Source organism: Stenella coeruleoalba, assembly GCF_951394435.1.
Source record: "Stenella coeruleoalba genome assembly, chromosome: 16".
Taxonomy (NCBI): Eukaryota; Metazoa; Chordata; class Mammalia; order Artiodactyla; family Delphinidae; genus Stenella; species Stenella coeruleoalba.
In genome coordinates, this window is record NC_137162.1 from 27451794 (window position 1) to 27594689 (window position 142896).

Sequence of the window (142896 nt, forward strand, 5' to 3'; positions counted from 1 at the left end):
CTCATTTATTTTACATATTTCATTTCAACAATAACATTACCCAATTTATCATTTAACATTTTTGCAAGACAACTTAACGACTACTTATTAGCATTTCCATTTTTCACCCGCGCACCATAAAGCATGGGAGCTCCCCAAATGGCCTGACACAGGCCGAGCCAGGAGCTCTGAAGACCCCGGGGAGGGCTGTGAACCCCCTGGATCTCCCTCTCTCTTATACATGAGAACATACGCAGGACAAACATCCCATAACAAGTACTTGTAGTCACTTCCAAACATAGACACTCTCTTCTCACATAAACCCACTGAGCTGCGCCATCCGCACCCCACCCCTCAGAGTAGACACCCCCAGGAAAGACACACACACGCACACACACAAATTGATACCCTTGCTGATTCCAAATATTGGACCCAACATCCATGTACACCCATGTCCAAACAGACTCCTGTGGCCCAAGATGGCCCTTTGCACCCAGACACAGTCACTGGTTGTGCACTTATGCCGATCTCAGCTCTCACGTTCATGGGTAATGGAGAGGAATCACCACCTCTTCCCTCTTCCTCCATGAGGGGTGGGGCGGGGCATGGGACAGAAGCCCATGTGTGAGATCTGAGGCCCCTCTAGCCCCCCTCTTGGCTCTCTAGCTCCTTCTCTACTCCTCTTCTGTTCCTCCCTGCTCAGCAAGGGTTTCCTGAGATCAGGTGCCCATTTTCACTCCAGACTTCTGCCTTCAGGGGGATCATCCTGAAGGGCCTGGCCTGGGTCTCTCCATGCCCCAACCCCAAATATGTTCTCCGGGAAGGAAGTGTGGGAGGACCAGTCCTCAGCTGCTTGGGTTCTAGGCTGTGAGTTCAGGGCTGGGGCTCTGGGCAAGAAAGGAAGAGTCTGGATCTGGGTGAAGTGAGGTTAAACTCTGTGCTGATGTTCAGCGCCTTTGACAGTCTCCTCCCTATCTAGGGTCAATGCCCAGCCTACCTCTGTCTGCCCCCTTCCTTCCACTGGCAAACGCTCTCCCCTTTATAGAAGGAGAGAAGGGAGTGGGGAGCCAACACCCCAGGTGACAGTCTGGGCTGGGAGACACTTCCCCATCCTCTCAACCCTGAGTGTGACATGGTACCTGATGGGGGCAGTGGGTGTCCCTAACTGCTTATGAAATCAAACTGTAGCTCCCCCACCTCAATCCCTAGACAGTACACACTCCTAGAGTGTCTGTGTGTGTGTGTGTGTGTGTGTGTGTGTGTGCAGAGACAAGCTGAGGGAACAGATGGGTGCACACCCCTCCAGGACACACATGGGTACACATATATGTGCACACGTGTGTGCCACTCTGTGACTTCTGCCCAGGCTGACTCATGGCCCCACCCCCTGGCACCAGTCACAACATCTGGGAGATTAGGGTCTGTTTGGGTGCTGAGGGCCAAGGCCGAGACATTCCCCCTTGAATGCATAGCCTCTCTGCCCTCTCGCTGGGAGGTAGAGGTGAGAGGCTGGCGGCTGGGGGGCCTGGGGCCCAGGAGACGGGGCAAGGGGGCCCTTCAGAGTCAGCCTAGCCAGGGGCTGGGGGCAGGGCCCTGGGGGAGCATACACAATGGCTCGAGGTTGGAGGGTCTGAAACTGGAGACTTTAATAAAAGCCACTGACAGCAAATAAAGCTGCCAGGGGAGTCCCATTACCCACAACAAGGACCCTTTGTGAGCTAAGCAGGGCTGAACTGACCCTTCTCCACCAGCCTGGCCCCATACCCACCCACCCCAGTCCTGTCGCCCTGCTTGCAGGCTCCACAGCCCCCCTCCCCGGCCCAACAGGATCCAGCTCAGGGTCTCTCCAATGCTGAGGGAACCCAGCTTGATGTGCCCACACACTGAAAGTCCTTGTCTCTGTCTAACACTAATTTCTCTACTTTCTCATGATACTAGCCTTTGGTTGTTTTGTCTTCCTAACAAGCATCCAGTAAGTCCACTGCAGAAGCACCTCCTCTTAAATGAGTGGGGAAACTGAGCCGGGGCATGGGCTCCACCCATCCCGGTCCAGCGGTGGGGCAGGGGATGGAAATTCATGGCTGTCCTAATCCTGATACACACCCTGCTGTTGTCCTTAACCCCAAGACTGCCCTGACCCTCTCTGGACCCCGGTGTTGATCCCAGCACTGTGGTAGATCAGAAAGGCTGCTGCACTGGGGGTCAGGAAGACCTGTGTTGAGCCCTAGAGCTGATACCTACTAGCTGTGTGGCTTTGGGCAAGTCATTTCCCCTCCTGAGCCTCAGTTTCCTCATCTTAAAATTAGGATGATTTAAAAGGGTTCCTATGGACTTCCCTGGTGGCACGGTGGTTGGGAGTCCTCCTGTCAGGGCAGCAGACACGGGTTCAAGCCCTGGTCCAGGAGGATCCCACATGCCACAGAGCAACTGAGCCCCTGCACCACAACTGCTGAAGCCCGCGCGCCTAGAGCCCGTGCTCCGCAACAAGAGAAGCCACCGCGAAGAGAAGCCCACGCACTAGCAACGATGAGTAGCCCCCGCTCGCTGCAACTAGAGAAAGCCCGTGCGCAGCAACGAAGACCCAGTGCAGCCATAAATAAATAAATAAAGTTATTTTTAAAAAATTAAAGAAAATAAAAGGGTTCCTATGAGGTTTAATGACCTGACAGGTATAACACATAAAAACTTTAAAGCACCCCACGAATGAGGGTCATCATAACCACTTGTCCCACCCTCAGTGTGGAACCAAACTGTGACTTGAATATCAATCTTCACACAGATTCTGGGTCCTGCTCTGATTCCCATCCTGACAACAATATCGTTAAGGATACAGGAAGCTTGATGAATAGCTGTTATTGATACATGAAAACCTGAAGAAAAGGATGGAACATACTCTAATCCCTGATCTCAGCTAAGAAGCCGGACTGATTGGTCGAGGGTTTAGGGGAGCCATGTGGGGAATAGAGAAAGTTGGGGTCAGAGCACTGGCCTGGAGTCTGGGGAGACTTTGGAGGAATAGGAAAAGTGGGTTCAGGGCAGCTGGTGGGCTCTGAAGCAGAGTTGGGGGTGTGCAGAGGGAAAGTTTGAGGTTGGGTGCTGAGGCAAGACGTGGAGAAGGGGGCGAGCCTGGGATTTGGGGTTGCGGTTTTAAGGGTGAGGTGGGGCCTGAGCTGGGAGTTGGAAGATGGGGGTCCGGCTAACACAAGTCCCTCCCTGGCCGGCAGGAGGGAATTTTGATGCAGGGCGGGGAGGCAGATTAGGAGGCGCTCTCAATTGCCTTAATGGGCTCTAAGAGGCGGGATCCTATTACAGCTCGGGGTGCCCCGGGGTGCCTTGCTGGGAAGACAAGCTAATCTGCCATGCAAATTAAATCCTGCCTCAAGACGCAAGGCCTGCTTAATGTGATCCATTACACAGTTTACTTGTTTATATCTAATATTGGAACAGGCAGCCCGGGCGGGCGGCAGCGGCAGGCGGAGCAGCCCAAAAGCAGGAGAGTAAATTACCAGCAAAATGAGCTTTTCCATCCTCAGCCGCCGCCGCCGCCTGCGCCTTCGCGGCTTTCCGCGGCCCGGGCGCCCCCTCCCGCCCGCCTGCGGCGTCCCCTCGCTTTCCGGGCTGTCCCACTCTCTCCCGGTGGGTCTTCAAGGCTCTTTCTTCTCTTTGTCTTTCTCTTTCTGTTCTTTGACCGGAGTCTCTGACTCTCTCTGTCCTCTTCTTCTTCTCTCTCAGTCTCTGTCTCAGCCTCAGTCTTCTCTTCAATCTTTCTGGCTGTTTCTTTCTCTGGGGCTTGGGTTTCTGTTGCTCACCTCAACTCTTCTCTGTGGGGCTCCATCTCCTCTTGCAATAGGGTCAGGGACCTGGAGCGCAGCCAGGAGGCTGCAGGGATGCTGTGTGGAGCAGTAGATGGTGACCCCAGGCTGGGGGTACCCCTTGTACACACACCCCCTGGAAGAGGCGGGGCCTTGGAATGCCTGGCTTGGGGCTCAGTGGCTGCAGAATTACTGTTTTGCTAGCAACCCTGTCCCTGGTTGTGAGGGCCTGTGTGAGAGTGACCTTGAGATGTTTATACAGGAAGTGTCATCGTGACCCTGTTTGCATGTGTGTGGTCACATGTGTCTGTGAGCAGGTGTGGATGTGACCTGCCTCCGTGTGTAGGTGAGTGTGGGTTTAGGGTAGTGTTTCAATAATCCCTGGGAGAGGTTCCCCACCCTCTGTCCCATGAAGCCTTCAGTGGGGCCTCCTTTCACCCCTCCACGTCAACCTTATAGGGGACATGAGGCTGCCCTCGCCTTCCTCACACTTCATGACCCTCAGGCTACTCTCCTTCCAACTCCCTGAATTGCCACGAGGCTTTCAATGCCCCAGGATCACCCAGCTGTCCACCATGGGAGTTCCTGGGGTCTAATGTTTTGTCCTGCTCTCTGTCCAGCTCCTCACCCCTCTGGCCTGCACCCCTCTCTGGAGCCACAACCCCTCTGGCTGGACATCACTGAGGCTCAAACCTGCACCTCCAAGGGAGTCAGAGGCTAAAACAGAGCCAGAGGCAGACAGAAGAGACTAAGAGGGACAAAAACTAACACAGAAGTAAGAGAGACACACAGAGCACTGAGGCAGAGGTGAGCAGAGGTGGTGGATATGGGAGGGCCATAGACAGACCCAGGTTGGGGGCCAGGCAGCAGGGAGGCAGAAGGGGGTAGGAGGGCTGAGTGTTTGTGGCTGGGAGCTCATGCTTAAGCTCACAGAGGCCACAGGCCTGGTACTAAGGGGCCCTTCCAGACTCTGAAGCTGTTTGGGGCTGGAGGGGTATGAGGAGGGAGGGTCCCCAGCCTCTGGACTTGAGTGGGGCACCTGCCGGTAGCCTTATGCTGAGGAGGAGACATGACTAACTCCAGCCTAAGCCTCTGGACCCCTGGTCTGGGCCTCTGGTCCCAAGAAGAGCCAGCCCTCCCCGCAAGGCTCTGAGAGACTCAGGCCCCAGGGCAGACAGGAGGCAGAGGGAGAGGAAGCTCCCACAGCCACTGATGTGCACAGCTGCTGCTCTCGTGCCCGCCCCTGCACACACACTCACTCACACGTGCCACGTGCCAGGCTGGAGGCTTGCCAGTGAGGCTCCCCTGGCCCTGGTCCATGGCTCCTGTACTCGGGCCTCAGCCACACTCTTTATGCCCAGGACTCCTGACTCCCTCACCTCTTGCATCCCAAGGGCCTTGCCCCTTCCCAGGCCAGTGGGTGGTCCGAACCCTTCCTCTGCCATCCCCAAGAGCCCTGGAGTCCCTAGCTCTCCACTTCCGGGCACACGCCTTCTTGTCCCTGACCCTTGGCTCAGGTTGGTGCAGGGGGGAGTGGAATCCTGACGGGTGGGGGGGGGTAGGAGGGAAGGTGTGAGTCTGTATGTCTGTGTGGAACGGGGGCTGTTTAGATAAACAGATGGCAACAAATGGCATAAAATTATATACCCATAATGTCAGTTCATAACATTTTGTTCGACATACTTGATTTAATCGCTTAGCTGACGATTTGGCTTTTGGGCCCATATGGTGGGGAATGAAGCTGCGTGGCACCCGCTCCAATCTGGCTCTTTTATCACCGAGGCTGGGGGGGCGGGGATAGGGGGGTGAGAAGGGGGGAGGAGAAGGGATGCAGATGGAAGGAGAATGAGCTGACAGGAGGGGTGACTGTAGGGCTGGACCCTGGCCGGGTGGAGGAGTCTGTCTGGAGACAGTGTGGGCCGGCCCTTGAGTCAGCTGGGACGGAGGGGACTGGCCCGAAGTGACCTGGACCCCATGGCTGACCTCACTGGACTCCCTAAGGCTGTGGCCACACATCTGCCTCCGTGAGCCCAGGAGCCTGTGACTGTCTTTTCTTCTCTTCAAAACCAAGACCCAGAAACCCAGCTCCCAGTCTCGGGATATTCCCATCGCTTTTGCCAAACTGAGTCATGTGTGTGTGCATGTATGTGTGCCCACGTGTGCCTGCCTGCTTATGGTACGTGTGAGGGGTCTGGGAGACAGTGAGACACCTTGTGTGATGAATTATGTCTGTGCGGATTGCCTGACTTTCACTCTGAGCCACTGGGAGAGGTGTGAATGGGTGTTGGTGGCTGTCTGTGATAGGGTAAGAGTATGACAGTAAATGGGGTGTATTACATTTTCGGTGGGCCTGGGACTTGTGACTTGTGGACCTATGAGTGACTGAGGGTGCGTGGGAGGGATGGCGGGTGACTGTAGGGGGATAAGTGTGTGTGTGGGGGATTGCTCCATGAGGCTGTGGGGCTGAGAGTTGTGTGGGGTGTGCCTCAGTGTGTGAATGGTTCAGACAGGCTGTGGCACACACTAGGCGCTCAAACAGTGTTGTTGAGTTTGTCCATCCAGCCACCTCACAGTGGTTGGCTGTGAGTGTGAATGCTGTGCTGGGGAATGGTATGAGCGTGTGTGTGTGTGTGTGTGTGTGTGTGTGTGTGCATGCGCACACGCGTGCGCGTGTACACAGAGGGCTACCAACAGACACCTCTACTCCCCGCTCCATTGTGACCACCCCTTCAGGGACCCACCTTGTACTCTGCACGCAGAAGTTGGGCCTCTGCACAGAGGCTCCTCTGTGCAGGAGTCCTTGGTCATCTGGACTCCAGCTGGGGCTCACAGAAGAGAGCCAAGCACTTCTCCAGACTGATGGCCGGTCAGGCCCACGTTGGCCCAGTCCACCCCACTCCCAGTCTCGGAGCTGCGCCAGGCCCCCAAGCGCCACGAATCTGGGCCCAAATCAGCGCCCATCACTCACGACGTCTCAGCCTCATCTGCCTCCTGCTGGGTGCCGCCCGCCCGCTGGCTCAGGAATGGGGGCGGGGAGACGGCTTAAGATGGGGGCGGCACCTGCAGGGGGCATTGGGAGCCCGCTCTCTTCTCCCTCTTCCCTGGGAGCCTGTCCCCCAACTCCACCCTTGGCTTTGTGTGCCCAGGGCTCCTGGACTGTGCTTGGGGTCTGGCTGCCCATCTGCCCTTCCTGTGTCTCTGCTGCTGTCTGTCTTTGTTCCTTTCCTCCTGTGTCTTCATAAGGACCACCCTCCCTCTGCCACTTGGCCTGTCTCTGCCTTTCTTCCACATTCCTGCCCCCCTCTGCCTACCACCTTTCTCTCCTTGTGCCTCTGGCCACTGCCTCTGGGGGTCTCTGAATGTGGAGATCAGGCTGGGCTGGGGCTGGGGCCGAGGGCCCCAGGATGGTCCTCTCCATTTGGGAAGTTCTGTGACCACACGTCCCCTTCATGGCAAGGAGTCAGGGGTCCTGGCTGGTAGCAGTGTTTGGTGCTTAGGTCCTGACAGGTCCCTAAGGCCAGTGGGGGCAAGCTGGCTGCTCTTCATGTCTCTGAGATCAAGGGCCTCCAACACCCTTACTCCCCACAGAATGCTGTGGTTGGACCAAACCCTCAACTCCTTCTCAGGCCGTTCGGTCGTTCATTCATTCAACAATCACAGGGCACATTAGATCTGCCAAGCACTGTGCCAGCCAACATGAGCAAGGTGCTCGTAGACCCTTGAGGGAGGCAGGTGTGCAAACAGGTCAGGGTGCTGGTGTTCCAGCGGGTAGGAGAGAGGGCCCAGTGAGGCCCAAAGAAGGCTCAAAATTCTATGGGGTGGGTGTGGAAGCCTGCGGAGAACCATTACAGAGAAGGGGGCTCTTGGTTGCATTCAAAACGTTTTCTCCTTACAAAAATACCACTTGCTTAGTGCAGAATGCTGAGAAAGCACAGGAAAGCTCAAAGGGAAACAAAAACAAAATAGAGCCTCTAGAGAAAATTGTGGAGTGTCTTGAGCAATGAGTGGAGTTTTACCAAGTGAATGATGGGTGGTGATGGGGAAACTGGGGGTGGTATTGCAGAAGGGCATTCCAGGCGGGGGCGGGGGGGCGTGAGTCGCGGCACCCTGGCATAAATCCGTGAAGTTTGGTAGTTGTGAGAGGTAGGGTCCTGTAGGCTGGCTGGGGGGCTGGCCCTTGTTTGATACACAACGAGGAGCCGCCCTGGAGAGTAGAGAGCAGGTGACTGGTGTGATCCTATTTTCCACGTTAGGACAATTATTCTGGAGGATGGATTGAAGGTGGCTGAGGCTTGAAGCAGGGAGACCCGTTAGGAAATCACTGCAGTAGTCCAAGAGAGACAATGAGAAGTCATGACTGGGGTATTACAGTGGGGGAGGAAGGAGGGGAGACCATAGGGATGGCAGAATGAATAGGATTGGAGACTGGTTCAGTGAGGGTAGGCGTGGGAGACCAGGGAGGAGCCAAGAATGAAGCCCAGGCCTTTGGTGTGGTCACTAGTGTGGCTGCCGGTACCATTCATCAAGATGGGAAACTCAGAAGAAGAGCAGGATTGGGGTGGGGGAGGGGGAGGAGCTGAGTGCGTGGGATGGAAATATCCCCGTGGAAATGTTCAGTTGGCAGTGAAATACAAAGGCCTAGAGCCTGGGGGTGTAAATTTGGAAGTCACTGTTCATTTCTATGTATTAATCAACAAATATTTATTGAGTGTCTGTGATAGATTGGGCTGGGGATGTAGTGGTGAATGAGACAAGGTTGTGCCCTTCCCTTGTGGGGCCCTTAGCCATCAATGGAGAGGTGGTATCTGAAGCCATGAGAGTGGATGAACTTCCCAGAGGAAGAAGAGAGGAAGGTGCCAGCATTGCAGGGCTAGAAGTGTGGCAGCCATGGAACCGGGGTCTCTTGTCTCCCTCAAATCCTGGAAGGCCATCCAGTACACTTGCTCCATTTTCTTCTTAGATAAGCTTTGACTGGATGTCTCCTGTGGTCCCAGTTCTCCAGGCCTGCTCCCTGACAGTGTGCCCATGGACACATGTGTGTGTGAGGCAGCCAGGCTCGCTGCACCTGCCCTGCTTCCACATGTGGGGTAGTAGAAGACAAGTCCAACAGACTCCAGTTCTAGCTGGCATGTAAATCCTCCTTCAGCTCCTGACATTGAAAGACAATGAGACTCCAAAGCCCTTTGTGACCTGGCCTCTGCCCAGTTACCCAGCCTCATCTCCAGCCCAACCTCCCAGATGCCCCAGTGGCTATCTTCCCAAACTAACTCCCAACCCCTGGTCAGCCCATGCTGTCCCCCACCTACAAGCCTTGAACATGCTCTTTCTCCTGACACCACCTCCCTCTTTCATCCAGCCAGCCCCGCTAGCTCGGCGACCCAGCTCAACTGTCTCCCAACTGGGAGCTCTCTCTCTCTGCCAGAGCCCCCTTAGAGCCCCTGTCATGGGCTTCTATTTAGGAAGATCTCATTAGCTCATATGGTCACTGTCTATTTGCTTGTCTGTCTCTACCTCTAGATAAGGAGATACTTTAAGGTAGGGCTTGCTTTTTTTGTTCATCTTTATAGCGCCAGTGCCTAGTATAGGTGCTCAGAATTATAGGCTGTGCATGTTGGAAGTGGGCTGGTGTTAAGCTAGGGCTGGAGTTGGAGGTGGGGCTGGGTGTTGAGTAGGGCTGGTATTAGAGACAGGACTGCTGAAGGGAGGGCTGATGTGCAGATAGAGCTAGGTGTTGAGGTAGGGCTGGGTGTTGGAATAGGGCTGATGGGGAGGTGGGGCTGGGTGTAGGGGTCGGGCTGTTTTGGGGGTAGAACGGAGTATTGGAGGAGGGGCTGAGTGTTAGAGGTGGAATGGGTGGGTGCTAGAGATGGGGTGGTTGTTGATGTAGAGCTGGTGTTGAGATGGGGTGGGTGCTGGAGGGTGGGACGGTGTTGGTGTAGTGCTGACTGGGTTCCGGATGGATGATAGTAATGCAATGCTGAGAGGTGAGCAGGCAACTGGGTGTCAGAGAAAGGGGGCTGGGTGTTGAGGGAGATGGATTTGGGAACACAGGAAAGAGCCCCCTGAGACCTCTCCAGAGTTCTGACTTTTAATGCTGCTGATCCAGCTCTTCCTCAGTAACCAGCTTCTCCCCAGAAGGAGAGAAGAAGAGGAGAGGAGACCCGGGGAGAAGAGCCTAAAAGGGTGAAGAAGGATTTTCATTATGAAGTTAATTAGCTTCAGAGCCGCTGCACCTTTCAGGACGAGGAATTAGAGGGATTTAATTGCTTTATCAGCCTTCCCTTTGATTTTCAGCAATCAGGCCGATTCCATTTAATTTAACTGCCACAGACGAGGAGAAAATTGATGCGCTCACCTGCCTCCGAGCAGAAAGAGAGAGAGTGGGGAAGAGGGAGAGGGGGAGCCAGAGAGACTGGCAAATACAGAGTCTGCAGATTAATGAAAATCAACAGCATTTGCTCACAATTGGAGATGAAGTGTGCCCTCGAGGTGTTTGGAATTGTGTGTGTGGCTGTGTATGTGTGGTTCTCTGTGATTTTGTGTGTACGACCATGTGGGAGTGTTTGCGACTGTGAGTGACTTGGTCGACGTGGAGGTGGGAATGTGGGTGAATGTTGGTATTTGGCTGTAGGTAAGTGACAGCAGAGGTGGGTGACGGACTGTTGAAGACTCCTTGTACATGAAAACAACAGTGTGAACGGAGATGATTGCGTCTGCTGCGTAACAATGAATAGTGACTACATGTGTGTCACTCTGCAGGTAAGAATTGAGCTGTGTGTAAGCTGCACATCTATCAGTTCATTTCATCAGCAAGCACTGAATGAACTCCTACTTAGAGCCAGACGCAGTGCTGTGGGGCAAAGATAACTAAGGTAGGGTCCCTGCCTTCAAGGATTCATAGTCCAATAGAGGAGACAGACGCATAAATAAATGTCATAGGACACTGCTGCACGGATTGCTCTGGGAGCACTGTTCTGGAAGGCCTCCCAGAAGAGGTGGCTTAAAGATAAGAAAGTTTCCAAGTAGAGAAGGAATTGATGGGATTGTGATGTAGGAAGGGCATTCAACCAGAGGGAATAGTATGTGGTGTGTACGGGGAGGCGCGCCTCCCAGGAGGGCAGACCCCAGAGCAAGAAGGATTTTGGGCCCTGCTAAGAAATATGGACTTTCCCCATATGGTACTGAGTGGGAAGTAACCCTGCCAGGTTTGTGTGTTAGAAAGCCTTCTTTGACTGCTGTGTGGAGGATGGATTGGAGAAGACAAGGGCCAGAGGCAAGGAAACAAGTTACAACCATTGCAAAATCCAGGGGAGAGATTGTGAGGGTCTGAGGGAAGAGAGAAGAGAGAACAGATTAGGTGGAATGGGCCGAATCTTGGGAGGGGGGTAGGGCAGAAAGTACTGAAGGTTTATGAGCATCTTGGTAGTAGGTGATTCCATAAAGGGAGATATTGGAGGAAGAGCAAGTTGGGAGAAAGGGTCTTGAACTTGTAGAGTTTAAGATGAAATTGGTTATCCAGGTTGGGGTATCCAGCTGGCAGCTGGATATGAGTCTGAAAGCTCAGCAGAGAGGTCTGGCCTGGAGACAAAAAGAAAAGAACCATCAGCATGTGTGGGTAGCAAACAACGCCATAGGAATGCATGAGACTAGCCAGGGAAAGTGTGGAGATCAAGAAAAGCAGAGGGTCAAGGACAAAATCCTGGACATCACTCATGTATATGGGACTGGAGGAAGAAAAAGAATCAGGGAAACATGATGAAGAATCAGACAAAACAGAGGAAAACTGAGACAAAGTTAGGAAAGAGAGGAGAATGTTGATGAGAAGTCGAGTTCAGTTTTGGAAACGTTGAGTTTGAGCTTTGCTATGAGACATCCACGTGGAGGTGTCCGGGGGCAGGATTTAGCACTCAGAGCTCTCAGCATGAGTGAAACCTTGGGGATGTGAAAGGTTGTGATGGAATCTGGTATGGCAGGCATATAGGATGAGTGGATGGATATAGAAGACGATGAGACTGGAGAAGTGAGTGGGAGTATATAGAGTTTTGAATACCAATTTATGGGTTAGTAGTTTAATCTGAGGGCAGGAGTTTTTGCCTGTCTTTAATAAGGCAGATGACTTGATCAGATTTTAATTTTAGAGATATCACTCCATATCTAGAGATTCCCCCTAAGTCAGAGCTTGAGACAAAGACTTGGGTGAAGGTAGTTTACTTGGGAGAAGAAAGCTAGTGGCCACTGTGGGCAACTGGTGCTCAGTCCTGGACCCTCTCAGTAATCATGTAGAATGTACTTCAGAATTGTCCCTCTAAAGGATGGAAAGCTGGGCATTTATCTACTGACTGACTGGTTGGAGGTTGCCCCCGGGCCATTACACTCCCTGATTGTTTGACCCGTTGGTTGAAGGTTGCCCCCTGGGCCATTGCATTCCCTTTCTTAGGCAAGCTGCACTGAAATCAGAAGTGGGCTGAGGGGAGGAGATGCTCAGAGCAATAAAAGCATCTGCTTTATTCTGATAGTTACTTGGGAGATGGATTGAAGAGGGAGAGGTTAGAGGTAGATATACCAGTGAGATGATTGCAATGTCCAGACAATCAGAGATGAAGAATGTAGGTAGGAACTGATGGAAGGATCATCTTAGAGGCATCAAATTAATAGGATTTGAAGATAGGGCATTTGGGGTTTGTGGTAGGCAGAATAATGGCCCCTCGATATCCATATCCTAATCCCAGGAACCGGTGAATATGTTGTGTTACACGGCAAGGGGGAATTAAGATTGCAGATGGAATTAAGGTTGATAATCATGTCCAGGAGATTATCTGGGTGGCCCAGTGTACTCACAAGGGCCTTTATAAGTGAAAGGGGAGACAGGAAGGTCAGAGTCAGAGAGTAGCTATGCTACTGGTTTTGAAGATGGAGAAAGGGGCTATGAGCCAAGGAATGTAGGCAGCCTCCAGAAGACGGAAAAGGCAAGGACACAGGTTCTCCCCTACAGCCTCCAAGAAAGAATGTAGCTTTGCCAGCACCTTGGTTTGAATGCAGTGAGACTCCTTTTAGACTTCCGACCTCCATAACTGAAAGACAATAAATCTGTGTTGTTTTAAGGTGAGTTTGTGGTAATTTGTTACAGCAGCAATACAAAACTAATAAAGGGTCCAAGCAAGAGGACTCTCAAATGATTTCCAAGATTTCTAGCTTGGGCCGGATAGGGAGGAATTCATTGAGAAAGACAAGAAAGTAAATTTGGGAGAGAAGCTTCTGAGCTATTTTAACCATGATCTTTGTGTGGCTGGAGGGGCTTCCTTGTGGAGCAACCCATATGAAATATGAAGCCAGGGTAGGGAAGATTGGAGGTTGGGGGTCTTCATCAATGTAGTGATATTCGAAGCTGTGGAAGTGGATGAGGTTACCTAGCAGAGGATGAGGACAGAACATTGGGAACATGCCAATGAGTTGGAGTTGATGAAACTGCTGCTGGTGGTGGAGGTCTGTTGATCTGTTTCCTCTTAACGAGCTCTTTGAGTTCCAGTGTGTCTCTGTGACCTCTACTCTTCCTCCTCCACTCTCCCCCACCTTTCCTAGTCCCTTGGATTCTCAGGAGGTAGCCTGTAGGGCCACTCTGTACTGTTGTGCAGGTCGTACATTGTGCAACCCTAAGGGCATCATTTGCCTAGACTTCAACATGAATATGCTGCCCTCTTAGAGTTGTCAGTGTATAACCTTGCCAAAGGTCCATGAAAGCGTGATTGGCCTGTTTAAAGAGACAAGGAAAGAGACTCTTCTTAGCCTCTAATTATATACCCAGAGCCTCAGCCCTGGCTTGAATCCAGGATGGAAAAGAGGTCTCAGGAGCAAGGCCCAGACATAGGATGGGAGCAGCATCAGGAAGGGATGGGGCTCTCGAGGCAGGCTGTCAGGTGTCCAGGCCTGGGCCTCTTGTCAACCCCCATTCCTTGGGAGGACAGCTCTTCCCTCTTCCCCTGGCACCCCACCCCTGTTGACTGCCTTTTGATTAGAATGTGGGCTCTAACTTGGAATTAACCTGATTAATGTAATGAAGGCAGGGCCGGCTCAGCACCGCCTGGTGATGAGGGGAGATGGATTGGGAGCGAAGGCGCTCGGATGGAGGCGCGGCCGTAATTGCTGCGTTTACTGCTACCTGCCTCGCTGACCCTGCTGTTTAGCCCATTAATGATGATGCACAAGCCTCACTTTCCAGAGATAATGACAGAGGATCTCGGGGGAGGGGATAGGAGGAGGGAAAGGGAACTGGGGGTCTGGGGTCTGAGGGAGACATGGGTCTGAGAATGGGTCCCTGGTAAGGGTGAGACGATGAGGGGCCCGAGGCACAGAAGCGTACGGGGAGACAGAGGGTGCAAAGGTACAAGATGGGGGCTTCTCTAGGCTCCTGCCCCCTTAGGATAATTTAGGATAACTGCCTTGAACAGAGGCTGCTATAGCTGGCAGGGCTCTCTGACTGGGCGGGAGGCCGGCCCCACTACCTCCTCAATTCAGGAGGGCTTCCTGAAGGAGGGGCCTTCGGAAGAGGAAAGAAAACCCAGGGAGCTAGACAAGGGCAAGCAGTGCCTTTCCCCTTGCCTCTAGCACTGGCCTAGAGCAGGGAGGAAAGCATAGTGGGAGGTCACGCAGAGTCTTAGGGCGTGGTGTGGACATATACACGTGCATTCATGGATTCAGCACAAAGAAATCTGTGTATCAGTCAGTGGGAAGACTTATCACTTTGATTAACTCCTCTTTGATGCCTCAAAGAAGATGAAATGGATGTTCCTGATCTCATCTGCTGCCCCTCCATGTACTTTATCCTCATTCGTGTACGTCATTCATTCATTCATTCATTCTTTCAAGATAGTCAAGGGTTGTCCTGGTTCTGATGCAAACTTGCTGACCCCACTGAGCCCCTTCCCGCTCTGGTCCTCAGTTAGCTACTCTGTAAATGAGGGAATGGAGCAAGTGGTCAGCCCTGACATGTGATAATGCAGGGATGCAGCCTGTCTTTATTGACACCTGTAGTCTGTCCCAGAGTCCCGGTGGGTGGAGGGCCCTCTCAGAGCAGCCCTGAGGGCGGTGGGAGTGTCTTTCCTGCCTCTGCTGTACTCCGTCAGGGCTGCGCACACCTATGTCCTAGCTTTTTAGTAGTTGCTTTGAATTTAGTAGTGGCTTTGAGAACCCACATTAAACTCAGGGCAACAGCAACTCCCTGCTTTTTCTCACAGGAGCCGCTGACAAACCCTGACTGTCTCGATGCACTGGGGCAATCAATTTGTAACACAAATCCAGGACTTCACATTTATCCCTTAAATTACATTATGTTAATTTTGATTCATTATTCCAAGCTGTCTGTGAGGCCCTAAGTTTTTCCTCTACCATCTAACGAGCTTTATATCTTCTGATAATCTGATGAGCTTGGAGGTCATTAACAAAAACAGAGAGTAGGAGGGCCAACGGTGGAGTCATGGGAGCAAGCTCTAGAAATTTCTTTTCAACCTTACACCCATCTACTTTTTCCTTTCCTTTCTCCATTTTGACTACTGGTTCTCGGTGAGCCTACCCTGCTTATTACTGTGCACGAATGTTCTCTGTTTAGTACCCATGCACTGTCAGTAATGCATTTCCCAGCCAGAGTACAAACCCCATGAAGGCAAGGACCACATTTGCCCTGTTTATCACAGAGTCTCCAGTGTCTAGCTCTCTGAGACAGAGGGTGCTCAGTACAGAGTCACTGAGAGAATAAATGACTCTTCTGACAGAAATGAGGGTGATGCGACGGTGCGAAGTGTTAGGAACTTTAGTGTGTGTTACTGCCCCCAGGCACCCACCTTCTGGCCTCTGCCACCAGGCCTTTGATGTGAGGGGGTGGAGAGGAGAGGGAGATTTGGTGGAAAATTTTAACCAAGAACTCCGGGGTACTTCTATAGAGAGAGAATGTGTGTGTGGAGGTGGGGAAAGAGAGCAAGCAAGCAAGCACACTTCCGGCAGATTTGGCTTTGAAGTTTGCTTTAGTTATTTATTAGCTGCATAATTGAAGGCTATTGCTTATCATTTCAGAGCCTCCGTTTTTCATCTGTAAAATGGGCATAATAATATCTACCCCCCTCAGTTATTGTGAGGAGTAAACATGACAGAGACAAGCGCCCCCCACCCCCATCCTCTGCTGAGTCTCAGCCCTGTGCCTGTGAACAGGGGCCCCTCCCCTCCCCTCCCTCTTCCTTATAATGGAGACTGAAACTCTCAGGGAAAAAGAGAGAAGAAAGAGTGTGAGGAATGTTATTTGTGCTCCAAAATATCTCTGTACGATTACCAGAGTCTGGGAAGTCAACCTTGACTTGTTCTTTTTTTAAAGCTGTTTTCCCTCATTATATGGGTTATGGATGTTAACCGAAGGAAAACTGGAAAATTCAGATGCGCAAAATAAAACATCACATTTATCCTACCACCCACAAATATGTGTGTGTGTGTGTGTGTGTGTGTGTGTGTGTTTATGGGGGAACAGATTGCACTATTTAGTTTTAAACACATCGAGTTGGGGTTGCAGGGGAGGTGTCCAATAGGCAGATGGACATGTGGGCCTGAACTGGGGGACAGTGAGCCGAGCTGAAGATAACAGGTTAGGAGCTGTCAGTGTGTCTCTGTGACCTTTGCAGCTGTGGGAAGGGCCACGGTGCCTGAGGAGGGGTCTGGGCTGAGGGCTAAGGGTGGGACAGCGGAAAGCACCTTCATGTGAGGGTCAGGTGGAGTTAGAGGAGCCAGTGATTAAGGCTGAGAATCACCATCAGAAAGGCTGGAAGAAACCAGGAGAGTGTCGGAAGCCGAGGGAGAAGAGCAGTTCAAGCGGGTGGGGGTGGGCAGCAGTGTGACCTGCTGCAGGGATTTCAGGCAGGAAGGGGCCTCAAAGAGAGCCTCATGGTTTGCAATGGGAGGACATAAAGACCTTGGCTGGCAGCGAGCCACAACTACTGAAGCCTGCGCCCCTAGAGCCCATGCTCCGCAACAGGAGAAGCCACCGCAATGAGAAGCCCGCGCACCGCAATGAAGAGTAGCCCCCTCTCGCCTCAACTAGAGAAAGCCTGAACGCAGCAGTGAAGACCCAACACAGCCAAAAACAAAACTGGAAAAAATAAAAATCAATATGAGATTAAAAAAAAAAAGACTTGGCTGGAACATTTAGCCTGGGGTAGTGGGGACGGAGGCCAGGTGACAGGGTGGAGAGGGCTGGAGGTGGACGAGGAAAGTAGCAAGTGAGGGGACTCTTCCAGAATGAGTGGTGATGATGGGAAAGGAGACCGTGGGGTCCTGGCCTGGGGGGAGGCAGGGTCAAGAGAAGGTAAACTTATGTGGAGGCTTGGATGGGTGGAGTGAGGGTAGGAGATGGCAGAGAGAGAGAGAGAGAAGAGAATAGTTGATGCAAAGTCATTATAAAGCATGGCTTATGGTTTGTAAAACATCTCTGCATCTTCCACAAAGTCTGTCGAGGACATTGTCCATTCTGTAGTCCTGTGTCCCTTTCACAGGGAACCATGGGAGAGGCAGTATGGCGTAGAGGTTTGGAGCACAGTCTCTGGGGTTTGCAGACCTAGTTTTGAGCCAAGGTTCAGCCACTTACTGGTTATGGGCACTTGGGCAACCTCTCTGGTCCTCGATTTCTTCACATACAAATTGGGAAAATAATATCTAATTTGCATGATTGCTATGTAAATTAGATGAGGTACCAGATGGTTAGCCTTTTGCCTGGCATCAGGCCTATAGACCTAAGAAGGGGAAGTTATTACTATTACTTATGTATCATAAGGAGTTCAGTTGCAGGAAAGGGATTTAATACTGGGAATGTGGCACCTCTAGGCTGATTCTCAGGAATGACTGACTCCCAGGACCATGAAGCTGAAGTGGCCACCAGACCAGGGAAGTGGGAGAGGCAAGAGCTTGTGTTTCCCTGACTGAGGCTGTCATGAGCTCTGGGGGCTGGAAATGTAAACTGGTGTCTCTACTAAAGGAGAAGGCAAAAAGGTTAAAAGGTCATCTCGCTGCACTCCTTCCTAGGAACAAGGAAGGAAGGAAAAACTTGGTAATGAAAAGATTCTGAAAGGGAGGCAAAGCCAGGGTGAAATAGCCAACGAGGAGGAGACAGCCCGCACCACCATCACTGAACAGGTGCTAAGAGAGGAAGTGTGCCAGGTTGTCTCACGTAGGGAAGCTCAGAAACAAAGTGGTAAGAATCTTGGAAATTCCCCTCAGAGTAGGTGGTGAGTGACGTACTGAAAGTTCCCTGACAGCGATCCGGAGGACCTTCTGGGGTTTGCATCTGAGGTCTGGCAGAACCCTGCCCAGACACGCTCAGACTCTCAGATGGTTTCCGTAGAACTTAGTGGTCCTAGGTAAAGACCCTAGAGAAAGCTGGGTACCCTGGGCTGTGTGGGGAATGAGTTTTCATTTCTTCTGGCATTTGGAGCTCTGCTTCTGGAAGGAAGAATGAAGAAGAGATGTGAGCAGTGAGCTTACAGATGGTGTTAAAGAGTGGGATTTGCTCTGGGAGTGCTGTGCAGGGGTGTTTGGAAAGTTTGGGGAAGAGACCTGCTCCTTGATTAAAAGAGCCGTAAACCATAAGTTGATAATAAGCTGTCAGGAAAAGCAAGGTTGAGATAAATCTGTAGAAATGGATGCCACTGGAACTCATGAAAGGAGGAAGGCTCTGTGGTCAGGAAGGCCTGGCTTTGAATTTTGCCTTAGTCATTTATTAGCTGCATGGTGAAGGTGATTATCATTTCAGAGCCTCAGGTTCTCATCTGTAAAATGGGGTGAGTAATATCTACCCCCCTCAGCTGTTGTGAGGATTAAATACAATGACAGAGACAAAGCCCCCGGCTGAAGCTCAGCCCTGTGCCTGTGAGTGGGAGCCTCCAACCCTTTCCCCTCCCCACTTCTTTCCCCTCACCTTCCCCCCACCCCACCCCCAGCCCCTGTCTTCCTTAGACTGGAGACTGGGACTCTCAGGGAGAAAGAGAGGAAAGAGAGGAGAGTGTGAGGATTGTTATTTCTGCTCCAGGATAGCTCTGTACAGTTACCAGAGTCTGGGACGTCAATCCTGACTCTTTTTAAAAAAGCTTTTTCCCCTCATTACGTAAGTTATGAATGTTAATTGAAGAAAACCTAGACAATTCAGATATGCAAAATAAAACATCATCTGTCATCCTATCACGCAGATTACTACTGTTAACATTTTGGTGTATAGCCTTCCGGACTTTATTTTTACGCATATAATCAATTTTTTAAACAAAATGGTATTATATAACGTTGTTTTGGAAACTTTTTTTCACTTAACAATACATATTCAGGGACTTCCCTGGTGGCGCAGTGGTTAAGAATCCGCCTGCTAATGCAGAGCACATGGGTTCGATTCCTGGTCCGGGAAGATCCCACACGCCCCAGAGCAACTAAGCCCATGTGCCACAACTACTGAAGCCCATGCGCCACAACTACTGAAGTCCATGCGCCTAGAGCCCGTGCTCCACGACAAGAGAAGCCACCACAATGAGAAGCCTGCACACTGCAAGGAAGAGTAGCCCCCGCTCGCTGCAACTAGAGAAAAGCCCATGCACAGTGAAGAAAACCCAACACAACCAAAAACAAATAAATTAAATAAATAAACTTTAAAAAACCCCAAAACATATTAATGACAATAACTATAGTTCTATAATCTATACCAATGTCGTTAATGGTTGCATAGTAGTCTACTATAAAGGATAATAAAGGACAGCTTTATTGAATAATCTGTTATTGATGAACACTTGCATGCTTTCTGTTTTTATAAACAATAACGTAAGGAACATCCCTGAACATGTATCCAAGAGAAGTATGGGAGAATACAAATGTGACTGCCTGGGAAGGTATCTAATGAGGTCAGATTGATAAGGCCTTGCATACAGCCTGGAAGGAAGGAAGAGTGACCAGGGAGAGGGACACCAGATTGGCAACACACTGTGAGAAGCACCTGAAAGGTTAGAGCTTGAAAAGAGCGAAGGTTGATAATAACCCCTTTGTACATCTATCCTATAGACAACCACAGAGGGAGGCATTGCCAGGTACTGACACGGGGGCTCATCAGGTATATTTTTGAATGAGAATAGCAAGTTACAGAACAAAATATTTGTCATTTGTGTATATAAAGGCATCATACCTCTTTGTTTTTCAAGGAAAATAAAAAGTTTAAGAAGGTAAAAACAAGATTCTCCCTGAATTTCTCCATATGTCGCAGGACTCAATATAAATAAGAATCTTGGTGCTGAAAAGTTTTAAAAATATATACCTTTCCTTTTTTATTGTGGTAAAAATATGTATAATTCACTATTTAACCATTTTAAAGTGTACAATTCAGTGGCATTAATTATATTCACCATGTTATGCAGCCGTCACCACTAACTATTTTTAAGATTTTCTCATCATCCCAAACAGAAACTCTGTATCTGTTAAACAATAACTCCACATCCCCCTCTCTCGTAAGCTCCTGGTAACCTCTAGTCTACTTTATTCTGTCTCTATGAATTTGCCTATATTTCATATAAAAGAAATCACACAATATTTGTCTTTTTGTATTTGGCTTCTTTCACTGAGCATGATGTTTTCGAGATTCATCCACATTGTAGCGTATTATCAGAACTTCGTTCCTTTCTATGACCGAGTGATAGTCCATTGTATGGATATACCACATTTTGTTTATCCCTTTGCCTGTTGATGGACAGGCATTTTCCCTCTTAAATCAGAAATCCATTTATTCAAATCAAACATTCTTTGTGAAAATACTAACTAGGAGCCTGTTTTCCATTATTTAAAATGGGAAAAATTGTAACAGGTTATGGGTCAACTTGAATCTCTTAACAGATTTCCTAAAAGGTAACTAAGTCCCAGTAAATGCCTATATAGAATTAACATAGTATGACGTTAGGATGTAAAATGCTCAGAATATTGCTTCCTGGTTACCAAACAACAAACAAGGCTGTAATGCACGGTTGCTTTGTTAGCAATAATAAGGCCTCTCAGCGTCAGCCACACTCCAGACCCACATTCTCTTTGTTGACACTTTTCAAAATGTCATGTGATTCTGACACCTTACCAATTCTATCTGAAATGTAATTTGGGATTTTTCCCATCCATCATTATGTTTAGAATGCCATGCTGAGCTTTGGGGATGCAAATACTGTACATATTTTCCCTATATAAGCAACAACTGAGAAACATTGTGAGATACACGTGTTCTATAAAGTTTGGGTACTAAAAGCCTAGAGATGTTCTGCCAGGAAAATGTTAATGAGGAATATGTTCTACAGGATATGCCAACATAGTTAAACAAGAAAACCAAAGTATACGTTCTTTATGTACATATATGTGTGTAAATGCATAGAGGAATATACACCAAGCTAATAACAATAAAGAATGGGCAGAGACTTAAAGAGACGTTTCTCCAAAGAAGACATACAGATGGCCAAGAGGCACATGAAAAGATGTTTAACATTGCTAATTATTAGAGAAATGCAAATCAAAACTACAACGAGAGGGCTTCCCTGGTGGTGCAGTGGTTGAGAGTCCGCCTGCCATGCAGGGGGCATGGGTTCATGCCCCGGTCCAGGAAGATCCCACATGCTGCGGAGCGGCTGGGCCCTTGAGTCATGGCCGCTGGGCCTGCATACCCAGAGCCTGTGCTCTGCAACGGGAGAGGCCAGAACAGTGAGAGGCCCGCGTACGGCAAAAAAAAAAACAAAAAAAAAACAACTACAATGAGATACCACCTCACAGCAGGCAGAATGGCCATCATCAAAAAATCAGCAAACAGTAAATGCTAGAGAGGGTGTGGAGAAAAGGGAACTCTCCTACACTGTTGGTGGGAATGTAAACTGGTACAGCCACTATGGAGAACAGTATGGAGGTTCCTTAAAAAACTAAAACTAGGGGCTTCCCTGGTGGCGCAGTGGTTGACAGTCTGCCTGCTAATGCAGGGGACACGGGTTCGAGCCCTGGTCTGGGAGGATCCCACATGCCACGGAGCAGCTGGGCCCATGAGCCACAACTACTGAGCCTGCACGTCTGGAGCCTGTGCTCCGCAACAAGAGAGGCCGCGATTGTGAGAGGCCCGCGCACCGCGATGAAGAGTGGCCCCCGCTTGCCACAACTGGAGAAAGCCCTCGCACAGAAACGAAGACCCAACACAGCAAAAATAAATAAATTAATTAATAAACTCCTACCCCCAACATCTTCTTTAAAAAAAACCAAAAAAAACCCCTAAAACTAGAGCTACCATATGATCTGGTAATCCCGCTTTTGGGCATATATCTGCAGAAAAACATGGTTTGAAAGGATACATGCACCCCAATGTTCATTGCAGCAATGTTTACAATAGCCAAGACATAGAAGAAATCTAAATGTCCATCAACAGATGAATGGATAAAGAAGGTGTGGTACATATATACAATGGAATATTACTCAGCTGTTGAAAAGAATGAAAATAATGCCATTTGCAGGAGCATGGATGGACCTGGAGATTATCATACTAAGTAAGTCAGTCAGAGAAAGACAAATATCATACGATATTGCTTATATTCAGAATCTAAAAGGAAAGATAAAAATGAACTTATTTACAGAACAGAAACAGACTCACAGACTTAGAGAATGAACTTATGATTCCCAGGAGGGAAGGGTGGTGGGAGGGATAGATTGGGAGTTTGGGATTGACATGTACATACTGCTATATTTAAAATAAAATGTCTTTCCCAAAATAAAAATAAAAATAAAATAAAAATAAGAAATATACAAAATGATTATAAAAAACAGAATGGACTAGAATTAGAACTGATCAATGATAGCTTTATCTTTATCTGTAATATTTGCATTTTAATAAGTATGTATTACTTGTGTGATTAAAAATAAATGAATGAATGGATGGATGGATGAATTAATGAATGAATAAATAAGTAAATAAATTTTAAAAAATGTGTTTAATACCCAGAACAACCTTTGGGGTAGAAGATCATGTATGATGTTAACCAAATACAGAGAAAAGAGCTGCTACCTATCCTTTTTCCTTCTTTCTAGAGTGTTGAGAAGAATGACTTCAAGTCAGAAATAGTAGGAAAAATTTTTGATAAAAAGATCCAGGTCCAGAAAGGTGTCAAAATCACATGTGATCAGGAATCTGCTTTCAGTGATCTTTGGGGAATCATGGAGGATCAGAGAGGTGCTATGGGATGGAAATGGACAAGTACTACCAATATACCCAGCGAGAAGTACACAGTGGATTTGGAAATTAAAGATTGTCAAGATTGATACTGATTCTTGGCAAAATTCTAGAAATGATTATTATATACGGGGTGTGGCAATGCCTAACAAGGAAAACAGGTCTACCTTTTGGCAAGCCAGCATGAGCTCTTTAAGAACACATGCCAAAGAGCAGAATATCATGCTTCTTTTGTTGATAAGGACACTGAATGAGGAGTTTAGGGGAATGCTGAAGATACTGTTTTTTGCTTTCAACAGTTTGTCATATTATCCTTGTGGATTCAATGAAGAAATGTGAGCTGATGATGACCCTGCTTGGAGGATTCATAACTGGTGACTCACTGTACCCAAAGAGGTGTGATGAGGGTAGGGTTTATATCTTCCCAGTAGGAGGTCTTTGAATCTGTGACTCAGCCCTGGTCATGTGATGTTTCTATCAGTGGCTCAAATGAAGATGTAGGAGCCCAGCTCATCACACTTCCAGATCACACAAAGAGGAGCAGGATCGCTAATAGACTGGATGACAGAACTGTGATTAGAAATGATCTTGACAAGTTGGAACAAGGATCCTACATGAACAAATAATATTTGGAGGAGGGTGGATGTGGAGTCCTACAGGCAGATTAAAAAGATCAGAGGCACAAATATAGGGCTGGGAGCCCTGGTTTAGAAATGAATCACTTGAAAAAGACAGAGTTTATGTGACAGCTATGAGTAGACTGACCATAAAATATTACCTAAACTGGGATACATTTGAGAGTAAAAGAAATTGTCATTGGGGCTTCCCTGGTGGCGCAGTGGTTAAGACTTCACGTTCCCAATGCAGGGGGCCCGGGTTCGATCCCTGGTCAGGGAACTAGATCCCACATGCATGCCACAACTAAGAGTTCACATGCCACAACTGAGTTCACATGCCGCAACTAAGAGTTCACATGCCACAACTAAGGAGTCCGAGTGCCACAACTAAGACTGGGTGCAACCAAATAAATGAATATTTTTAAAAAAAGAAAGTGTTATTAACAACTGCAATGTATAATAATTTTACTTTTGAGGCATCATTGGAAGAACTGGGACTTTTTGTACTAGAAAAGAAAAAAAAAGAATACTAATAGCCAAATCGCTGTCGTATGAGAAGGGGACTAGATTTCTATGGCCTATTATTTTCTAAAATTATTATTTAAAAACTAATATCTTCTCATTGAAAAAAATTCAAATGATAGCCAACTCTTTTCTGTCAAATGGGGACAATACTAGTATCCACCTCAGACTATTATGAGGATTAAATGAACAGTGCATGGCGTAAGAATTTATAAGATAAAATTAAAAATATAACTGTTTAAAATAAAAAAAAGTTCTCCCTTTTCCCATTACCTTCCATCCCCTATGTCAGTCATGTGCTTCAGAGGTAGCCATATTATTAATTTGTTGTGTGTATTCTAAACATTTGTTAATTTAAAAAATTTAAACTAATATGCTTACATGAAGCAAATGTAGCAAAATCTTGGTATTGGCTAGCTCTGAATGATTAGAATATGGGAATTCATTGTACTCTTCTATTTTCATGTATCTTTGAAATTTCCATGAAAGATAGTTATTTATGTAACTCAGAAATTAAACTAATGCAAGGTTATAGCTTTCTCCTATTAGCTCCCCATAGGCTACCATTTTAAAATTGTTTAGCTACATCTTCTGATATTTGCTTCCCTATTTCTATTAAAATATCATGTTTATCTTGCTTTTTTGACTTTTCATTTTTTAGATACTTTTATTGACAGTCTATTATGGAAGATGAGAATTGGGCTCTCTTATACCACCATCTATATTCATTTTATCTTTGTTCATTCTCTCAATATACTTAATCACAATTTGGAGTAAAATCAATATTTTGTGTTTATGCATATAAATGTGTAAATATTTCTTTTCTTTCTTCTTTTTAAACAGCTGAGTCATGCTGTGACTTTCATTACATTTTATTTCTTGCATAACTTTTTGTTTTTTCTGGAGTTAATAATAGCTTCAGGGGCTTCCCTGGTGGCACAGTGGTTGAGAGTCTGCCTGCCAATGCAGGGGACACAGGTTCAAGCCCTGGTCTGGGAAGATCCCACGTGCCGCGGAGCAACTGGGCCCGTGAGCCACAACTACTGAGCCTGTGCGTCTGGAGCTTGTGCTCCGCAACAAGAGAGGCCGTGACAGTGAGAGGCCCGCGCACCGTGAGGAAGAGTGGCCCCCACTCGCTGCAACTAGAGAAAGCCCTCCCACAGAAACGAAGACCCAACACAGCCAAAAATAAATAAATAAATAAATAGATTTTAAAAAAATAGCTTCAGGTCCTCCCCCGCCCCGCCCCCACCAGTTGTTTGCTAAGTTTCCTAGTTACTTATTCCTAATTCATGTCCAAATTTCCAGCAGAAATATAAAACATTTTATTTTTGTCAAGCATATTTTGTAATCTATTGATACCATATTTTTATTGGTGGCATCCTTTTTGGACCTACAGTTTTTCCATTCAGAGCCATCACTAACACAAATGTCCCTTTCAAGTAAATTTTTTTAAAAGGCACCCCTTCTAGACAGATGGATTGTAAAAAGGAGCTTCCTGGGATGACAAATTACAGAATAGTGCTATCTTTGTGAAGATCAATTAGTAAGAGTGTGTTCTTCCTCTAGGTTTGATGCAGCCCTTCATCACGAATGTGGCTTGGCAAGCAAAGTGCAAGATGGACTTTGGTTCTCATTTATGGCCCCCAAATGAGACATCTTGTGTCAGTGAACAATTTACACAACTGTATGTAGTATACCTGTTCTAGTTCCTATCTGTACTGGTTACTCCATGGATATGTTGTATACCTATCATTACAGATTTTTTCCTTCTCCATCATTTTGGGAATTCCCCTCGCTCTTCTCCTGTGTTACAGCTTTTGCTTACTAAGTCCCGAGTATTCTTCTTTCTTGGTTTAGTCATTCATTTTTGACGAAGGACATTATCCAGTAATTTTTAAAGGAAGAATGCATGGGAAATTTTGGGATATTTGAAAGTTTGAAAAATACTTTATTTTAATCTCACAGTTGATTGATATTTTGGCTGAGTATAGAATTCTAAACTTGAAATCATTTTTTTCCTAAGAATTTTGAAGGTATTGCTCCTTTAATAGTTGCATTGTTGCTGTTGAGAAGTTTGCTGCCAATGTTATTTCCAAATTGTTGTATTTCCCCTCTTTCTCTCTTTCTGGAAGCTTCTCTTTATCCTTTGGTGTTCTAAAATTTTATGATTATGTGTTTTGATGTGGGAATTTGTAAATCCTTCGTGCTGGGTATTTGATAGTCCATTGCAATCTAGAAATTCATGCCCTTCAATTTGGGAAAATATATGGAATTATTTTTAAAATAATTTTCTCATCTTCCTTTTCTTTTTTTTCTGGTCACGTCACCTGGCTTGTGGAATCTTAGTTCCCTGACCAGGGATTGAACCTGAGCCCTTGGCAGCGGAAGTCCAGAGTCCTAACTGCTGGACCACCTTCATTTTCTTTGTCCTCTTTTTCGGAGACTTCCATTAGTCAGATGTTTATACTTTATACTGTATCTGTATACTGTATCTATCCTCTTATTTTTCTTATTTTTTCTTTTCTAATTTTATCTCTGAGGCTATTATTCATTCTACTTTGTGGATATTTTCTCAACTTTACCTTGAAAACCTTCTATTAAATATTTTTACTTTTGATATCATATTTATATCAATACATATACACATATTCATATATGCACATATACATATGTATTAGTTTCTAGGAGTTTAAAAATTCTTCTTCTTCTCTGAATGTACCTTAAAAATACACTATTTATGCTTCATAGATATGAGTTTCTTTTCCTATCTGAGGCTATTAATCGTAGGTTTTTTGGGGCGGGATTGTTTTTAGTTTTCTTCTCTTCCCTGAATTGGCTTTGGTTCTTTCAAGCGTTTTTTCTTGTGGTAGTTAATTCTGTCCTTTATTTTTCATGTTAGAAGCTTATTTTAAACCATTAGTATCCTTTCCAGTCCATCAACACACAAAAGTAAAGCAGTAAAAGACTGGAAACTCTGTGTGCACGTTTGGGATCTGTTGATTAGTAGATATCACTGAAAAGTGGTAAGGTGGGGACCCAGACTTTCGTGGAAGACCCAACTGCCAGAATCTGGAGGTATTTTCTTCTGGGCTGGTCACTGTCTCCATCCTGGACAGCTAAGCAATTGAATTTCTGAAAGTCAAGGTGGGGGTGATGGCAATCCCCAAATTTATTTAACTAGTTCATTTTAATATAACAATGGTTTAAAATTTTTATTGTTGAAAATTTCAAACATATATAAAAATATGCTACTATAAACCCAACTCTAACAATTATCAATTACTAGCCAGTGTTATTTTATATAGTTCCCAACCACTCCAACCCCCAGATTATTTTATAGCAAATCCCAGACATCATATCATATAATCTATAAATATTTGTTTACATTTCTAAAATAAAATCACTTTTAAAAATGATCATAATATCACTAGCACAGCTAAAAGATTTCATAATGTGCAATTAGTGTGGTATTTACATTTCCTTGGTTACCTCATAACTTCTCCTCTTCCTGCTCCTCCTCTTCTTTTTAACTACTTGCAGGATTCAATTATATTGCAGTTAGTTGATATGTTTCTTAAGTCTCTTTTCCCCTTTGCTATTTCTTCATTGAAGAAGCTGATTATTTGCACTAAAGTTTCTCACAATCTGTGGAAACTATACAAGCAAGAGCTTGGATCAGATTGCATCCTTGTGGTTTCTTTCTTTTTTGTGTTTTTTTTTTTTTGCCGTACGCGGGCCTCTCACTGTTGTGGCCTCTCCCGTTGCGGAGCACAGGCTCCGGACGCGCAGGCTCAGCGGCCATGGCTCACAGGCCCAGCCGCTCCGCGGCCTGTGGGATCTTCCCGGACCGGGGCACGAACCTGTGTCCCCTGCATCGGCAGGCGGACTCTCAACCACTGCGCCACCAGGGAAGCCCCGGTTTCTTTGTTTATAGTATTTTCTGTAAAATGGTAGTTACATCTAAAGGCTTGATCAAATTCAGGTTTGATTTTTTTTGGAAATACTACTTTTAAGGATTTTTCGTTTTGTTTTTTGTTTCTTTGTATTTTCATCAAGAGACACATAGTTGTCTGTCGTTACTCTTTTCGTGAAATTAACAGCCATTGATGATCATTGCCCAGATCTATTATTCCATTAGGTGTTGCAAAATGGTGATAGTTCTAATTCTATCCATTCCTTATTCATTTATTAGTTGGAAGACTTCTATAAAGAGAAATGTCCCTTCACCCACTATTTGATTTTCCTGAGGTACAGTTCTTATAAGAAAGGCAGTAGAAATGCTTGATTCTTTTATTTATCAGTTTTCCAAATAATGAGTTAGTTCCCTCCCTCCTCTAAAGAAGATCAAAAAGGTTTTTCTTTTAAGTATAATTATGTACTAATGATTTAGATATATTTGATGAGTTTCAATCAGTTGCAGCTATTATTCTCATTGATGCTCAATTATCTCATCATTGGTCAGTGGGAGCCTCTAATTGGCACCTAGGTCCTTTTGACATGACCCTTGTAGTCTTTAATAGATTCCTTGCTTTCTGTTATGACAAGATTTCCAGGATCATCTTGTACATTTCCTGTTTCAGATTTGACATCTTCCATTTCCCCAAAGAGTCCTGGTTCCTTTTAGTGCAAAGTGGTATTTAAAGACCACAATCTGGGAACTAGAGGTGCTTACTGCTACCGAGTTCGTCAGTTTCTTGTCCTTTTCAGTGCACAGAGCCAGGAAATGAATTTTTTAAAAGTTAGAATGCATCAAGAGCTACTAGTAATACATCCAATTAAATCCAGGACTATAGGGATTTTACTTCTCTTCCTTGATCTTCCATCTGGTTTTGTTTGTTTCTCCCACATCAAAAAAACTCCAAGAATATAAATATCATTACTTATTTGCTTTATCGGTGTATGCCCCACTAGGCAATGCATATATAGTCAACTACTAGGTTTTAAATTACTTGGAATAATTTCTCTCTATGTGGTTATGATACCAGCTCAATAGAGAGTTAGGTTCATTTGTTTTTATTTTGCTTTTGCTTCTTTGGGGATTGCTTATTTATTTACTTAATTTTGTTGTGACATTATGTAAAATATTTACATGGTTCTAAAGTCAAATCTGCAATATGAGCTATCAGTGATATCAACCTTCTACCCTGTCCTTTCCATTTTGTTTCCTCCCTTCTTCAATAGATGAACTTAAAAAAAAACTTTTTTGTTTATTTTTCCATTTTGTAAAATGTAAGTTAAAAAGTATATGCCTTCATATTCCTCCTTTCTTAGATAAATGTTCGCCTATTATACACATTTTTATCCACCTTAATATTAGTCTTTTAATAAAACTTATGTCCAGGAATATGTTCCATGTTTATGTTGTGACTCAGCCTGCTCCCTGTTTTGCTTCTTACCTAAGGGCATGCACTTCTTAAAGCAGATACCCAATGTCAAGGTATGGATGTACTTTAAAAGGGAAATGGACCTGGGTTTGAATTCCACCTCTACTTGTTACTTGCTGTGTGACTTTGGGCAAATATGTTAATATGTCTTGGTCTCATTATCTTTATCTGTAAAATAGAAATAATAAAACCTTCTTAATAGGGTTATTGTGGATAATGCAGGAAGAACACTGAGCTCAGTGCCTAGCCCATACTAAAGGTTGGATAAATGTGAGTTGTTTTCAATCATGCTATTATTAGCTCTGAGTTTTCTTTCCTATTTTTGTCAACTTGATGATTCCAAGAATCTTACAATTACTGAATGTGATTTACCATCCCTTTAGTTTCAGAAGAAGCAGATACCACTTGGGCCACGTGAGTACTCAGAGCACTGAATGCTGTCAGTTAGGGGCTGTGTCCTTCGGACCCCAGCCTGGGCCCCTGCATTCTGGCCAGCGTCAGAGAGCTGTGTCCTGGCCTGCAAAGCCCGACAGGGGCCACTATTTCTTGCTTCCCCAACTTCCCTTCTTGACTCAGCTCTTTCTTGTCCCAGGCTGCATCATCCCTGCAGAAGCTGCTTCCAGACCTCTGCTGTTTCCTGAGGAAGCTTCTTTTCAAACTTAGAAAGAGCTCTCTCCCTCCATTCTCAGGGCCTTGGGCTCAGGATAAGTGTTCCTCTTCCCTTCCACTGTCCTTGAGGCTTTATTATTGTGTGACATCATCACCATTCTGACGTCACTATATTAGTACAGTGTTACTGAGTTAACATGATTACACTGTAAGTTGGTCGTTTCATTGATTGGTTGCATGGTTTTTACAGTCATTTCAGCCCGAAGGTGTCCCTGATTACAGGGTTACCGCATTACCACAATATAGCCCCATTTGTTAACCAGTAAATCATTTCCTGGTTGATATTAGTAAATTATTGTATGGTTATCCTGTTTCTGGATTACACCATTACAGCCCTACCCTATCACTTATACCTGGTGACACATCTTTACTGCATTATATTATTGTAGAACCACTTTGTTTCAGTATTATACTACTACTTTGTCACAAAATTACATTGGCTCATCCAAACTAAAATACAAATTTGGAGGATAGGAGAGTGAGAGCAGGAAAGTATATCTCCCAATTCTACATCCCAAAGCCGATTTGCTCCCTATAATTCTGTCTATTGGACACCATGCCCATGTATGTTGCTCAGACGCGTACACTCAGCATACAAAGTCATGCTCATTGTTTCTAGTCCCAAGGAGGCCTCTCTTCTTACCTCTACTGATAGCCCAATCAGCCACCCAGCTTCTTGGAAGCAGTTATCTTTGCCCTATCTCTCTTCCTCACCTTCAGGTCCAATTGGCAGCCAGGTCCAGATATGCCATCCCAGTGAGGCTGTCACTAGACCTTCTTGGGCAGCTTGATGGAGTCCACTCGGTTCACCTCATCCCCCTCTGTCCCTCGTGGGAGACTTCTCCATCACAAACCTTCCTTCCACAAGTCAATCTCTCTTCCTCATTTCTCATAACTGCAGCAGCCTCCTAAAGTTCTCCTTGCCTTAACCTTTCCCTTCAACCACTCTGTCTGGCATCCAGAATTACCTTTGCAAACAAAACTTTGCATCTGGCCGTCTTAAGAAGCAACCAGTGACCCCCTTCCTCATCAAGGGCAGGAGAAAGGCCAAACTTAGCCTGGCACTCATTGCCCTTCACAAACTGGTCTCCCTTTCCTTCATCCTTTTCATCCAATCAGTATCCTCGTCGTGTCAGTTCAAACTTAGGTAAATATATCAAAATCAGTTTTGGAAAGTTCGCTCTCCAACTGTTTCTCCCTCTCCTCCACTGGTCAGCCCCATGTTTCGCATGCACCCAACTCGCTGCACAGAGCATGCTTCTTCCAGATCCTGGGCTTTGCTCTTCTAGCAAGTCCTTCCGGTCATTCTCTCTACCATTCTAACCTCCAACTGTCTGCAGCCTCATCTGAATCCACCCAGCACAGCTGGCTTAAGTCAGTCTGATGGGCTCACAGGTTGACTGAGTGTTCTCTGAGGGTTTCTTATCTTCCCAGCCACCCCAACATGTCTTGGGCTGCCAGGAGAGATCTGACTCTGGGGATCTTGACCCCAGAGTCAGGCCAGGGATAGAGCCAAGACAAGATTAGGCCTTTATTCATTCATTTATTTATTCACCAAGTATTTTCTGGTATCCACTAAGTTCCAGACACGAAGGATAAAGACACGGACTCCATTCCTGTGAAACTTAACATTTGGTGGACAGAGAGACAATGCACAAGTACGGTGACATGTTGATGAATGGGGAAGTTTGGGAGCTGTAAAAGCACCTCATGGGTTCAGGGAAGGCTTCCTGGAGGGAGTGACATTTAATCTGAAATCTCAAGGATGAATAGGAGTTAGTCAAGTGAGTAGTGGGTGTGGCAGGGTAGAATTTTTCAGGCTTCGAGAAGAACAGCGTGTGCAAAGGCAGGAGGGGAAGGTCAGTGGGGCTGGAGCAGAGAGAGCAGGGGAAGTGTGCTGGAGGCAAGGCTGGGCTAGTGGCAGAGGTCGGGGCTTTGTGGCTTGTGAGTCAGGAGTTTGGGCTTGACCCCCTGCAGGCCCATGGGGGTCCATCAAAGAGTGTTAAACCGGAAGTTAGTGTGTATGTGTATGAGTGTGGTGGGGTACATCAGGATATTATTTGCATTGTAAAAGATAACATTAGCTACAAGAAAGAGCCTAAATCAGGAAAGCAGGCAGAGTCGCTGATGGTGGTGAGGGGGAGCTAGAAGCAGGTGGCCCAGATTTGCTATGTTTCCGGGAGGTTGAACTGACAGGACTTGGATTCTGATTGGCTGAGTGGGATGAGGGAGAGGGAGGGGTCAAAGACGACTTGTGGGATTCTGACTTAAGTAGTTGAGTGGGAAATGGTGCCGTTCCCTCAGATTAGGATCAACGGTTGGGACAATCACGCCTTAGACTCTGCACAAAGAGTCACCCAAGATGGTTGAGGGTAATGATGGGGGGCACAGGAAGTTATGGGGCCTAACACAGTCAAGGGGCCAAAGAAGCCTTCCTGATTAAGATAGCTGATGGGAAGGCCTTGACTAAATGCGGCTGAGGGTCTAAGACATGAGGTTGGGCCTAGGGCTGGGATCTGGGGGCACCTGGAAGCTGAGGGAGCAGGACGCCTGGAGACTTGGAAGTGGACGTAGAGTGGCCAAGTCCTAGGTGACTCTAGCCTTGGTTGGTGACAGACGGCTGGGCTGGGCTGGGCTGCCCTCTCCTCCTCCGATAATTAATCCCGCACGGGGGCTGCGGGCGATGACAGGGCTGTCTAGCGTGCACTTAAGCATTAAATGACCAATTTCTGTCAGACTAACTTCCCCAGCCTCCCCGTCCCCTCCTCTGCCGCCCACCCCCCGCCTGCACCCCCTCCCTCTGCTCCCTGCACTGAGTTTTTCAGCAACTGATGGCTCCTGGTTCATTTCTGTGGAATTAATTGGTCCCTGAATGAATTCTGTTGACAGGGCAATTTATCATGTGTTTGGGCTGACAGTGCGGGTGTCGGGGGGCAGGGGGGTGGAGAGATGAATCGGGGGAGCTGAGATGAAGGGGAGGAGGGTGTCTGGGTTGGGGTGAGTATTGACCATAGATAGGGACCTGAGAATTGTCAGCCCAAGGGTTTGGGGTGCCCTAGAGCACCCCCAATCATGGCTGCATGCTTTGATACACATCCTTGATCCCACAAGTTTGAGAGAAAACACTAAATTGGAGAGGACCCTCCAAACTTTGTCTGACTCCTTCCCGATCCTTCAATCATCTCAGATAGGGTATCTTCATTGGGGGAATTCAGCACCACCCTACCTTAACCCTCTGAAGGCTGGAATGGGGCCTGGGGCTCTGGGAGAGAATAAGGGAGTGTGTGTCTGTATGTGTGTGTGTGTATGCATGCATGTGTGTGTGCATGTTCGTGCACTCAAGGAGCAAAGGGACTGATTAGTCTGGGGGGTAAGGGGGCTGGTCCCCAGGGAGTTGGGCGCTCAGCCGGCCTGGCTAACAGGGGCCTAAGGGACTGGCTAATTAGGGTACTGGAATGGTTTGGGCAGGCGGGGGTGTCGGGAGGAGGCAGGAAATGTAGTTGGCCCCAAATAGCTGCTTCCTTTGTCTCCCTCCCATAGTCCCCTGCCCTGCACCCTCAATGGTCCCCACCATCCTCCTAGAGATCCCTGGGCAGATTCTGGGAAGAGAGACAGCAAAAGGAAGTACTGACTCCCAGGTCGGAGAAATGGCAACAGATTAATAAATCCATGCCTCCTTTTCTAGCTTAAAAAGTTCCCCATCCCCTTCCCCATCTGAATGTATCCACCCCACTTCCACAGAGCTTTCTTGAACTTCTCTGGGCCACAGCGATTGCCAGGCCACCTACCATATACAACTGCAGAAGCTTAGAATGTCAAAGTGGGAAGGAGTCCTAGAGGCTGGTTTTACACACGAGGAAACTGAGGCATGGATAGAGGGAGGGGCTTGTTGAAGGTCACACAGTGATCTTGTGAGCCAACTTCTGGGTCCCTTCTGCTTTCGGCTTGGAGATGACTCCATACACACATGCCTTTTGCTCTGCTTCTAGGTTGCATCTGGGGGCTGAGAATTCCTTAGGGAGGGGGTGGCTCTTCTACCAGGAAATTGAGGCTGAGCCTGGGCACTTGGGGATGGACGGTCACAAAGGTCAGACCATGGGAATGGGCCCAAGGTGCTGCTGGGATTCAATCAGGTAGGGAGGCCAAATGGAGGAGTGGGATGGGAGAGGGGAGAGCAGTGTAATCTCGGGCCCTGAACCCTGAGTCCTGAGAGATGGAGCCAGCCAGGGTGAGGGGAGCCCTGGATCAAGGCAAGGGTCCACCACCCATGTGTGCTCTCCCTGCTGCAGCCTGGCAAAGTGCTCCTTCTGCCCTCACAGACTACCTTCTAAATCTCCCAGAAAGATTCTTCCAAAACTCTTTACCCTCCACAAGGCAGGGCCCAGCCCTTCTCCCCCCACTCTCAGCAGATAGCAACTCCTGCACTCTCTCTGAGCAGCGATAGGAGCTCCTAACCCCTCATGATCTGCCTCTCCCCGCAGAATTCTCGGCTTCTCCCCATCCCTCACCCCTATGCCTCCACCCCATTCTTTCAGGCTTCTTTCCATAAGCCCCTCAGTCCATCTCTGAACAACCCCTCTTCCCCCGCCCAGTCTCCATGCTCTGCGCAGCCACAGGCCCGCGCACGTAGCCTTAGCCTGAAAGGACCCTCCCTTGATCTCATTGACTGCAGCATCTCCCGACCCTTCTTGTGTTCCCTTCCCTTCCAAACTTTTCTAAAGAATTGTACACTCTGCCTCCATCTACTTCCCCAGTTCTCAGCCACCCCTCCCCCTGCAGCTCTCCCTCCACCTTCAGAAAGCACTAGCTTTCTGGTCGCCAGGTGGCCCCTATTCACCAAATCCAATGGTCTTTCCCTCAGTCATGCAATAAAAAAAGCAAAATCTAGCTTATTCATCAAACAAGTATGCTTATCTGTGTCAAGGAGCTGGTTGTCTCTTTACTTTTTTTTTAATTTAAAATTTTTAAGCTCAAAACTACATTAAGAAAGTGTACTCACAGAAATCTCACCCTTACCTAGTCCCCATCCACCTGTTCAGAGATAACCATTTTTTATTAGATTATTAATCTTTTCAATGTTTGTTATATATATATAAGCAAATGTGGTAAAATCCTTATTTTCCCTCTTTCTCACACAGTGTGTCCACTGTTCTGTACTTTTCTTCTTTTACTTAAAATTCTAACCTTGTTGTGTCTCCAAGTCAGTGTCCTCGCTGAGCTAACCCTTAGCATGGACCCCATCATCTCTTGCCTGGACCAGTGCAGTGGGCTCGTACAGGTCTCCCCATACCCACTGTCTCTCCTTGCATCCCACTCCTCACATTGAAGACAGAGAGCTCCTCGAGAAATGAGGGTCTATTACTCCGCTCTCTCTTGCTCAAAAACTTTCCATGACCCTCTTTGCCTATAGAAAAAAATTAAAATTCTTAAGAGGGCATCCATGCCCCCCAGAACTGTTTAAGTCAGAACTTTGGGGTTACAATTGGTAGACACTCAACACATTTGCTTAAGTGAAAAAAAAAAAGGAGAAGGTACTGGCTTACGACCCTGGAAGTCCCAAAGTGGCCTTGCTTTAGGCCGAGCTGGCTCCAGAGGCTTGAATGATATCGCCAGAGCTCTCCTTCTGTCTCCCTCTCAGCTCTGCGTGTCCCTGCTTGACTCTGAATGTGACTGCACTGAGCTCTCAGGCAGGGACTCTCCACATGGTGGGAAGCTGTCCCTAGGGGTCCAAAGCCCTATCGTTGCAGCTCACAGACCAAAGGAAGAAGAGGCCCTCTCTCTTCCAGTCCCCAGTAAAAAGCCTTCTAAGAGGACTCTTCATAACTTGAAATCTACGTGCTTTGAACCGGGATATGGGGTCCCCATTGGCCAGACATAGGTCTCAGGCCCACATCTATGGTCAGGAGCTGATGGGGCATTCTGATTGACAGTCCCATAAGAACTACACAGGATGGGGGAGGGACAGTTTCAAATGGAGGGGGGGTGCGGAGATCTTAAGGAAGTGGGGGAGCCAGTCATGGGGCTGCTAGGGGGAAAAGGCACATCAAGAGCAAATGTCTTGGGCATTCCTGGTGGTGTAGTTGTTAAGAATCCGCCTGCCAATGCAGGGGACACGTGTTCGAGCCCTGGTCCAGGAAGATCCCACATGCCGCAGAGCAACCAAGCCCGTGCACCACAGCTACTGAGCCCGCACACCACAGCTACTGAAGCCCATGCGCCTAGAGCCCATGCTGTGCAACAAGAGAAGCCACTGCAACGATAAGCCCGCGCACCATGATGAAGAGTAGCCCCTGCTCGCCACAAGTAGAGAAAGCCCGCGCACAGCAATGAAGACCCAATGCAGCCAAAAATAAATAAATAAAATAATTTATTAAATAAATAAAAATACTGGATGCTCTTTCTTAAAAAAAAAAAAGAGCAAATGTCTTGGGACTTCCCTGGTGGTGCAGTGGTTAAGACTCCACGCTCCCAATGCAGGGGGTCCGGGTTCAGTCCCTGGTCAGGGAACTAGATCCCGTATGCACGCTGCAACTAAGAGTTCGCATGCCACAACTAAGGAGCCGGAGCAACCAAATAAATTTAAAAAAACCAAAAACCTCAAAAAAAAAAAAAGAGCAAATGTCTTGAGAATTCCCTGGCGGTCCAGTGGTTGGAACTCCGCGCTTCCTCTGCAGGGGGCACGGGTTTGTTCCCTGGTCGGGGAACTAAGATCCCACATGCCACTTGGCGTGGCCAAAAAAAAAAAAAGCAAATGTCTTGAGAAGGTTCATGCTTGGTGTAGGTGAAGCGCGGCACAGAGGGCAACAGGCTCAGAGCACAGTGAGCTGGGGGGGGGTTGTAGGGGTGGAGGTGGGGCGACAGGGGACACTCAGAACACGCAGGACCTTATAGATCAGTTTTAGCATTCTGACTACGATGGAGAAAGGGAGCCTCTGGGGGGCTCTGAGCAGAGGAGGAGCATGCTCTACTTTACATTTTGGAGAATCACTCTGCTGATCGGAAGAGAGTCGACTGGGGTAGGCGGGGCAAAGATGGAAACAGGAAGGCCAATTAGAACTTTTTTGCAAATCGAGGTGAAGGATTTTGCTGGCTTGAACTGGGATGGTAGAGTGCAGATCACCAGAAGTGGTCAAATTCTGGACCTTTTAAAGGTAGTACTGTCTGGTTTTGCTGGTGGATCAGATATGTGATAGGAGAGACAGGAGGAGTCAGGGGAAGATTTGGGGTTTTGGCTTGAGTGACTGGTAGAATGGAGTTGTCCTTGACTGAGAAGAAGAAGACTGGGGAATCCCCTCAGGGCCTCCGTTGGGCTTTGACTTTCATGGTAAATGGCCTCTTTCTCTCTGTACTTCCTAGTTCTGTGTCCTGAGAGAGGGGGACTAATTGGCTTAGCTTGGATTTGTGCATGAGTCCAATTCTAGTAACAGAGTTATTGGTGGATACACGGGCAGGAAGGGATGTGAGTGGGGCAGCTTCCTTAAAGTAGCTGTCAAGTGATGGATACCATTTGGACATTTCTAGTGTCCTGGCTCTCAACTACCTTTAAGCTTCATCTCCTGTCACCTCTCCCAACCCCCTCTGTCTTTCACCAGGCAGCTTATACTTCAGCCACATTTTTTTTTTCTTTTGCGGTATACGGGCCTCTTACTGTTGTGGCCTCTCCCGTTGCGGAGCACAGGCTCCGGACGCACAGCCTCAGCGGCCATGGCTCACGGGCCCAGCCGCTCCGCGGAATGCGGGATCTTCCCGGACTGGGGCATGAACCCGTGTCCCCTGCATCGGCAGGCAGACTCTCAACCACTGCGCCACCAGGGAAGCCCTCCAGCCACATTTTGTCTGGTATATTTCCATGCCTCCATGTCTTTGCTCCTGCCATTCCCTCAACCCAGGACAGTTTCTGTCATACTTGGTGAACCTCAGCTGGGAACTCTGTGGGAGTAGGGTGGGGGGACAGGGCTAGCAGAGTCAGAATTAGGTGAGTTCTGAGGAACAACGAGGCTGGAGAATAGGCCCTGTTTGTGTTTGGGGTGGGTAAATGAGACTGCAGTTAGAACAGGCAACTGGTCAAAGATTGTAGAACATGTTTTGGGGGCCCTTAGGCTGATTCCAAGCAGAAATCAGCACCCCAGGAGCGACACAGCATGAAAGCTGGGCAGTGGTGGTTACTGTTGACAGCGGATCCTCGCTGTCCAATTTGGTATGAAGGAGACCAGAAATAGAATAGAAGGTAAGAAGTTCTGGTGGGACCCAGGTAAGAGGCCCTGGCTCCCAATCTGATGAATTGAGCAGGCCAGGGCTCCCATTCTGGGGGCACCTGGAGGCAAAGCCGGGCAGTTGGGGCCAGATAGCCTACTCTACGGGATGAACGCAGCATTGACTGGGCCAACCCAGTGCCCTGACGACCTCCAGGAATTCACTCACTGTGCACCAGGCAACAATCAGGAGTTCTGCCCTGCTGGATTTCCATGGGTTCTGAGCAGGCTCTCTGAAGTGGGGTGCATCTTCCAGGGGGAGCAATTTATGCGTGAGAAGAGAACACTGGAATTTCTATGTATTCCAATCTCATCCTTTTTCTATTTTATGTCTTGTAAGATTCATAATATGTTAGTCTAGTAGTACATTTATGGAATTTGTAAACAAGTAACTATACTTATATTGCAAGTACATATTTACTTCTTTTTACTGATAGGGTATATGATCAAAGAAGTTTGAAGACCACTCTTCTAAGAGACTGGTGATTAAAAGGAGCAGCACTGGGCAGGATGGAAGGTGGGACTGTCATTTGCTAAGATGGGAATAGGGAGGAGACACAAGTGGGGAGGGAGAAGGAAGGGGATGGACTTGATTAAGGGCTTGCTGATTTGTTGGGGGTCCCACAGTGTCATGATGTGAGTAGGCTGGGCAAATAGGCTTGGGGAAAGACAGGCCTGTTGGAATCATGATGGAAAGGAGGTGCCTGGGAGACACTGACTGCAGCCAATGGGAAAGGTCATTCCTAGGTCTGCATCTAGGCTCTGCTTGCAGCTGCCCAGCCACCCCTGGCAGCTCAGAGCTTCAAGAGGCTTTCAAGTGGGAGGAGACAGAGATGGAAGCTGAGCTGGGAAGGTTTCCCAGGGGCAGAGAAGGAAAGTATCCAAGGGCGGAGAACAGGTGGAGGCCGTGGTCTTTGTGGGAGGGCTGGAACTGGGAGGCTGCTGAAGGGATGGAGAGCAAACCCCTTCCAAGTATCGTAGAAGCAGCCTGGACAATCACTCCATTTCTCCCCCAAACAGGAACAGAGAGACCCAGGGACAGACACTCATCCTTCACTGGACACCGGGCACAAGAACAGTAAGGGTGTCTGAGAAAACCCAACAGTTCTCCCACTTCCCCACCCTCAGACTCACACAGGGACATGTAGACCCACGCAGACCAACAGAAATGGGAGCCAGCGACCAACCAACCGACCCACAATATAGGCGCCTGTATGCCCTCAAGATACACCCGGACTGCACCAATCCTAGCAGCTGCTCGCCCAGGCCGGGACTCCACCAGAATCAGGGGGTGCGCGAGGTCGCTTGAGCCCTCTGGTTCTTCCCCGGTCTCTGCAGGGCTGGATGCTGTCCCGGCCCGGAAATAAATGAGCAGCGAGGAAACTGGTGGCAAGCGTCTGTGGTATCTGTGCGGCCTGGGGGATAAAAATTGAGGCACGGAGGAGGGAGACAGGACAGCAGACAACCCCCCACCCATGTGGAGAGGACCTCCGACGTCGCATTCTGAGAGCCTGCACCCTAAGTTTGGGTGTGGTTGGAGAGGTAGGGAGACCAAATCACTCACTCGAAGGTAGTCCCAGGTTTTGCAAAGCGAAAACTCCTCGCCCCGAAGGGGGAGGTGGGGGGCAGGCAGACTCGTCTGGGCCATTGCCGGCTTTCGGCTGCCGATGAGAGGGTCCGAAAAGGGGTGGGAGGAGGGTCTCAGCAAAGGGGTGGCAGGGTGGTCGCAATGGAAGTGCCCTTGGGAGGATTATTGAGGGTTTATTTGAGATCGAACAGTGTGAGGGAAGGCCTGTCTCAGAGACAGGTAGAGACAAACCTGGAGCCATGGGGAGTGACATACAAAATTTTATTTTTATTATTATTTATTATTATTATTTATTTGTCATGTGCAAAAAAAAAAAAAAAAAAAAGGAAAAGAATCAAAACGAACCGACGCGCTGAAAGTGGCCAAGGAGACCAGAGCCATCGGGGGATCTTCCGAGGGTTCGGCTGGGTCCTGGGTCTGGGTCCCCTGTCGCGCCAGCCCCACAGGGACTGGAATGGGACGGGCCTCGGAGTTTGAACCTCGGCTCCCTCGCTGCCCGGCTCGGGCCACTGGAGCCTGGCTGGGCACCGGCAGTTCCCTTAACTATTCTCTTCTCTCTCGTTTTCCTTTTCAAAAAAAAAGGCTCCAAGGGAAGAGAGATCTGGGCGAGGACTCCAAGCCTTTTCGGATTTGTTCAAGGATTTTTATTTATTTATTTATTTTTTCACTTTTATTGACTTTGTTTCTGTTATTTCGAGTCGTCACGATCCACGGGTGAGGAGACATGCAGGGCGCATCGCCGCTACCGAGAGAGCAACTACGGGGCAGGGCGGCCTGGCCGCCGGCGCCCCAGGGCGCGCGGGGCACGGCCTCGAGGGGCGAGCCTGGGGGCTGGAGCTGCCACCTCTGATCTAGTCTCAGGGGGCAAGGCAGCCAGGGCAGGGCTGGGGAGAGAGGCCGAGGGAGGGAGAGAGACAAGAGAGACGAAGACTGAGAGAGACAGAGTCGGGGGAGAGAAGCAGAGAAGAGAGATGGAGAGGGGAGAGATGCAGAGGAGAGAGATGAGGAGAGAGCGAAAACAGGGAATTACATTGAAATAGCCAACAAAACAGAGGCGAGAGGAGTCCACAGGACCATGTTCGTCATTTTGCATAGAGATTTCTTTTCTTTCGTAATTTTTTGTAACAGAAAAAAAAAAGCCCCCCTCCCCCAAGACGTGCTGTGCTTTAGTGGGCGTGTAGCTGTGTCCCCCCCTCCCCCCCAGCGAGCGGCGACTCTCACAGCACAGACAGCAGGGCGTATCTACAGGCAGGACGGGCGGGCAACTGGGACTCTACCCGGCTGGGCGGGGCGGGGCGGGGTGGACGGGGTGGGGTTATATACACAGGGGTTCGCCTTCACACGACACACACCGTCTTTCTACGAAGCAGCAGCCTGTTGGGTTTTTGTTTTTGTTTTCCTCTTTTGCAAAGACCATCATATTAAATAAATGTAGACTTTTTGCGGCCCTGTTCATTTCCTGCCAGAGGAGGCGGCTGGAGGTGGGTGGGAGGGGGTGGAGTGGGCAGCCCCCCACCTCCCACCCCGCGCAGCTCATACGCCAGCTCAGACCCTGCTCCCACCACCTGCAGATTGAGAGTCTGTGTCGGGGGAGTGGGGGGGCATCAAGCAACCGCTCGGGGAAGACCAGTGCCGCGGCCTGCGGAAACTGGTCCTGAGGCAGGCACGGAAGAGCCTCCGGCGGGGCAGCGAGTTAGGGAGGAGAGATGCAGAGCGTCGTGGGCTGGGAAAAAGATGGGCAGGAGGGGGAAGTGTGAGGTCGGCAGATGGAAGAGACGCTGAGGTAGGGGCAAGGCGGGGCTGAGAGTCTGGTCACTAGTAGGAGATGCCTGGGCCCTGGGGAACTGGGCAATTCAGGTGGAGTAGGGAAGAGCCAAGAGTCGGGCTCCGTGGGTGCGGGCTGCTGAGGCCTGCGTGCCTTGGGTCACAACCTTGGAAACACCTGACAACCAAGCTCCCCCCCCCCCGCCCCCGTCCCCGTCCCTAGAGCCCGGCCCTCACGCCCCCATTCCATTCCACCTTCTGGGCAGGGCACAGGTGGGAGCAGTCCGGTTGGCGCCGGGGTGCGGACTTTTTCCCGGGGACTTGGCGGGAGGCTCTTCCCCCTTCTGCAGAACATCGTTTTGTTCTTAATTTCCTTTGCCCAGCGAAGCCCCCCGGCGCCGGAGCGTCCGAGGCGGGCTGCTCCGGGGCTGGGCCGCGCTGCAGTCCGCGCTGATTGTGTGTCACAGAAACGTGTCCCCCGCGCAGCGGCGGGCCCGGCCAGAGTCCGGCGGTGTGGCTGGTCGACTCCCGGGTCGGCTCGGGCGAGGCGGGGATGAGCTGTGTCGGACCCTCCTCGCGACGCCGCGCTGTCCAGGCAGGCGGGGAGGGGCGGCGGGCGGGATTGGGGGCGGCGGGCCCGGGCCTGAGGGTCCCGCCCGCGGCTCCACCCGTCCTGTCCGGCCTTCGACGGGGTGAAGTGAAGGGCTGTAGGGGTCCTGGGATGGGGTGGGTCTGGGGTGGTGGCCGGGAGGCTTCTTGTCGCGTCGATCCTCCCTCCCTCCGGGGTGGGCGGTCAGACAGGGACGATGTGGAGGCCAAAGCTGTCGGCCTGAAGCTTGATGTGGTCCCCGCGGTAACTAGTGGCGGTCATAGGCAGCGGCAGCAGCGGCAGGGGCGGAGCCCCGGGGGGCGGCACTATAATAATAAGGGGAACCTGGAAGTTAACACAGGAGAAGAATGGGCTGGGTGAGAGGACAAACAGGAGAACAAAAAAGGAAAGAAAAGCAAAGCAAAGACCTCCCCGGGCTGGGGTCTAGCAGGGTCCGGGCAGGGAGGCATTGGCTGGGCTGCGGGGCTGGTTGCCCCCAGGAGAGCTGCATTCACCGGGTGGGAGAGGGACCCGATCGGTGTCGGCCGCCGCCTGACTGCGGACCTTCAGGGGGCCCGAGGGTGGGGGCGGCGCAGAGCCTTCCAGCGACGGGGAAGGGAGCGGAGGGGAGAGTTAGGAGGAGCGGGAGGCGCGGGCGTCCTCTAGACATCCCGGGGCCTCAGTGCTGCACTAACAAGCCTGCCCGGCTGGGCACCCAAAGGGCGGGTCGCGGGGAGTCGGACCCGCGTCCGGAAGCACTGCCGAGCTGGCCGGGGGGCGGACGGAAGCGCTGAGCCGCCGGCCAGCCAGGTGGCGTACTCACTTAGTAAGGCGGGGTTGCTGAATCTCCAAGCCTCGTTGTAGGCCGTGTACTGGGGATGGCTGTACGGGTTGCCGGAGAACTCGCTCCCTGCGGGAGGGCGAGGGAGTGGGGATCAGACTCGGCGCAACGCCAGAGCGGACCCGACGTGCCCGGCCAGCGGCCTCCCCCGTCTCTCCGAGGTTCAGGTGCAGCGGGCAGGGTAATGCCCACTGCGGGCGGACGGCAGGGTGGAGGCGGAACAATCCACCTGGTCCAAATGGGGGGAGCCCATGGGGTGTGTGTATGCGTGTGCGCGCAAAAGCACCGACCCGCCTCGCACACCGGCGTGGAGGTAACTGCGGGGCGGTGCCCGCCTGGGGCTCCCCCCGCGGAGGCGCTCCGGGCCACCCAGGAAGGGTTTGTTCCGGGTCCAGGAGCGCCTACGCCGCTGCGTTGGGGGCCAGCGTCTCTTTAGTGGAAACTCTGGTTCTAGGAGCCACAGCCCCATAGGGTGGAAGCGGGGGAGGGTGGCGAAGACTGGCCCTCGGGACACTTTGTCCCAGAAAGTCCTGAGAATGGCATCTCAGCATGGTGCCAGTACAAGGGGTGGGGGCTCTGCTGGGAAACACCCCCTCCCTCCTTTCCCTCTAGAGATTTGATAGGTGGGCCACGCAGCAGGGGAAGGAGGCGGCGGGAGGCAGGTGGACTGCCCGCCGGTTCTCAAGCGGTGAGCGGAGGGCCCCGTGGGCTGGGAGCCGTCGGAAGCTGCTTCCCTCCCTTCGCGGGAGAAAGGCCAGGCCTCCGGGTTTCCCCCTCGCCCTTTCTCCTGTGTGATGACCCCAGACTGTTTACAGTGATCCCTAACCGCGGGTTAAGTAGAGGAGAAGGGGCCCCTCTCGGAGAGGGAGCTGGGGTGGGGGTGGGGGATGCAGCCACTGGAAAGCCTGTTTATTGACGAGGAGGGAAAGCATGCGTGCAGCAGGATAATGAGCTTCTGAGCTCAACTGTGACCAAGAGGAACTGAGCTATCTCCTTCCCCATCGCTAATGAAACAAGTGTAATTTCCTCATCAGCACTAGATTCTGTTTAACGACTCCCCCCTTGCCACCATGAGCTCTCTGAGGCTCCCCTCATCCCCATCCCCTTGCAGACTCCCCCCTCCCTCACCCCCGCCTCTCTAAGACCTCCTCCAGCCTCCACCTGCTCACTGCTGGAACCTTCCCTGAAGAATCTCCTGGCACCCAACACTTCCATTCGCCCTACCCCAAATCTGGGCAGGGATACCCTCACCCACACCAGCAGCTCTCCTTACCCAGTTCCTCCAACTCCCTTCAGCCCCTATTCTACAACACCCAGCAGCAGTCTCCCTCTTGGCCAGCCCCCTACATCCACCTCTGCTTACCCAGGGCTGTCCCTGAATGAACGGTCCAGGAACGGGGCCAGTCACCCTACTCTATCTTCCCCCGCATGAGAGCTGAGCTTCAGGGAAGGGGCACACAGAGGGCAGCCAGCAGGACAGGAAGCAGGCCCAGTGAGTCTCATCCTCTTTAAGACAAGAGTTTTTTGGTGCTTCTGTGAATAGGAACTTCAACTCTCTTTGGCTTCAAGCCCAGCTCCCAATCTGGGGTGAGGGGCTGGGGAGAGCACAACCTCCAGCTGCAGTCACCAGACCCCAAATATGGCCTCTGTCTCTCTGATCCACACAGCCCAAACCCAGCTCCTCTCAGATGGGGACGGGTCAGAGCCCCCAGGAGCAATGAGGGCCCAGGGCTCCTCTCAGGAGATGTGGAGGTGCTCCAGCTTGTCTCTCTCTGAAGCCAGTCTCTCTGGTTCCTGCCACAGTCTGTCTTCTGTTCCTCTTTCCTTAGGGAATAACTCCCTTCTCTCCCTGGGGTGGGGTCGGCTCTCCACACTGGTCTTCCCTGTGGGTTGGTGTGGACCAGGGTGGCTTTGTCTGAGTGACAGACATGCCCCTGGAAATGGTTCTTGGCTCCAAGTTTCCATGGAAACCAGGACAGACTCTTCCAAGCAGTGTCAGCTGGCTGGGGGTGGGCTGGGGCACTGAGTGTGGAGCTGAGGCTGCGTGCTCCTGGGCACAGACTGGGGTGGGTGGGCACTGAGGAGGGGCCAGGACGTACAGAAGGGTGCACACACTACTGCAAGCACTTCTGCAAGTTCCCTCACTGGATTACTCATGAAGGAGGATGAGGGACCCCGGCTGCAGCCTCTAGGGAGAGAGAGGGATAGAACAGCAGTGGTTTGCAGGGGAGGAGATGTTGGGTCTCCCCCAGCCCCAGCCTCAGACTACAGACCACTCAGCGGCTCACCCACAGTTTAGCTACTCCCACCTAAAATAGGCAGCTGCAGCATTGTCACCTACCAGGCACCATTCCTGCCAGGGTGGAGGTGGGGTAGCTTCCCTGGCCAGTGGGGGGCACGTGAGGGGGGTAACCAGGCAGAGTGGTGCTCGCCATGTCACGACCTGGAAAAACACAAAGGGGAAGGGGTGAGGCCTGGAAGAGAGGGGCCTGCCTCTGCTCACACAAGGGTACTCCATGGAAAAGAAAGCGCTGAGTGCAGACATGTAGGGGCACACCTGAATGAGAAGGTCCAGGTGTGCCCTTACATGTACCTAAGCTTACCTCAATGTCCTATGAGCAGCTGCGTGTGTGCACCTCTGCTCTGTGTAGCTCTCTGTGTGTCTCTCTGTGCATGTGTGTATGTGTGTTTGCCTTTGCTTGTGTCTCTTTGTAGCCCAAACCCAGATGGAGAAGGGAGGGAGATGACCTGGTTTTACTCCTCCTTCCCAGTGAGATATTCAGCTGTGGTCTATCCAGTAGCCAAATGGACCTCTATCATCTTGCTCACCTCTCCCCTCTTTAACACCCCATCTTTCCTTCAGGCTTGGAGGACACCCCACCAGCACTTGTACAGGAGCTGATGGGTATTCCTTGTCCTCTCCAAGTGAAGCTGCAGGTGCTGGGCCTGGCAGGTGTGAAGAGTGGGGGGCCAGCCAATGGGCTATTTTGCTGTCAGTGTTCATGGCATTTAAATGATAGAAAACCATCCCTGAAGCAAATCAGGAGCTTTGAGCTAACAGTGCAAATGGATCAGATCAAGTTCCAATGAGCAAAGCCTGCTCTCCCCACTAGCTGCTAGACTTCTGTCCCTGGAGGTGTCTATTAGCTAGAGTGTGGAGAGTGGGAGGAAGGGCTTTCCTAGTATCCTGGAGTGAAGGCAAAGTGAGCCAATCTTAGGGAGATACCCATGGTCCACAGATATCTCTGGAACACAGCTGTATCTGAACGGCCCCCCTTCCTTGCCTGCCCCCTCCGTCGCCATGAAGCGGTCACCGCCTTCTTTGCAATTTAGCATGCTCCAATCTCTAATGACAATAAATTTGTCCTCTCCCATACTTCCATGCCCTAGAGACTACTTCATCCTTTTCTGGGTCCTGGGTCCCCTTTCTCCTCTCCATATTTCCCTTACACTCCTCGTCAGCCAGTGCCACTCTCCCACTTCAGTGCCTCTGTCCAACCCTGGGAAGAGGTGTGGCTGGAGGAAGGCAAGAACTAGGCATCTCTGGCCCACTTTCTTTTCATCAGTTGCCCTAGACCTCATCCTCCCGATGGCTATTCCAAAGCATTTCTCTCTCTCCTTGCCACTCTCTCCTTAAAGTCGACCTCACCTCCAACTTTCCTGAAATGTGTGAGTTTCCTCACTGCTACCTTAACACATCTGAATGATTCATCCTTCCCTAAGTAGACAGGGATGCAGCTCAGGCTTTTGCATTCCCAGCTGCCTGTGAACCTTTTCATTAGCTGTCCCACTGTCACCTCAACCCTGACAGGAATAAAAGAGATCACCTTCCCCCCAGTCAGTTCTACTGACCTACTTGAAGACCATCAGACCAAAACCTCTGGAGTCGTTCTTGACATAGTACGCCCAGCTTTGAAGTCAGTCGCTGGGTGTTGTCAATTCTCCTTAGCAATATCTGTTACATCTGTCCCACCTTCATTTCCTCCACCACCTCCACAGCTCAGCGCCTAAGCACCTGCCCTGGGTCTGCCACAACAGTTTTTTTGCTTGTATTCCCTGCCTCCACATTCTTCTCCTTCAGTCTATGCCTCACGTGGCTGCTTGGCTAGCCCTTATGAAACGCTGCTTTCATCACATCACTTCCCTTGTAAGAGCCATCATGGATTCTCTGTAGTCTACAGTTTGGGTGTCTCTCAGGCAGTCTACACTCTGCCAGGCGTTCAAAGCCTCCCAGGTACTCTTCCCCACCCAGTTTTCTCAGCTCTGATTCTCACCCCTTCTGGTTTAGTGTGACTGTTTTCACTGGCTTGGATGCTGTGAAATCTCTGCTTTTGCTACCTCTTTTCTTCTTCTTGCTATAGTTTCCCTTTCCTTCCCTTATAAGCTCAAGGCTTAAAACCCCTACTATTCTACCCATCGGAGAAGTTTCTCTCTTCTAAACTTCTATAGTGTCTGTGCTCCATGGTTTACCACGTCACTACAGTTCATCAAACATCAGCCCTGTTGTTTTCCTCCTCAAACAGATCATAATCAAACGGAGGGCAGGCCCTGTCTTCTGCTCTGTAATACAGTTGAGAATACGGTAGATGCTCAATAAAAACTTATTGACTAATTCTCTATCACTCTATTGGACTTAATAGCCAATTCCTGGTGGATTATATTGTTTTCTGTTTCATATATGTTGGTGTCCTTTGAAGAGGTAAAAGCTGGGCAAAATGTAAATGTTTGAATCTGCTTTTTTCCTACAAATAATTTGAACAATGGATTGTGAATTTTTATAAGATGATGAAAGATTTATACAGGATGATGAAAGAGGGACTCATACGATGTGACTCAGCTTTATCATGCAACAGAATGATTTTCTCTCTACTTATTAATATAGCTAATATCTTACATTTTAAAACTCAAGGACAAACAACAGAGTAGAACTGTCAAACAAGAGATCATTTTGAACTCCCAGAGAGATAGCAGAGAGAATCTGTGTTTGCTCTGTGTGGGTTTTCTTTCATTGACTTCTACTGTCAACTAAATGTACAATCTTCCTGACCATCTCTCAGTGGAGAGGACTTCAAGTGGACAAGTAAGCAACATCTATCAATTCCTAGAGAGATTAATAATATGGCATTTCATTGTCAAAAAAGGCCTAAGAGAGGAGAGTTAGTGAGGATGTAGAGGTTTTGAATAGAAAAATACAGAAATCCTATTCTTGGTCTTGTGATCCTAATGTCCACAAAGCAGTCAGGAAGAGAAGGCTGCTTCTTTCTCAATAAACAGGAACTTAAATGCATCTGAATTCTGATTTGCAGCTGCATAGCTCCCTCAGCTTTTCACACACAAATTCCTTGTACTCTAAGGTTGTGTCACACACTCCCTTATTTAGCTTCAGGAGAGAAGAGGAAATGTGGGATGACTAGAAAGGTGTTTCCAGCTACCTGGAGGCACCCCTATTGCAGTGTTTACTTCCACTGGATCTTTCTCTTGCAAATGGTCCAACTGCCAGCATATAGAAACTTTGACCTGCTGAAAGTCAGCCACAGAACTGTTGATTGAGAGACACATTTCCAAATTCTATTTTAAAAACTGAATCTGGGAAGTGCTATTCAAGCATTTTTTTAAGTGTGAGAGACGAGACCCATGATGAGGAAAAAGCATGCAAGCACGCGGCTGTGATTCTGCTGTTGTGGATTCTGTAACATCATTACAGTATCACTGGATTCTGTAACATCAGTACAGCGTCACTACCAAGAGGTGCCCGTTCAGGACCCCTGAGCCAACAAAGGTATAAGCCACTGCATACAAAGCACCCTCGATGGCTTCATTAGCACACAGGTGACACCTGAAGAACAGGAACAAATTGACCAAACTCTTGCCAGAGCCATATATTCTTCTGGAACACCATTGTCAATAATAGAAAGCACACACTGCAGGAAGTTTTCAAATTACTAAGACTGTCATACCATTTGCCCAGCAGCATTCTGCGAGCAAACTTCTTTTAGTGAGTGAATATGAATGGGTAATGGAATCTGTGCAAGGAAGAATCGACAGAGTGCTGGGCGTTGCATTACTACCGATGGGTGGACAAAGGGGAGCAGAGACAGACTCTAAAACTGTATGACATCACAACCACCTCCTTCAAGCAAACAGGCAAAAGTGCAGAAAGAGGAGAAAAATAGCTTCAGAGCAGAATACATCAGTTATAAAATATGTCATCCGACAGACGATAGGAAGCAGTAAAGCATTTGCTTTGCTCACTGACAATGCCAGGAACATGAAAGCAGCACGAAGAATTACACATGGATAAAAACCCACGTACTACAAGAGGATGGGCATTTCCTGTTGGATAATTGCTTCCTAAGATTACGAAGTTTTAAAGATGGAAGAGCCTTCAAGATGATCAGTCTCACTTCCTTGTTTTCAAGTTGAGAAAATGGGGGCACAGAGAGGCATCGTGACTTTCCTATGGCTACAGAGCTAGTAACTGACGGAGCCAACGTGTGAAGCTAGGTCTGTACCACACTGCCTTTTACTGATAACATGAAGTTAGATACTCCCCAAAAGAGCCAAAGAAAAGGAAAAAGAAGTCATCTGACAAGCAAAATCTCATATTGTCACTGCTGTCATTAGGATGAGGCAAGAAAAACAGGACACAAAGCATAAAATATTGACACTGAAAGTCTGTAGTAAAACCCCATGGGGTGGAGTATCAATCTCTTTGGAGAGTTTTCTGAAAAACAAAGAGGCTCTTCAAGAAACAGGAGTAGCTGAGAATCTAAAGCACCCAGAAGTGTTAGAAGCACTGTATTTGATGAGGATGTCTTCTCAGTTCAACTGCAGAAGTCCCTGAAGATTCTAAAGCCAATTTCTACAGCAATCACTACATCTGAATCAGACAGTGCACTTTTGTCAGACATTCCTTACCAAATGGGCCAGATCAAATCAACTGTTTCGGAGAATCTAAGTGCAGTTCCTCTTACAAGTACAGAGAAAAGCAAAGTGAAAGACTTTATTAAGAAAATTTCAGTCACTGGATAATTTATGCTGTTTTTTCAGGTCTTAGGATCCAAGGGCAGAGTTGTGTTTCTACTTGCACCTAGACTAGCTAGCATTCACTGAGCACCTACCATCATGCTAGGCACTGTCCTAAATATTTTCTATATATTATCTCACTTAATCCCCATATCAACCTATGATGTTGATCTGTTTTAAATCCCCATTTTATGGATGAGAAACTGAAACTCGGAGGGGTTAAGTATTATATCCAAGATTTCACAGCCAGTAGATGACAGGACCTGGACTACAGAACAAGCCGTATACTTGGGGATGGATTCTAGAATGACATTCTCAAATAATGTAGACCCAGAAAATAGGTATTTGGTCCAGGGAAGTAACCTGGGATTATGCTAAGCGAATCCTTCCTATAACAGAACATCTTGTCGCTTCTTGTTTCTTGCATGTTTCAGGTTCTTCCATTTTCTACAGCAAGGCTTTTAAACTGGGATTCACCGATCTTGTAGGATGTCATGGACGTGCTTCAGGGAGTCCATATAAAACTATACATGTGATGTTGCAGATACATATATGTACTATCTAGATGGCTTTTATCATGTTCTCAAAAGTATTCATGACTCAAAGATTAATAAGCAGGGCTTCCCTGGTGGCGCAGCAGTTGAGAATCTGCCTGCTAATGCAGGGGACACGGGTTCGAGCCCTGGTCTGGGAGGGTCCCACATGCCGCGGAGCAACTGGGCCCGTGAGCCCCAGCTGCTGGGCGTGCGCGTCTGGAGCCTGTGCTCCGCAACAGGAGAGGCCGCGATAGTGAGAGGCCCGCGCACTGCGATGAGGAGTGGCCCCCGCTTGCCACACCTAGAGGAAGACCTCGCACAGAAACGAAGACCCAACACAGCAAAAATAAATAAATTAATTAATAAACTCCTACCCCCAACATCTTAAAAAAAAAAAGATTAATAAGCAGTGTTTATAAAAGACCAAAGAACCTTTGTTTTTTGGTGTAAGAAAGACACTGATTTGTTTGAAACTATTTGAATTGGACCAATAAACCAGATCATACAAAGAACAGTCAAATAACATGTGAAGGGTAGGGAAGCTTATCTCAAGTAAGGCAAATGTCAGCATCCAGGAGACCAAGGGAATAATACAAAGGAAGCTGCCAAAGCAGCAGAGATGCTTTAGTTCAGTGATGGCAGGACAACAGACTTATTAGACACAGATTTATACAGTAAAAGTTATATTCAATCAGTTTAGAGATGCTTTCCCTCAGTATCTTTCTCTGAAAATGAGCACTTTTGCTATCCACTTGACACTATGGAGGACCCTAAGGCCGAAAAACATAACTCTTGTTTTACAATCCTAACCTCAAGTTGTGTCTGCTTCTCATAAGGTCGTGAAAATGAAGACATTAGATTGCTTCAAGGTTGGCAGCCTGTGCCTGAATTTGACACAAGCATTTATAATACTTCCAAGAATACAGTTATTAAATTTGTAATTACTGCCTAAATATACCATACATTTACCTGTACTACACCAATTATGATCCCTTTATGACCAATCCAAGTTATACAGAATACACCAAAGTAACAAACTTTAAATCTGTAAAAGATGCTTTAAAAGGAGAGGGGAAGAGCTTTCTACATATTTCATTTTATTCCTTATTTCCCGGGTTTCCAAATTCTCCGGAAGTTTTCTCCTGGGGGGCAGAGGCGCCTGTATGAGGGTCCCCAGCCCCAGGCTCTGTCTTGGCCCCATAGCTCTGCATCCCGAGGCTGGCCTGCCCTGGGCTCCGGCAGACGGGGCTGTGCTTGCCGCTCAGGGCGGCTGTACTCCCAGCCGATCTCACTTCCCACCCACAGCTGGACCTTTAGTCCCCGGTGTGTCCTAGGCAGGGATGCTGCCCAGATCTATGTGGGCTCAGTAAGGTCTACACCTCGACAGCCAACCAGCTGGACACAACCAGTCATGCTGTTCCTACCCCTTCTCCCAGCACGCAGCCCTTCATGGGCCACGGTAGCCTGCTGGCCTAGGGCCCCACAAGAGGCGCTCCTTCTAACTCAGCTGGACCATGGGTGGAGCTGCAGCCTCGGGATAGTGGGATAAGGATAGGGAGTGTTGGGGAGAATCACATTCTCAGGGCCGAAAGGGAATTTGACTATCCTCTAGTCTACTCCCTCTTATTTTACAGAAGAGGAAACAGGCTCGGAGAGAGAGGAAGACATGCCAGCCCTCTCCGTGGTTCACTTCCCCAGGCTACCCTCTCTGGCTCCACTAGAAAGTGGCAGAGGAAGACTGGAGTTGGGCAGGTGCTGGCACTCTGGAGGCTGGGCCCAGGCTCACTGATGGGCTCAGAGCCCCTCGTGCTGGGTGGGCAGAGGTTAAGCCTGTTTGCACAGTCTCCCGATACTCCAGGTCTCCCAGTTCCTCTCCGGCTTTATTTTGTTCTCTGAGAGCACTGAATTGTCAGCTCTAATCCTTCCGAAAGCGCAGCGTTTTTCAGGCGCTCTGTGTAAGTGAAACCCTAATCCCAAGGAAAACGGCCACTTAAGCTGCGGGAGCATCAGGCGACTCTCCGAGCCTGCCACAGGATTTCCTCCGCCCTGCCCGCCAGCGCAGCGGCCCCCGAGAAGGAGAGGGGAGCATTCCAGGCTGAAGGCATGCAAAGCCCTCTCTGAAGTAACAATAGTGGCAGGGCTTTTGCCTCCCAAAGCTCAGGGTTGAAAAAGTGCTGGCTTGTTTGTCCTGAGCAGGGGAAGGAAGGACTCTGATCACCCGGAGGAGGGTGGGAGGTCTTCCTGTCACCTTGCGGATGGCTGGCTCTCCGGGGGAAACAGGCTTTTAGGTCTTACCTAGGTGACTCTGAGGCCACCAGGACATTTCTGAGCCCTTGGTCCCAATACATACCTGTAACATTCACTGGGACACCCCTCTTTAGGGTTTCTGGTCATCCAGAAAAGGTTGGGTTGGCTGACTTCACTTTTACTTAGCCAACCTTTTCTTCTTAGAAAGTGCCAAGTAATGGAGTAAACAGGCTTAGTACTGGGGGATCCCCCCCTTTAGAGAACTCTCCTTTGGGACACCCCAAGCATCTCTAAATATCTACAGCAGCAGAAAGTTTCCCTATAACCCAGCTATCCATGAAAACAGTGCCCAGTGCTTTCTACTAGGCAACACTTTTTTGTAGTTGGCTACTACATGCATTTGAAATAAAGCTCGTTGATTTCTCAAAAATATTTTGATTCAAATTCAAACTGTCCTCTCTCCTTGATCTCTAAATGAATTAGTGATTCATTAGGGGGGCCAAGCACAGTCCATTTGGCGTGCTCAGCCTTTGGGTCTCATGGACAGAGGGAGGAAATGAAGGAAGGAGTCAAGAGGTAAGGCCCAAGGTAATGGGCCAAAGCTGAGCTCAGCTTAGAAGACCACAGAACTACGTCTTTGCTAAGATGCCCGGGTACCCTTCATACCTTCCTCCTGCTCCTCATGCCTCTCCTTCCCTCTGTAGCTCCATTAGCAGCCTCACGTGCTTCTGCCCAAGGCGCCCTGCTGGGGAGGGAAGCCCGTCACTGCTGGGATGGCTGGTGGGCACAGACATGGGTGTGGAACTGGGGCTGGAGATTGTGGTGGCCCAGCTTTTGTTCTATTCAAATTTGACCTGACTCCCCCAGTCCTAGAGTAAATTCATGTCTTTTCTTTGCCATATCTTTTCCCTCTAGGGGTGGACTGGATAAAGAAGGAAGGGAAAGAGCCCTGATCCAGTGACTCCCTAGGCTGCAGACCCAGGGCACCCACATTATCTGTCAATGTCTCATTGCTATGGAAATGCCCCTGTAATTAAATCAGAGCTGAGGTCTGGGGGCTGGAGGCCCTGGGGGATGTGGCTGGAGGCCTCAGGGATGTTTGGAGGAGGCTAGCCTCTTCCCAGTGGGCCTTCTCGGCAGAGGAGAAGCCCTCTGGCTTGGTGTGTCTGAAGTTGCCCTAGCCCTCTCCTTTCAAGGTTGGCGAGGAACTCTGATGTCTGTGCCCTAAATTCCTCAGCTAATCAGGGGCTTTGAGCTGACAGACAAGGCTAGGAGACTCCCAGCCTCCTTCAGAAACATTTCTCAGCCTTTATTGCCCTCTCCTCCCCCAAGAGGCTGGCCAAGGGCTAAGCTGTTTGTTTTATGGAGGGAAATGCAGTGCATTGGAAGGGGGTTGTTAACTACAGGAAAGAGGCACTTCCTAGAGGTCCTCAGGACTCCTAGAGCAGGAGGAGGAGGGTTTCCCAGGGTCCACACCTCTGTCTGCTAAAAGGCCACTTCACTAACCATCCTAGATGTGGGTAAGGAGTCTGAACTTCTAAGAGTCTGCAGCCCTTTCTCAGAAGCCGAGCCCATACTACTCTCTCTAGGCCCCGGGGGCCAGCCCCTGCTTTTCTTTGAACTTTGCCTTACTGGCCTCCTCCACCTCTGCTCAAATTTGCCAACTTCCAGGAGACCCCCATCTTCTGCTCTCTCTCCCCACCGTGGGCACTCCCCTCTTAGGACGCATCCACATCTCCTCCCGGATCTTAGCTACAGATTCCGGCAGAGCTGCAGTCTCCAGGCATCAAGAGAAGTTTCTCCCAAGCTCTTGAATAAAACCACCTTCTCCCCACCAGGATGGGGAAGCTGACAAGGCTTTTTTTTTTCCCCCGTGAGGGAGGAATGGACTGTCCCTGTTACAGTGCTCCAATGTTCAGACATTTTTCCAAAGAAAAGGGAAGACTCTCTGCTGAGACTTAGCAGTCTGGGAACTTGGATAAGCAGGGGAGAGGCTCTACTTTCAGGGCTGCCTGGGGCTCCTCTCTTTCCATGCCTCCGAGTCCCAAAACAATGCGCTATAGGTGCCTTCTTTGCCCTTTAAGATCTCCATTATCTGACAATTTGCTGAGCAGTGGTGGGGAAGGGGATGTGGGATCAAGATCTGTGATTAACACAAAACATACTTCTTTTTTATCTTTTTTAGAATGTTAAACATGCTTACACTATAGTTGTTTTTGGATTGTTCTATTATCTCTAGTTCTTAGGGGTATTAACTGTCCTGTATATTGCTTCTGCTAACTCTCCCTCATGATAGTTTGTATTCATATGAGGTGTGTAATTTTTTTTAGTGAGCTCATCTTTAGTGATGGGTTTTTGTTTTTTTTTCTGTGGGAGTCCCATGTGCCCTGGATTGTAGAATGTCTCTGCAAGGAAGGTTTGCCCTTGTTCCTGCTGGGGTTTCTGAGTGGGTTACTATCCTAGACACATTTTTATGTAAGTTCTTAGCTGGGGGTTCCTGCCACATCCTCATGGTATAAATTTGGACTCAGGGTCAGGCTTGGGGGTCTCCATTTCTCATGGAGACGTTATTTTCCCTCCCTTGCTTTCCTGAGCACCTGGGATGAGTTTGTGTGTTTCCCATGCATAGATAGCGTTGTCCTGCTCCATCCCTGGCTTTACTCAGGGGAATGCTGACTTCTAGTTTCCTGCTTCTTTGGGGCCCAAGGTCATCTTTTCTGTCTGGTGTGTTACAACCCCAGCCTCCCCCAATTAGGGTCTGCCTCCAGTGTGATGCCAGCAGCCTTTCAATCTGCTCTGGCTTTGGGTCTCCCTCTACTTCTTGCACAAGATGGTGAGGTTTGGTTGTGTGGTAGAATTCTCATTGTTATATTTATCCAGCTGTGTTTTGGTGAGTTTGGCCTGCCTTGTTTCTAGATATCAATCTCATTCCTCTATAACCCCTCCGGGACTAAAATGAGGATGGCGAGGACTACACTTGCACAAAGCTCTCCCAGTGCTCGGCAGTGAGCCTCACCAGAGGCCAGTGAAGCCTGCTCACTTGGTGCAGCAGCTCTGGGGCCTGGTGCATCCCTCGGCTTCTAGAGTGAGCATGGAGAACCACTGTACCATCCCCGACTTCCTCCAGCACTGTCTCTTTCCATTTGGGCTCCAGGGCAGGGAACCCGCTCTCATTATCAGGGTGGATTTTCGCCAGGTGAAGGGACTCTCAGAATTCTCAGAAGCATCTCCAAGTGACTCTGGGACTCCTGAAACTAGTATTCATCTTATTCTCCCAGATCAACATCACTGCCAAGGTCCCCTCTATGGCTGCAGAGCTGGCCAGGCACAGGAAGGGAGGAGTCAAGGTGAGGAGGCTATGAGGAAGGGGGGCTCTTTTCTACCAGTGACAGGTGACTTGAAGGCACCAGCACACAGTTGGAGTCAGAGTCCTCACTGAAGAGGCCCTGACCCAGAGGCCCGCGGGACCGCTGAGGGGTTGATGGCAGCCCACTGTGGGGTCCTTTGGAAGGGTAAGAAGGAGGTAGAAGGTACCAGCCACAGCCAGACAACCTGAGGAAGCCTGGGGCCAGAGTGCCCCCCACCCACTCTCTCATCTAGTTGGTCCCTTTTTCCTTATCACTTAGGAGACTCGGCTCCGTTCCAGACCAGCAGCCTAGAGCAGTGGGCTGGAGAGAAGAGACGCTGCTGAGCTAGAGCAGCCCAGCGGCGGAAGGGAAAGTGGGTGATAAATTTAAATAACCAGCTTGACTTGGCAGCTTGCTGAGTTGTGATGCAGTGAAATTAAAATCTCGGCAGAACTTGCAAACACTACTCAGAAAAATCAGTCTCTCTCCTTGGTTCTGTGAGAGAAGGTGGGGAGGGGAGGCTTTTGGGCCGAGCCCCGGCCTCTGGCAGCCACCCTTGCCTGCAAAGTGATTAGCTGTGTCCTGGCCCACTGGGCCCCACTCTCCCCTCTACACAATAGTCCAGGCTCCTCTCTCCTCTCAGTCCTGACCTTGTGGAACAGCTGTATCAAGTGGCTGGTGAAGTTTGAAATCAGCCTCCAGTGCCAGGAGGTGGCAGGAATATCAATAAGGTCGGCTCTTCAGGTTGGGCTAGGGCTTCCTGGGCTGGTTTCCTCAGGACTCATTCCCAAAGGTTTGCAGCCTCAGCTGCCTGTCCCTGGGGAAGAAGATGAGCTGGGGGTTTAGGATGTGGGGGATGAAGAGGGCTCCTTGAACATCTTGGCACACTCAAGCCAGGCTGTGGCCACAGGATGCCCTCCTGCTCTCTCACCTGTAGCACATACCTGGCCAGAATCACCTGCCGGAAGGTGCCTCCCCTTTTCCTCCTCCACCAAAGCTCTTCATACTCTCCAACCAAATAAGCTCTTAAAGAATCTTGGAGGGCAATTTTTACAAATACACCAAAAGCCCCTTCCATATCCCAGCTATTCTTGGAGCCCAGTTCTAGGTGCCAACGTCCTTCTAGAAAATCTCACCTGAAATCCACCTCTCTGGTCTGCTCTCTACATCACCGCTCACCACTACCCGCAAACTCCTGGCCCGAAGGCTAATGTGCTGGACCCATTCCTGAGATGATCCATGAAGCCTCTGGGCACTGCCCTGTTTCTCACCCTGACAGTACCTCCAGCAAATTCTGTTCATCCCCATAATAAACACATCATGAATCATTCATCTTTAATAGATTATGCAAATTAGGAGGACGTAAAATCAACAAAGATCAATAACTGCAGCCATTTAATTGCCAGCAAAAACATTTTAAGAATGAGCATAATCTGTAGCCCTTTCTCGGGTAATGGCACCATTAATCCAAACATTGGATCTTGGCCTAAGCGTAGAAAAATCATCCCCTCCCCCCTCCCCCACCCCTCCCCCACTTCTCCACACACTTCTCTCTTTTTGGTAATTTCCAGTTTCTGAGTAAGTTTCCCTGTCATTACCACTGGTGAACAGCTCCGAATGTTAATGGTTCTGCTTTTGTTACTCCTGGCTTGATTGAAATGTCGCATACAGATTGAGATGTTAGTGCTAACTTGCCACCTGGGAATGTCAAGCTGGGTCTGAAATGAACTTTTCTCACACTTGGATCCAGATGGATCAGCCGGAGATGTTCCCAGGCTGAGCTGGGACCGTTCCAGGGCCATGGGGGGGAGGCGGGCGGGGGATGCTCAAGGTGGAGGCACTTTTCTGCACCAGCCTGAGTTCTCCTGCTGCAGGAACCCTACCACAAAGATCCTTCTCTCCACCCCAGGAAGCCTCTGCCTTCTAGACTGTGGCCCTGGGCCCAGGGAAGCACAGCTGGGGTTAGAGAAAAGTCTCCTGGGCTCTGTTTTGCTGCTGCCTGGGGTGGGCCACTTTTGGGAGGTGACCAGTGTGACTCTCAGCAGATCCGGAGAAACATGGCCTGGCCTGGACCATCACTCTTTCTTGGGTCAGAACACCCACAGCTCAGAGAGCTTCCGAACCGGGCTATGGAGGGTTCTTGCCGAGGGCCAGTTGATCATAGGCTGTATCCTGACCCAGCTTATGTTGTCACTCCCAAAAGCCCATCTAGGTCTCCGACACTTCCAGAACTCAACCTCTGATTGCCTAGCCAAAGAACTCGACTCTGTCCAGGCCGGAAACAGCTGTACCAGGACACCCCTTAGGGAGAATCTGGGAAAGCTAACAACAGGGCTCTCCCAAGCCCCCCAGGTGGAGGCCAGGTGGCCACTCGCAGCCCATCTCAGACCTGAGCCGTGCTCAGAACAGCTCCAAGTCAGAACCAGTGCGCTGTCCTCCAGTGGGGCCATGCCCGCTCCCTGTCTTTGGTGACTCTGGCTGCTGCCAGGTCCCCAGGCCGCCTCCGCTCGCCTTGTCGGCAGGTAACGCCTCAGTGTCTCCCAATCACCACCAAGGCCCTTCTCAATCATTCTTTCTCCCAAGGAACAAACGGCACATTGGCTTTAGTGTCTCCAGAATAATTAGGTGAATTTTAATAACACCTCAATGTGTGTCTCTCCCACTTGGGCACTTTCCTGGCCCGGAAACCCTTCTGCAGTGCCAGCCGCCTTCCACAGCCCTCAGCTCTGTGGCCTGGAGCCTCATCAGCTGGGCTCTACACTGCACTGCACCTCAGCCTTCTTCCCCTCTAGCTGCGTCCGCTGCTCCTCCCTCATCCATGCCAGCACCTGGATTGGGTGCCCCCTCCCCCTGCCTTTTGACTGAGGGACAGGCCGGACCCTGCCTGGCCTTGAAATCAAGCCTTGGTCTTAGTGATTTCTCTGGGAAGCTGGAGAAAGGCTGAAATAATTGAGCTTACCTATAACCACATGGCCAGATGCCACGCTCTGAAGCCCAAAGCCACAGCTTTGGCACACCAGGCTGCCCAGAGGAGAGGAAAGCAGGTCCCCCAGGGGCCTCGGGGACACAGGAGTGTGGAGACTCGACACTGGGCACTCATGCTCCACTCTTGCCAGCCCGGCCTATTTGCCCTCATTCTCCTGCACACATCCTAACAAGAGGCTCATAATTCCGGCCACCTTGGTGGAGGCAAGAAAAAAGGCAAAGGAAGAGGCAACAGGATGGGCAGAAAGAACCAGCCCTAGCCCTTCCTGGCTTTGACATTTCCAGGCTGGAGCGTACAGAGACCCTGACCACGGTTTTTTCTCCCACATCTGCACACATCTGTTCAGGAAGCACCCTGGTTTCTGGAGACTCACTCTCTCTACAGAGATCATGGCAGGGAGCCCGCTTGTCACGCTGGGCCCCAGATGGCATGGGCTGAGGTGCCCCCCCACTGAAAGCAGTTTCCCACCCTCCTGGAAGCCCCCTTACCGGTCACAACGGGGTATGTCTGCGTGCCCGACACGTTGCTGCCCAGCTCGGGGTTGGTGGATGCAGATAGACTCGACTTGACTTCATCAAGCCCAGGGGTCAGTGCTGGGAGGGAGTACTCGTTCCCCTGGGAGGAGAGAGAAAAGAGACAGCTCACTATTTACGTACACATGCGGAGAGAGGGCTTGGTGTGCAGATGGGGAGGAGGAACGGGGAGCCCTCCCAGATGGGGTGGAAGGAGATGGCCAGGCAGAGGGCGGGGAGTGTGGGAGGGGCGGGCTCGATGGATGATGGAGAGTTGTGTGTGGGTGGGGGCAGACCTGACTCTGGGAAGCTGAGGTACAGCCTGTACATTCTCGGTGGGCACCCCAGCACCCTTTACATCTCTGTAGCATCTCTTGTCTAAGAAGTCCCAAAGGCGGGGTTTAGCAGTGGGAATCCCCCTGCTGAGAGGCAAGCGGTGTTTTAAGGTCCCCCAGGTGTAGGGAATCTTGGGGAGGAGGGGCGAACCCTGACATGATGGCAGAGGCAGTAGCTGGGGGAAGGGCCTAGTGGGGCCTCGAGCCTGGCACTGCTGGGCTGGCTGACCGGGTGCTGGAGCCCCTTTTTAAAAAACAAACAAAGACTGCCTCACGGGCCCCTCGCTCTCTGCCTGTGCACTGGGGTATGAAATTGGGGAGGGGGAGAGTCCACATGGCTAACAGAAGGGTGGGAGGGGGCCAGTCATTGACTCTGAAAGGGTGTCCTGCCTGAAACACTCGGGTAATTGCCTTTTTATTGCAGCCACCGCCAAGCCAGACCCCAGAGCTGGGCTGACCAGGAGCCCGCACGAAGCAGGAAAAGTTGCTCTGATTAATATTACGTTAAATTAAAACTGATTTTCTGCTCTTTCGGGTCCGTTTTTTTCCCCTTCCGCTTCCTGGCCCCCCCAGAGGGCCCCCTCCCCTCCCTGGCTGGACAGGATTGCCTCGTCATTTCCAATTCCTTCTCGTATTGATCTTCCTGTAGAAATCAGTTTTGTAATTAGCTGCAAATTAGGCCTTCTACTGGGGGTGAAGCTGCCCCCTGATTTATCACCAGAGTAATTCGCTGTGATCGGAGAGAAATTAAAATGAACTCAATTAGGCTTCGGATTTGCTTTATGGGCCCTGCTCCGAGTTTCAGGGGGAAAAATGACTGTGCTGGTGTTTAATAGTCTAATGAAAGTAAATAAAGGTTATTCATTGTAATACAGCCGGGGACTCGGGGAGGGTGCACCAAGCCGCCCGCCTCCGCCGGCTCCTCCTTTGTTGGTTTATGGCTCAGGGCACCTTAAAAAGACTTTTGATTTTTGTTTTATGAAGACAAACAGCTTACGGGATAAAAGGACGGGCGGGGAGAAAGGCGAATGGCTGGGAGCTGTTGGAGTCCGAGAGTGGAACTGCGCTGTGCAGCCTGTGCGGTTGCGCTGGTGCGTGTGGGTGTGTGCCCGAGTGGCTGTGCTGTGCTGAGGCCGTGGGCCTGGCCTGGGCTTTAGTGGGGGGGGGATGGGTGTGTGCTCACGCGTCGGAGTGCGTACACAGGGGGTTGTCCTGGTGTGTGCGTGGAGGCAGGCGTGGAAGTGCGCTGAGCTGGTGGTCTGTGGGGCGTGCACACCTACTGGCTGATGGGCTGTGCTGTGAGTCCTGTGGGCTGGGCGGCGGGTGGGCAGCAAGCAGGTGGGTGGCGGTGGTCTGTGAACACGTGCACACAGGTGAATGGGAGCAGTTAGGACATGTGTTTCTACGCTGTGTGATGTGCTGGTGTGTTGTGGGCTGCATCCCATGCTGTGTGTTCTGGGTTGCTCTTCATCTGTGGGAAGTATTGGGTCTGAGAGGTAGGCTGTCAGGAGGCAGGCACAGCGGGCTCACCTCCTGACGCCCCAGGCTTACTCAGACTTTCTGTAGGACCCTAGGGGCATTTAGGCAAGGGACGTTCCTGAGTACTCTATGCCAGAAGCACAGAATGGCAGGGCTGGAAACGACCTGTCAGTTCATCTGTCCAAGCCCTTCATTCTACAGACGGGGAAACAGGATAGAACTGAAACTGAAATGGGATTAAGATTTACCTACAGTCATACTCGCGCCCAGAACTCACCCTTTCTAACTACCATATACTATGACGATTTTCTTAGCTCTGCTATGATGTCCCTGTGTGAGCGTGTTCACACAGCGCACCCAAAGGCAGCACACACGATGCTGGGTGTGCGTGTGGCTGACCCACGTGTGCACGTCCTCCGGAGGCCTTGCTCTGCCCAGTCCCTTTCCACTTCTGCAAGCAGAAAGCTTCTTCCTCACCTGCTCTGATTTGATGTGCTCTGATGCCTGGAAGACGTCAGGGTAGGAAGGACGCTCAAAGACCCGATCCAAAGCTTCTAGCTGCTGCTGGGTGAAGGTGTCAGCTCGCAAGTGCTTCCGCAAACTGTCCACGCCACTCTGGGAATCTCCATTGGGGACTGAGCCCTCAGACACATCTGGAGGACACAGGGACACTCGGGGCATGAGTGCAGGTCAGCAGAGGCACACAGTGGGCAAAGGTGACGGGCACCTGGCTCGGCCCCCAGGGCTTTGCACCCCTGCTGGAACCCCTTTTCCCCAGTTTTCAGGCTGGGAGGGGCTGGCCCAGGGGCTGGCCATGCCTCAGAGACCTGGCTGAGAGAGCCAGAGCCCCTGAATGTCCTGGGAAGAGAAAGGGAAGCTGTCACAACTCGGGGGCGTGGGAAGGACTAGGCAGAGGCGGTGGAGCCAGAGGGATTCCCAGGGGCCATCTCCCCAGGGCACGTCTCCCCTGAGCCCCTTCTGTCCCCCCCCCGGCCTGGATTGGCCTGGGAAAGGAGCTGGGTGTCTTGGGCCAGCATTACCCAGCCTGTGGAGAATTGAACTCGGCTCTGAGATGAATTTCAGTTCCACTGACTCCAAGGGTGGAAAATCATCAAATCTCTGAGGCTGAGTGTAACATGGAGACTGGGTGAAGTAATTAACTTCACCACTGAGGGAGGAGGGACTCAGGGCCCAGCTGAGGCCCAGCTTGCGTTGTGCCAGGCCTGAGACTGGAGCAGACAGCAAGTGGCACGTGAGTCATGAAATGCAACCTGGGCAGAGACTGAAGACTGGGTCCCTGTAGATGCTGCTGTGCCCGGGCCACCCTCCTCAGCTTGTCCCTGACCTGGACTCTGGCGAGGCTCCGCCAGAGGCCAGCTCCTTGGCCGCCTGGTTCCTCCTGCAGTCTCTACAGGAAGCTGAGACTCGCCCCATGTATGAAAAGCCACGGTGGAGCCACGAAGTGCCCGCTCCCTGGGGCTGTAGGCCAGTCCTGTCTGTGTACTGCTCTCCCCAGGCCTCCCACCACTCTGCTACCCTTCCCTCCCTGGACCTGCCCTCTATCCCGGTCCACTGGGGTTTTCAGAGTTCACAGCGGGCCAAGTACCTGCTGTGCCTACACTCCCTGACCCCACACCCTGCAACTTCCCGGGCTCAAAGCTGGGTCCTCCCAGCCACAGCTTGGCCACTCCTTGGCTTCCCTAGCCCAGGACCAGCTGGGGAGCCTTGGGCCTGGGGCCAGCCCATGCTGTAGGCCCCAGGGTGTTCCTCTGGGACTGTTATATATATCAGTTTATAGGTGATTATACGATATGATATAATCAATATTGCATTATATACAGTAACACCGTACAGTATCATTCAGGAGAGCATAGAAAATATTACGTATTGATTAACCTCAACCTGCAGCCATCCTCTCTTGCTGGCCTCCCAGATGGAGCAAGGGGGTCTGCTTTCCTAATGGGACTTCCTGTCTTCACTCGATCCTGGAGGGGGTGGGAGAGCAAAGAAAGGGTGTGTGTGGGGGGGTGTGTGTGTGTGTGTGTGTGACAGACAGAGAGAGAGAGAGAGAGAGAATGGAGACCAGGATCGTGTCTGAGGTGGACAGACAGACACAGGGACAGCCTTGATGATATTTCTATGTTCCCTATGTTCCTAAGGCCACAAAACTTGGTTGTGGTGTTTTTTTCTGTGTAAGCTTCTGGAGTGATTTTCTGTCTTAGAGGCAGTGTATGCATCTCTCTATATGAGTTAGGGTGGGACATATTTATTTTTCCCTTTTGTGTATTTTCTGTATATATGCATTTCTACACGAATAAGCATCCAGATAGATAAGCGTCTGGGAATGTGTAAGTGACAGTCCAGGAACCTTTCTGAAAAGGTGCGTGTGTACGTGTGTGACTGCATGGGGAGTGTGAGCCCCCGTGCCCCCGTGTTTCTTCTGTGCCTGCTTCTCTCTCAAGGATCTGCCATCATCTTAATGCTACCCCTTGGGGCTACTTGCATGTTTCATTGTGTCTAATTCTCTCTTGCTGGAGTCCTCCTACCTTTTTGGGAAGCACTTCTGTCAGAGCAGAGGGAGACAGCAAGTGTCTTTGTGTGTGGTTACTGCAGTGTCACCAATGAGTCCTGGCAAGTAAAGTGCATTTGTCTGCGAACATGGGCTCACATGTTATGTGCATGAGTGTGTGCATATGTGTGGTGAGACTCATACTATGCCTCTGTGTAAATTTGTGTATATGCCTGTGTGTGGCTTGGCCCAGCCCGCGCGTGTGTGTGTGTGTGTGTGTGTGTGTGTGTGTGTGTGTGTGTGTAGGGGCTGAACTGAAGCTTTGTCCTCAGGTCACTGGCTGGAGGAGTCTCTTTTCCTTCATTTATTCAGGGCCTCTTCAGCTCTTGACAAATCTGTCACTCTAAATTTGCGAGAGATTATGGTGCTCTCTCCCCAGCCCGCAGAGAGGTGATATATGATATCTGCTGCCCCTATTGATTGCCTGATCTGGTGGCAGAGGCCGGCGAAATGAACTTGAAATGAACATCATGCCTCAACTCATTGTGCGTATAATACACTACTTAATCCCACATTTTTCAGCCGCTATGGAATTCAATTGATCAATCATGTTCCACTGATAGTACTGTTTTAGGGGTTATTGCTGCTCCCTCCACTCACTGACCTTTTTATTTATTTATTTATTTTTGGTATACTCAGGCCCTGGTGATAAAACAGGTTACAGAGGCAGCGATGGAAAGGGGGAGGGAGGAAGGAAAGGCAAAAGGATGGCTGCTACTGGAAGAGGTGGCCGAGGGTCCGGGGAAAGGGAGGAAGAGGAGAGGGAAGGGGGGTGGGGCAAGGAAGAGACAGAAGGTGCTAGAGGAGCAGAAAAGCAAACTAGTCTGATGCAAGCAGGAGAGAATCGCCAAGGGAGGCTGCAGGAGGCTTGAGGAAACTCCTCAAAGGAGAAGGAAGGTGACAGGGAGGTGGGAAAGGCAGCAGTCATGATGAACGGCGAAAGAAACAGCACAAAGAAAGTTCTGGGGAACAGGGAGGACAGCCACAGGGGCAGGGAGACGGCAGTGGCATTACTGGTGGGGGACAGGGAGGCAGTGTCCCCCAAATCAGCCAGAGGGCCCACAGGCTCTCCCAGGCTCTCCCCAGAGGCCAGGGTGGTGCCCTTCCCTCAGCTAGAGAAGGAAGGGAGGAGTGAAGGCAAGGAGGAAGGGCGGGAAGGGAGTGAGGGAAGTAGGCCGGGAGAAGCCTGGGCTCAGAGGTCAAAGGAGGAGAAGCTCAGGGAAGAAGGAAGCCCAGAGGCAGAGGCAGGGCAGAAAGGGAGAGAGGAAGAAAGGGAAGAAGCTTCCTACACCAGACACCTCAGGAAGCACAGGCTGGGCTGAGGGCCCTTGCTACAGGAATAACCCAGCTGGTTCTGCTTTCCTGGAAGCCTGTGTATCCAGTGAGGACGGTAGCCCGGGGCCTGGACGGGGGTGGGGTTGGAGGGTAGAGGTTGGAGGAGGAAAGAAGAAGAGAGTAGAGGAAGAGCAAAAAAGAAAAAAGAACATGGAAGAAGAGAATTGAAAAGGAAGAGAAAACGAAGCTGTTGTCAGTACCACCCACTTGCAGGGACCTACTCAGGAGATGGAGAGAGAGGGCTGCGGGGGCGGGTGCTTCCCAAGGTAGAGTCTCAGCGGTGGCAGCAAGGGAGGGGGATGGAGCTGGGCTATGAGACACTGCCAGGCCCAGGCACTGAAGGGCTCTCTGGCAGAGCTGGGCTAACATGGAGGAAGAGGCAGAAACAACTCCTGATCTGGGCTGCAGAGTGAGTAGCAAGGAAAGTAATTAGATAGCACCCACCCCCTTGTGCCAAGGAGCCAGGCTGGGAATTCCCTGTGGGCAGGAACCATGACCAGTGCATCTCTGTAGAGCCAGTGCCAGGCATGGAGCTGGGCACAGACTTGATACTCAATGGATGAATGAGTGAATGAATGAATGAATGAACGAGGCTCTCCTGGGTGGCATTCAAAGCCAGACTACTGGCAGAAGGCCTCTGGACCAGCCACCTGGCTGGCTTAGCATCCCAGGACACCCAGTTACCTGTCAGGCAAGTCCCACACATCCTTAGCTGTCAGAGGATATGGGAAGACCCACGACAGGCCCCTGGGTAGACTCATGCCCCTTCTTCACCTGCCCCACTGCTTGTTAACTTCCAACAGCACTGACTCTGGTCCACAGAGGCCCTTCCCACTCTCACCAACACCTTCCTGCCCACCTATGGTACTTCTACCCAAGGACAGAGCACACCGTGTTGCCAGTTAAGAGTGAAACTCAACCTTGGAGCTGCAGAACTGCCATCCAAGGCAGCTGGCAGAGGCTGCTTGAGAAGTGGGCCCAGAGATGGCCCCTATGTTGGACTCACCACACCACGGCCCTGGTCGCAAAGAGTAGGATAAAGTGGGTCTATCTGCTCATTCTTGGTTCCAGGGAAGGCCTTTCCTAAATGACAGAGCAGGCCCTCAGCCTTCACCTTGATGGGAAAACCAGCCCCTACCTTGTCAGGGCTCCAAGAGGAGGGCTGGAGTATGATGCCGCATGGCCTGGACTTTCTGGAGCAGTTCTGATTTCCAGTATTCTTTCCCACTCTCAGGCCACATTTTCAGATTGAGGTTGGAAAACGTGGCTGCGAAGGTTTAGTAAGACTTCCCAGAGCAAGGAAGATACCCTGTGCTCGTTGGTCCCATATGTGGAGGATTCGGTCCTGTTCTGTTGTCCCCTGCCCAGCCACCATCCATTAGCAGCTCACAGTACTGTGAGCTTGTTACATGCCATTTAATCCTCCCAACAACCCTGTGAGGTAGGTGCTGTGATACCTATTTTAAAGATAAGGAAACTGAGGCAAAGAGAGGTTAGGTAGCTTATCCAAGGCCATGCAGCTGGTAAATGACAGTTGGGATTTGAATTCAGGTCTGTTTGACTCCAGAGCCTGCTCTCCACATCATTTCACTCTGCTGCCCCGGGTGCCAATCCCAGGGGACCCAGTTGAGGGCCACTTGGCCCCACCCAGGACACTGCATCCCTCCCAGCATCCCCCCTTTTCTACTTTGTACCCTCCCTATACTGAGGCTACCGCCTATGGCCCCTGAGCTGGCCGAGCCCAGACTGCCGAGAATGATGAGGGGACACCTGGTCCAAACTCCTCATTTTAAGGTAATGAAAACTAGCAGGGTGGGTGGTGAGGTGGGGGAGGGGAGGTGACCAGTCCAAGGTCACACAACTGAGTAGTAGGACCCTCAGAACTGGAGCCCATTCCAGGTGCTTTGTCCACTATGGCATGAGCCGTAGCATCTCTGAAGGAGAGTGAGCTACCATAAGTCCTTTTCGGAATGAAGCAAGATATAAATACATTAATTAAATTAAACTGCTGAGTTAAAACTTTGACGTAGATTACTCTTTCAAAGGGAACAAAGGTTCATATTGTCTTCTCCTCTGACCACTTCATATTTGCTTGCAGTTAACAAAAGCTTTCACAGACCTTATGTTATTTGGGCTTCTTAACTACTCTCCAAGGTAGCTAGGGATTATAATCCCCTTTTTACTGGTGAGGAAACTGAGGCTCAGAGTAAATGAAGTGCAGCATAAATGAGGGTAAGTGGCTAGGTCAAGGGCATATCTACCAGGGAGCCTGGCACAGGGAAGATGCCTGTGGACAGTTGCGGCCTGAGCCCCAATGAGGAGCAGCAGCTGCCTGCCCAGCCCATGTGCAGAGCCTGGGATCCAGCAGTGGGGCCCTGATCTCCGTGCAAAAGAAGAGAATTGTAAAACCAAAGATCACCTTGACTGGAAGGAGAGCCACCCACAGGGTAACAGTGATTACTCCCTGATCGTGAGCAAATTCTTTTCTTCTCATCTAAGTTTTTCTATATGATCCAGGCCTTGTACAGGAAGCACATACCACTTCTAGAATCATTAATAAAAATGGCTTTTACTCCTCAACAAAAAGATGTTGATTTCCTCATTCACTTAACCTTGTCACTCCCCATCCATTCCTGGGCCACCCTGGAGCAGAGCCCTACCTCCCACGCCTCTGACCCCAGGCCAGAGCCCTCTTGCTGGCCAATCATGAATAGGGCTGGCCGGTGAGGTCTCAGCAGCTTGGGGAGGGGGACAGGCACTGAACACCACGTGTTAGGGATGAGGGCTAGAGACAAGGGACAAAACAGAAGTGTTCTGTCTTCCTTGTGTGTTGACACTGTACCTGAATCTCCAAAGCAGTCCCTACAACGGACAAGAGAAATTCTCGTGTGCTGACCAAAAGGTAGGTGGGGGTGATGGTAATAGAGAGAATGAAATAATGCCATTTCCTTGGTCAGAAAGCACCAAGGCTCATCAAAATCAAAGTGGAATGAATAGGGGCTGCCCACCAAACCCCAAGAAGTAGGAATTAGGCATTTGAGAGAAATTCCTTTAAAGTATAGCAAAGAACTATATTAACTTCAGTTTTCCAAGCCCAAATACACACATCTACCCATCTATGGGGAAACTGACAATATTAGGGCTTCCATCTAACACTCATTAAATCCATTCACTTTTACGAGGTATTTACTATCATTCTTATCTTTCAGATGAGAGGCAAAATTATTTGTTCAATATCATCCAACTAGAAAGTAGGCAAAGGCTGGATTTGAACTCAGGAATGTCTGACTCCAAAGCTCTCTCCACTCTATCAAATTTGCCTTCCCTGTCAAAGATCATCATCACTGTCATGTACTGAGCACTAACTATGTACTAGGCAGGCTCCAGGTTCTTTATTACACATTATCTCTAATTCCCACATAACACTTGCAGAAGAGCTACCATTAATCCAATGTTACAAAAGAAGAAACAAGCCGAGGGAGAGTGAAAAACATGTGAGTGCTTCACACAGCTAACAAGGAGCAATCCCAGGGAAAGTCAGTCTCACTTCACCTGTAGACCAAAAATGACCTGAAAAAGTGATATAGGAAGAAAAGAGAAATGTGTGGAGGAAGTGGGGACAGTAGGTGATGGACCTCAGCCTCTAGGGGGCTTCGGGGAGGAGGAGGGGTCGGGGCACTGATCCAGGTGGGAGCTCTTTGCTGCATCCCAGTCTGACCAGTGGCCTCTGCCCCCTCTCCCTGTCTTAGCTCCTCTAACGCCACCTTCCTCCTCTGAGGGGTTCACTCCCAGGCCGCCCCCAGTCTCCCCAGCTGCCAGTTGTTGCAGTTTCAAACTCAATTGTTCTCAGTGCTGAGGCAAATGGAGTCATTAATTACCTTCTATCGGCTGGGCTGAGTTCAGAATGCGATCAATATCCCCGCTTGTCATTCAGGGCAGCCTGCCTGTGCCGCTCCGGCCCCACCCCCACGGTGGCGCAGGACCGCGAGGTCTGGGCTGCCACCCTGGCCTCCTATCTGATTGAGAACGGGGAGAGAGGTCGGGGATGCTGAGGAATGGGGCTGCTTTCCGGACTGGGAGAAGAGCGAGGATTAACAAAACGGGGAGGAGAGGGGGCAGAGGGGAGCGGGAAGGAGAAAGGAAAAGGAAGGAGCACGAGGGGTGAGGAGAGAAGGGCAGGAGACAGGAGAAGGAGGAGGGAGGAGGAAATGGGGGAGCCATGAGCTGGGAAGAAGCTGATGCAAACACTGTCTGTCCAAGGAGGTGGGATGACATTCCCCATGGTCTCCTGTCCTTATACCAGACGATCCGTGGGACTGCCCTGGCCAGTCACCCCAAGCCACGCTCAAGAGGAGGGCACGAAGAAGTCCTTGGAAACCTGGCCCGAAGCTTTGGCTCTGAGCAAGACCAGCTTCTGCCCAGCCTTCCAGCCCCGGAGAACCTGCTAACCCTGACCAAGCCCTGCTTCTAAACACTCCATGAGTTCACGATAGGGTGGAAGGCAGGGGCATGGCTACCTGCCTGCCTGACCTCAGTCTTACTGGGCCCATCTACACCCATGTGCCTCTGGGGACACTAACTACACTAGTGGCCCTAATGTGACACTGAACTAGGAGTATCATCTCCTGGGTTGAAATCCTAGTTTTGTCCCTCACGTGCTATGTGACCTTGGCCAAGTCCCTCGAGCTTTTCTGGACTGAGTTTCCTCAGATGAACACCAGAGGGTTGCTACTCCTATCTCAGCAGTGTTCACTTCTCTTTTCTCTGTGTTCCAGTAGACATCTATCCAAACCGCTGTTGTAGAAATAATAATAATAACTAAAATCGATCCAGCTCCTATAATGGTACCAGACACTATGCCTAACGTAATCCACTGATTCAATCCTTACAGTAACAGCAGCTCACGTTAAGTGCTTACTATACATAGGGCACTCATCTAAGAATTTTACACATATTGACTTGTTTAATTTTCACCAGAACTTAAGCAGGAAGCTCCTATTATTATCCCCATTTATTTTGTAGGCGAAGAAATGGAGGTGAAGAGGTTCAGGAACTTTCCTGAGGTTACAGAGCTAACACGTGATGGAGCAGTCAGAAGCAAACCCAGACAATATGCCTCGGGCAGTTCAGCTCATAATCTGGATAAACCAAGGGCTACACAGGCTATGTAACTCGCCCCGAAGTACTTATTCCAGCCAGTAAGTGGCAAAGCCAAGTTTAGAATCAATACGTATCGTAGTTATTACTGTCATTATTTTTTTGGCCACATGGCGCGGCTTGTGAGAGCACAGGGTCCTAACCACCGGACCGCCAGGGAATTCCTACGTCGTTATCTTTTAATGTTTGTTTTCTTCACTAAACTGTGACTATTTTAAAGGCAGGGACCCATCTTTTTCATGTATGTAAACTTAGCCCAGGGCCTGACACATAGTAGGTGGCAAAAAATGTTGGCTGATTTGTTGCATAGAATTCCCAAAGCAAAGATTGATCCATTCTTTACTTGCCTTGCAGTTTACCTTTTAGAAGGAAAAAGAAGCAGTGTAGGACACTGCCACTCTGGATTCAGTGTTATCACATTTTATAGCCAGAAAGTGTCATGGAGATAATTTAATCCGTTCCCTCTTAGAGATTTAAAAAGAAAAAAGAGGCTCAGAAAGGTTGAGTAATTTCCCCATGTCACACAGCTAGTCATCGTTAGGATACAGAGGTTTCTCAGACTCGTGCCCTTTTCCGCTACCCCAGGCTGCTTAATTCTGACCAAGAAAGAAAAAACTGATAAAAGGGAACTGTTGGGGATCTGGGCAGAAAGCACCCATGTCTAGAGGTGACAGTAGCAAAAGGAGGGGGCATTGCACAGGATCTGACTTGAGAAAAGCAAACTGCTATGTGTTGAGGGAAAGAATGGTTGTGTGATCCCGTGGCAAGAGATTCTAGAAGGGAATATAATTCCATGAGGACAGGATGCTCTAAAAATGAAATTCTGCTGCTACAAGCTCAAATAATCAACCTGACAAAGTAAAGGAAGTGGGAGTGGGAGTGGGGGAAGGGTGGAAAGAGAGGGTCTTGAAGGGAAATCATTGTTGTTGCACATGAATAAGCTTTAAAATATGATGAGCCTAGATTTTAAAAGAACATGTACATGGAACAGTGGAAGATTATGCAGCCATTAAAAAATCATGTTTTCAAAGAATATTTAATGATATGTGAAAATGGTCCTATATAATGTTAAGTGAAAAAAGCGAGACACAAGCTGTATATACAGTATAATTCCAATTCTGATAAAAATTATATATATATTTAATTATGGATACACAGGGGAAAAAAAGACTGTAAAGACTATGCCAAAATTCTAAATCTCATCACCAAAATTCTCTTGGTGATGAGATTATGGGTGATTTTTTTTTTAATTTACTGTATCCTCCAAATATTTTTACAATGAGTATACGATACACTTATTATCAGACAAAAGTTATTTTTTTCCCTCTTATAAAGGACACACACAACAGATGGAAGGAGGGGACCATAACCAGGGATGGATATGAGAGTAGCAGGAGCCTGTCAGGAAGACAAAAGCTCAGAACAAGCTGAAACAACAAAAAAGGGCCTTGGTAGCTACGTCTGGAGAAAGAACAAAAAGGAAGGCTAGCTTAAGCTCAGTGCTCAGGAAAGGATGCAATGCTGAGAGAGAAGGCGGAACTTCTCAACCCCTGGCTTGACGTGGTCTTCTCCATCAAAGAAAAGGATCTTCAAAATGGGACCAGGAGGAGTTGCCCAGGTCAGGAGGAGGCCAGGCAGGTACCTCTTAACCATTTCAATTGAGTTACCTCTCCCAGGCCCAGATAATTCATATATCAGAACTCAGGTGAGGCAGGGTGGTGGCTGGGGGGAGGTAGATAGCATCCTAAAGTTTTTGTTGATAATCCTTGAGTGGTCACAGTAAAAGGGCAACACAGTGACAAAACCAATGCCATCGTGAAAAGGGGAGAAAGGTAAGCTTATGCAAACAACAGTCTAGTACATTTAATATTAGGGTCTGGAAATCTTTTAGAAGAAATTATCATGCCGTTAATGTGTGGGCATTAGAAAAGAAAATGGTAATACTGTGGAGTCTGCATGCACTCCCCAAGAATACGTGGTAGCACATTAACTAGTTATCAGTGCTTAGATCAAATGCCATCCCTACAAAGACTTCCTCAATCGCCCTGATGGGAAGCAACTGCCCCCCGCTTCTTTACATTTATCATAGCACTTTATACCTTGATCATAGATCTATCACATTCTGCTTGTGTAATGGTGTGCACATCTATCTCCCTACTAGATTAGAAGCTTCTTGAGGTCAGGGACTGTGTCCTTCCTATTTACCTTTGTAGATCAGTCCTGCTATGCTTTATCCATAGCAGACATTCAATTTTCTCATCAACTTATATTGGATTTTTAAAATTGATTGATTAAGGAAACACTGTGGGTATAGTGAATGGTAACAGAGAATTTCACAGAGAGTCTTCCTAACTTTATGGACAAGATGAAGGACAGTGAAATGGCTGATGGCTGTTGGGCTCAATGGTCCCTAAAGCACCCAGGAGGGATGTCTCCACTGGTGGGCCATGTGGCTTTCCTTTATTTTAAAGGAAAATCACTCTTTAAAAAAACTACTTGGGGGACTTCCCTGGTGGTCTGGTGGTAAAGAATCCACCTTCCAATGCAGGGGACATGGGTTCGATCCCTAGTCGGGGAACTAAGATCCCTCATGCCGCAGGGCAACTAGGCCCGCGGGTCCCAACTACTGAGCCCGTGTGCCTCAACTACAGAGCCCACGTGCTCTGGAGTCTGTGTGCCACAACTAGAGAGAAGCCCACACACCGCAACGGAGATCCCGCGCTTGGAAATGAAAGATCCCCCGTGCAACTAAGAAGATTCTGCGTGCTGCAACTAAGACCCGATGCAGCCAAATATTAAAAATAAAAAATAAAGTAAAATAAATAAAAATAAATTTAAAAAATGAGTAGGAGATGTCAGACAAACAAGAAAAAAAAACTACTTGGATGATGACATAGAAGACATCCACATCCTTATGATCTTAATTGGGTGGAATTAAGAGCCCAAACCAACAAGATGAAATTCAACAGGGATAAATGGAATGCCCTATGTTTAGGTTTAAAAAAAATCAATTACACAAGTGTAGAATGGGGTAGACCTGGCTTGATAGCAATTGATGTGAGAAAGATCTCAAGGTTTTAGTTGACCACGAACTCAATATGAGTTTGAGTCTGACACGGCTGCTAAAAAATCGAATGTAATCTTAAGCTACATTATGGATGCAGAATCTCCAGGTGGAGAATGGCAAGCGTTCTACTGTACTCGGCTTTGGCTAGACTGTCTCTAGAGTTTAGTGTTCATTTAAGAAGGACTTTAACTGTCAAGAATGAATTCAGAGATGGGTAACCAGGATGGTGAAGGGCCTTCCACAAGCACAGGGACCACACCATGTGAGAAACTGAAATCCACTCAGGGCTCAGCCCGGTGTTAGGTGCTCAGTAAATCAGGTGGAATGAATGGAAGGGAGGGAGGGAGGGAGAAAAGAGGGGCTGTTGCGTGGAGATCTTTACCACCACCCTATGTGGCAAATGTTGTTATCTTATTTTAAAGATGAGGAAACAGATTCGGAGAGATTATGTAATCAGCCAAAGGTCCCAAGGCAAGCAAGGAGAGGAGATGGAGCCCAATCCAGACATCGGGATTCCAAGTCCCATCCTCTTCCCTCAACACCACGCTGACTCAGTATAAAGGCAGTGCTGCTAACAATGACAACTGTCCATCTATGTCCTATGCCCAGGCAGGGGCTGTGACCTGTCAAACAGAACTGCTAGAGGGGAGAGTTCCATGTGAGTGGCAGATAAAACCAGATGACCTTTAAGAATCTGACTGTCTTGTCACCAGCCTTAGCCCAGCCACTGGCCTGCCTCCATAGGCGAGATAGCCCTGGAGACAGCCTCTCCAAATCTCAGCCAATTCCAGCTTCAAGTCCCATCTCCTGCGGGCTCTTCTAGCCACTTCCCTGGATTCCTACTGAACACTCAGCCACATGGTTCAGCTTTCAATTAACAGCTTATTGTCTGGTTTGGGATAGCCTTACCTCTCCATAGACTGTAAGTTCCGTGAGATCCACAACCTGGTTATTTGCTCCTCTTACACATCCTAACACAGTGGGAACTTGGGCCCACAAAGATCCCCAGAGAGGTCAGTGTAAGTTTTCTCAATATCCCACCTGTTTACACACTGAAGCAAAACCACAGACCCTCAGCTCTCTGAAATGCTTTATGGGAAATCAGCCCAAGGACAGAGAGATGGTCTGAATGATCATTTAGGGCCCTCATATTTTCTAACCAACCAGGGGAGAAGAGGGATATATGGGGGAGACCTAGAACCCCAGAGAATTACATCCACACTGTCACTATACCCGTTTTGAATAAGTTAGCCCCCAGTTACCTGTAGAAAAGTGGGTCATGGGCGCCTACTGCCAACATGCTGCCGCGTGGTGGCTGTGACCCCTACGTGAAGAAGTAGAAGGACGGCGAGCAGGGACAGATGGCGGAAGGGGAACAAACAGGTAGTGGGGAGAGAGGACCGCTGCACAGAGGAAGGGGAGGGGTGAGCATTGGGTGGGTTTGGGTGAATTCCCCAGGGTGATCAACCTTCCTGGCTGAGAGCATACGCTGAGCCTTCCTGCTGGCCTGCAGGCAGAGGCTGGGGCTCTGGGCGCACTGGCCGCTGGCGGGGAAGGAGGGCTGGCTGAGGGTCTGTCTGAGGGGGACCTGAGTCCTCCTTCACTCCTGTCTGGGCTCTCAGGAGGGGCTGCGGCCTTCTGCCTGGGGCCGGGCTCCAGCTGGGGCCAGAACGAGTTAGAAACCTCTCTGGAGCCAGAAGGGAAGGGGCCTTTGTTAGCTCAAAGGACACAAGCAAGGCGAAAAATTACATACCAGGCCGCTCTAAGTATGCTTGTTTAGAGAAACTGCTTGCATTTATGAAGTCTTTGGTGCGGAAAGCAGGGTTGCAAATGACTGCATCAGAGCGACAGTAAAGGCCATTAATTTCCTGTTATGTTTTCCTGTGTTGGGGGCTTTATTAATTTAATTTTACACTGTCGAACAACAGCGAGAGCTGACACTGCCACACCGCCACGGCTGGGGTTTTCTTTTTGTGTGTGTAGCAAAGCTTTGCCTGACATGCAAATCAACGCTATTACTGGAACCAATAAAGATGTGTGGAGGGAAGAGGGGAGGGATGAGGAGGGGGAGTGAGGGAAGGAAGGAGGGAGGAAGAGAGAAAAGAGGAGAGAAAGGGCAAAAGCCATCCCTGGGCAGTTTCTGCCTCCCTCCATGCCTTGTGTCTCCTGGCTTCCCAGAGCATCCTCCACAATCAATTTCCAGCCATCCTTCCCCTTCCCTTGTACCCTCTCCTGCTTGACTCTCTGCCTTCAGATGACTCTACCTCTGTTTTCCTGCTCTATCCCAGCTCCTGGAAGAACCTGAATAGGGACACGGAGTTCTCGGGAAAAGGTGGGAGGTAGACTTCTCCCCACTGCCCGTCCCCAGCTCAGGCATTTCATGGGGCAGGAGATGGATGTTGCCACCTTGCCCTGGGCAGAGAGAAGGCTTTGCTATATATTTCCCTTTCCAGTCATCTTTCTTCACACTCTCCTTTTGTCTGAAGTCAAGGATTCTGGCCCACTTACATATTATTAGTGAACACACACATGAACCCAAGTGCTGGTGCACATGCGGAAGAGTCTAGAAAGGCAGTTACTCCGCCTTGCTTATAAGTCCGTCTGAGAGCTCCCATATCCTAACCTGGTCAACTATTTAGTTCCTCTGAATTCCCAGAAAAAATACTGTCTCTGATTGCTTTTCCTTAAGAGACTCCTTAAATTTCTCCTGAAGGACTGTCTTCAGTAGCTGTGGGGTACCTGATTGGTCTAGACCAAGGTGCCAGACAAAAATGGATGCCCAGCATCAGAGAGAAGGCAGGTTCTTGGGAGACCACATTCTGGTCCCTTTTCCTTCCTAGACCTCAAGACCACCTGCACTGCCCTTTTCCCAGAGCAGCTTCCACAAGCTGGTTGCCCCAGTGGTCCACACTGCAAAGGAGATGGAGATGCGGGTGGGGAGGTAAGAGGGAAGGGAAGCTCCCAGGGTCCCTTCTACCAAACACTCTTCTGCATCCCTCCATCCCAGGCTTTGCAGTCTGTTGGGGCCTAGGGAGATCTGTGTGAGCCAGTGACAGAGAGAGAGAGACAGAGAGACAGAGAGATTCTGTGTGTGTGTGTGTGTGCGTGTGTGTGTGTGTGTGTGTCCGTGCATCTCTCCCTCTGCCACCGGCTTGCTTGCACTCCTGCCTGCACTTTCTGTTTCGGGAGCTGTCTGGCAGGCTCCAAGAGGCTGTTGGATGGACTCCAGCTCTCCCCAGGAGGAGAGCATAAACTTCATAAACTGCATTTACTTTAATGCAGGTTCCTGGGGCTGCCTTCCTCCTGCTTTTCTTCCCTCCCCTTGTCTGCTCTGTCTCGATCCCATTTTATCCCTGCCCTTGTGTGCACCCGGACACCACACACACACACACACACACACACACACAAAAACACACACACACACTATAGCTCTTGAAAAAGATGAAGCCTGGGCAGGAGGACGGGTGGGCAAGGTGTAAAAGGTTTGTCTGAAGGAGGAAGCCTCAGCCCAGCCCTGGAAAGACCCCCGTGAGATGCCCACACGCTTGCCTCCAGAGGAGATGAGCACAAAGGGTGCTTTGAGGCAGGCCGGCGGGCACCTCAGGGAGGGAGGGATGCTGACATTTCGCTGGGATGGCCAAATGAGGAGCCACCTGGAGGCTGGGATACGGGCTCCAAGGAAGGGAGGGAGAGAAGGCGAGGCCTCCATGCAGGTTGAGGTCTGTGAGGCCTCCCTTGTCTGGTGCTGTCAAGGTCAGCAGGTTTGAGTTCACCGAAGGGTCAGGATGGTTTGAATTACTGGCTGTGCTGCAACTACTCGGCTCTGAGGCTCGTGATCCGTCTCCCAGCCCTCCCCCAACCCTCCTGGCCCTTCCACCCCCACGGGGGAGAATGGGGAGGGTCCCCCCTGCCGGCCACCGGGGCCCTGAGGAAGGCAAGCAAGGGAGGGGCCCTCCCTGGGCTCTGGGGCCCCTCTTGTGCAGCCAGCAATGGTCGGGAGGCTGCTGGGACCCATTCCTCTGGCAGGCGGCACTCCTGGGTCTCCCCAGCTTACCTTCTCCCCGACCCTTTTTCTGAGGGGTCCTCCAGGCCCCTGGCCGGATTTCTCTCTTGTAGCCCTTGCCTGTGGGGGAAGGAGGACGACACCTACCTGCAGGGCTGGAAGGTAGTTGCCAAGTGGAAGACAAGGGGTTGAAGATGTGTTCTGACACGGTGGGTGTGCATACACGTGCACAGGAGCGCACAGATGCGGGAGTGGGGAGGACCCGAGGCCTCTGCTGAGAAAGTTATTGCTATTCCCACCCCAATTTCCAGTGGTGGAGGGTCACACACAGCCCCTCCACTGCAAGTCTGTACCTCCTCTCCTGGGGAGCGGGGTCAACCCATCCATTCTGACTTTTTGGCACTTTACGAAAAAAATATACTCTTTTGTGCTAAATCTCAACATCCTTCCTCAGACAACCAAATATAACTCTTTACCCACAACAGCATGAACTGGCTGGGAAACTAAGGGGGTTAATGACGTGGCTACAGTCTCTGATATAAACGCAGGGATTCAGGTACAAATTCACACACCTATGTCAGCTACACACAGCCATGGCTAAACCCTGCTATCTCTCTACAGAAAAAAGTAAGTCCGAGTGTGCACAGGGCGCAAGGCAAAGGTCTCAATAAAACCTTTAAACCTAACTCTGTATAATGACATGGTTGGTGTTCAACAGGCTCGTAGCCAACATTACCCTGAGAGTTAGGCTAAAATATGTGATCCAACTAAGATAGAAAAATTCCCCCCTCAGGTATGAACGGTCTAATTTCCCACGTTACTAGGAAGATATACTCATAACAATGAATGTGTGTTCAGCAGTGGGTTTGGGGGTTTGTGTGTCTTAGCAAATACTGACCTTTAAAACTTAGTTTGCTCTTGGGCTGGAGTGGACAGTAGCCAGGGTTTGAATATTTGTTGGAAAATGAACATAGGTTGAGCTTTGTTAATACAGTTAAAGTTGGGTGCTTGTCTAGACAGATGACTACCTCCATGCAGATTTTGTTTCTGAACTTTCATAGAACCTGCCTCCTTAGGTTCAGAGTCTGTGACCTGTGCTTGGTAGTATGTAATGTTTGTGAAATAATATAATTCTAGCAATAACCCGCAGAGGTACTTTCCTTACAGAAACTCAAACTCCACTTGGCTTCCCTCTGCCAATATACTGTCCTCATGCAGTGCCTGGCCGGGGCCTGGAGGAGAGTAAAAGCAAAACTGGCTCTGCGACATCCTGCCCACGATGCAAGCGCACTCCAGGGGCCTGAGAGCACAGCACCCCGGGTCCATGCTCCTGGATGGGTCTTCTCTAAGAAAGGAGTTGGATGGCTGGGAGTGTGTGTGTGGGGACTGAGTGGCAAACAGACATAACTGCTCCCAAGTGCTGGGTTTAGGTTAAGGAATCAGTGCAACCTCCTTTTGTTTACCCAACATAGTGCAACCTCACCTTGCCTCTGGGCCCTCCTCTGCACCCCTCCCAGCTCCTTCAGGCTGCATCCTGTCCCACTAAGATGATGTGGACTCAGCGAAACTTCCCTAAGCATTTCCCATGCAGGGAGCGCTCAGATCCCTCTCTGCTTCTGCCAGCCCCCAGCCCCTGGACCAAAAGGCCACAGAGAACAGGCGCTGTGGGCCCCAGAGAGTCAGGCTCTGGCTCCTGCCTCTGCCTCTAAATGTCCACCCATGCAAACCTGCGAAGGAGCGCTCACCTGCAGATCCCCCCAGCAGCCTCCTCCAGGACCGAAGGTCCGGGCCTTGAGCACCAGAGTCCCAGCGCCTGGCAGCTGGCCAGCGGCGGCCTCTCCTCTTTCCCAGGGTCCTCCTTGCCTGCCTTTTCTGACACCAGCACTCCTCCTGCTGCCCCTCCAGAAAGAGAGCAGGGAAGAGAGCCCGGTGACCAGGGCATGCCTGGTTTACACTAATGAGATACACCGAGTGTAATCCAGCCATGGAGGCAGCCTACAAAGGGAGGTGATCTCGGGCGGCCAGGAGCAGAGCTGCTCAGGTAATTGGTTTATCTATCTGGAAGCAGGGGGAGCAATCTCGGCACAGACAGACTAGCAGTAAAGTCTCTTCCTTAAGGCTATTTCCTTTGTCTTTTCAATTGCTTGCACATCCATGTGAGAGAGGGAGAGAGTGTTAAAGAGAGAGGGAGAGGGAGAAATGTTAATTTGTGAATTAATGGCTTTTCTCAGCGGAATTGTAAATTCAAATGTCACCTCACACGGTGACACCACGGCTGGTCTGCTGAAGAAGCAATGATAAGATCCCCCACCTCCCTCGGTGCCCCTCCCTCCCCAAAGATAGCTGCGGAGTGGAACATGCTACTTTTAATTTGCAATAACAACACAACAGAGGTATGCAGTAATGACTGCCTTCTTCTCCCCTCCTCCTGGCTTCCTTCCCCCCAGTCCAGTTGGCTCCCCACTTCCTCCCTCCCACCCCTCTGCTCTTCTGAAGCAACACCTCACCTCACCCTGGCTGCCCCCCACCCCACCCCAACCAGGGCCTGATCACATGGGGGGGTGCCTTTGGAATTGATGCTGCAACCCTCTCTTCTCCTTCAATAATCAGGGAATTAATGACCCTGAAGTTAAAGTGAGGCTGATACCGAGGCCCTGCCCAGCGTTGGGAAAAAGCCTTCATTGTTTTCAAGCAGGAGGCGGGCAGCAGCGAGGGAGATTCATGGACGGAGATTGAATATGCAATTTTCTTTCACCTTGCCAAGAGCTGCCCCTGGGCTGTGCCTGGCCTAAATTTTTCCTTTTACCATCTCTGCCTTATCCGGCCCTCCCACCTCCCTTCCATTCTTTCCAGAAAATTACCTTCAAAATTGATTTCCACTTTTACAAACAAATATAATGGGAACACAGGAAAAAACTTGGGCCGTGATGAATTAGGGCTGTCAGGTGTTTCCAGGTCTCCTTTGCTTTTGTTTTACTACCCGATCTGCTCTTTGTTTTTCCAAGGGCTGGAAAAAGTGTCTCCCATCCACTGAGGGCCTGACCCTCCAGGCCACAGGGCCTCAGCCCCCAAAGCCAGCAGTAGCCCAAGGCGGAAGTGAGCCAGGCCCTGAGATTCTGTTAGCCTCTTGGTTTCCCAGTGGAATCCTGGGCCACCTCCTCCTATTCTGCTCTCTGGCCCTTAGGAACCCACTCTCTGAAGACTCTCTAATGGCCACCCCCGGCTCTTTCCCCTGGTCCCCGCACCATGTTCCCTCTGGCCCCCATACCTCTTAAAGTCCAGACCAGATGCAAACCTCCACCTCCTCTAATGTGGGCAGGATCAGTGTATACCTCGACTAGAGCAAATAAGAGACAGACACTGAGAGATCGCGAAAGACAGGCAGGTTGAAGACCGGGGAGGGGGGAGAAACCCTGAGGTTGGGAGACCAGGTTCCTCTGTAAGGGTTCCCAGTCTCAGTCTCCCTTGCCTTGGGAGCCAGTCCACCCATGGAGGCAGGATCAGGACAGCCCATCCTTTTGCCAACAGAATGCAGGGTGATGCCTACAGGGCCCTTTGGGCAAAATTCCATACGCGAACCTATGCCTCAAGACCATGCAGCCTTAGCACACCCAGGCCTGGCTTAGAGCTCTCCCAGCTCCCTGGAGCTGCTGACAGGGACATGGACATGCACCTGCTCACATTTGAACATCTCTTCGCGTGCATACACTACCCAGAAAACTGCATGCCTGCCCAATGCAGTTCTGCATCCCCTTTCACCCAACGATCTCAGAAAGGTAGAGAACACACAATACCGACATTTGCATAACCCGTGTAAAAAAGCACATGCGGCCACAAAACAAACATTTCCCAAGGTAAATACATAAACTTGTATGTGGGAACAGAAATACACAGCAATGGATAGAGGGAGGGATGCCTCCATGTTAGAGAAGAAGGGGTCCCGTATTTATTTACCCACATCTAAAATGCCTGTGGAGGCTAATAAGAGATGACATGCAGCCCAAGCGGATAACCGCAGAGCAGATGAGCAAGCAGAGATGGACAGAGGTCCTCCCAGTCACACAGGGGAGGCTCATAGCTTTCCCCCACTGCCCTGGTCCCATCTAGGTCGGTTTATCCCAGCATCAGCTTCCCTAGGCTGCCGTATGTAAGAGGAGCTGCACCAAGATGAGAGAGGCTGTACCTAAAAAAGTTTCTTTCTGACACAACTTCATTTCCCCTTGAAACATAAACCTGCCAATTATGCCTTCCTCCCCAGACACATAGCAAGCCATCTTCCGAGACGGAGTCGGCTCAACTCCATCTCCATGATCGCGTGTAGTGCTCCCCACATCCCTGTGAGGTAAGTACCGTCACCGTCTCCATTTCACAGAGGAGAAGACTGAGCTGATGAAGGTTAAGTGACTTGCCCAAGGCACTAGGACTCAAACCCGGCTGCACCTCCCTCCCTCCAGACCCCTTCCCCACTGAGCCACACTGCCCATCCCTGCTGCGCTCCCGGGACTGCCTGTTGGCCTCCACCCGAATCCTTCTTCTGCGTGGGGGTCTTTGCAGCCTTCTCTTGCCTGAAGCCCAGGCTCCTAGACAGAGCAGGTGCTGCTTCTTCCCACAGCCTAATCCCCTCACTTGCTCCAAGTCAAATCTGAGCAACACACTGGGGGACTTTTGGGGAGAAACTAACTAAGGAAATAAACCACTTCTTGAAGTTACAGCTTCATCCAAAGCAGAAGGGAGCTATTAAAGGCAGTGACAGGTCTCGGCTGTTTGCAGCCATGCAGCCTGCCCTGCCTGCAAACGTACAACTGCACCGGCCTGGCAGCACTCGACTGCACAATTCATTGTGCACCTAATTAATGGAAGACAGAAGCGCGGCCCCCTGCAACCCCACACATCAAAGGATGATACCAACACACCTCCCCTCACACAGATCGAAAGACTCACACATAGGACTTCATTCAGATTTTTGGACAAGTTATGTAATTGCTCTGGCCTTCAACAACACTGATGGACGGCAATGCTTTAGGCCACAGCCAAAAGCAACTGGGTGAAGGTAAAGGACTTAGGTCTTTCAGCCTAAAAAGAATACAAGAGTCCCTATCCTGCAGCCACATACGCCAGGGCATGCAACATTCGGGGAAGCAGTGTTCCTTCAAAGGACCCTAATATACCCACCCATAATTGTAGCCAAGAAGAGGGAAAGAATTTAGCAGGGTACTGAACGGGGATCTACCTTCTCAGACGGATGGACAGCCTGTCTGCCGGGTGCTTTGTGACATAACTTCCTCATCTATCCCTGGTCTGTCTACCTGTCTCATTCTGGGACCTCCTGGACTCTTGTGGGGAGGGGAGGTCAAAGCTTCTTGACTCGCATATTTCTTAAAGGCAAGCCTGGGGATTCTTCCATGCTTCCAAAGGCCAAAGCATGAGAGGCGTCTCAAGCAGGCTCACAGGCACTGTCAGTTTCCTTTTTCCCCAGAGTCACAGCTGATTGGCCCTTCACTAATGTCCCCACAGATCTGATTGCTGCAGATACTAATAACGCTGTCCATGTTCTGAGTACCAATGCCAGTAACGCTCTGGGTATTATCACTGCGAACACCAATAACTACTGCTGAGATTGTCTCCAATAATGCCAGCGCCCGCTGCAGTGACTGTCCTCGCTAATGCCCACCACCGTTACATTGTTAGTGCTGAAGAATAGGCCGAACCGTACCCACAGGCAGGAGTGGGAGTGGCTTCCTTGAGGACAGAGAGGCTCACAGCTCACCCCTGGGCTATGACACTTCTAGGGAGATGCCCCAGTGGGTGGGGCCAAAATCGAGCCAGCCTGGCAGGGGTACAGGGTCCACCTGGAAACAGACCTGCCCCTCCACTCCCTCGAGGTCTAGTCCCTTGACATGTATCCCCATTCCCATCCCAGCGTCCCTCACCGCCTGAGTCAGCTCTCTCTTTTGCCTGTGGTGCTGGCCCAGTGGCTGAAGGATACACCTGGGTGTCTGTGCAGCCCATGCCCGAGGCTGCCTCCTGCGACCGTGCCAGCTGCTGTGCTACCTTGGCCTGACTGCAGAGTTGGGCTACATCATCTTGACACATAATTATCTCCCCTATTCTTAATCATCTGAGCTGCTCCCTAATGCAAACTGGGCCTGGCTGCTTGGAGGCACCCAGAATGGGGGAAGGGGGGAATGGGCTGTGAAAGGCCTGCCTTTGCTCTAGCCTCTCCTTTCCCTTCCCTTTCCACCTGGGTCCGATGGATCAAGTGTGTGTGTGGTGGTGTGCGTTTGGGGTAGGGGTGTGGTCAGGGAATACTGGCCTCCCTAATAGGCTCTGGCCTCCACCAGGGGAAGGACAGCTCCATCTGGCCTGGGGTTGGTCAGAAGGGGTGTGTCAAGGCAAAAGAACCCTCTTCCCCCAAAAAGAAGCAGGGTCTCTGATCCTTCTTGCCAACTGGCTAGGCCTGTGGTAAGTATTTAAGCAGCAAGAGTAAACTTAGAGGCTGCCATTATCCCTCACCCAGAATTCAACTGCTTCCTGAGATGTCTCCCCACTGCCTCCTGGAGGAGGGTCTTCCCCAGCCCAGCCCTGCTCTTGTCCTTTCCTGCCCAGACACTTGCAGTGGCTTCTCATGTCTGCAGGAGAAAGTCCAAACTCCTTATAGGGCCCCGTCTTGGCCTGCTCTCCTGTGACCCTAACCCCTCCGCTCAGCCTTACTGCCACGACTTCCCCTCAGGCCCTTTCATCCCAGCCAAAGCACCCCTGTGTTTTCAGCACAGTGTCCGATAGAATTTCAACTACCGTTGTCTTTGAACCGTGCCCCTTGTCTATCCCTCAGGCCCCTCCTCGAAGAGCAGCCTTTCCTGGAGGTTCACTGCCTCCCCACTTTGAGTTCCCATGGCCTGCAGCCCAGACCTCCATCACAACACAGATATCTAGATCTCTGATGGGCCTTTCTGCTCTCTGGACTCACGTGTTTTACATGCCCCACTAGACTGTAAGCTCCTTAAGGACAAGAATCATATCTTGTTCTGCTCTGGGATCCTACAGCACCAAGCCTTTCTTGCGACTGATGCCCAGGAAAGGGTGACTGAATTGAATTGACTTGAAACAATGAATGTGATCAATTGCTCAGAGAGGAGAGCACTCTGTTCTGGGCCAGCCGGGCCCGACCTGCAGTGGCCGCAGCCTCAGGCCAGCGACTCTCTAACCCCAGCTCCTTTCACGGCCCATAGGAGCCCAGGAAGCAGAGGACACGCTTGGCCCCAACCGCAGACCAATGGGGGAGAGGACAAAGAGGGGTCCTGGTCATCTCACAGGTGCTGGTGGTTAAAGGAGAAAGCCTCAGGTTCTGAGGCAGAATCTTCCAGATCACTCAGAGTGCCAGGGAGCTTGGCGAAGGCCTGAGTGTGGGAAACCCCCAGAGAGAACTGAGACTTAGGCCCTTTCATGCAGCCACCCCCGCTGCCCGTCGGTGGCTGCCGCCAAAACAACCACAATGAAATTTAGTGAGTGGCAAAGGCCGTGGCAGCCAAATGGGTTTGGATGTTTTGGAAGAAGGAGAAATAGAGCCAGACAAGCTGTTTTCCTGTGAAACGAGGCCATTAGGGCTTCTGGAAGGAGGCCAGCCCCAGGTCATCCCTGTCTTGCCAGGCCCAGGCCTCTCCTACATGCTGTCCTTTCTGCTGGAGGCCGGGGCTCTCACACTCTCTTTTCCCTCAGCCTGGGTCTAGGGAATCTCAGCTTTGTCTCTTTTCTCTGTTCCTTACCCTCTAGAGCTGCCCCAGTCAAGGGCTTGTCTGCACTTAGGATGACCACATGATTTACTGTCCAAACAGGACATTTTTGAGAGAAAAAGGAGACGCTGACTGGCCAAGACGCAGAGACAAAGGCATAAATTGGGACTGTCTGGACTAATGGGATATTTGGTCACCCCCCTATGTTCATATTTAGAGGGTTCTGTCTATGTCATGGGAGAGACCCTTAAAATCATATGCCCTTCCTAGACCAGGAAGTTACTGTCTCCCCAGCAGGGACCATAAGATCAGGGCAGGAAGCAGGCTCCAGACACTGGTGTCTCCCTTTGTCTGGGCCTCCAGCCCTGCGCCCTGGCCTCATGCATCAAAAGAGAACCAGATGGGGCTTCCCTGGTGGCGCAGTGGTTGAGAGTCTGCCTGCCGATGCAGGGGACGCGGGTTCGTGTCCCGGTTCCGGAAGATCCCACATGCCGCCGAGCGGCTGGGCCCGTGAGCCATGGCCGCTGAGCCTGCGCGTCCGGAGCCTGTGCTCCGCAATGGGAGAAGCCACAACAGTGAGAGGCCCGTGTACCGCAAATAAAAGAGAACCAGATGGTCACCAAGGGACCTTAATGTCATAATATTTGAAGAACACCTTCTTCCAAGTTCATCTCCACCACTCTCTCCTCTGAATTCCTTTCCCTGCTCCTCCTCTTCATCTCCTCACCCTTTAACTCCCTGCCTAACAGCTAGCTGCACCCGAGGAATTACAGGGAATGAGGGGAAGGGCCAGAGAGGAGCCTGGGGGGTGTCTCCTCCCATAGAGGAGAGCAGAGAGGGCCCATGCCCAGCTCCCCAAGTGGTCTGAATGGGCACAGGGTCCACGTGTTACAGAGAAAGGACACAAGGGTCAGCTGCGCATGACAACACTCCCCCATCTCCTGACGGGTTGAGATCAGAGGAGGACAAGTCAGGTTGGCTTTTCATCCCCAGGTCAGAGACCAGCTGTCCCCCAACCTCCAAAACCTTCCCATAGTCCACGGCTCATGCTTTCCCTCCTGGCATCTCACTGGGATGTTCGGGATGAATCCCAGCGGAAGGTGAGGCAGTCGGGGCTGCTGAGCAGATGGTGAAACTGATGGCCCCACCAGCAGCCTGCCTCCCTCTCTCCAGGAGCCAGCAGGGTAGTGGGGGGACCCAGGCTTTGCTACTAAAACTGATCTCACAGCAGAGCAGCTGCGAGGCTAGGCCGAAACCGGAGCTCCGAGTCCAAGGACAAAAGCATGCACAGGGGAAGCCAAGCCTCTTCCCTCCTCCCTACCTTCATCACGTTTCCTCTTCTCGCCATTGGAGCGGGGGATCCCCAGGATCCCATTGATGGAGTAGGATCCCACCGGATCATTGGAGGTGCTGGAAACAGGAGGGGAGGCCGTACTGGGAACTGGACGAGAGTAAGGAGGAAATGCCATCAGGATAGCAGTTGTGATCGCAGGCCAAAGCCCCAAGGCTGGGGGCAGAGAGAAGCAGAGGAAATGAGGAGGGATGGGGAGCCCATAGTCCCCTCCTTCCTCTGAGGTTTAAGGGGGAACGCATTGCTACATACAATTTAGGCTATTCACTGCTGTCCACCCTGGATTGAGTGGGGACCAGTCAACCCCAGGCCTTCTCTGCAGACCTAGAGATTTCACTCACTATAGATTGAACCCACTCCCTGAGTATGTGGGTTCAGCAAACAGCAAAAGCTGACTCAACCTAGAAAGCGACTCAGCGGTCGTGCAGAGAGCACAGCTCCTAGGATGCCTCCTTGCACAGCTCATCCTATCTGATCCCCACCGGACAAATCCTTCTAAACAAACCCCAGGCCATTGTTTCTAGTCTCCTGAGCGGAGTCTTTCCCAGTCCTGATTTAGAGTGTGGCTTTCTAAGGTCTATCTGAGTCTCTTAGAGACACAAGAATGGTCCTGATATTCCCCGGGAGTGTGGAGCTCCTCTCCCCCAGTTGCTCCTGGTCTTGAAATCACTTGAGAAGTTCCTAATTTCTCCTTCAGGGCACAGAGTAGTGAACACATTCACTCTGCGGTGATCAGCTCAGGTACAGCCTGGCCCAACCCTCCCTCCCAGCACATGCTGTAACACAGGCCTAGTAAACAGCACTCCTGCCAACTCCAGGAGGGCTGGGACCAGCGCTTTCTACTTCCTGCTGGTCAAGAGAGCGGGGACAGCTGCCAAGAGGGGCAGCAGGAGAAGTTTAACCACATCCCAGCTCCTAAAGCCCCAGACCTTACCTATGGCTTCAGCAGCACCAAGCGCCCTTGGGCCAAAGGGAAGATAGTGTGTGGGGGGGATGGGGGCTGTTAGCAGGTGTTCTGGTGGACCTGGGTCATGTCTCTGTGAGGCTGTGAGCGAGGGTCAATAAACGAGGAGGTTCGAGAGGGGCAGACAGTTACTGAGCGGATGAGAGAGACAAACAGATCAAGAGACACTGGTAAAGAGGAGAGAAGCCGTGAGAAGGGAGGGAGAGAGACAGAGGAACAGGTCCAGGGCCATATGGACAGAGAGGAGAGGAAGGAAGAGGAGAGAAGAAGGCAGAGGAGGGGAGAAGAGAGGAGGAGAATCTTAAAAATAAAAAAAACAAAAAATGGAGTAAGCAAGTAGATATGACAGAGGGACAGGGAACAAAAGATGGAGAAGGAGGACGGGAAAGAGAAGGAAAGTTAGAGGGAATAGAGGGAGAGAGACAGACACACAGACGGATAAAGGCAACGCAGCTCTGAGGAGATGCTCACAGGAGGCAGAGAGCAGTCCTCGTGAGCTAGTCTCCCAGGAAGATCCCGAGCCTCTAGGAGCCCAGGGAGAGCACGGCCCTTGGACCTCAGACAGGTGGGCATTTCCCACGGGCAGAGCCGCTTTTCCCAGCTCTCAGGGGGATCAGCTTCCCCCCTTCCCTGAGCCCTCTTACCGATGGTGTGGCCAGGGGCAGTCACTCCGGTCCCGGCTCCATCCGGCGTTGGGTGGAAAGGCTGCTGAACTTTGGTCCGGATGATCCTGCAACAGCGTGACAACAGCATCACACATCACATGCCCTCTCCTGCCCTGGTCACCTGCAGCCCAGTCCTGCAGAGGCGCTCCCCTGAGCTCAGCTCCCTCCTCACCCATCTGCTCCCTGCACCCCTGCCCTCTCTGACTACTGCAAGGCAGGAGCTTGCCCTCCTGTTGGCTCTGTGATCCAGCCTAGTACAGCCCTGGGCAGAGACAGTCTGCATTCTGTCCTGCTGTGTGATTCGTGAATTGCACCTTGATGTTTGGTAGCAAGGATCGGGCAGCAGAGCGAGTGGAGCACAGCATCCTTCCCGTTTCTGGGAGTGGGGGCTGCCCTGGTGACTTGCTGTCCATCCTTCCCTCCTCAACCACACACATCTCCTCCCGAGAGGAGATCATTTTGGAGCTGGCTTTCCTATTGGGACTGTATCACAGTCCTCCAGAGCCGAGGGAAGGGGTGAGATTTCCCCATTTCCTGAGCTAAAGAGAAGTAGCCAGTGAAAGGGCTGGGTCGCAGGTAATCCTTTCATCTCCAGGATTCCAACACAGTACTGGTCCCTGTGCCAGGCCCTGAGCAGCTCCTTGAGCCCGCTTAGGGCTCTCAAACCTGTCAAAGCCCTGTCCCTGCCGCGCTCGCTGGCCCGCTGGCCTCCTTCTCAGAGGCCTTACTTGGATCACACCTTCTTTACCAGACTAGGTGAAAAGCCTAGTACCTTCCCTACGCACTCCGCTGGGGTGGAGTGGGGGGAATCCAGACCAAACGCCCCAGGGCTGGGGATTGGTAGTGATCCAAGGACGCAGGGCTCAGCGACACGAAAGACCAAGCCCAGGGCCAGGACCAAGGAACACCCTCCTCCACCCACTGGTCAGTCAGGTGCCCTTGGAAGCCACTTTTCTGGAGGCGCTGCTCTCCCTGCAGAGAGGCGTGTGAGACAACCAGCCAGGTGAGACACAAGCCGTGCGTGGACTGGAACACTCACCTGCAGGCAACCGAGACAAGGCCCCTGCCTCCCAGGGCCGGGAATGAAGTCGGGCAGGGAGGGGACACACCCCGAGAAAGCTAAGTAACCCAGAGGGGGCCAGGCAGTAAGGGCCAGGAGGATGTGGGGGAGAAGTCACCCCCCTTGCAGGTGGGGGAAATGGGAAAGAAGTCACTGAGGAGGTGGAACTTGATGTAGATCCTCAAAGCAGAGTAAGGCTGAATATATATACACACACATGTACAGGAGCCAGAGGCAAGAGGATAGTGGAAAAGTCACTGGGCTTCATGGCTGAGGCCCCGAGTCTTCCACTAAGTGGCCACATAGCCTTGGCCTCATCGTTCTCCTTTTCTGGGCCTCAGTTTCTTCAGCTATAAAGTAAAGAGGTTAGACTACAGAATCTCTAAGGTCTCTTTCCCCAGTAAAAAAAAACCCAGTATGATTCTAAGATGAACAAAGAAGTGGAGAAGAGGGCATTAGAAGCAGATGCTGGAGGAGGGTAGAAGCAAAGCACAGGAGCCGAGTGGTCACGCTGGGTTAGGGGCTAATGCCTAGGCCAGGAACGGTGGAGGGATGTAAGGGAGTAAGAGGAAATAAGGCTGAAAACTTGGAAGTAATGATGATACTAGCGATTTTCCACTTATCAAGCATCTATTATATGCCAACGTTATATGCAATTTATATTACTGTATATATATACTACTGTTAATTCTCACAGTTATATATATATATATATACACATACTACTGTTAATTCTCAACAACCTCCAAAGCATTACTATTATCCTTGTTTTGCAGACTGAAAACCAAAGCTGACAGAGGTTAAAGAGCTTACTCAAGGGCTTCCCTGGTGGCGCAGTGGTTGAGAGTCTGCCTGCCAATGCAGGGGACACGGGTTCTAAGCCCTGGTCCGGGAAGATCCCACATGCCGTGGAGCAACTAGGCCCATGTGCCACAACTACTGAGCCTGCGTGCCACAACTACTGAAGCCTGTGCACCTAGAGCCTGTGCTCCACAACAAAAGAAGCCACCGCAATGAGAGGCCCGGGCACCACAACAAGGAGTAGCCCCCACTGGCCACAACTAAAAAAAAAAAAAAAAGAGCTTACTCAAGATCACATTGCCAGCTAGGGCAGAGTTGGAATTCAGTATTTAAAATGTGTGCTTTTTGTTACTTTGTCAGACTTCCCCCAGTATATAGGAACCAGGTTTACAGAATCTCAAGCCATGAGTGATTTTTAAACTAAAGGAGACATGTGCAAACCGATGCAGGTAAAGCAATAGACAGGCACAAGGCCATAGGTAGCTGGCCTCAGAAAAGAGAAGGAAGAAAAAAAAAAAGGGAATTCCCTAACAGTCCAGTGGGTAGGACTCCATGCTTTCACTGCCAAGGGCCCAGGTTCGATCGATCCCTGCTCGGGGAACTAACGTCCAACAAGCCTCGTGTCGTGGCCAAAAGAAAAAAAAAAAAAGAGAAGGAAGAATTTGTAAGGTGGATTTGGCAACTAAATGGAGTCAACCATGGCTCTAAAACCCCAGTTCTGTGTAACTGGAAGTCTGGTGGTTTGTCCCACTGTCAGGAAGAGGGATGCAGGGAGGTGACTGGTTGGTCCTTGACGTGAGCATTTGAGGAGGTAGGTGAGTGTCCAGGTGGATGGCCGTGCACCAGCCGGCAGAGTAGATATGGATTTAGGAGATTATCAAGGAAGGAAGTGTTGGTTGGGATGAGAGGACTAAAGAGAAGACCCTGGAGAACATCTACTATCAGAGGCTGAGGAAAAGAACCTGACCTTACACAAGGGTCAGAGTTGGTCACACAGGAAATGGCAGAACCAGGATCAGGCAGTTTTAGCTAAGTCAGCAGAGAAGAACATTTCCAGAAGGAGAACGTAATCCACAGCATCCGTGGTGACATAAAGATTGAAGGGTATTGGGAATAAGAAGAGGCACAGATCTGGGAATTTTGGTGACCACTAGTGACCTTGGGAGAGCGGCCTCAACAAAGCAACTGAGGCAGGAGCCAGATAAAAAGAGGCTAGGGAGTGGACAGCAGGAGAGGGAGGCAGTGAACGTAGACTATTGCTTCAGAAGTGTGTAGAAAAGGAGAGAAAAGTGTGGAAGCTGAGGATGGAAGTGGCAGCTAAGTGGAGGGAAGGCTGTTTAGGGGAGGAAGGACCTGGATAAGTCTGTAGGCTAAGGAGAAAGAACTGGTGAAGAGGGAGAGGCTGGAGTTGCCTGAGAGAAAGTGGATGATTGCCTGACAAGGCAGAACAAGGGGAGAACGGAATGGCGGCCACGGGGACGAGGCAGCAAGAGATGGCACGTGGTGAGGTGGCCCAAAGCTTCTGGGTCTGGAGCATGATCACAATGGGAAAGACCTGACAGTCGCTAAGGGCAGTGTAGACTGGTCTACAGGAAAAGTCTAGAAGGAGGCTGAGCAGCTCAGAGCAGCTGCTCCTGATTCATTGCAGCAAAAGGCTTCTGGGATCTCAGTGGGCCTGTGGGTGGCTCTGACTTGAGAGCTGGTGGACTCTGGGCTCTGGACTGAGGGAACCCCAAGACTGAGGCTGGGTGAGACAGACAACTGGACGGCCTTGTGGAGCTGCTGTCTTTGTTACCCACAGCCTCTGACCCCTGGGGCGCTGGTGCAGTTTTAGCTGAGGCAGCAAGTGATGGAAAATCACTACTCCCTGACAGCGGCTTGGTGGTGCATGGGAGACGAGCTGGGCAGGGTGCCTGCTGTGAGTTACTAATGCTCTTGGTGTCCGTCCATGCCCCCCAGGAGGTGGACACTCACCAGTCCCCAACGGTGATCTCAGGGAGTTTAAGAACCGGGATTGTGGAAACGTTATGGTCACCCATTGCCCCCCTGCGTCCCATACACAAACCCACTGACTAATAGGAATATCACTAAGGGTTAAAAGGATAAAGAGATTGCTTTGTGTGACTGCCTGGTCCTATTGCCCCCTGTTCCTCCTCCTCTTTCTCTAATTCTTTTTCATTCTTGGCCGCAAAAGACAGCCAGACACATCTGTGGCCACCACGGCCCCCCACAGGTTTGGCCTGGAGAGTCAAGTTCCTGCACATGCATCCTTGCGGGGCCACAGTCAGGAGCCCTGGGCCCATTTACCGGGGGTTGGAGGTGCCATTTCCCATTTCCACAGAAAGGCTGCCCTGCGAGGGTGCCTGCTCCCCACTTCTCCTTCCAGCGTGCTTTCCTTGACAGGGACGCTCTTTCTCCCCCACCTCCACCTTTCCAGAGAACCTCCTAGGCTTTGCCTTGCAGGCGCTTAGAACCTCACACTCACAGGAGTATGAGAAGAGCAAAGGCAAGAAGGGGATGGGCTCTGGGCTCAGTCTGCCTGAGTCTGAGTCCCAGCTCTGATACTTTTTTTCTTTAACATCTTTATTGGAGTAATTGCTTTACAATGGTGTGTTAATTTCTGCTTTATAACAAAGTGAATCAGTTATACATATACATATATCCTCATATCTCTTCCCTCTTGCGGCTCCCTCCCTCCCACTCCCCCCATCCCACCCCTCTAGGTGGTCACAAAGCACAGAGCTGATCTCCCTGTGCTATGCGGCTGCTTCCCACTAGCTATCTATTTTACGTTTGGTAGTGTATATATGTCCATGCCACTCTCTCACTTTGTCCCAGTTTACCCCCCCCCATCCTCGAGTCCATTCTCTAGTAGGTCTGCGTCTTTATTCCCATCTTGCCCCTAGGTTCTTCATGACCAATTTTTTTTTTTGTAGGACTGTTGTGAGGATTAAATAGGATAATTCATGTAAAATGATTAGTATGATGCTTGGCTCAATAAATGCCAGCTATAATAATAGCTACTAGTATTGTTATTCCTATGGGTGATCCCCAGGACTGGCTGCATTCTTTGGAGGGGCTGGGCCAGGTGCAGACAAGGAGGCCTCTCAGGCCAATATGCCCCAGCCTGGTCAATGCAGCTGCTCAGGGACCCTGGGAAGAGCACTGAGAAGACAGGAAACAGCAGCAGCAGGTGTCATAACCTGACCCCAAAAGAGATGCATCAGAGACTCTCGGGAAGACAGACTGGGGACCTCTGCCTGGGGCACTGGGAGGGATCCATAGACAGTATGAGCAGCAGCTCCCTCAGGACCTAAGAGCTGCCAGGGGCCTGTGGCAGAGCTTTAGAGTAAAGGATGACAAGGCAGGTGAAGTCACTCCCTCTTTGGTTAAATTCCCCAGAGGTCTCCACTCCCCACCATGCTGGAGATCAAAACAGACTCATCAGCTCTGTGAGTTAGCATGAAAGCATGTAATGAGTCTCCTATTAACAATTTGTTAAACTCATGAAGAAACTGAGGCACTCTCAATTCTAAGAAAGCACTGGGGTGAGTCTTCACTCCTCTTCTGGTTTTCCCCCCGTCCCTCCCCCCTCCCCATCCTTCCTCTGTGTTTCATTCTCTCCCCTTCCTGTCTGTCTCTGCCCCTCTCTCTGTCTCCCTTCCCTTTGTCTGTCTGTCTGTCTCTTTGCACCCTGAAGTCCCACTGTGGCTGTGTGAGCTTATTGATTCCTGGGAGCTGGGGGAAAGTGGGAGGCAGGGCTGGGGTGCAGGCTCGGGGATGGAAATAGAAGGCTATAAATTATTTGTGACAGGAAAGCAATAGTGGCAGAGTGCTGAGCACAAGTCCTGTGTCACTATTAGATTCCTTTTAGCCTGATGACACTGTAAAAAAGGTTAAGTGTCTGCTGGAATCGTACACCTGGGGGGCCGGGGCAGCCTGGGAGCAGAACAAGCCACTGAGAGCAGGTATATCAATTCTCCAGGCCAATAATATTCCTCTCATTGATCGCCACGCAAAGTTCAAAAATCTCATTACAGCCAGGCAGACCGGGAACTTTTTACAAATCAATAGAATGATATAATGTATGTATACTTAGTACAAATGTATCTATTCATCTATCCATCCATCCACTGTCCGCCTCAGGGTTTCCAGGTTAACCTACCATCATATTATGTTCTGTTATGTATGATATTATATTGTACTATATTATATGATAATAAATGGTGGCAAAAACTCCCCCTGAGGTGGAGACAAGAAGAGGTCCTATGAGAATTGAGGTGACCTCAGACAGCTCACCTTGGAGGAAGTCAGGTGGCAGCATTTCCAGGCCTAGGCTGGTCAGGATTTCTAGAAGCAGTGCTTCCTTAGCAGAGGCTCCAGTAATAAAAAACTATTGTCTACTGAGTACTTACTATGAGCTAGGCAATGTCCTAAGCGCTTCAAACAAATAGTTCATTTAATCCTCCCAACGACACATTTTGCAGATAAAACATATAATAAATTGCCTAAAGTCACCCATTTAAGAAACGGACAATCTGGGGTTTGCATTCAGGCAGACTAATCCTAGGGCCCATACCCTTAACCAGGAAACCACACTGCCTCCAGGAGAGAGATACCCAAAAGCCCAGAATCCAAACTCCAGTATTCTATGGTTCTATTCTCTTGCTCTATTGTGTTCTGAGAAACAAAGGATAAGGGGCTCCCTGAGCTTCAGCATTCCCTTCTATAAAATGGGAGTATACCACCTGCTGGAACCAGCTGCTGACAGCGTGATATCCACATGGGATCTCCAAGCATGTCCCCATGAAATCCTGTCCAGCTGCCTAGGACTGACTGCCTTCTCCACTTTGGAATTACTTCCTAGCAGGCTGGCCTCAGGCCCAGTCATATCACTGGTTTGCTCAAAGAGTCTTTGGGGCAAGAAGTCAAGTATTAACATACATGTGTTGTATACATGTATGAATCAGTTTAAATTGCCTACTTCTAGAGTCTTTGCAGAAAATACTTAATCTCTGGTATGGGGAAAGTTTTTTTTTTAATTTATTTACTTTTGGCTGCATTGGGTCTTCATTGCTGCACAAGGGCTTTCTCTAGTTGAGGCGAGCGGAGGGGGCTACTCTTCATTGTGGTGCTTGGGCTTCGCATTGCGTTGGCACGGGTTCTAGGGACACGGCCTTCAGTAGTCGCGGTGCACAGGCTTAGTTGCTCCGAGGCATGTGGGATCTTCCGCGGCCAGGGCTCAAACCCTTGTCCCCTGCATTGGCAGGCGGATTCTTAACCACTGCGCCACCGGGGAAGTCCAGGAAAGTCTTTCTTGATTGAGTAAATCAAAGGAACTCCAAGGTGGAGAATGTTTCAGACTAGCTGGCCCCACTGCCCATTAAACAAGATGATGGTGGGAGGGGCCTCTGCCAGTGACTTCCGGCTGCCTGGGTATTATAGGCTGGATCATTCAAGAGGACAAAATGATATTTGCCTCAGCAAAGGATATTTTACACAAGAATGCAGGTAATTGCTTTAACTCAGGCCTTTGAGAGCTGCCTAGTCAGGCACGTGTCCCTGGCTCTGCCCTGAGGCAAATCAGAGCTACAAAAACAGCTGGAGACTTTTCATGGCAGAACCTCAAGTGAGATCTCATAGATTATTCAGGAAAATTTTCCTTCTTCCCAAAATGGTTCCTACCTCTCCCTACTCCTGAGAACTCTAAGGAACTGAAATCTCCCCTCTGTACATCCCAAGGACTAAAGAACGGTAAGTTACCACCTCCTCCTCACAGGAACCGCAAGGAAGCAGCAGCCACCCAGCCTGCCCCCCTGGCAGCCCGGAAGTGATTCACATGCACTCTGTTTTCCTAGGCCCCGCTCTACGTTTTGTGCAGAGTTTAGAGCTGTTTGCCCACGCCCACTCATGGCTTTCAGTTTGGACAGCTGACCATATGGCAGGCAGGGTTCTGTGCGTGAGGATGGCTGCCGAGGAGGGGAGGCTATGGGCAGGACCTTCCATTCTCGCTGTAGCAGGATATAACTGGAATACACAGGTTCTGAGGTTACCAGGGTTCCCCCCAAATATGTCAAGAGTTTCTGTCTCTTTTGTTGCTTCTCAGAGGTCATAACTGAGCTCTAAGAGATGACAGTCCTACCTAAAATTTACAGAAAGGTGTCCTCAAACTACTGTCCTTGAGCCACTTGCATTAGAATCCCCTGGGGTGCATGCTAACATGCAAAGCCCTGGAGCCCCCTTCAGACCTTCTGCATTAGAATTTTTAGTGGGGCCCAGGAATCTGTAGTTAAGCAAACTCTACAGATTACTCTTAAACTCTCTAATATTTGAGAAAACTAGCTTAAGCCACGGGGTAAGAAAACCATCCTTGAGAGAGTTGGGAGAATGTCTTAGTGAGTTACAGAAGGTTCCTTCCTCATATTCTATCAACCCACAGGACCCGTCTGCTAACCCTGACTCTATCTGACACGGTTACCAAAATTCAAGAGGCTCTCAGTTCCTCTGTGGAAACTAAACTATAAGCCACAAATAAAAATAATTTCAAGATAGTTTTTGGTACCTTCCAGGCTGACAGATTTCCAGTGGGTTCCTTAGATACCAGGAATACTTTCTGCATCAGTTTAGCCTTCTAAGACTGGCACTGAGGATGATAATCCTTCTACCACGTGTCCCTGGGAGCCCAGGCCAGATACAATTTACCAGGCTAGATGGGCCATGGGGCTGGCCCAAGGGGGCAATAGCGATGGTTTATATGATGAATGGTAAGCATATGGATTGATTTAAATTCAAGATATGCATAGGTTTAAAAATTAAGGGGCAATGTGTTTAACTAACCATTTGGAAACCAGTCTGCGGTGCATGCCAAGCCCAGAGCGTGACCGGACTAGCTCCTCTCGCCACCAGCCCTGCCCTCATCTGTCAGGGCTTCTGGGCTAGAGCTGGGGTCTACCAGCTGTCCACCCCATGGTCCAGAGGCTAGAAGACTGCCTAATATGATGGGGAAAGTGGTACTGCTATAGACTCATTGCTGGGACAAGTCCTCCCTGTCCATTCTCCCCTTCCCTCCACAGGTACATCTCCCTCTGCAAGCAGAAGGGAGCCGGGAGGGAAGGGGTCCTCAGCAGCAGCCCGGCTGGGGCCTGCTAGAGGCTGCCTGGCCTCCCTGCCTCTGGCCCCTCCCACCTCCCACCTTCTTGCTCCAGTATTCAAAAACAATCCATCCGTCTCTCTGTGTCTGTTCCTGAAAGAATGCAATGTGGCTAAAGCCTACAATTGCTTCCTATTACCTACAGGATAAATTCAAAATTCCTCAGCCTGGCCTTCAGAATCTTTCCCAATCTGGCTCCGCCCTGGTTTTCCAATCTATTTCTCTCTGTTCCCCTCTTCCACTTACAGTCCAGCACAGAGGTGAAACCTGTTTTCTTGCTTACTCAATTCACAGCGAGTCCTCCCCTGGACTCTGAGCTCTGCAAGTGCACATGTCATGGCTATTTTTCTCACCATTGTATTTCCTGCACCTAGCAACAGGGCCTGGCATAATATAAGTACTTAAAAAGTATTTGTTGAATAGCAAATCAATGTTATTACTATTAATAATAACAATAACAATCTTAAGGGACATAGTGAACTAATATATGTTCACTATGTGCCAAGGCACTCTGCAAAGTACTTTACATGGATTATTTATTTTTCACAACTTCTTATGAAGACTATTATCCCTGTTCTACAGAAGTGGAAGCTGAGGCTCAGAGAAGTTGAGTAACTTGCCTAAGGTCACACAGCTGTTAAGTATCAGAACTAGGATTTAAACCTAGGAGGCTGACTCCAGAACCCATGTTGCTAACCACTGGGTAGAATAAGTCAGTCGTAACAAGAACAGATGGTAGAATCTATGAGAAACTGGGTCTGAATAGAAGAGTTGCATGTAAAAATAGTAAAAGTAATAACTATCATTTATTTCATATTCATTCTATGACAGGTGTTATAACAAATGCATTTTCTCATCCAAATCCTAACTACAACTCTATCAGACAGGAGTGTTCTCTATTTTACTAAGGAGACAACAGAGAGGCTAAGCAACTTGTCCAAGGTCATGTGCTTAATAGCACTGGAGCCAGACTTTGGGTCTGTGACTCCAATGTCTGTAGGCTGAACCATGTTACCTCTTCTGGAAATTTCTATATTAATATTTCTTTGTGTTTATTAACTATTTGGGCATAAACAATTTTTTTCTTTCAGTCTTTTCACATCCATGATCTGGACAACTGTGCAAATGTACATGTAGACAGTGAACAGAGATTGCATGTAGCTGTGATTCTAAACATGCCTGCCCTCTCCTGTGCACGTGCCATAGCTGCATTTGATAAGCATCATGTCTGTGTTAACCTCAATTTTAGGTTAAGTGACTATGGTTTCACTGTATTTTATATACATTGGTAGGTTTGGGGGATAGATTTTCTAAATTCTCTATATCTATCTATCTATCTATCTACTTTCCAAATCGTGTACATGATTGTGCGGCAATACTGAATACAGACGTGTTTCTCAGTTTCTAGAAACTATTTCTATGACTAGTGTATCTTTATATTCATGTCTGCTCTAATGCATTGATTCAAGATTTATAATACTGGATATATTTGTCAAAAGTCCCCTCATGAATTTCTGCCCAGTTATGCCTTTCAAATCTGTAAACCACAGTCATACATGACTCCACACTCATCACTGTTCCCTTCCCAAGGTGTTTCAGACGCTCACATCACAACTGCATTTCTATATTGGTCCGTGCACCAATATTGATGTACATAAATGTGCATTTGTATACCTGTGTATCTCTCTGTCTATGGCCAGGATGGGGTGGGGGTGGGGGACTGTGGAAATGAGAGAATTATTAAATGCCAAGTAGATGTGCGATAAATTCCATTGATTTTATAAACTCCAACTTGTCTTCAGTCTCCTTCCATTCTTTATCCTGGGGGCATTGCAACAAAAACCTATTTTAAATACCTTTACTCCCCCCCGCCAAAAAGTGTCAATATTTTATTTGGATTTTTAACTTCGCTCCATAACAGTTGTTTGACCTCCTGACTCGTGCGAGTCACATAAATTCTGGGACTTTATTCAGGAGCCATGTTCCTGCTATTGAATAAGCAATTTGGGAGGGTGAATTAATGACTTGTGCTGTTGCTGGAAAGTCCCTGAAGAAATATTAAAATTGCTTGCAGACTGAATCGATACTCGGTGAACACCCAGCAAGAGGGCTTCAGCTCTGGAATGGCCACAGAAGGCAGTGCTTGGTGGAGGAAGGGGAATTCCTGCACCCAGCTTGGTGAGCCCCCTCCCAGGCCACCCCCCCCCGCCCCCGCTTGCCCTCCATCCCTGGAGCGCTGTCATTTTCAGTAATGGCGAAGTCTTACTAAACCCCCAGCAGGAAAGGGCTGATTTGTCCTGTCTCAGGAAGCAGGCTCAGGGGACAGTTTACTCTCTTACTAGCAACGAGAGCCCAGAGGCTTTATTGGAGGTGATGGTCTGGACACATCCGCCTGCTGGAGAGATGGGATGGCGCTGCTGCTTTCTGGCAGGCTGCACTGTGCTGGGGACCAGGAGAGCGCTGGGTTTGGGGAGGCTGTGGCAGTGATCCTTTTCTGCTGGGTATGCAGGAGGGCTGGGTGTTGCACTGTTGGCTCCATCTCTGTGGATGCCTGACCAGTGTTTACTATCGCTCAGGTGGCCACATGATTTCAGCCTTTGGGCACGGGTGTGCCTGTGGGACGGAGCACTTGAATTGTGTTGTGTGGTACCATGTATTGCTGACACATTCCGGCAGCTGGCTTAAGGTCTGTTACCTGATGTTTTGTGGTATTGTATCAAGGTGACTGCACTTTGTGTAACACTGAGTTGGAGGAATTTGAGTATTGTTTGGTGGCAATGTCTGTGTTTCTGCTTTGAATTATTGTGTTCGTTGATCATATCAGCATCTTTCTTTTTCGTAATGTATGTCTCAGAGATTAGGTTAATGGGTGTCTCCTTGGTGATGTGGGCTGAGTAATGATGTTGGATCTGGGTGGTGGTGTATGATTCGGTAATTGCTTTCTTGATGTGGCTGTGTGTGAGAAGACCCATCCTTTAGCTTTTTTAGCTTGCTCTGGCTTGGTCGTTTGCACTGCTTCTTTCCAGAAGGAGGATTCTAGAGATGGAGGACAAATCTCTTCTTGACGACCATTCGCACAGTTCTATTGTTCTTGCAAGCAAACTGCCCCTGCCCTACGGAACAGACCTGACCTTACCACAGCGACACAGGTTCTGGTGCCACCCTCCCCATATCTGCCTAATCTGGAGAGTTAAGACCCAGGGCCAAACCCAATGCCTGTCAAAAGTCTAGCTCCCTGGTGGGACTACGGGAGGATGGATGGGACTAAGCTCCCCAATCCCAATGGGAATAACATGAACTCTAGTTCTGAGAATCCCCAGTTCACTCTACCCTGTGGCTCTGGCCATCAGCATCTTCTTCCTTCCCAGCATCCCCAGATGATGTGGCTCAGCTGTGGCTTGTACTCACAGGGCCACAAACACGCACCAGGAAGAGTACAGAAGCTCATACTAGGCATGACTTTCTACCAGGTGCAGTGTCTCTGCTCTGAGCTTGTAAGTACACGTATACATACATGTACTCCCTGGCATGAGACTTCAAAATATATAAAGTTGCTCAAGAGATCACACATTCCTGCACTTCCTTTGATCCAAAGTTGATATGAAGTATGGAGCAGTGGAAAAGCACATGGGTTTTAGAGCCAGTACTGCAGGAGTTCAAATCTTAGTTGTGCTACTTAGCCTGTGACCTGAATGAGTTATTCAACTTCTCTGTACTCCAGTTACCTTATCTATAAACAATCCTATAAAGTCCTATGGGGTTGTTTATGAGGCTTAAATCAATTAATATACTTAACATGATTATAACAGTTCCTACTGCAGTAAGCACTTGTTAGCTATTATTGTTATGAACATAAGGACTTACTAAGTAAAGTGGCCATAAGCTTGGCCTATGTGTGTGTATAACCACATGTGTTAATGTGAATAAAATCTAAGATAAATCAAGTTGTGTGTGTGTATGTGTGTGACTTCAGCAGAGAAGTGCAAAAATTGCAGTCAGGTAGCATGAAGGCAGGGGGTAGTTTTCTCCTTGGGCTTCTGTCCATGTGGACAGTGAGGGGGGGTTGGGGGTTGATAAGAATCCACCACTACCCATCTCCATACAGAGGGCTATACCCAGCACTGTGGTAATGAAGAGGCAGAAAGAAAGATGGTGGCCCTTATACATTTGCAATTATAAAAAAAATATATTGGGCTTCCCTGGTGGCGCAGTGGTTGAGAGTCCGCCTGCCGATGCGGTGGACACGGGTTCGTGCCCCGGTCCGGGAAGATCCCACATGCCGCGGAGCGGCTGGGCCCGTGAGCCATGGCCGCTGAGCCTGCGCGTCCAGAGCCTGTGCTCCACAACGGGAGAGGCCACAACAGTGAGGGCCCACGTACCGCAAAAAAAAAAAAAAAAATTTAAGGATGATTGAGTTGTCAGGATTCAAATTTAACTCATTAAAAACATTTACTTTCTAATTTTAAAAATCAGGACCTTTACCAGCTAATAGGTGTCAATGAGGAGTAACAGAATATAGGCATTAAATTGAGAACTACGGAAGAGATAAGAAAGGAATAGGAGTGAATGTTAAGGCATTTGGTGTGGACCTTACAGAAGTCCATTGGGCTGGACTTGGTTACATAACTAGGCCCAAGGGGCAGGGAGAAGTTGGGGCCTCAGCCTTATTCCACAAGCTTTCCCATAAAGATGGTAAACCAGAATATACTGTCAGTTTAGGAAACGTCCATTTTCATCTTTGCTCATGGGCACAGATTAAATAAATAGGAGAATTCACAAAGCCCAGTTACTTTGAGCCATTACACTGAAAAAGTGAATTTTTCTCCTGACTTTTTTAAAAAATATTTTATCCTTTAGCAATGGAATAACTGCAATGACGATCAATCTCCCATGCTTCCCTGGAATATCCAGATATGCGGGGCCACAGTGGACAGATTTGGTTTGAATCTGCCAAATATTTGCTCACTTCCTCCTCTCCTCTTTCTCCATCCTTTACCCTATCTCCATTTTCTCTCCTCTTTTCCCCTCCTCTTTCTGTTTACCTCCCTGTCCTCTCCCCTCTATGATATTTAAGCATCAGAGGAACACTTCAAACCCATCAAATAAGGATTTTTTTCCCAATACCATTTCATTTTATCTTTTAAAAAAACTACAAAATGCAAAGCACCACAACGCATGAAGATGCCATGAAGCCCAGAAAATGCCAACCTTCAGCTCCTCGAGCAATCACAGCCTTATCCCAGAGAAGGAGTGTGTGGTCATAAGAAGTGTACATGCACACACGCACACACACACACGCACACGCACACACACACACGCACACGCACACACACACACGCACACGCACACACACACACGCACACGCACACACACACACGCACACGCACACACACACAGGCTGGGCTCTCAAAAAAAGTGGACAAAGGGGGCAATTATCTAATTCTGTTCAATGGTCATGTAACTGAGTCATAAAGGTTCCTTTTTTTTTTTTCTGGAAGTACAAAGAGCAGGCCCCCTTCCTAAATCCAGCTGGGCTCACCGTGGACCATAATTCTCACTGGCATTCATGATACACAGTTCTGTTCACAGAGTATCTTTTTGGCTCCTCGAGCTTTCTTATTTAAAAGATTTCAGTGTTTATGCACGCACAAGCCAGAACTCACCTACGCTGGCAGACACATAACTTGATTATTACTACTGCCATAATAATAACTAACATTTATTGAGCACTTGATATCTACCAGGTTTATGCGGAATAACTCATTCAACCTTCATGAGAACATATGACAGAGCTCTAGCTACATGATTATCCCCATATTAGATCAGAATAAGGAAACTGAGGTCCAGAGAAGATATGAGATTTACCCACAACCACGTAGCCAGTGAGGGGGGAAGCTAGATTCAAACTCTGGCAATCACTTCCCAGAGCCCACTTTCTTATGTTTTCTATGCCACACAGGTTTATATCTAGCACATAGTAGGTGCTCAGCAAAGGTTTTCTGAATGGATGAATGAAAGAATAAATGAAGGACAGACCATATCTATTAAGAACACTGATACTTCCTTAAGATAGCAAAGTGGGTTCCCTTATGAAGCCAGGCCTATCGGATAGCTTAAGCTTTCTTTGGACAAAGTGATTTGCCCTCCCAACCAACTTTCCGGGGAAAGAGTCTATCAGCCATGCTTGCTCAGATACTAAGTGCTCCCAACCACCAGCTCTCCACTTGACTTTCAGGCCAAGCCCAGCCTCCCTTTAAACCAGAAATGAGACCCAAATACATCAAAGGTGCTTTCTAACCACAACATTTTGTTTCCTAGAATATTTCCCTCTGAAAACGGGTGTCTCCCAATGAAATGAAACACCAATGAAATGAAAACAGGAGTTGGTTTTGTGCCTGGATAAAAACTAAGAAATTCAATCAATAATGTGGACATCTCTAAATCCCCAGATATTTGGCATCATACTGATAATCTCTAGAGATGACTGACTGAAGGTTTGGGTTTTCATCCAGATGTTTGGGAGCTGCCACAGTCATTAACCTGTTTGTCAGCAAGTGCTCATGCATTTCCAAGAGACCTAAGTGAACACTAAAGAGGAAAAGAATAACCCAGAATAAAACAGACTAAAGAGGACAGGGGTAGCAGCTATTCGACAAAACCAGTCAAGCAGACTCCGTTCTGGGAATGGGTTGCTGCCTTGGAGATTCATTAGAACGTGGATCCAGCTCACGAGAGACTCATGTGCTCAAAGACCTTTAAAAACCGCATAAGGCTGTATCCTTGACTGTCTACAGAACCCTACCCCATCAGATCGCAGTGTGGAGGAGTTGACGGATCAGTCCCGGCACCAGGCACAGACAGCTTACACTGTGGTCAATCCACCTTCATACCCACATGGCCTTATCCACTCTCCGGATGCCTCATGCCTGTGTGCGTAGTATGTCTACGCACTGTCAGTCCAAGCCGTAGATTTTGCAAGGCTTGGCATAAGTCTGGTTTGCGCCTTTGTCCATGTACCCCTGTTTGTGATTTAGTGCTCTGCCTTTTATCATCTCTCCTACCTCCATTTTCTTTCCCTCTCTACTTTTTAATGCTATTTACAACTTCCCTAGCCATAGTGCAGCACAGCGATCTTTCAGTTCCTCTACTGATAAACCCAAATGATTTTTCTTGCCCAGGTTTTCTCTCCACTCAGCTTAATTTACATTTTGGTAAATAGGAACTTTAGATCGTTCCATTCAATAGCATTTAGAGTTACCACTTTTATCAGAGGGATCACGGCACTAAAGGACTCCCTGCAAGGGACATTTGTTTATTCTCATGAGCGATCGGCTCTCTCTACGTTCGAGAAGGCTGCGTGCGTGCGGGCGTGCATGCACAGCGTCCTCAGTTTGAGCATCTATGCTCCACTGCCCTGTGTCAATGCTGCTTGGCACTGGCAGGAAAAGCCCAGTGAAGCCATTATGCGGACAGCAGCCGACCCTCAAACTGCTGGAGATAAATCCAGGCCCTGGGTCCTCTGTGCTGATGACCACTCGGTTCTTTGCGGAGCAAGCCCACATATGCCTGGCAGGGCTGCTTCTCCAAACTCTCCCTCCCACATCCACCCTTCTTCCCTGAACTGCAGGGGAGGCTTGTGGTGGCATTACTCACAAGCAAGGTCTGGGGTCCCTTCTCCTAGAGGTGGGAGTTGGAGGAGGAGGGTAGGAAGCCAGGACAATGCCTCTCTCTCTATTTCTGGGCCATCTGTTGTCTTTTTCTACTTTTTTTCAATTCTTTCCACACCTTCTCCTCTATTTCTAACTCTGTTTGACCTTGAACTCTGGCCTCTCCTTTCACACCAGAATGTGTCCCAAGGGGGACAGAACCTCCAAAGAAGCAGTTACCTGGCCTGACAGGCCTGGAGACCAGTAGCCAGGGGGCCAGCCCATCACTCCACTCCAGGAAATAAATCCCATTGTATTTGCATTTTAATTTTCCACATAAACAAAGGCCCAGAGTACTCGCTTGGGCAGCATCACTGGACGAATTTAATTAGAAATGAAAAGTTTATAGGGCCCTCTTTAATGCGATTAATGCTCAGTTAACATTTATCACATTCGTATGCTGGAATCGCCTTTTTAAAGTAGCCACTGGCCATGAAATGAATTTCTCTCAACTTTTTTTGTACCTAACCTGGGAGGTCATCTCCTGAGGAGTCTGCACTGCCCTCCAAGCTGTCTTCCTGGGGCCTCTTCCCCCACCCTCACTTCCCTTTAACTTGGCTTTGAAGAGACAAATGTGTGCTGGGATGGGAGGTCAGAGGGTGTGAGAGTGAGGGCGAACACGATTTCTAGGAGGGCTGTACCCTCTGCAAAGAGCTGAGTGGTCAGCCCAGCGGACTGGCTAAAAGACTTCAGAGCCTCTTCCCTAAAGAAAAAAAAAAAAAAAGACAACCCTCCCCCCACCTTCCCAACACACAGCCGATCCATTTCTGTGGCCAAAACCAGGCTTTATCTGGGGCTGGTTGGTGTCAACACAGCTGGCTCTTGCTTCTCACCTTCTGTCTTTGGCCATCTCTTTTCTACCCTTTTTTCTCCCCCATCCTGGGCTCTCTTAGACTTTCCTTCCCAGGCCCGGGGTGACCAGGGAAAGAAGCCCAAGTCTCAAGTCTGGAGACACCCCCGTTTCTCTGGCTCTCCCCGTCCCAGCCCGTGGGAAGGCCGCCTGTCCTGGTGTCAGCTCCTCCGGGAAGCAGAGCGGAGTGGGGGGAACACAATACCTCTTCTGGTCCCTAGAGGAAGGATGGCCTTCCTTATCTTAAATTCTCTTCACTCTTCCTTAATTGGCCTCCTAACCCAAACCATCTAACCTGGGTAATGATGAGGAGGAGAGAGAGAAAAGAAAGGATAAGGGATGTGGAGAGGGAGGGGAGGTATGCACTCTGCAGATGATAAGAGAGAAAATAGCTTGACATTTGTCCCTACCTAAGTGCACACTCCCTATGAGGACCTCAGCAGACACAAGCCAAACAGCTGCTGCCAGTTTTCCTAGCAGCATGCCACACACATGCGCCACCCCGGCATTGCACACAGCTCTGCACCCTCGCCTCTAGCAGAGCAAGTGCACATGTGCCTGCACCAGACTAAACGAGTTGGGACCCTCTGTGCACCTGACAGGACCCCCACTCATCCACCACTGGGACGCTGACCATCCATTCAACCCCAGGCTTTCCAGATAACATGTGCCAGCACCTCGAACAGGCGGGCCATCCCAGTGACGGCAGATGCTTTCATCCTGGGACCAAAAGATGCCTTCAGCCCTCTGAATGGCCAGCTACCAGTTTGCCGTTGTTCGCTGGACAAGACGGACGACTTTTAAGAGCTCCCTGTAATGCCAGGGCCATTTAGACAGCTTCCTAGGGCCTGAATGCCAGGCTCAGCCAGATACCATGAACCCACACACTCTTCCCCAAACAGAGCCACACGGAGGCTCCCAACACAGAGGCACCAACCCCTCTCGGTACCACACATAAGGGGCGGGCACCATCTTGTCCTCTAGAATTAGAACCAAAGGTCACAGGATAAAGGGCAGAATGAGGGCCTCCTCCCTGACCATCTCTGTGGCCTGTCAGGCCAGATGCTGTCCACGAGGCTCCTGGTTGCCTTTGGCTTCCTTCACCAGCCCAGCAAATACCCTGGGGCCACAAGGGAGCATGTGGACCAGGGGCAGCCGCCCCAGTGCTCACGCCCATTTGTTCAAGCTCCAGGGCCCCTGCTGCTCTCCCTTCTCGCCCTCCTGCCCTCTCCAAGTCGTCTGAGTCCTTCTATTTCCTGACCCGACTGTGCCTACAATGTGGGTACAATTCCTCTTGCAGCCTGCTGCCCTGTCTCACAGCCCTTTCTCCTCCTCCTGCCAGGAGCTGCCAGGAGCCACCCGGCACGTCCTCTGGCTTCCTCTGTTTCTGGATGGCTGCAGAGGGAGCTCACTGCAGAGGAGTGCATGGCAGGCTGAAGGCAGGCAGAGGAGGGAGTCCGGAGCAAAGTGGCCAGAGGCTCCTGGGTGGAGGGGGCTCTAACCTGGAACACCCAGGAAGCGGGGCCCTCCCTCCCTTCCTCTTGGCCTCTCTCCCACTCTCCCTTCTGCCAGGCACCAGGCTTGAGCGACTGCACTGCAGCAGCGCCACATCCACTGCCGGCCTGCTTTGCGGTGCTCTGCGTGGTACGGGTGACCGTGGGCTCCAGGTCTTGCGACTTGACCTCCCATGCCACTTCCTTTGCTCTGCCACCTTTCTCCTCCCTGGCTGGCCTCCCCTTTTCTCCTTAATAACCTTCTGAGAGGCAGCCCCACCAGCCTGCTGTACCAGCCGCCCAGAGCTCTGGTTCCCTGCAACCTTTTCACATGCTCCGTTCCCAGGCAAGCCCGTCCCAGCTCCCAGGACTCTGCTTTTCACCTCTCCCCCTCATCACCTCCTTCCTCACGCTTCCTCCTCATCCTTACTTTTGTCCTTCCCTTTCCATGTGCATCTCCCCCTCCCCTCCTCTAGCTGTGGGGAGTTACACCTCACCCCCACTTCCCTTCCTCGGGGGCTTCGGAAATGTCACATTCCCCTGTACCTGCACTGAGATTACTGCTCTGGTCTGAAGCAGAGAGATAAGTTATGGGCAGTTACACAGACCAGGGGCTGCAGACCGCTGGCCCATGAACTGAATCAGGCCTGGAGATGTGTTTTATTTAACCAGCACAGAGTTTTTTTGTTTTGTTTTGTTTTTGCAGTATGCAGGCCTCTCACTGCTGTGGCCTCTCCCGCCTCGGAGCACAGGCTCCGGACGCGCAGGCTCAGCGGCCATGGCTCACAGGCCCATGTGGGAGCTCACGGGCTCCGCGGCATGTGGGATCTTCCCAGACCGGGGCACGAAACTGTGTCCCCTGCATCGGCAGGCAGACTCTCAACCACTGCGCCACCAGGGAAGCCCCAGCACAGAGTTTTAAAAAACGAAATCTCAGTGCCTCTAGGCTGGGCCTGTGCACTCCAGCTCCTGTTTGTTCAGTTCTCACCACCTCTGTCTCAGCATCGTAGGTTCTCCTGCTAACCTTCCCCGCCGGGGTCCTGGAGGCCTCTGTGCTCACGACCCCCTGCAGCCACACGGCAGCTCCACTAACACATTCTCACCAGTCTGGACTTTGGGGCACTACTTTCCTCCCCCTACAGCCTACAACAAACCCGAACCTCTCTAGGATGCCAACGACTCTGCCTGTCTCTCTCTCGCATGAAAAACACAAAATATCTTCTTCTTATATTATCTCTCAAAAACTGAAAGAAAGAGTCCAGTTATTTTTGTGGTTGGTGAGGATGAACTACAAGACGAGCCTGGCTCCATGGTCTCTCGCGTCTCCCTCCTACATGACTTCCCCTCCTACCTCAGAGTTCCCAGGTCTACACAGACCCTTGCTTCTTCTTTTCCAGTCCCAGGTCATCCTCTTCTGGTTTCCTACACCCTCGACAGCTCCCCTATGCCCAGCCCTCCCCAGGAGACCGCAGGCCTCTGCCTCTGCCATCATGCTCTACTTGGTCTGGTGTCCAAGCCTTCTCTAGTTCCCAGTTACGTGTTCCTTGCACCCAGCTTCTTCCTTATTTCCCTGGCACCTGGATTACTGGGGAAGGATTTGGAGGCCGAGCCTGGGGCCTGGCCGTTGGGAGAGCTCTGACAGTGACCGTGTCCCAGTGCTGCTGACACGCCTCCTGCTGGGGGACCCGCAGGTCCCTTGGTGGGCCACTGCACCGGAACCCTGCAGGAAGGGGGCACGCCAGGAAGGCCATCTTCCTGGCTGCTTATGCAGTTGGTCTCTAACTAGTTCTGCCAACGGGGCTGGGACTCAAGTGTTGAACTGAAGATGGACAGTGGATCACACAGCTCTCTATCACAAAGGCAGCATCGCTGCAGCAAAGCCCCTCTAACTGGGGCCTAACTAGACTATGGAGTGTTACAGTGCAAATAAAAATTGAAGAAAAATTTGGCCCCAATTTTCCCAAATTGTGAAATGAGAACCCTCCAACCCAGCCCTATTATTGCTGCCCAAGGGCCCAATGACTGCCTCACTGATTGACCTGATGGTCCCAAGGACAAGGTGTCCAGCCTTTGTCTGTGACTGCAGGTCTTCCTCTTTTTCCTCCTCTTGGCCTCAGAGCCCATTTACCTAAGAGCAGACGCAGGTAGGCACAAACACACACAAATCCACACGCCCTGAAGACATCAATCTCTGTGCCCACAAACCATCATGAATCGAGTCAAGCTGCGCCTTTAGAGGACCAAAACAAACAACTTGCTCAACAGGAGAAAAACATTTCAACCCAGTAGTTTAGTGGTAGACAGATAAACCCGCAGCGATTTAATTCTCCACCCGTTTAATATTTCACTTGTTATTAGGGCATTGGTTGTGAGACCACAACCAATGGTTGTTACTAGGGCATTGGTTGTGAGACCGCTGCCCACTCCTCAGACTTATCAGGGCCCCTTCTCTCTTCTCTAGGCTCACCCACGTGGCTGGGTGAGCAGCACTGGGCATAGCTTCCCCCGCATGAATCTGAACTTGAATGCAAGAAACTTGCCCTCCGAGAATCTGACCTGGGGGTGGGGTTGCTGAGATGAAACAGCAGGGATTCAGAGAAGTGGCAGGCCACGTTCACACCCTTTACTGAATTCTTTTAAAGAACAGGAAGTGAGAAAGGAATTCTTTCCAGCATACAGTTTCCTCTTAATATAAGAATTCCAACTCCAGGCAGCAACGAGGAAGGGCCAAGGATGGACCTGAACTTTAAGAGGCAAAGTTGCAGAGTAGCTGGAGCTGAAGGTCTAGGGAGCTGGGGGCAGACAATGGAGCCCCTGGTTTAAGGCGCTCCTTTGTGGGCTCAGAGGGAGCCCCCTTTTCAGCGTGCAGGCTCTGGTGTAGTGGGGTTTGATTCATCTTCTGCACCAGTTACTACTACCGCGATTCTTTCTATGGAAGCATAATATTCTTGTCCACAACACACGCCATCACACATACAACCACACTATCCCATGGGTACTGGAACAAGCCCACTTCCCAACTGCTCCCTACCACCCCAACTTCCAACGGTGCCTCTGGTGCCCTGGATCTACTTTGCACAATAATTCCCACCTTGTGCCAATATGCACACAAAGCCATTGCCCCATCTCCCCCTCTCCCCAATATTCTCTTCTCCAGGCACCCCGTTTCCCTTCTCTAGGGGCTGCTCCTGCCTGGCCCCATCTCCACTTGGTTAATTCCCCCCGTGGCCCCTGTATTGAACTGTTGTGTTGTCCATTTCCCTGTGACAAGGGCTCTGGTTACAGAGTTATTGATTGGTTTTCATGCAGACAAATGGGCCCTTCCCGAGCTCCCATCGAAATCCCTGGCTGTATGGGCTGATTGTTGCCTCTCGGGGTGTAGGATTGCACTGGAGACCACCCTCCACGCAACCTCCTTTGCCCAGACTGTGGACGGTAATAAATGGAGGCAGCCTGAGCGATAATAAAAGCAATTGAGTAGGTTACCTGTGCAGATACAAGATTTATGCCTCTTCATATTTGATGTGATTGTTTTATTGAGTTCTCAGAATCGTTGGTCACACTTTATTTATTTATTTAGGGTTTTCCCCTCTTGTTTCCTCTTTGCATCACCCTCCAAAACCCACCTGGAGCTTTCGTTAGGGACAACCCCTCCTGCCTTCCTCTTTCCTAGAGTTGCCAGGGGAGGTAAGAACTCAGGGCAACCAGCCATTGCTCTCACCTGAAAGCCATTTTGTGGCCTGCCCGCCCACTCGGAGCCTGGCCGCAGGGAAACAGGCCGATACAATTGCTGGCCAAGAAGTCTAAAATAACGAAGGGAGCAAAAATGGCTTTTCAGGGGGACAACTCAGCTCATTTTAAGAAATAAGAAGGCCAGCAGTCATGACTATTTCACACATTATTCTAACGACGGGCAGCCTCAGCAGCAGGAGATGCTCTCTGGGGAAGGACAGGTGAGAAAGGCTTTTCAGACAGAAACTGGCATGTCTGTCCACTACAGGCGGCCTGATCCAGTAGGCCCAGGGCCACAGAAAGCAAGTTCTCTATCCTTACTTTTCCCTTTCCTCTGTGGGGAGAAGTCTTCTTCTTAACCTACCAACTTGCCTTGGCTCTTTGCCACTAGACCAACAGCCCTGACCACCAAACAACTGCAAGGGTACGGAGATGGGCAGGCAGCGCTGCCTCTCTGGGCCAGCTTTGTGCCAAGCCCGGTCCAAGAGTCAAATGTGCAATGTTCTAGAACCTGTGTCTGAGAAAGGGACACAGACCCCCACCGTGAACATGTCTTCAGCATTCCCTTGGCTGGGATGAGTGGCTCCCAGCTTACTTGGAAAGGCCTTTGAATGAACAGCTAGGCCACTGTCACCCCAGTGCCAGATTTCCAACGAAGACCTGCAGATGACACGAGACGGAGCTGTTCAACAGCCCTGGGGCTGGCGCCTTCTTGAAGCCAGTGCTGCCACTGCTAGGAGAGTAAATATGCTCACTTAGAGCCCAACAGGCTAAGAGAGAGTGTGGGTAGCAGGTGATGGGGGGAAATTGACTCTGGGAGGGTCCACTCCAAGGATCTAGGAGCTGAGAGTGCCTTGATCCCAAAGAGTATAGGGCAGGCTGAAAAAGTTAAGCGAGCTAGGGCCTCCTTGCCAGCTCAGTCCAAGACAGTGCCCTCAGGGGATCTTCAGTAACCCTAGACTGTATCTGGAGTTTGCGCCTGTGCCTTCAAAGGAGCTATATTCCCTGCCCAGAGCAACAGACAAACCTGAAGACTCTGGCATATAATCAGGAAAATCCTTCCTGCCCAGCCAATTGCTCAGCAACGTAACTAGGTGGCTGTTTCCCTTTCAGCAGCTTGGATCTCCCTCCATCTCCTCCCCCCTCCGGGCCACTTCCCACACCAGGTTTCAATCTCAAGTCACCTGTTTATAAACACCCGCCCTCTACAGCAGTGGTGTACAAGCTGGAGAGCTGGCAACTCCAGGCTCAGCGATCAGTAACCCAATATTGAGAGTCATTCAAATAAATTCCGCACGCTAAGCAATCTAGTCAACCCTCCGGATTTTTGACGGTGGTCTCTGGGGTGAGGGTGAGGTTGGGAGGCCTCTCTGACCTACTCCATTGGCTCAGAGAGGTATTTCTATGAGGATTTGCCAATGGAGAATGCGGGCTGGAGGTCCAAGCCTTTATCGCGACAGGATCAGAAAAAGCCCAAACCATTTTTAAAGCATGAAAAGCAATTTAGTTTATAACCATAACAGTATATTTCAAGTGTGGCAACAGCATCTGTTTGGGGAGGAGAAGGTGAAAACCCTCATGATTTGGCTCAGGTGGATAAGCATGTGTGGATTTCCTTTCTTGCCGACGGCCGGCACGGGCACATTCTTACCATGAGGGTTATAAAGTACCCAACACAAGTGGGCACCTCACCAACAGTAAAGCGCTAAACTCAAGAACCCCCCGGTCCCCAATGCGTCACACTTTCTACACAGAGGAAAATCTGTAGGCTCTTCCTTACAGCAAGTGAGATTTCACAAAGTTCCTGGCATCAGCAGCGCCAGCAGAAATCCCGCTTTCAGCAGGTTTTAGGGTTGAAGCAACGCATCTCAGATAAACCCTCCCTTTCAGAGCAAAGCACCTCGAGGGATGACACTAAGGGCACGGGCCCAGATGCATCCCTCCAGTCCTGACTCGGCAGCACACTGGGAAGCCCCCAGAATTCTTTCCAAAGTATGAGTCACGGTAGGATTCTGTCCCAAAGCAAAATCAAGAATACCCTGACTGTGCCTTGTTGACAAAGCAAGCCAGGAAGCCTAGCTGCAGACCCAGGGCTGGCTGCCCATGCTGCCGGTGGCTTCCCCGTTCTCCTCCCACTCCCTTGTCATCTCCAGCAACACCTGTCCACAGATGGCTATTTTCCCACACCCAAAGGTAGCCTCCGTGCCCCTCAGGTGATAGGGCTCCATGCTGAGCAAATTCTGCTGTCAGAGCTGTCAAGCTGAAGCCGTTCTTTCTCCCACTCTCATCCCACTAGTAGCTCACTCTTCTACTTTCTCTCAGTTCTGGTGAGCGCACCTCAAGGCCTCTGGAGCTTGATCCTGGGGTCACACGTCCCCTGCTCTCCGTGGCTTGTCAGGATGAGAGTATTCCCCAACTTTTGTATAAGCCAGCTTCCCAAAACATCTCGGCCAGTGAGGGGTATATGTTGGGGAGGGGGGGAAGGGGTGCTAGACAGAGTGCTAGGCAAGGGGCGCTGCCACCACACCTGCCTTGATTGCTCCAATCCTCCACACATCAAAAGAAGCACATTGCCTTTGACCGAACATATCTTGGGTTCCTCCACCGGCTTGCAAATTCTATCACAACAACAAGATTTCTACCAAATGTTCTCCAGAACACCAGCACCCAGTCCCAGCAACATTGCTCCTCAGCAGGGCTGCTCTCCTCCCAAGACCTCGGCTCCAACTCACTCCCAAGACCAGTAGCCAGCCTAGAGGCTGAGAGGAGACAATGCTTTGGCCCCTTCCCATCCCTCACCGCCACTCCTGCCCCAGCCCCAAAGCTTCCCCAGCTTCCTCCTCTGGCTTTTAAATGCAAAAGACTCATTCCTCTCCCAAACCACCAGGAGAATTTCTCCAGCTCCTTTGGAAGGTATCTGAATGTCAAACCACTATGCTCTCAATACTTAGCTGAGCCAGGCCCAGGGAGCTGGAGAATTTTCGGAGGGTGTATAATTAGCTGATCAGTATTATGGTACCCTGTTCATAACTGAATAACCATTTTATACAGATGGCACACACTGGGATAATTTCTGGGGTCGCCTCGCAGTACGTTACAGCACGAGTGTGGCAGAGGGAATCTTCTTTAGCCAAGGTACATTCTACCAGCTAATTTTACCTGCTGTTTTCAGCATGACTTGGGATAATTCCATTTCATTTGCAAAATATTAAAAAAAAAAACCCTTGATACGCGATGCCAGTTTCAGAAAAAGGCACCAGCTGAATTATTACTTGTCCTGATAATGAGCCTATGAAGAGTGTAAAGAAAAACAAGGGTATGAAACCCTCAGCCTTCTTCTCATTTGGGGCGTTGCCCTACAATGCACGGGGCGGGGGTAGAAAAGCTGGCCAAGGCTGTCTGGAATTTGCACAGGGTCTCTGCTGACATCAGGTTGTACAGCTCTGTGATGGGAAAGCCATCTTGGGTTCCCATGTCCAAGTGCTCTTGTTATGTGCTGTACCTGCCACATGTGTACACTGGCCGGGGGCGGGGGGTACATACATGGAGTGTGCATGGGTCCCAGAGAGCACACTGGAGTGGCTCAGAGATTGGGAGACTGACTATCTTGTGCTACTGTATGTCGAGCTGAATCCAGCCTGAGTTGTCCCCCTGTGCCTGAGCCTGTCATCAGTGCAGACTTAGGTCTGGACGTAGGTACTCTAGGTGGTTGGAGGCATCTCGTAAGGTTCAGTCTCAGGGTCCAGAGCTCTCCCTGCTGACCTGGCATCCCACTCCAGGTCTAGTTCCTCTACTCCCTGCCAATGGCTGACCGGTGGTTGGCGTTTGCTCTGCAGGCCTGGATACTGGTGGTAACAGGCCGGAAATTTGTGAGGAGCTGGCTAGCAAGTCCTGGGCTCCCAGGAGGCCAGCTTTGTGGGAGTCAGCAGGGATGGCGGGGGAGCCAGGACAGGCGGCTGCCCCTGCGGAAGGGAGCATGCCTTTAGAAAGGGAAGTCTGTTTGGAGGCGATGAATAGACACTGGTCATTTTAAAGGCTTCGGCTGTGGGCTGTGATTGTCTCTAGATACCGAGGCGCGTAATCTTGGAGTCTTAATTACCACAAACACTTGGATTCATTTCCAGGACGCCAGCGGGAGAAGCCTGGCAGGGAATACCCAGCCCTGAGCTGGAGACAGCCTTGTCTGTCTGTCTATCTCTCTGCCTCCCAGGTCCCCTCTCCCTGCCCAAAGGACCTGGGAGCTGGGAGCAGGAGCAAGGGCAGGCAGAGGCCGAAGAAAGAACGGAGACCGGTGCTAGGGGAAGCCCTGGTGGGCAGGAGCTAGGAGCTGGAGCCCCACCCTGCAGCCCGGCGTGGCTTGCTCACCTGTTGATGGAAGAGACGCTGGGCACTGTGTCATTGTCACAGATGCCCTCCGCCAGGAGCCGGTCCCGGATCTCCCAAGCGAACATAGTCGGGTTCTGTCGCTTGTATTCAGCAATCTTGTCCACAACTTTGGGTGTTGCCACTTTGGGCTTGGAGCCGCCGATCACTCCGGGCTTGATGCTGCCGGTCTCGTAGTACCTGCGCCGGGAAGACCGGCGGGGTCAGCGAGAAGCGGGTGGTGGCAGGGACAGGGCGCTGCAGGCGCCGGAGCCGCTGAGCCACTCTCCTGCCTGAGGCAGTGGCACGGAGGGAAAAGGCCCAGAGTGTCTGAACCGGCTTCCAGAGTCCACTTGGCTAGGGCAGGGACGCACTGGAGGATGAGGGGAGGGACACCAGGGGCGCTCCCTCCCTGGAGGTGGCCATACCAAAGGCTGCACGCACAGCAGCTGGAATCAATGCCCCTGGGAGTGGAAGCCCGGCCCCTCATTTGGGAAGAGCGGGGTGGGGTGGGGGGGACAGTACTTGGAGGCCTCCAGACCTTTCCCACAGAGCATAGGGACCCTATGGGAACCAGGACCAACCTTCTACCTCCCCAAGCTGATTTTTCTCTTCTCAGGGACCCATTTTTACCTTCCACCCTATTCCTCCAACCCTCCCTTCCAAAGGGAAGAGCTGTCCTTCCGCTTCTGAAGACTGGAATCAGGCTATCCTCCAACCCTCCCTTCCAAAGGGAAGGGCTGTCCTTCCGTTTCTGAAGACTGGAATCAGGCTATCTCCCAGTGAGGACCCTGGAGCGGGGCAGGTGCTGGATGGCCCTGCTCCAACCTCGCTTCTGGGGCCACAGTCACCACCTGAGTGCCCTCTCCAAAAGGAGCAGCTCTCCAGATAGCCCCAGTCAGGAACCTCCCTCTCCCACTGGCGACCTCGACTTAGCCAAGCCCTCAGCTGGAGACCCAGGGCTATCCAAACAGGAAAGGAGACAGGGCAGCTACCAGGGGCAGCTCCGAGGCCCTCACCTGCCCAGGATTTTGCTGACACAGCCATGGCTGACCCGCAGCTGCCGGGAGATGTCGCAGGGTCGCACACCCTGGTGGGCCAGCTCCACGATGCGCTGCCTCACCACGTCGGGCAGGGGCCTGCCATTCACAAACACCCCCCCAAGCTGGTTCACACCCCCGTGCCCTGCTGGGGAAAGACAAGAAAAAAAAACAACACCCCACACACAGCAGGGACCGGCCATTAGTCAGGGTCCGCGACCCAGGACGTGCAAAGGGAGCAGGCAGGGCGGAAGGGCATGTTCCCGGACTCGCGGGAGAACGAAGGCTGCCGACCACAATGCAGAGGATTAGGGGCTGGAATCTGCGGAGCTGCAGAAACGCGGAAGCGCAGATGCTGGGCGGAGGGCTGGGAAAGAACGGCTCTAAGACCGGTGCTACGCCAGGGAGAAAGTGAGGGAAGGAATGGGGAAGCAGGGAGAGAGGGAAAAAAAGGGAAGAGGGGGAGAAAAACAGCACAGTGGGAATTAATGCCAGCAGGAAAAAATGTAGGGAAGAGAGGACAGGAAGGGCCGGGCGGAGGACGGAACCGGAGCGGTGCGGAATCCCGCCTGAGCCGCAGGCAAGAGGGAGTTGTAGGAGCCTGCTTGGAGGCGGATGATTCTGGGGTGTTTGGGTCCGGTTGACTCTGTACATAAGGACTCCAAGCACAGAGGGGGCCTAAGTCCCTGACATCCCCCCTTTTGCTCCCTACCTCTTTCTTTGTATTTATTTTTAATTGGAGTTAGAGTTTTCCTGCCTCTTTCCCTGTGTTTTTGTTTTGTTTTGTTTTCTGATGGGGAGCTTTTCTTTCCTTTATGTTTTCTATCTTTAGATATTTGGGGAGCCATATTTCCCCTTCGCCTCTGTAGTGTTTAAAGTTCAAAGAAAGCCAAGTGGAGGAGGGAAGGCTGAAGAGGCAGGGGCCCAGAATCTGCTGCGCTCGGAGACGGGGAGGCAGTGGAAAGCGGCAAGGTGCCGGGGTAGCAGCCACAGAACGCAGACTGCTTGGGTTCGTCCGCCTGCCGCGCTGCGCTAGGCTTGGGGCCCACGGCCTCGCTCAGGACGCACGGTACAGGTAGCTCAGGCGGGCTGAAGGCGCACGGGGCACCCTGTGCAGCCAGCCCGAGCCAGCTCGTGTCCATCTGACCTTTTAGACCTCCGCAGCCACTCGGGAAACCGGGCAGTAACGGCGTTTGCTCTCCTGGGCAAGAGGAGGGTGCTGGGTCTCCAACCAGACTCCAGCGCAGGCTCCCAACCTCGGAGCCGAGGTGGTCGCCGGATGCCAGGCCTGAGGACGCTGCCTGGCGCCCCATTCTCCCTGGCTGACAGGAGTCTAGAAATCCTGCACCCAAAGCCATCAACCTGCAGCCGCAGTTACTGAGCAATCTAACCGCAGAGAGTTCTAGCGGCAGAGTCCAACCCGACCGGGCCAGCAACCTGCAGTCCCTGTCCTGCTAGCCTCAGGCGACTTTCGGAGAAAGCGGGGACATCTGCACCCGACTTGCTTCTCTCCCGTTCCCTTCTGGGGGACCGAGAATAGGGGCCGGCGAAACCCCTGGGGAGAGGCCCCTGATCTAGAGGTTGGGGGAGGCCGGAGCCTCTTATTCTACCCCTCATCCTTGCTAGGCTCCCTACCTCTAGCCCCGCTCCTCACCCCTCCCCTCCCTCCAAACCCGACCATCAATAATTTAGGCCCCGGGAGAACTCGCGTTACCGGTATAAAAAGGCGGCAGCTGCGGGCAGATTAAAGATGAATAATTCAGCCTCCTCGGGCTCCGGGCCCGGCCCCTCGACCCCAATCTAAGGGGTGGGTAAGGGAAGGGGGCACGGCGGGAGTCCAGGGCTGGGGCCGAGAACCTGCGCTGAGTCGGGCCTGGAATGCACCACTGCCGCCGGCGCCGACTCGGGCTGCCGCTGCTGGCCGGCCAGCCCGCCCGCGCCGCGGTCTCTCCCTTCCTCCGACCACCTTCGGCTCGCCTTGCTACCCTTTCGGTTTCAAAGTGGCACCCAGTGGGCGGCCAGGACTCGGCAGATCCCCCGCGGAATCGGCAAGAGAGGAGAGGCAGCGGGGCCAGGAGGCCGGCGGGCTGGGCGAAGACGGCGTGGTACCCCGTTCCCCTCCCTCCGAAAAGGAGTCAGGATTTCAGCCTCGGCTCCCAGAAACCCGCGGCAGCCGGAGGCCCCTGGCTCGGATTTCCTGTGCTTGGAAATTATTCAGGGAAATATATTTTGTCACAGGAGTATTTTTTAAAGCACACACACACATATATATATATATATATATATATATGCGCTAAATATATGCTTAGAGAAAAATACAGCTCTCCCTCCTAGGCTCTCTTGTCCGAAGCACAGATCCAAGCCAGGTCTAAAAAGTTTCCCTGTGAAAAGTTACAAATCATCCTTGATTATTAACCTACAGAGGAGGGGACGTTTTCTATTTAGAATCTATTTATCTTTAAAAAAAAAGAAGGCGGCAAAACAAAACAAACAAAAAATACCTCTGAATTGTTTTCCAAGCTAAAGACATATGACAAGAATTAGATAAATTCAAATTTCATTAAAATAATTCTTTTCCTAGTTTTAAATTTCTTTTCTCCCCTTCTCCTTTTTCCTGTAACATTTTTTTTCTGTTTTCTGGCTCTTCTTTCCTCCCCCTTGTTTTGATTTCTCTCTCCTTTCTCCCCAGCTTTGGCATTTCCCTTCCTTTTGTTCTCCCCACTCCTTTTCTCCCTCTTTTCCTATCCCCTGGCCAGGTTACTGGCTGGCCCATCCTTACCAGGGAGTGGGAGCTCAGCAAGGAGCCTCCAGAACTAGAAGCTGAGCTTTGCTCTACCCAGGGATCGCCTGGAAGGCTCTTCTACGTGATCTTTCACAGACTTCGATTTCTTGGAATCCCTCTTTGTTTTTAGAGCATCTCCCAGGGAGAGGCAGAGAAAGATGACCACCACGTCCTGCCAATCTCAGACTCCCAACTCCAGGACAAGAGGGGAAGGAGTAGGATGGAAGGTAGGAAAAAAAAAGAAGAGGAAGGAAGTATTTCAAACCAGCCCACAAGAAGCCTTGGCTGGGCTGGCAGGGCCAGGAGGTGCTGGGAGCTGAGGGTCAGAAGGGGGCACCCCACCCCCACACTCTTCAGCCTGATTGTCCTGACACTGAGGCTGCCCTTGCTGGGAGTCTCCTCCTGGACCACCACACTCTAAGTTCCAGAAAGGTAGAGATGAGGGGAGGGAGGAGGGGGAGGCAGAGAGAGAGAAAGAGAGAAGATAAAGAAAACACAACACAACACAAAACCCTGAAAACTGCCTGTCCATTAGTCCCCCAGCTCCAGTCAAGAGGGTGGCCAGGGAGTAGAGTGGTTGGAGCCAGGGTCAGGGGCTGTGGATCCACTATCTAAGAAAAAGCAGGTGGAAGGAAGGAGGGTGATGGGCACCAGGGAGGTATGAAGGCAGGTAGAAGAAGTATGAGCGACAAGGCAGAAGGGAGAGAAACTGGGGGCTTTAGAAACACCGGGAAATGAGGAAGAACGAAAGGGGTGACCAGGAGAAGCCAGGGTGGCCTCCAAGATGGGACCTGGAGGCGTGGGGAGCCAGGGCCGCGCCAGGACGGGACGGGGAGCCCCGAGCTGGGGCAGGAGCCGGGCGCCGGTACTCACGGTGCATCGCGGAGAAGGGGTCTGCTTTGCAGTGCATATCCATGGGGAGACAGAGGAGCGGGAGCAGCGCGGCCGCCGCCGCCGTGTCGCCTCTCAAACTCAACTTCAGGACTTGAGGAAAAAAGGGAGGGACGGTGGGGGGGTGAGCGGGCTCCCGGCTGCGGCGGAGCGCTCGGGGGCGGGGGGGCGCCGCGCTGCGCTCCCCGCAGGGACTCCTCCCGGGCCTGCCGGAGCTTGCAACCGCAGCGCCCGGAACTTCCCACCGTCGGGGCGCGGGGCTGGGCGGTCAGCAGAACGGCCCCGGGGTGGCAGGCCGGGCCGGGGGGACCTGGGGTCGCATGGCGCGCGCGGCAGCTGCGGCCAGGGCTGAGGCTGGGCGGGGGAGACGGCTCGCTCAGCTCCCCTGGAACCCTTTCATCCAGTGGCGGCAGTAGAAGTAGCCGAGGAGCAGGGGCGGCCCGAGGGCGCCGGGCGGGGAGCCGGGCCGCTCCAAGTGCCGGTGAGTTGGCGAAGTTGGCAAAGAAGTAGCAATCCTCGGGATGTCCGAGCGGGCGCCTTCGGGAGGGGAGAGCTCGAGCCGGGCCCCCGCCCCCGGAAAAGGCTGGCGCGCTCCGCCGCGGCCGAAGGGCCGGGAGGGAGGGAAGAAGGGAGGGAGCCGAGGGACGCCGGCAGCACTGGACTGGCCCCAGGTGGGTTGCGTTTGCGAGAAGACTCGGCCAGAGACTGGAGCCTCGGCTCCCGGTGTGTGTCTCTCTAAAAGCTGCAAAGCCCCCTCCAGACCCCCTCCCTCTCCCCGCGCTGGGAGATGGATGACTTGTCAGACAAAGGCAATAGATTCCACCACTCTGTGATTCGCCAGCGCCGGAGCCCCGAGCTTCGGCGAGGAGGGCCCCGCGCCTGTCACTCCGGTGCCGGCGAGGGGAGGGCAGGGGAGGGGGAAACGGGAGGGAGGGAGGGAGGGAGAGAGGGAGGGAGGGAGGAACGGGTGAAGGGGGAGGGGGAGGGAGGGGGAGGGGAAGGGGAGGGAGGGGGAGGGCAGGGGAGGGGAGCGGGCCAGGGGGAGGGGGCAGGGGAGCCTGGGATTAAAACTACATTGAGAAACGAAACTCGCCGATAAGATAAACGTTAGATAAGGATAAAGAGCGGCCAGTCTAATGAATATTCAGGCAACGACAGAGGGTCGCAGAACGCGCCACGCTCGGAAGCCGGCTCGAAGTCCCAACTCACCCAGCCCTGCCATCCACTGGCCAGTGCCCGCATGAGCCACGGGGCCCCGAGCTCGGTCCGCAACCCTACTCCTATCTCCCCTACTCTCAGCTCTCAGTTCCCTTCCGTTCCCCCTCGTTCTTCCTTCCTCTCTCTGGTCCTTCTCTTTCGTCTGTCCCTCCTGAGGTAACTCCCCACCCACATACCCCCAATTCTCATTCCGGGGCAAAGTGTCCGGCGGTTTTTCCTCTCTCGTCCCACGCACGGCTGCGCGCAGGGCTTCCCTCGTCCCCTTGCCTAACGGGGTCTGGACAGCCCAGAACGCTCGGTTTAGAATCGAGACCTCCGGCGGGGACCCACCTGCCTCAGTGGGACCCAATGGACGGTGCGAGAGCCCGGGGACTTGGCTCCTGGACCCTCGGGTGTCCGGGGAGGGGGCTTGGGGAGACAGTGCAGAACGACTGGTCGCTGACGGCTGAGGACGCGGGAGACCGAGGCTCGGCTCGCTCTCCCCGGCTGGGGAGAAGAGGCTGCGAACGAGGCTGAGCGCCGCCCGCTGCCAGCTCGGCGGATCCAGAGCAAGCGCAGGAGGCGCAGCGCGCTCTGCCCGGACCCGCTCCTGCCGGAGCAGCTGGTCCAGCCTCCGCAGCCCTCCTCCGCACTCGCTCCCTCGCTCGCTCAGGTCCGCTCGCACGCACCAGGCAGGAGAAGCCCTTTGTCTCCTAACTGGTTAAGTACAGAATATCCGGGAGATCTTTATGAAATATTTTCCCTCGTCTCATAAATCATCTTGGCACTTCAGCTGATGTTTTAACTCTCCCTCCTTCGCTCCCTCCTCCTCCCTTTCTGGGTCTGCGACAGGGCGGCTGAGGGAAGCCGGCGCTGCGCTCTTGCAGCCGGTACTCGAGGATACTCTAGCCCCTGCCTGCCGACCCTGGCGCCCGCAGAAGCGCCGCGAACTCGCGCCGCTGTCCCTCTGGCCAGCGCCCAGGCGGCAGCTAGGTTGGGGGCCGAACCCGCTCAACTCAGGCAGGAGGAAACTCCTACAGGGCCTCTTGCACCTGGGTTTTCAGAGCGCCCTTCATCCTCGGGTGGGGCTCGGGCCAGGTTCAGCCCGACAGGGTTCCGAGCTTCCCACTCTTTAGGAAGCCGGATCCGCTGGGATCCTGTCATTTGCTCTCCTTCCTGGATCCTCCGGAGCCCAATCCGCTTAATCCACCTGCGAAGTAACTTCTGGGAGGAAAAATCCCCCCCTGCCCCCTCCCTCCCAGCCCTCACCCCCACTTCCTTTGGGCGGCCAAGCTGGTTCTCTCGGGCTGTAGGTGGAAGGCGCAGGGTCCAGCCCCAAAGGTCAGTCTCTTCCTCTCGAGACCTGCAGATGGCGCTCCCGGGTTTGCTTTGGCCTCACAACCCCACGAACACGCACTAACTTGGTGTGGGGAGCGAAAAACGAAAACAGTTCCGGGCAGCCTAAAGGAAAAGGCTCCCGGGCCTGGGAGCAAAGGGCTCTCAGGTGTTATTAGCTGGTACAGCCTTGGGCTTCTTTCAGGGAGGTAATTAACCCAGAATTGGGATGAGGGGGCCACATCGAGGAAGGGTCCTTACTGAGAGGAGCTCAGAACCGAAGGAGCCCTTTGCTCCAGGTCTCCCTATGTTGGTCTAGGATGTTGTCTTAGGGAGTCTGAATTCTTGGAAAAACTGGACTGTGGGCAGGACCCCTCTCCACACACAGACTCAGATTTTTCTAGAATCAGCTAGACATGTCCCTAGGTTACACATACTACGAAGAAGTGTGGGTGCAGACAACAGGCATTTTTTACATACTAAGCAAGAGGGATTTTCATGTTTTGTAAAGAAGAGGACTTAGTGCACAACGTGTGCTGGAAGTTGCACTCACACACCTATACGACACATGTACCCCATGAAGACACTTCTGTGATAGTCCAATTCCCAGGTAGCCCCTGAGGTTCCAGAACCCCACTCCCCCTGCTCCTGGGACACTTTCCTCAGCACTGCATTAGCTGGACATCCACCCTCCCACAAAGCCAGCCCCTGGCAGCTTCCTCCTTGGCTCCAGCCTGTTCAAGTGTCTAGAAAATCAAAGAGCAATACTCCCCGATGATTAGAAACCCTTTTAGCCAAGACTCAGCCTTCTCCCCGGGCTCCAGCCTGAAGGGCTGGCCTACAGATTTCTCTCCAGAGGTGCTGCCCTCTCCCTCTGATGCTCCCTTTCCTGTTCTTCCCTTTTTTCTCCTATAGTCTTAGTAGAGGAGAAAAAACCAGAAAGGAAAAAAGGAAAGAAGAAAGAAGAGGAAAGAGGAAAAGAAAGAGAAAGAAAGAAAACAACCCAACCCCAAACACAACCCGGGCTCCGACCTGTCAGGGTTGGTTGCTTTTCCCGTCTGCCTCTAAATGAACCTTTTCTCTCTGGTGTTTTCAAAGCAGCCCTTCCACCCCCCAACCTAGGGGCATTTACACTTCAAACAAGGCGCCCGCCTCGCTGCGGAAATTTAAAGGCAAATAAACTTTTGGGGAGTTGCTCTGATACCCATCTCGGGATTTGCTTCATTAGCCGCCTCTGTGCATCTGATCTGCCCAATAAATCTTCCTTGTGGATCTCCGCTCCTTCACCTTCTCCGCTCCCTTCCCTGCCAGGCTTGCCTGGCGCCGGGCACCCCCGCCCTTGCCTCCTTCCTCTCTAACGATCTCCGGCCACCAGGCTCTCCAGTTGTCTCCCGTCTGCTTTGTCGGGTGTAGGTGTCCGGGAGGCCTTGGTCGCCATTGAGCTGCTCTCTCCTCCTCCACAGTATACACACGCAAAGTCACCCCAAGCAAGCCAAGAGCGACTAGCACCCTGAGCTCCCAAATGCATTTCTGTGCAGGCTGTGCATGAAGTGCTCGGTAAACCCTTTCCGGTGCCCCCGATTGCACCCTCTCCCTGCCCGACCCTTCTGCTCCTTTTCCGTTTTCCCATTCCCTGGCCCAGTGCTTTCTACCCTGGCGAGGAAAAGCTGAGTCTTGGCTGCCTACCCTCTGCAGGCAGGGCCCTGACCTGGGGCCCCAGGCGCCTGACCTGGAGCAGTTGAGGAAGGCGGCTGGGCCGCGAGGGGGTGGGGGAGGGGGGGCGCCTGGTGGGGGCCCGGAGAGCATCCCAGCCAAGCCCCTCCCTGGTGGCCTGGGCCAACCTTCCTCCTTCCACTCCTTCCACCTCCCGGGGAGCGGCAAGGGGAGCCAGGGCCGGGGCTCTGAGGGAGGGGATTAGAAATTCCGAAATTAAATGTATCTCCCTAGGAAATGCTCCCCACAGCGCGGACCAAATTAAACGCATTAAAGTTCAGGGCGGGGAAAGCTGTTTAGAACCAAGGGGGGAAAAACAAGTCCAAAGGGAAGAAAAGCAGAAACGGAGGAAGGAGGAGCGGAGGGGTAGAGCAGAGCAGCAGCTCCACAGCCAAGCTTTTTTTTCAGAATTATTCCCAGTTTTGGAAGTCACCACCACCAGAAAAAAAGAAAAAGAAAAAAAGTTTGTCTGACAATCCAAGTCCGGGACAGCTGCGGCCCACTCGCCCCGGGGTCCCGGCGTGCACCCCGGGGCGCATTCTCTCGGCGACCAGGTCCCAAGCAGCCGGCGCACGCACTCTGGCCCCTCTCCAGCTCGCCCTGACCGGCTCCAGCCCGGCCGGCCCTTTCCCCTCCTCCTCCCCATTCTCTCCCCGCCCCTCCCCCTTCCTAGCCCTCTGGTCACGTTGGAGGATGGTTTTTTTTTTTTTTTTTGGAAGAGCTTCTGGTACAATATGGAGCACCATGGGCTGCAATTTCACACTCCACGGCACATTCCCCCTAAAGCTACTTTCTTTTTTTCATCTAAGACCCCCTAATTTCTGCTTCCTCGCTCCCTCCCTCACTCCCTCCCTCGCTCCCTCCCGCTCTCACTCTTTTCCCGCTTTTGTTCCCAATATTTGGGCTCCCTGCGTGAAGCCCGGGGGGCCTAGCTCCCGGCTGGCCCCGCCCGCTCTGTCTGTTGGTCCTGAGGAGGCTGGGCGCACGTGCTGCGCCTTCATCTTCCCCGGCCCCTCCTCCTTTAACCCGGCTTCTCCTCACATGCGGTCCTAGCGACCTGCCGGCCCTTCACAGCTCCTTTGAGGGGAAAGGACAATGCAAGCCACTTGGCCACCAAAGCGGCCTCTTAGCCGCACGGGCCTGCCAGGTGGCTGCCACCGGTGGGCCACCCGACTGGGGAGCAGAAAAAAATGGTCAAGCCAGGAGAAACTGGGCCAGCAATCTATAGAGTAGGAGTGGAGGGCTCTGTCCAACAGAGAAAAAGCTAGAAGGAGGTGAGGGAGGCGCAAGAGGCCCGGTGAGGCTCTGGTACTCCTGGACACAGCCTCCCCCACGCACACTTATGGACCTCTGCACGGCTAAAGGGGCCACTCACTCCAAAGCCCAGGGAAGGAGTAATAGCCTCCACATGCACAGTCCCTTTGCCTCTTTGAGCTTCAATTTTCTTACCTGTAAAATAGTGATAATTACACCTGTCTTGCCTCTCCATGGAGCTAGCCAATAGGAAAGCGTTTAAAAAACCAAACATTTCTATAGTAGATAAAGGAATAAGTGCCTAATTTTCTGAACCCCTAACCATCCACAAAGAGGGAAGGGAGGGATTTGGGCACTTAGGCGGGGCAGGGGGTGGTTTTTCCCATCCCACTTCTACCCTATAAAGGTAACTAGAGGATTCCTCACTGCTTTCCTTTCTGTGTTCCTCCCTTTCAGACTTCTTTTCTTTCCGTTGTCGATACCACACCCTGTCCATGTTCATCACTCTGCTCTCTGTCTCTTTCCTGCCACTCTTCCACTCCCACTTCTTGCACCCCTTGTCCCACTGCACCACCGCAACTGCTAGAGAATCAGTTAAATATCACCCCGCCCCCTGCGACACCCGGGTTAATTGTGGCCTCAGGCGCAGTCGCCTTTGGGCCAGTAGGCCAAAACCGTTGGGAGGAGCTGGCCCGCTGGTGGAGACTTGGGGAAGGAAATCCCGTCCAGTTCGGTTCCAAACAAAGAAAGTTGGTCCTCCCAGGACCTGCAGTCAACCTGCCAAAGCCAGAGCGCAGATGAGACGGCGGGGAGAGGCCTGACCAAGGGGAGCTGTGGAAGAGGGGAGAGAGGAGGAAAAGAAAGGGATGCGAAAGGCGCTGCGGGACCAGAGAAGGCACTTGTCTCTGGAAGGACCGAAGAGGCTGGTTTAGGCCAAGCCGAGGTCCCCACCTGGCTAACTGCCCCCTCCCTTCCTCCCCAAGGGTGAGAGAGTCCCAGTGAGGCTGAGGGTCCATGCGAGTAATGATTAACCTTCTCAGCCAGGCCCTGAGCCCTGAGCTTGACCTGGCCGGTGAAGGGAGACAGTGCCGGCGGGCCTCCAACGTCCCCAGCGCTACCCTCCACCGTCACCTCGAAGAAAGGGGCTGCGGAGGAAGGGGGCAGACGGTAGCATGGGGCAGCCCGAAACGGAACGGAGTGCAGGGCAGGGGGAGCGCAACTTCAGATGCTGGGCAGACCAGGGGAAGCGAAATAGCCACCGCCAATGTACAAGGAAAGGAAAGGGCCAAACGCGGGAGAGGGCGCGCGGCTCTGCGTCGCTGAGGAATAGTTGTAGGGGGCGGGCTGAGTTTTCCCGGAGTTGCGAGCAAGCACCAAATCTACTCTCTCGGATCCGTCCGCGGCGCGCCCGCCCTCCCTGCCTCCTCTCCCAGCTGCTGTGCGGACGTGAGGAGCAGGCGGAGAACGCGCCAGAGCCGGGAGCGGGTAAGGAAGGCAGGGGGAGCCCCGCCAGCCAAACAGGGAAGCGAGGGGCAGGGCCGCCCAGGCGGGGGCCAGGCTGTTCGGCGCCGCGAATTGGCCGGAGACAAAGGACCGGAGCGGAGGGGAGAGGGGATCACGGGGCGGGGAGGGGAGAGGGGGATCACGGGGGGGGAGGAGAGAGGGGATCACGGGGGGAAGGAGAGAGGGGATCACAGGGGTGGAGGGGAGAGGGGATCATGGGGGGGAGGGGAGAGGGGATCACGGGGGGGAGGGGAGAGGAGATCACGAGGGGGTGTCGAGAGAGGCTGATGAGACAGGGAGAGAACCAAGGAAGAGGGGTCTCTCTGGGGAGCGGCCGAGCTTCGTCTACTCCTGCCGCCTCCGCCCACCTCGGCCTGGAGCCGGGACGTCCCGGGGGTTCACTATCGCTTGGGTTGCTGGCCGGAGGGCCTGTGGCCTGAGATCCGGGCAGAGGGGTGTTGCTGTGGCTCTGGGGCCGTGTGTGTCTGTGTGTGTGCGCGCGCGCGCGACAAGGTTTAGGGAAGAGGGGGAGGGGAGGGGAGGGGAGGGCCTTCGCTTTGGGGTTAGACCCCTGCCCCACGCTGCTGCAAGCCTCCGCCCTCCACTTTCCGCGGTCGAGAGCCGTCCATCCCCCGAACTTGAAACAAAAGGGCTTAACCGAATCTCTCAGGAGTCAGGGCACGGGCTCTTTCTGGAAAAAATGCTTTGGTTTAAGACTTTAAGGGTTACCCGCATCCAGGATTATTTAACTTTCTGCAACTGTTCCTGGGGGTGGGTGGGGGGAGATGCAAAGTAAATCTCACACAGAGAAAAGGCTCAGGTCCCAGTAGTTCGCTCTGCTCTCTCTGAGCAGGCCGGTCGTGAGGTCTAGACCCGCGGATAACGAATATAGTGAAGAGAATGAATGATGGAGGGAGGAAGCCGCTTTCAATTTCTAAATCGATTAAGGAGAATTTCTGATGTGTCTCTTTGGGGGCTGAACGCCTCTTGGTGAAGGGATCATGTGAGTGTGTGAGTGTTGTGAGGGTGTGTAAAGGTGTGTGTGAGCGGGGTGCAGTGAGTGTCTAGGCTGTGTCCCAGGCGGGGCTGAGATAGGAGTTCAGGACCCATATCCACACCTCCTCCTCCTCTCTCCGCCCTCAGCCGAGGCTGCACCGAGGCCAAGGCCTCCCCAGCCTCTTCCAGCGGGGCCGCCAATCAATCCTGCCGGTCAACACAGCAATTAATAACGGGGTGAGGAGGCCTGGCAAAAGAGGGCGGGGAGGCATAGGGCTGTGTCTCCCCCAGGCCCTGAGGACCCGGCGGCAGGACAAGGGAATAGGGAGGGGTCTCCGAGGGCATAAAAATCCCTGGGAACCCAGTGTGGGCCCAGGACCCCAGGAGGGAGAGGCAGGGGACCAGCGACAGGGAAGCGGAGAGCCAGCTGGGACAGGCCAGTGGAGTAAAAGGAAGGTCATCAAATAAAGGGCTTATTTTTACGGTGCTGGGAGTAGAGGCGTCGATGGCCAAAGACCACAACTGACCTGGTAGCCGATTCTCTTCTCTTACCCTTTCCCTCGCTTTTTCCTGGTCTTCGCTGTTCCCGAACGGGCTCAGCGAGACTAAATAAAACCCGCATCCTTCGCAAACCCGGCTGCGGAGGCTGCACCAGGGCGTCCGCAAGGCACGCACGCTCGTTCGCGCGTGCGTGTCATTGTCATTTTGAACCAGCTGGATGGGTATAAAAGGGGCGCGGGGGCCCTCTGGGGCACGCAGGGTCCCCGGGGGAGCTGTGCCCCGGCCAGAAGTGTATAAGAAAAGAGGTGAGGGCCGAGGGGCCGGGGCGGGGGGAGCCGTGAAAATAAGATAGAAGGCGGCTTGGAAGGGAACGGAGGTTTCCTTCTCTCAGACCCAGCCCTGCCCAGTTCCACAGCTCCTCCCCACACTTCCCCAAGCTCCAGCTGGGCTGGTGGGCGTTTGATCCCCGCAAAAGCGGGGAATGGAGGGAAAGGAAACGGATTGCGGTGCGCAGCTGCTCTTCCCGGCCGCCCGGCCAAGCGTGCCGGGAGAGCAGCTCCCCGGGCAGACGCAGGTAGGCGCAGGCGCCCCTGGGTAAGCGCCCTCGTCCCTTGTGGAGTATCCCGAGCGCCAGGAAACTTGGGATGAGAGCCCGGACAGGTGCTCAAGGATGCCCCCACCGCTCTTCCTTCTCTTTCCCGAGGCGCTGGGGAGAGGGCCTGGCTACGTCTTCCGGGAGATTTGCAGAGACTGGGAACAAGGTTCACACACCTCAGGCCTGCGAAGCAGTGAGAGCCGCCTTCCAAGAGGGAAAATGGCAAAGTGGGAGTGTCGGGAGCCTGAGCAGACAGGACGGGGAAGGAAGGAGGGGTGGGGTCAGGAGGCGGCAGGAGTCAAAATGAATAGATTCAGGCAGAGTGAGGGAGAGAGGAGCCCTGTGCAGGAGAGGAAGAAAGGGGGAAAGAGGTTCCCAGGAAGGCCCAGCCATTAGGTCTGTCCTTGGGCTGCGTATTTATACGGTCGAGGGGGTGCACAGATGGGCTCTCAATTGAATTCCATCTTCAACACCATCAGAGATTGATTTTGTACTCGCTTTTAATTTTGCCATAATTAATTAGATCATTACAACTGTTTGCTATTGATCTCCCTACTTAAACCTCTGATGTGGAGGGGTGGCCCAGATCCCTAAAAGCCGAGGAGGTGACAGTTGACACTCCTGGAGGCCCAGATTCCCCAGTGAGGACAAGGCCCCCAAGGGGGAATGGAGGCAGCCGAGGGACTAGGCCAAGAAGCTACAGGAAGGGCAGTGCTGAGGGTGGAAACTGGATTATCAGTTGAAAGAACTAGAGCCTGAGCTGGTAGGGGATGGGGGGAGGAGGGAGAGGAGGAAGGCTATTTGGAGAAGGAGAGAAGTGAGGCAAAAGGGGCCTGGAGTTAGTCCTTGACCTCTGTGGTATTATTTGAAAAACTCTTGGAAACCTGATCCGACCCTCTCCCTTCCCAGCAATCCAAAACTAAACTTGGGTCCCTGGCTTCCCACCCCTGTGCTATACCAGGACACCTAGTGGGCAGATGGAGTGGAGTTGGCAGGCCTGAGGGAGGGGTGGAGGGGAAAAAAAGAGAGAGAGGAGCCCTCCACTCCCTTAGCAGCTTCAGATTCTCCTCCCCACTCGGGTCCCCTGGGGCCTGCCATCCCTCCTCTTGCCCCAGGCCTCTCTTGAGTCGTTTATTTGGGGAGCAGCCTTCTCTCCACTTGCATTATCTACACCAGTGCTTACACTTTGGTTCATACTCAAATACACAAGGCCCTCACACATATGCACACAGACTTGTGCACACAGCCTGTCCCCACCCACTAGCACACATGCACACGCATCCATACTCCAACCCCACTAGAAACTAAGGCCTTCCCAGTGCTCCCAGCTTGGAGGCAGTCAGGCAAAATATTTTTACACTGAAGGAAGGTGGAAAGATAAAGTCCTAAACGCACAACAGAGAGCAAAGCCCAGGTTCTGCAAAGTGACCAAGAGAAGTTGTAAAACTCACGTTTTCTGGGTGGAAAGTTTTTAGTTGATTCAGAGGACACTGGGACGGAAGGCCCGGAGGCCTCAGAGGTGGGAAGAGGCCATAGAGCCCCAGTCCCCAGCCCCGCCGCCAGGCAAGCACAGAAAGAAACAGGAGTGGGGTCCCTCGACTTGGCCGCTCCCATGCCTCTCGGTCACCCGCACCCCCCTTGCCTGTGGCGCCGACGGGTCCTCCTCCCTCTTACCTGCCCGGCCCGAGAGCTGTTCCATGCTTTACTCCCCGCCGCTGCCGTCTGGGCCTGGGTTTCGCTTCTCGGCTCCTCCGCGGCCCGACAGCGCGTCTCGCCTTTGCCGCCGCCGCCTCGAGATCTGGGCGCAGTCACCCAAGACCGAGCGGCTCAGATAACCCGGGCTGCCCGCCGCCTCGGCTGTGCGTTCCGCTCGCGCCCGCGCTCACCCAGCCGGCAGCGCTGAGGCACAGCCACGCGTACAGGAGCCCCGGGCTCTCCGCCCCGCGCACACGCGCGCACACGCACCCCGGCCCCGAGCCCGCCGCAGGCAAGCAGCCGCCGCGCTGCCGCAGGCACCCAGAGACCGAATCCCCAGCCTAGACGCCGGCGCACCCGCTCACCCCACCCCCTCTTCCTCGCTGTCACTCGCTCCCGTCAGTCGACAGCTTCACAAGCAGGGGCGTCTTCACTCTCATGCTCTCCCCAACTTTGTGCGTTCCCCTTCCCCACGACTCTCAGCGCTCGCCCCCTGCTACTTTCTCCACCAGCACTTGCTCCACAGCCTGACACACACGCCCGGATCTCAGCCCATGTTTTCAAGATTCCTACAGACGCACCCCAACTTTCTTGGGCAACATAGTCATTCCCTGTCGCCAATACATTGTGGAACTGCTCACTAAATCCCTCACAAGCCTTTCCTGCTCCAAATTCTTTCCTTTTCTTTTCTCTTCTTTCCCTCCCTTCCTCCCTCCCTCCCTCCCTTCTTTCCTTCCTTCCTTCCTTCCTTCCTTTTTTAAAAATTCAGAACAAAAGGAAAAAGTCCTGGCTTCCTTGCCTTAAGGAGATGACACAGGCCCTGAGGAAAGGGAGAATTACCAGACCCCTCCCCAGCTCTGGCCATGCTGAGAGGCCGCCCATTTGAACCACACCATTCCACAATATTCTGGTCCTCTCACTGCAAGTCTCTTGGACCCTTAGATTGACACCTCCTCCAAACACACTCACGCTTTCATCCCTGATCAAAGGCTCACTTGAGCTTTGTCCCACATCGTGCTCTCCTGATCTGGAATTTACACCTCTCACACCTTTGTCACAAGTTCTCCCTCAAACCTCTTATACACCACTTTGCTCATACCCACCTTCTTGTACTCCTCCTTCTTACACACTCACACACCTCTCAAGCACAACTGCTCCCACTTCTACCCCCCACGTACCCCTTTCTCACTTTACACTCCCACTCACTTGCTTTGGGCCTCCCACTCTCGTGCAGCCTCGATCCCACGTGCTGAGTAACACTGAGAGGCCATCAAGGAAAGTACTGGGTAAGCCCCAGTGTGCAGACAGGGGTCTGTGGCTGGCCCCATCTCCTGCACATACACCTCCAGGCCTCAGGCACCACAGCAAGGGTCAATGCCCAGGTCCACAGGGCCTACTGAGCCAGCTTAGGTTAGGAATGGAAGCTCTTCACTGAGCGTCTCAGACACTTCAGCTGAAGTTCCTTCAGATAAATTGTGCAACTCAGGACTGGAGAGGCACAGGCTCCCAGAGGCAAAAGCCTTATCGTGGTCCCCAACTTAAATTATTTCTTTTTGGCCACGTGCATCTTGCAGGATCTTAGTTCCCCGACCAGGGGTTGAACCAGGGCCCTCGGCAGTGAAAGCTTGGAGTCCTAACCACTGGACAGCCAGGAAATTCCCTTCCCCAACTTAAATTTTTAAAATCTTCCCACAGGAGCATGAATCTCTACTCTTTCAGGGAAATCATGGCCAAATGACTGTCTTATGTGATCACAATATGTGATTTAAAGCCTCAGACTTTGCTCGTGTTTCTTTGCTTTCTTACTTCTTTTTAAAAATCAAACAATGATTTTCCAATGTAAGAGTACGGAAACTTAAAAGGAAAAAAAAAAGTTTTTGCCTTTTGTAATACACAGAACACCATTCCCGAGGACAAGGATGGGAGAGCAATGTGCATAAATGAAACTCTAGTCACACACACACACATACACACACCACATTCTCATGTGGTTATTCCATTATACACACCACGTGAGATGTTCCCACACATAGTTAGCCCCTCTGTCACCTACTCAGAACCACACACATGGGCCATGACCTGCTGAGTCACACCTCCACTGCAGGGCTCTTTGTGCCTTTGTCACCACTGCTTTAAGATAGTGGTTTTAATCCTTGCCCTTCCCACAGGTTTCTCTTGAGAAACTTGGGTGGAAGTGATGGATAAAATGTGAAGTGCTACCACAGACATATTCGTTGCTCTTATTCCTGTGTTTTCAGAAACAGGAGTTGAGACCCAGCATTCCACACACACACACAGCAGGGAGGCACCCACTGGGGAACCAGGTGGTTTGAACTGGGGACACTCACAGACTCAGCTCAGTGTCCCTGCTGCTCCTGAGCCGGCTTGTCACAGTTACCTGAACACAGGGCCCAGGGTTGGGGCAGTGCCGGGGCTGGGGCCTAGGCCCAGGGGAAGGCAGCTGAGGCCATTGTGCTAAGCAGCCTGTCGAATACCAGTGGGACCAAGAGGAGGAAGAAGCTTTCTTAGCTCTTGGCTCTGATACTTTTGGAGCCTTGGGGACCCTGGAAACCTGCAAAGTGATGCCAGTCAAAGGGCAGGCCCTGCACCTCAGCCTCCCTCCAGCCTCCTCCCTTAGTCTGTGCTCCTCTTTGTCTCCCAGCCCTCACCCTTGTCCCACACTGCCTCTCAGGGCCCTTCTGCTCATTGCCCGCCCCATTGATTGAAAGTCTCTCTCAGCTTCTCCAAGGAGTCCCAGGAAAAATGATCCGCCAGCCTATTGATTCTTCATTAGAATTACATTTTCACATGTGCTAAATTGGTTTTAAAAGGTTTTTCTGTTGTTATTGTCTTGTCAGACCCTGCGGTCCAGGGCAAACCAAGTTAAAACGTTGTGGCTTCCTAGGGAAAAAAAAAAATCACTGGGGCCAGGTCTGTGATTACTCGCTCTCCTGCCTTATTGTGGTCATGATGACAATTGTGATTTGGTTTAAGTATCTTTAGGAAAAGGGCCCTGCAGGAGGCCACTCAGGTCAGGCTGGGGCTGGCTGGCAAGGTGGACGTGTGTGAAGAGGGCTCTGAAGCCCCTGGAGGAAGGACACCAGAGTAGTTTTTCTTTCCTTGAAAATTAAATTTAGCACTCGAACCTGTATTAATTGATTCTGGGACTTGAGGAGAGGTGAAAGTTTTAAAAATCCCTTTTATTTTCTCCATCCCCTTCCAGATTGAATAGAGAAATAGAAAACGCAGCCTCACTTATTCTAGCTCCCTCCCCTTTCCCCTAAATAACTGGGGAGGGGGTGTCAGTCTTTCACAAAGTGCTGAGGGAGAGGTTGCAGCCTCCTGCTTTGTAGCAGGTCAGAAGCCCAGTCACAAGGATGCTTTTAGTCACTACACTTTGTGCTACGGGAGGAATGAATGCAAATGAGGGTGGAGAAGTGGGAAGAGAGAGGTAGGGACTCCCATAGAGAAAGGGGGGTTGGGGGGTCAGACTATCAGGGAGAGAGAGAGAGACAGACAGACAGACACACACACACACAACGCGGAGTCAGTCTGATGGGCTGTTCTTTGCAGAGAAGCAGAGGACAGAGAAGAATGCAAGGGAGAAAGAAAGAAGGAAGAAGAAAGAAAGAAGGGGAAAAAGAAGAGGGACTGAGAAAAAGAAATGTACAGAGGAAGGGAAAGAGAAAGAAAGAGAGAAAGAGCACAAGGTAGGCAGAGGAGCAAGCCCCCGGGAGCTGGCAGCCCCTCCAGCCCCCGCCCTCCTCCTGGCCTGGCAGCTGGCGGGCAGTGCTGGGGAGTGGGCACAGGGCAGCTGCGGAGCCCAGGCAGGAGAGCTGAATGTCTCCGTGATGTGTTTATCCCCTAATCAGTTCATTAGTTATAAACAACATGACATTAGAAGTTAGGAGGCAGTTGATATTAATTTTTATTTAACTAGTTGATGTTTAATCCGTCACGCCAGGCTGGGTAGCAGCGAGAAAGATCTTCCTGACACAAAACCAGTTAGAACTTCATAAGGCGCAATCAGTGTCCCCGCGATGAAACAAACAAGAGAGACAGAGACACAGAGATAGGGAGAGACAGAGGCAGCCTGGCCAGAGATGGAGCCGGCGAGGCGGGCGGGGGAGAGAGCTAACCCGGGGCGAGGGCTGGAGGGAAGTAAGCTAGAAAGGCTGAGAGTGCAGAGGACGGCTCGGCGAGCGGCAGGCAGCCCTGAACTGTGGTCTCCAAGCCCAGCGCGGCCTGCAGTAGTGAGGGGCTGGGCCCGGCGCCCCGGAAGGCCCGGCCCGGGCAGCGGCGGGGCTATATCCGCCAGGGCCCTGCCAAGCCTCGCGAAGCCTGGCCGCGGCAATCACCAGCCTTCCGCCGTGGAGCGCGTTGGGTGTCCGGCGGCCTGGCGGGCGGTCAGGGGCTAACGTCCCATCCAGGCAAGGCCTGGACTTTCCCAAACTGTCCTCGCCCAAGTCCGGAGGCCCAGAAATCCCTCCTGTCCTGCTTCAAGAAGAGCCGGACGGGCAAGAGGAAAGGAGGAAAAGGCGAGGAGTCTGTGCACAGCGGCTCAAGTTTGACAAAGTTTGCAGCGATCACAAGCCAGAGCAGGGTGTGTGTGTGTTGGGGGGGTCTCGGCAGTGGCAAAGGGGGAGGAACTGAGGGACAGTCTGGAAGTTCTGCAGTCGGGAAAGGGCTTTCCCCCGAGTTTGCCAACAAGGGCGTCCCCGCGTGCTGGGCTCCGAGTAGGGACCAGGCTGTGTTGGTCGCGGGATCCTCGGGTGGCCGTGCCCGGTTAAGCTCCCCCCTCAACCCCGCCCCCAAGCACGAGCCGCTCGGCTTTTTCCACCTTCACCCCGGGCACCGGCCGGGCAGTGGCTCGGTCACGGCTTCGTGCCCAGGCACGGGCGGGGGAGTGGGGTAGCTCCGCTGTAGTTTTCCGCCGTCGCGAAGGACACTGCTTGGAGGGGCAAAGGCATCCTCACCCGCGCGCAGACTCAAGCCGAGCATCTCACCATTTGCATGTTAATCTGCCTCCACCGCGAAAAGGAAATCGCTGAAATTCCGAAGAAAATTGCCTCTCGCCGGCGGTTAATAGTTAACTCAGACGGGAAAGTTCCCAGGGAAAGGCGAATGCTGGGACAAGAGGCGCAGGGGAGGCGGCCTGGGAGGGCTGCGGCCGGGCCCCGGCCTCTCCCCTCGCCCGGCGCGCTGAGCCCTGAGCGCCTCCCCTCCTCGGGCGGCGCGTCCCCCACCCCGTAATTAGCATCGTTTAGTTCACAAAACCCTTCCTGGGAGAAATCTGTTCCCTCGTTCCGGGGCGCAGTTCAGCACCTGATTCCGCCGGGTGAGGCGAATAAATCACTGCGGCGGCGGCGGCGGGGGAGCCGGACCCGAGCCCGCCAGACTGGGGCCGCCGGGAGAAAGAAAAAGTGAGAAAGAGGCGGCCGAGTCAGGAAAAATGATGCAGGAAGATGGCGCAACCCTAGCGCAGGGGCAGCGAAGGGTCCGGGAAGGGAGACCCAAAGAAAGACAGGGACTCAGAGGCAGAGAGGGGGCCAGAATAGAAGCAGGAGATACAGAAAAAGACGGAGAGAAGCGGGTCAGAGACAGTGAGAAAGAAAAGCGAACGAAAAGAAAGGGAAAAGGGACGTTAGGGAAGAAAGAAGAGCAAGGAGGGAGACTAAGAAGGAGGGGACAAAAGAATAAAGAAAATAAAAGAAACTCAAAAGAGCAAACTCTTTTGTTGATCTACAAAAACTCCCCTGCGAGGCTCAGCAGTGGAAGCGCGCCCCGCGGCGGCCGGGGCTCACGCTCAAGGGCGGAAGACCCGGGAGGCCCGGGCGAGGAGCGCAGTCTGCGCACTCCGCGCTCTAGGCCGTGTCGGCGCAGAGCCAGACTCCAAGTTGAAGTTCCAGGGCGCGAAGCGCACAGGAGTATCTGCCCCTGGAAGCAATGGACTTTTTGTGTGGGATGTCATCCTGGATCCATGGCGGGGAGGGGATGGGTAAATAAAAGGCGCACGGCTCTTTATTGGGCGCGCACTGGGCCGCTGGAACTTCCTGCCCCAGCGTGAAGGGAGGCAAGAACCCTGGGAGGACAGGCTTTGGCTGATTAGCGCAGAGCCCTCAGCTTTCCGGTAGCTAGAAGCACCACCACCACCCCCGCCCCCCCTTCAGCAGGGTCTCGGAGACCATCCCTCGCTTACAGATTCCTAGCGCCCAGGCGGGCGCTCTGGGGCACAGCTGCGAGAAAAAAAGTAACTCAGCGAGAACCGCGACCCGACGCCAGCGGAGGGCGCATTTCCTGAACCGCCTCCCCGCGGCGACTAAGAGGCGAGGCGCAGGTTCGGCTCGCTCTAGGGGCCAGGCTCGGCACTGGACTGCGCAGGCCAGAGGGTGGGGAGGAGGAAAGGGAAAAAGATAAAGAAGCGGGGGAGGGGACAGGAGCCGTGCAGAAGAGAAGCAGAGAGAAATGAAAAGTGGAGATGCGGACTGGAGGGAAAGGCAGAGCAAGGGTGTTAAGGAGCATCACCCCTTGGGTCTGACGAGGTCTCTGCGTGGACAAAGGTGGGAACGCTCCCTCCCAGGTCTCACTCATTTCAAGCTCTGGTGCACCCAGGATGCTGAGCTGGAGACTGAGACCCCAAAAGGCCTCTGTGCCCGTGGGACCAAGGTTGAGGAGAGGAAGGCTTTCCTGCCCCCCCACGCAGACCCTGGGATGACAGGCGCCTGGAAAATTTCCAACCTTTGGGACTTCTGGGTCAATGTGGTCCAACCCACTTTGCTCTTCCTCATGGCTTCTACCCCTCCCTCCTGCCTTGTTTGTCTGGCCTGGTCAGCCACAGAGCTGGACTAGAGGAGTGGGGGGTAAAATACCTACAGGAAGAAAAGGGGCAACTCAGGCAATTCCTACTTTTGCACAGAGACAGGAGAAACTGATACCTAGACCAGAATCCTTTGGGCTGCGGAAAGCAGGGAGGCAGTGACCAAGCTGACTCAGGTGGGAGGGCACTGGTCAGTCAGTCAGTACGCCTGGGCCTGCTCTGTGACGGACACTGGGGTTATGTTACCTAACCAAAGTTCACGGGCCCAACACACAGCGAGGCCAAACAATACCGAAACGTCGGAGTTTGGAGCAGAGAAAGGTTTATTGCAGGGCCATGCAAGGAGAAAGGGTGACTCATACCGCCCCCCCAAACCCCAAACTCCCCAAAGTGTTTCAGCAAAGCATTTTTAAAGGCCAGGTGAGGGAGGGGCGTGGCTGGTTATTGCAAATTTCTTGGTGTTGGAATCCTTTGTTCTTGCAGCTCTCCATGTAGGTCAGTTCCCTGTAAGCCTCCAACAAGAAAGGCGTTATTCTCTGTTCTGCAACTTTTAAAATCTCAATATGAATGGAGAAGTGTTACACTCTTAAAGAGCAGAGCCTTGAGAATGGGCTATCCTGTATATTTCAGGCTATAGGCAACATTCTTAACTCAAAGCAAAAGCAGTAGAATACAAAGGTTGAAGTAAAAGAAACAGATCTAATATGGAGTCAGATTTGTTCTTCCCTATTACAGTTATAGAGGTATATCTGACACTGGCCCCGCTTTTAAGGAGGATATTACCTGGTGGCAAAGAGAAAGCTTTGCCAAGAAACTCCAGAAAGTGTCAAGATATGGACTGGAAGGGTGATTGAGACCCAGGGAGTGTCAGAGAATGCTTCATAAAGAGGATGAGGTCTTGAAAGATGATGAAGTGTACACTAGATGCAGGGGTACCTGGGCGAAACATTCCCAGGCAGAAGGAGATCAGGAGCAAAGACATGGGGATGGGGCAGCAACCCACCTAGTTGGGAAACTGCAAAGGATTCTGTGAGACCAATATGGATGTGAGAGTTGAGGCAAGGGGAATAATGTTGCGAGGTAGGCAGGGCCTAGATCAAGGAGCACTTTTGCTAAGGAGTTTTGATTTTCTCCTTTAGGCCATGGGATGTCATTGGAGGATTTTAAGCAAGGAAGAGAAAAGATCTGATTTGGAGGGGAAAGACCACTCTGCAAGTGTAGACAGTGAGCTGGAGGTAGAGAGAGCAGCAGAAACTGGGAGAACAGTCTCAGCAAGAGAAGAGAAGAGGACTCGGAAGAAGAACGTCTAGGAGAGATAGAGAAGAGAGGGTAGATGTGAGAGATGGAGGCAGGATGGTCAGGATTCAGGAACAGATTGGAGGGTGTGTGTGTGTGTGTGTGTGTGTGTATGTGTGTGTGTGTGCGCGCGCGCGCGCGCTGTGGGGTGAGATGATAAATTAAGGTCTGTTTAGATCTCTGGGTATCTTCAGTCTCAACTCTGACCCCTCCCCTCCCCTTGCAAACTCTTCCCCATTAGCCATTACAGAAGTGGAAACCCCATGTATCATGTCTGAAGGCAACTTTTTTCCCGTCATCTCATGCACCCTTACCAGGCAGCCTCATGCACACTACAGAAGAGGAAAATTTCTCACTAACCCCAAGACAAAGAAGGCGGCACCCAAGAGTGAAAAATGGAGCCAGGTGGTCCTGAGGTAGACCCGCCCCCCTTTCTCAGTTCCAAAACATACCAGTTTTGTGATCTTGGGCACATCCCTTGAACTCCCTGTGTCTAAGTGTTCACATGTATAAAACAAGGATAAGAATTTTGCCTTATGGAATTATTGGGTGGTATTAAATATGGGGTATAGTAACCACTGATACATAGATGCCCACCCCAGGCCCAGATGTCTCCGCATGCACTGATGGAGCACTGTCTCCTGCAGAGTCACAGGGTGTCAAGGGTAGAAGGAGCAGTGATATAAAGATACTCTGGGGAAGTTGTGGATCCATAGGGAAGGCCAGGTGCCCCATTGGAGCAAGGTTAATAATAAAAACAACTAACATGTCTGAGGGCTTACTGCATGTCAGGCATTGTTTTACATGCTTCACATATATTAATTTCATTCATTCTGCCTACTATTTATTACTGATCCCATTTTAAAGGTGAGGAAACTGAGGCACAGAGAGTTTTAGTCACGTGTCCACAATCACACAGCGACTGGGTGGTAAAGGTAGGATCTGTACCCAGATACTGCCTCCATAACCTACATTCCTAAGCACATGCTATGCTAAATATTCCTAGTGCCCAGAGGGGAGTCAGAGGGAAAAGAGACACTAGTTGTGGCTCAGAGGTTGAATGGGTCTGAGAGGATTCCTTCAGGGCATCCAGCTGGTGCAACCCAGAAGCCTTTCTCCCCTTTCTCTTCCAGAGCCTCACACCAGTCCCCTTTCACCATCTCTACGCTCTTCCTTCTTCTCTGCTCAGGGCCTCTGAATCTGGAAACTCACAGTTGGCTTCTGTGACCAGACCAGCCAATTCCGTGAGGCTGCAAGTTCACCAGCCCTCAACCAGAAAGCTGGGAGCCCCACCTTAAGAGTTTTCCAACCAGGCCTTGTCCCTTCCCATGGGCCCTAAGGCTTCTCCAGCTTTCAGGCCTGCAGCCTCAATATGGGGTGCGGGGCTCCCCTCCACGCCTCACCCCAGCTGGGCTCAGCCTCTGATTGGGCCTCTGTGGATCCTGATCCTCAACGCCAGCCACAGACAAGAATTCCCTGGACTGAACCTGATGCCCTCCCGTCGCAGGCCTGACTTGGGTTGTCCCATATGGCTCCCCATCAAGGTGCCCTGAGAACTACAGAGGAGTATGGAGGGTCCTACTCAGAGCCCATCCTCTCTACTGGCTCCTCTGGGCCCACACAACAGGCCCTGTGACAGGCACCTCAGAATTGACCTTAGTGTGGCCAGAGAGCCGCCCTCTCCTATATGCTGGAACCCCCCTACAGTCTCTCCTTTCCCTAGGCCCACAGAGGTCTGTCTTTTCCCTCTTAGGTCAGGAGTTATCTTTGCCAAAAGTCAAAAGTTGAGGAAGCTCTGGAATGATTCAGGTATGTGGAAACTATCTTTAACCCATCTAGGAAGAGTGAGACCGAAATGAATGTTGTGTGTATGGGGAGGAGGGGTCTGGGCCTTTTGTTTGGAGGGGTCTCATTTTTTACTGGAATTTAACCAATTCCCCACCTAATACACCAAATGGCCTCTTCTGAATGACCTGTGAGTTCTTTAAAATAGTCACGGTGGCCAGGCAGATATTATTCCCAAAGCGCCGGCACCCGTGGAGCAAAACCATTTATAGACTTCTTTTAGGTGTCTGCCTTCCCAGTTTGCAGCCTAGTCTTTTGAACATCTTCCTCCCAGATGGACAATGTATTAGGCAATATGCCAAATCACTTAGAGCAGACACTAGGGATGAAGGTGACTGGACGGATGTGAATTAGAGAGGGGAACTTTCTCTCTTGCTGCCCCCTTCCTCCCCCGCCACCCTTGGTCTAGGGAAGTTGTCTGGGGAGGGGAGGGGTGCAAGGACAAATTACTCTCTAAGTCTTAGTTTCCTCCTCTGAGAAGTAGGGAGACTCATCCATTCTGCATGGGGAAATTAAAGCATTAAAGCACCCAGCACAGCTCCTGGCACACGTAGGGTCTCCCATAAATGCTATTGTTATCGTATGTCTTTAAAGGAGCCCTCACTGCGTCAGTCACAGGCTTGGGGTTCACGGACACTCCTCGACACCTGTGGGAGCTGGGAGACGGGAGGGTGCGCCTCCTGCGGCAGAGCCGCGCCTCGTGGGCCTGGGGCGGCGGACCCGTTTGTCTCCCCGGCAGAGAGCAGGACGCTCGGCTGCGCAGGCGCACGGGCCAGAGCTAGAGGTTGGACCGCTGGTCGGATTGGGGGTGGAGATGAGCGGTGCGGACTGCGCTCAGAGTCCCCTGAAGCCCCAGCCAGTGTGCGAGGTGGGCCTGGCCGCCGCCGCCGCGGAGCCCTCCGGGCTTGGAGCTGCCCCGGGACCGGCCCGTCCTCCGCTCTCAGAGCGCGCTCGCCCGGGGCCCGCCCCGCCCGCCGAGAGCCGGCACTCGATTAATAATCATAAACCCCCTGCTCACCCTCCTCTTAAAATTAATAACTCTGTAATTAGAGTCATTTCAGAAGCCTCCTGAGCCGCCGAGGCCGGCCGGGCCGCCGGCCGCCCCGCGCCTGAGCAGGAGGGAGGAGGAGGCCGAGCGCGGCGGCCGCGGCATCTGCAGGTAGAGAATGAGAATTAAAATCGCTCTCAACAATCCAATACACTTTTTATCAGCCATCTATCTGAGAGCCGGACCCATTCATCATCCGAGGCATTCTCCCTGAAAACAAGACCCATTCAGATTTTATACAAATTATCATATTTATCATCGTCTCCAACTCCGGAGTAACATCTCCGCCAAGTGTCTGCCGTCTCCCCGGGGAGCCATGCGGCTCACAGCGCCCGAGCGCCCGCCCGGCAATTCCCCCGCCGGGCCCCCTCCCCTCGCCCCTTCTTCCCCCTCCCCACCCCCCACAAAGCGGGCCCGGTCTCTGGCCTTTGATCCACTGTCTCTGCTTGCCCCCACCGCTCTTTTCTCCCCACTCCGCATCAATCTCTCTTTCTCTCATCCCTCTCTCGCTCTCTTCTCCCTCTCATCTCTCCCTCTGGCCTTTGACCACTGTCTCTCTGCATTTCCCCTCCCCCCGGCTCACTTACGCTCTCCCCGCCCCCCCCATCCACCACCGTGTCTCCCACCGGGTCTCCGGGGCCTGGTCAGGTCTTCCTTCTCTTCCTATCTTT

At 51.3% G+C, this 142896-nt stretch overlaps 1 protein-coding gene across 1 annotated transcript; it reads right to left on the reverse strand.

Annotated features, from left to right (window-relative positions):
- Positions 1 to 42753: 42753 nt before the first annotated feature.
- PAX2 (paired box 2) lies at positions 42754 to 118070 on the reverse strand (the record flags this gene model as incomplete). Its single annotated transcript, XM_079900564.1, has 9 exons — positions 42754 to 43323; positions 45596 to 45697; positions 59885 to 60011; positions 62200 to 62375; positions 86905 to 87024; positions 88543 to 88628; positions 115721 to 115918; positions 116737 to 116905; positions 117734 to 118070. 9 exons carry the CDS (start codon positions 118068 to 118070, stop codon positions 43076 to 43078), a joined length of 1563 nt encoding a protein of 520 aa, XP_079756690.1. The 3' UTR covers positions 42754 to 43075.
- Positions 118071 to 142896: the final 24826 nt, after the last annotated feature.